This window comes from Cyprinus carpio, chromosome B20 (assembly GCF_018340385.1).
Source record: "Cyprinus carpio isolate SPL01 chromosome B20, ASM1834038v1, whole genome shotgun sequence".
NCBI classification, from domain to species: Eukaryota; Metazoa; Chordata; class Actinopteri; order Cypriniformes; family Cyprinidae; genus Cyprinus; species Cyprinus carpio.
In genome coordinates, this window is record NC_056616.1 from 12,654,482 (window position 1) to 12,798,660 (window position 144,179).

At 37.0% G+C, this 144,179-nt stretch overlaps 2 protein-coding genes, 1 long non-coding RNA gene and 1 pseudogene across 4 annotated transcripts; 1 reads left to right on the forward strand and 3 right to left on the reverse strand.

Moving 5' to 3' along the window:
• Positions 1-1,879: 1,879 nt before the first annotated feature.
• Positions 1,880-5,777, reverse strand: LOC122140930. The gene is made up of 3 exons (XR_006157452.1): positions 5,640-5,777; positions 2,913-3,011; positions 1,880-2,730 (listed from the first exon to the last, which is right to left on the reverse strand). It is a non-coding gene; the product is annotated as an uncharacterized LOC122140930 (long non-coding RNA).
• A 6,018-nt stretch (positions 5,778-11,795) lies between these two features.
• Positions 11,796-15,501, reverse strand: LOC109113382 (DNA repair protein XRCC3-like). The gene is made up of 7 exons (XM_019126174.2): positions 15,141-15,501; positions 14,924-15,061; positions 14,604-14,816; positions 13,276-13,430; positions 12,986-13,198; positions 12,810-12,856; positions 11,796-12,354 (listed from the first exon to the last, which is right to left on the reverse strand). Exons 1-7 carry the CDS (start codon positions 15,193-15,195, stop codon positions 12,108-12,110), a joined length of 1,068 nt encoding a protein of 355 aa, XP_018981719.2. The 5' UTR covers positions 15,196-15,501; the 3' UTR covers positions 11,796-12,107.
• A 224-nt stretch (positions 15,502-15,725) lies between these two features.
• On the forward strand, positions 15,726-88,601 carry LOC109113400 (annotated as a pseudogene).
• On the reverse strand, positions 33,888-38,879 carry btbd6b (BTB (POZ) domain containing 6b). Of its 2 annotated transcripts, XM_042746417.1 has the most exons (5): positions 38,735-38,879; positions 36,466-36,760; positions 36,287-36,377; positions 36,077-36,195; positions 33,888-35,329 (listed from the first exon to the last, which is right to left on the reverse strand). In XM_042746417.1, exons 2-5 carry the CDS (start codon positions 36,669-36,671, stop codon positions 34,297-34,299), a joined length of 1,449 nt encoding a protein of 482 aa, XP_042602351.1. In that variant the 5' UTR covers positions 36,672-36,760; positions 38,735-38,879; the 3' UTR covers positions 33,888-34,296. The 2 variants fall into 2 exon arrangements, with proteins under 2 accessions (XP_042602351.1, XP_018981726.2); XM_019126181.2 differs by lacking the exon at positions 38,735-38,879 and having other exon boundaries at positions 36,466-37,803.
• Positions 88,602-144,179: the final 55,578 nt, after the last annotated feature.

Genomic DNA, 144,179 nt, shown 5'->3' on the forward strand with positions numbered 1-144,179 from the left:
TGCATTGTGCTGCTACACACACACACACACACATACAAACATATAATGTATATATACAGGTGCATCTCAATAAATTAAAATGTCGTGGAAAAGTTCATTTATTTCAGTAATTCAACTCAAATTGTGAAACTTGTGTATTACATAAATTCAATGCACACAGACTGAAGTAGTTTAAGTCTTTGATTCTTTTAATTGTGATGATTTGGGCTCACATTTAACAAAAACCCACCAATTCACTATCTCAACAAGTTAGAATATGCTGACATGCCAATCAGCTAATCAACTCAAAACACCTGCAAAGGTTTCCTGAGCCTTCAAAATAGTCTCTCAGTTTGGTTCACTGGGCTACACAATCATAGACTGCATAGACTGGAAGACTGCTGATATGACAGTTGTCCAGAAGACAATCATTGACACCCTTCACAAGGAGGGTAAGCCACAAACATTCATTGCCAAAGAAGCTGGCTTTCACAGAGTGCTGTATCCAAGCATGTTAACAGAAAGTTGAGTGGAAGGAAAAGAAGCCCAACCAACCGAGAGAACTGCAACCTTATAAGCATGGTCAAGCAAAATCGATTAAATAATTTGAGTGAACTACACAAGGAATGGACTGAGGCTGGGGTTGTATTCTGCATGTTAAGCCACTCCTGAACCACAGACGATGTCAGAGGCGTCTTACCTGGGCTAAGGAGAAGAAGAACTGGACTGTTGCCCAGTGGTCCAAAGTCTCTTTTCAGATGAGAGTAAGTTTTGTATTTCATTTGGAAACCAAGGTTCTAGAGTCTTGAGGAAGGATGGAGAAGCTCATAGCTCAAGTTGCTTGAAGTCCAGTGTTAAGTTTCCACAGCCTGTGATGATTTGGGGCGCAATGACATCTGCTGGTGTTGGTCCATTGTGTTTTTTGAAAACCAAAGTCACTGCACCCGTTTACCAAGAAATTTTGTAGCACTTCACGCATCCTTCTGCTGACCAGCTTTTTGAAGATGCTGATTTCATTTTCCAGCAGGATCTGGCACCTGCCCACACTGCCAAAAGCACCAAAAGTTGGTTAAATGACCATGGTGTTGGTGTGCTTGACTGGCCAGCAAACTCACCAGACCTGAACCCCATAGAGAAACTGAGAAACAAGAGACCAAAAAATGCAGATGAGCTGAAGGCCACTGTCAAAGAAACCTGGGCTTCCATACCACCTCAGCAGTGCCACAAACTGATTACCTCCATGCCACGCCGAATTGAGGCAGTAATTAAAGCAAAAGGTGTCTGTGTGTACTGAATTTATTTAATACATATATATTTATATATTTTAAGTGGTGAAAACTAGAATGTTAAGTCAGATGTGTCGTTGGTGGTGGTGAAATCATTACTGACATTAAAACACGTTAATAACGTCAACAGTCAAAAAAGTTTCACAGGATTATGAACGTAGTAACTTGAAAGTGATGCACGGGCAGCATCTCGGGCTTTCTTCTTTTTCTTTTCTCCTCGGCTGGGTTCGCTGATGTCTAATTCCTGATATTGTCCATCAATTATGATGATCATTTGTATTCAGCCGCAAACATGAGTTGAGAGCGGGCGCGGGTGCAGATCCAGAACGGCACGTCACGTGTGTGCTTATACTGCCAACTGCGTTCATCATAAAATGCATATATATATATATATATATATATATATATATATATATATATATATATATATATATATATATATATATATATATATATATATATATATATGTTTAGATTGTAAAAATACAATAAAATAAATTCATTTATGTATATTTATATGTTTATATATATATATATATATATATATATATATATATATTAGCAGCTGGGATGGTACCCCCCTGGGAGTTGGTGCCCTACGCAAACTGTACTCTGCTTTCTCTGCGTATAGGGAGCAATGGTACTGCATATATATGAATAGAAAGCTAAAAAGAACAGCATTTATTTGATACAGAAATCTTTTGTAACAATGTAAAGTATTTCTTGCATTTCCTGGATGGCAAGTAACTTAATTTTTCACTAAAAACAATTGTTACTCCCACTGGGTGCTTGGCAAGTGCTAATATTGGAGCCTGAGTCTGACATTAGTTTAGCCCATTACTGCAAACTGAAATGCTGCTAGGGGAGAACTGTTGTCTGGTGGTTTATTCCTGAGTCAAGACTTGCAGTCATCATTGTGTCCTTCTCTCTCACATGATGTAACAGACTGCAGTGATGTGTCTGTTAGTAATTGTGTGTAATTAGGATTATGAGAAACACTTACTCTCAATGAGAGCGTAATTATGGGGAGGATGGCCATTGCTTGTAAACATCCGGTTGATGGTCAGATGTACTCAGAGTCATTGCAGTTAGTTTGGTGGCATATCATTCTATTTGGGGAGTTGAGACAAGCTCTTACGCAGATGGGATAAGCCTGAATCAATGTCTAATCGTGGTGACTAGGTTAGGAAGTGTTTTACTGCAGCAGTAATTCTTCCTTGTCTGGCAGGTGGCACTTGATTCAGGGTAGAGTTACGTAATCAAACGCAATTCTTACATTGAACACAAAAGAAACATTTAGCAGAATGTCTGAGCTGTGTCCACCTTTAAGTTTTACTGCATGGTAAAGAGCAGCTTGGACATTCTGCTAAATAGCTGATTTTGTGCCAATGAGGTTCTTTTAAAAATGGTTCTTTTCAGAATTGTTCACTGAAAGCTTCTTTGGGGAACCCAAAATATGGGATTGCTGTGAAAAAAGAAAACAAAAAATAAAAACAAAAACCTTTTGAAACATTTAATTTTTAAAAATGTAATAAAAGGTTTTTAAATGACATGAGGGTTAATAAACAATGATAGAATTTTCATTTTTGAGATAACTATTCCTTTAACACGACCTTAACCTCTAGATATAACCTTCACCTCACATACCGTAATAATATACATAGGACTCAGACATCACAGATGGTCTCTGTTGTGTTTGCAGTTTTTGTGCTCCGTCCCCAGGTCATTTAGAACAGAAGGTATTATCTAAGGAAGAGAGAACAGAAGAAGGACAAAATGGGTACAAATGAAAAAACATTGAGAAGAAATTACATAACACTGGAGCAGATACTCTCCAAGGTTACCTCTGGTCAAATGAATATAAAGCATGATGGGTTTGTCAGGCTCCACAGAGAACAATCAATCATGGACAGTCCAATATAGTAAAAACATAAAGGATGCTGGCTGTTTAATTTGGAGCCCTTTTTAGCTCATGCGGCACATCAGTCATCATGTTGTAGTATATGGCACCCCAGTGATTGTCTTTTGGTAATGAAATGACCTTTGTGATCCTTAAATGGCCTCTGTGCAGTAGAGTCAGTGGAATTATATATGATAATTAAATACCAAAACCATACTGTTTATTTTTGACATTCATCATGTTGAATGGGCTGAATGTGAGTATTTACTGTCCCGAGGCAGTCTTAGAGATGTATTCCTCCAGATGGCTACTCTTTGGGTACCTCTAAATATTTAAATATTTAAATGCGACCCTGGACCTTAAAACCAGTCTTAAGTCACTGGGGTATATTTGTAGCAATAGCCAAAAATACATTGTATGGGTCAAAATAACATAATTATATCAAATTCCAAAAACCATATTAAGGATAATTAAAGATCATTTTCCATGAAGATATTTTGTAAATTTCCTACCGTAAATACATCAAAACTTAATTTTTGATTAGTAATGTGCATTACTAAGAACTTCATTTGGACAACTTTAAAGACAATTTTCTCAATATTTTGATTTATTTGCACCCTCAGATTCCAGATTTTCAAATAGTTGTATCTCAGCCAAATAACAAAACATACATCAATGGAAAGCTTATTTATTCAGCTTTCAGATGATGTATAAATCTCAGTTTCAAAAAATTGACCCTTATGACTGGTTTTGTGGTCCAGGGTCACAAATGTCAGGATCACTGACATCCCTCCCTCCTATTGCCGTTTTGATATGTGAGCCTAATAAAACTGCAAAATTAGTACATTTCGCAGGATTACATAACACTATTGGGAACAGTCAGGAGGGAGTCAGTCAGTCTAGGACAATGCTGGCATTGCTAAAAACAGGCACTGATCTGAAATATACTTTCACCTTCTGCTTTAATTGTCCTATGCATAGTCCAGTTTCCACAAATGAGCAGCATGTGTCACTCTCACAAGTGTTAGAGCGCTAACATTGTTCATTTTCAAGAATTTTGTTCTTTTAATGAGGCTTATTTTTTTGACTATGATATCTAAAGAGGCTTTTTTTCTTCAGTATGATATCAGGACAGTTGTATCACCTTGACATTTTGCTTTATGTCCCACAAAAATACCTAAAATAATTTTCATTCTGAAATTTGAGAATTCGTTTTTAATGCAGAGTGCATATCATTCTTTCTGTTAAATTCAGAAATTAAAAACATGTTCATCATTGAGGAGGTGTTCTGAGGTAAAGTCATTGGGCCTCATTCATGAAACATTCATAAATATAGGAGTAAATTCTGAGTAATTTGTGCGTAAATCGGACCTTCCCAAAAACTCTCCTCTGGATTCACAAATGCTTCGTTAACATCAGATTTGATAGTTAAACGTGTATGTTAATCAGTTCCAATCATTCGTAAATACTGTAAAATATTATGATGGCAGTGCATCAAAATTCAGTGTTATCAATTTGCCAAAAAGAACACAGAACATTTTACGCACCATTTACACGTGGTAAGGAGCAGGTGTACATTTCTTTTGTACCAACTTATATTTTGAAAATACCAACACTTTCATGAATCCGAAAATTTACGTCAGAACAGCTTTATAACGATTTACACAAAAAAAATTTCTCCTCGTGTTTCACGAATGAGGCCCATTATGTGTGAATTGCCTTTTTAACTGGTTTATGAATTAATTAATAGATCTGAACAACAAAAAAGTGACTAGGGCCCTGATTTCCAGGATGTGGATAACGCGGGTGGAATCGCGGAATCCAGTCATAAAAATGGAACTTACTGTTAAATGCGGAATGTTACGCACTTTGGCAAACTTTGAATGAATCAATAAAAGTAGATCATTACACTTAAACAGGTGCTGTGGTAGGCTACGTCTTGTAATATATTGCAAAATATATATAGAATATGAAAAAGGGTCAGGAACAATAGATAGAAATAAAAGATGTATAAAGCACTATAAAAATACATTGACATGTCTCAAAAACAAACAAAATTAAAAACAGTAGAACATAATCAGATGGCTTCCAAACTCACTGTAGAATAATTTCATAGGGCCTTAAACATGTTTGTTAAACTTTAATAAATTAATGTGAAATTGTATGTTTTATGATTTTAATTAAGACATGCTTTTTAAATAAAAAGAGTCCATAAAAATTTAAATTAAAAAAAAAAAAGAAATCCAGAAAAATTGAAATGGAAAAAACAGAGTCTGGAAAATAAATAAATAAATAAATAAAATGGAATTTGGGAAAAATAAAATATTATTTCATAGGGCCCTAACTGACCCAGAAGCAATGATAATCTTGAAGCCATTTCCAGTCATTATAATTTCATAATGTAAGAAATTCTGAAGCTCACCATCTTGTTCACACACACTAACAAACCCTTCTCGAAGTATTTTCACATTTACCTCCCACTGCCGCTGACTATTGTGTGTTTTTTCCAGCTTGGCTTCCTGTCACCATGGAGATGCCTCCCTGCCACAATGCCTCTGTCTCATTACGGATTCTTCCCAAAGGTCCTGGAAGTGATGTTTGGTCTTGCCTGACAATGTGAGTGTGTGATAGAGAACAAGATAGAGGGCTAAACTAAGCCAAGGAGAGAGTATTCAATCTATTCTGGTCTATCGAGCAGTGCTGGTACTCAGCATTAGCTAAATCAATTATTTCTCCAACATGCACAAGTTGCTGACAGCGTTGTTTTATAAGTTCTCTTTTCTTTTCAATGAAATTCTTTGCTTTCATGGCAAAGTGTGACCTAGTTCAGTAAAGAGGGTCTCAGAGAGTGCAAACCCCCCGTTCTACAAAATCTGCATAATGGGTCAACCCAGCCTGCTTTTCTGAATAAAACTACTGTGTATCTGAATCTGTTCCATCTGCCTCTGGACAATACTCTCAGTCAGTCGTTCACATGCCTGCTTCACGTGCTGGCATGTGAGCTGATCTGGAACCAGTTTATTTGTTTGCTTTCTAACAAGAAAAAAGAAAGCAGCAGAACAGGTCAATTTTAGTCGGCTTGAATCTTGTCTGGATTGACACAGTAGGCTGGAATTGCTTGTTTGTCATGTCATAAATGTTTGAGCCACGCTAGTCGTGCTGTTTCAGTGACAGATACTGTATATAGGCAATAGTAAGTTTACTAGAGTCTGCTCTTTTCAGCACTCTAACAAGTAACATAATGAAATACACTCTTAAAAAGGATCTGGCAACTAAAATGTTCTTCACACTAAGAAAAAATATGAGGCTTACTGAAAGTTTTTGGGGAACCCAAAATGGTTCTTCTATAGCATCACTGTGAAAACACTTATTTGAAAGCTTTATTTTTAAGCGTTTTAGTTTGTATAGTCATCCCTCTCAATTCAAACGCACTGCTCCACCTGTGGTGGTGTTCTGCTACTACACCCTTCTGCATCCCTACTGATGAGGTCATACTCTTGTGTCCTTGCCTCTCCTTATTTGTTTACATTTGCTTTTTCCTGTTGCAGTGTCATAAATGATTGATATGTTAAACCAGCAATCACTGTTTTCCTCCTCTCATGCCAGACATTGTGTTATCGGCTCTCTGTTTCTGTAGAGCAATATTGTTAACAAGCTGGCTTTAGGTAGAGTGTGCACTATCACATGAAATGTGTATATTTTGACAAAAATGCTATGATATAAATGATGATTTGAGCCAGATGTGTTGTAATCCAGGTGGGATGGAGTTCAGACCTCCTGGAGAAAGAGTTTGCGGTGCAGCTGAGGGCCAATGGCGCAGGACTAATCCTGGTTGTCTTAGCAACCGACCAGCTGCTGCCTGTCTTCCACCATAAAAGCCATTCAGACTCTCATTTTTCTTTTGACTTTTGTACAAATCACTATCTTTTCATATTCATCACACATATATATTTTATGCCCTCATCCTTGCACATCTGTGATTTGGAGAGGTATTCTGAGTGCAGTTGTTGCTCATCTGATAGGAGCTGGGACGTGATAATATTCTGCAATAGGAATAAGTCAGACCCCCCCCCCAGAAATGCTCTGTTTCTGTGTCAGAGTAACATTTATATATACGTTTATATGAATGTGACGGTGCGCTAAATCAACTCTTTAAAACAGTGGAATTTTATTTTTAAAAATCTATGAAAAATTCCATGAGACATTTTCTGAACATTAAGTAAAATAAATTACAATAAAATTACATTAAACAACAACAACAACAACAAAACAGATGGATAGATAGATAGGGAGAGTATAGTCTAACATTTAAGTTAGAAACTAAAAGGGGGTGAGTGAGTGTTTGTAAAGATGTGTTTTTGCAGCTGTGCTCCTTGTCTTTCTTTGATATAATATTCAGCATATATTTCCACATACACATGCTCCACATTTCTCCTCAGGCCTCAACACAAGAATCCATTTTTCTCCTCCTCCTCTTCTCCTGTTCCCCAAGATGGCCGTATATGCATGTTTGTATGAGAGAGAGAGAGAGAGTGTTGCAGCCTGCAGTCACTGCATCCGCCGCCTCTCTGATGTCCTGGCTGAGATGAATAGACGTGGGATGCATACTAACAGACGCCTGCCTGACTAACTAGAGTCCAGGTTAAGACTGCTGGATGTGTGAGGAGCTCTCAAAGCCCGGCAGTCATTTTGAAGAGGGTGGCAGATGTGGGCGGTTATGCATGTATGCTGAAAGCCCGTCTGTGTGTAGCCCATTAAGACCGGTGGAGTTACATAACAAGGTTTTTATCAACATGGCAGTAAACAGCTGAGTGGAAGGAGGAAAGTGTGTGTGTGTTTGCAGAAGGGGATGGAGGGGGGTTAAGTTTAGGTTGCAGTGCGATGGATGGAGAGGGTGCTTGTCTTGCCGAGGGTGGGGGTGGTTAAACAATCTGGGACAGACAGCCCATGTGATCGTCGCCATGGTGACAGTGCGAGCTCAAAGGCGAGTGTAGTTGCTCACAGCATTTTAGTTGCATATGAGTGTGTTTGTTTATGTACACTAGCATTCATTATATTTTGATGTTGATAAAGAGACTAGCCCAGTGTGTGTGTGTGTTAAGTACCTTCACAGGAATATAGGCCTATTCAGAAACGTCTTTCTGTGTAGCTAGACTTGAAACACTGCCAGGCATTTTTGCTTGTTTGTACGTTTGTTTGGCGAGACATCTTGAAATGTGGAACTGAAATGGATGTACGCTGCAAAATCCTGTTTTAAATGTACTGTGAAAAACAGTGTGAAATAGAGTTGGATGACTCAGGGGTTTTTCACAGATCTGCAATATGGTTTGGCCCACAGTGTTAGGTCAGTACTCTCATAAGACCCAGTGTGTCTCATAAATCAATTGATGTGATGTGAAAGGCAGCAGAGAGGAAAAAACTAGGAGCTCCATAAACAAACTGGGTGCTTATAAAGCATCTAATATAACAAAACATCTTGTTATATACACTACTGTTCAAAAGTTTGGGGTCAATAAGATTTCTTTTTTTTTCTTTTATTCAGCAAGGATGCATTAAATAGTTTAAAGGGGTCATGAACTGCTTTTTTATTATTTTGTACTGTTCTCTGAGGTCTACTTGTAATGTTATCAAGATTTGTACATAGTAGATCTCCAGGAACAGGATGCACCCCTGGGGCCTGTACCGTGATGGTAGATGACCAAATGAATCAGCGTTACAGGATTACTTTTGAGTTGACAAAACCAAACCACTCCAATCCAGCTTTGTTGGTACCATGATGTCAACTCAGGCTTTGATCCTGAGATTGTGGAGCACCGGCACATGAATGTGGGACATCACTGGCGAACAGCCAATCACGAGCCTTGCTTAAAGGTTAAAGGTTTTGCTAAAGGTTAAGAGATTGGAGAATATGATGAATTTAAACGCATTAACAATTTAAAACAGTACTTGTTCATGAAAGAGGACAAATGAAAGAAATGATCTTGCTCTATCAGTGCAGTCACAAGTGAAACTTAATATACAGCAATAGAGACTCGAACATGTAAGGTCACGTAGTCATTTTTAAAAAGTGTTATCTATTGATTCTACTGCTTATTTACATTACATATGATCTGTAAATATTAACATTCACTTAAAATAAATGATTTATAATGTTAAACTAAAATTACTTGTGTATAATGGATTAATAATAATATAGATCATATAATTATATAAATCATATAAAATAACTAAGTAATTATCATTAAACCCAGACAATTATTATCATAATTATTTTTTTAGTACCAGTGACCTTTAATTTGGAGCAAGAGGAACTGGGGGAGTGACGTTTTTGCCTCAGACGTTTTTTTTGCCTCTGCTCACATCCGATTTTGTCCAATTTCAGCTTCAGATCTCTTAACCAGAACGAAACCTGCTAGACCTATAGAATTTACAAATGGCAGCGCCCATTTTTACGTCAGGAAAAAGGTGCATATCCTTCAGGTTTTAAGGTTAAAATGCATAAATACTCAGTACACATCAAACGATCTGTAATAATAGGCAAAGCAATAGTGAGCACATATTAAAAACGTGTGACATTACTGTATCTATATAGTCAGCACAGCATTGTCTTTTAGTTTCAGTCTTTCTGACAATCCTGCATCAGATTGTGCCATGTTTGTAAACAAATTAAGTAAAATGAAGTGAAAAAAGGACCAAGTTCTTACTGACGTGGTATGGATCTTCATTAAAAATAAAGTTTATCAAATAAAGCTTATGGTTTGGTTTCTGTGTAGACCTGTATTTATACAACAGGCGTGAATCGGTAGGTGGGGCTAAACAGGCAGTGATGTGGAAGCAGGCGTTGATCTTCTTCTGTGGAGGCGGTTTAGCCACACTATGACATCATAGAGTGGCACATTCCACTTCCTGTCGTTTTAGCAGATTGGCTTCAATATAAGCTGTTTTTAGAATAACGAGAAAGGAATTTTGATTTCCCAGTTTATGACCCCTTTAAAAGTGACAGTAAAGGCATGTAATATTACAAAAAGATTATTATTCAAATAATTGCTGTTCTTTTAAACTTTCGATTCATGGAAAAATATGAAGAATTAATATGACAAAATATTAAGCAGCGCAGCTTTTCAATATTTGTTTCTTTGCTTTGCTCCCCATATAGTGGAATGACAATAAATCACACTTAACTTGAATATTGATAATAATAAGAATATTGATGACAATAATAAAAAAGGTTTTGGAGCAGCAAATCAGCATATTAGAATGAGTTCTGAAGGATCATGTGACACTGAAGTCTGGAGTAATTGAAAATTCAGCTTTGCCATCACAGGAATAAATTACATTGTAAAACATATTAAAATAGAAAACTATTATTATCAATTAAAAGAATTCACAAATACCGTTTTTGCTATGTTTTGGTATATGTTTGAGTATAAGAGACTTCTTTCAAAAACTTCAGACCATAACTTTTGAAAGGTAGTGTGAATACAGATCAGATTTTGAGTGACCATCAGTTTTAATTGTTTTAACGGGTTAGCATAGATAACAAGGCTATGCTAAACCTTTAAAATAATGCAATTTTATATCATGTCCTACATTCATCCTTATCTTACAGCAACCACAAAGATCACTGCCATCCCTCAAGGTTTTTCTTTTAAAACAATTTAATTTTAAACAGCTCCCTGTGCACTTTTTGCCATCTGTTATATAGACTAGAAAGCTTTATCTGGTTTGCTGTGGATCAGTCTTTGATATCATTGTCCCTCCACTTCAGTGGCAAGGCAGACTGTCAATGAGATCTATCTGTTAGGGCAGTGGTTCCTAATCCTGGTCCTGGAGAACCCCCAACACTGCACGCTTTTGGTGTCTCTCTTATCTGACACACACATTTGAGGTCTTGGAGTCTTCACTGATGAGTTGAATCAGGTGTGTTTGAATAGGGAGACATCTAAAATGTGCAGTGTTGGGGGTTCTCTAGGACCAGGATTGGGAACCACTGTATTAATCCCACGTGGCATGTACGCGATGAGTTTTGTTGGATCTCAGCTCCCTCTGCTGGAGCGAATGGCTTTCAACACATCATAAATAGTTAAACAGTGACTCATAACAGGCCCTAAAAAGATACAGAGCTAGAATGATAATTACCATATGACAGAGGATCTGAAAATGGGTGGTGATGTTTTCCCTCTTTCAATTTAGTTTTTTTTTTTTAAATCACTAAATATTTATCTTTCTCTTTTTCTCTTAAACTCTCTCTGTATACATTCTATTGTTTGAACTTCCCCCAAACAGAAAAACTGATAAGAAGGATCATGTGCAACATTAAATAAATTAGAATTTTAAATTGTCACATGATCATTTTTGCTACACAGTTAGGGTTTACCACTGGGGCACACCATGGCATGAAAACATTGTAGAAAACAACAGCTTTTTCTAAAAAAAATTGTCTATTTGCCTTTCTGTTTGAAATATCTAAGCCTAGTCTCAACTAATGCTATCTGTCCTTGTTTTGAGTGTTGTAGGTCGGTAGATCGATCGAAGAGTGACTGGACTCCGAACAGTTCTAGAGCACATTGAATTTGCTTTGATTTTTTATATGAGAGAACAAAATAACCCATTCTCTTCAAGGGCAGGTGTGAGGTAACAATTGGGCTTTATTCACTTTACTTCTTGCTGCTTGGAACTATATTTATGTCTGAAAACTGTGACAACATATATCTAAGGAAAATATTTATTCTGTACCAAAAGCAAAATAATAATAAAAATTAAAATTATCATAAAAATAGGATTAGATTGTACAAAATTATTTGCACATAATACCTGTAAGAATTGTGTATTAAAAATAATGTGCATTCATTTCAAATGTCCTTTATAAACATTTATGTCCATTAGCAGCTGTTAACTGCCATGTAGTGTCCTGTTCATCTGCTCCTTGTGCCGATAATTCATCATGAAGAGCCCTGTGGCTGCAGGTCTGAATGGTCATCGGGGATCCCTCTCACTCCTTCTTCCCAAACTCCACACAGGCAGCTCGCTCGAGGGAGGTGTGGGGCGAAAACCACTTCTAATTTTCGGGTAGCACTGCTTCGGCTGTCTGATTGTACTTGCCCCGGCAGTCTCCTGAGCATGAGTCTCACCATCACCTGGTTGGCCCAAGCGATGCCCAATGCAGGAAGCACCTTACTGCCCACCAGCCTGTGTATAATAAGTTAAAAACAATTCATAATAGAGCATTAAAAGCCCAAAATATGATCGGCCCAGTTTTGTAATTACACCAAACCTTCTAAAATGAGCTGAGCTTTTATTGAGTGGCAAGAACTATGTGAACCCATTGGAATTGGTTAGTATTCTGCATTAATTGGTCAATAAATGTGATCTTATTTTTATCAAATTCTCAAGTATAGAGAAGCACAATATGCTGAATATTTACTGGGATGTGTTCAATAAATGACATGAAAGATTATAGTTTATTTGTACTTTGTGTGTCATTAGCTTCAGCACATTGTGTTTTCTATACTTGGGAATTTAATGAAGATCAGATGACGTTAATAATGCAGAAAACCAATCAATTCTAATGGGTTCACATACTTTTTCTTGCCACTGTATATGGGCTGTTTTGCTGTTGGCTAAACTGACACAAACACACTCACCCATAGTCACACCTTCCTGGATTTGGTCCGTCCACAACATCTGTAACCTGGAGCAGAGAAATAGCATAGTAACAATTTCCATGTTATTTAAATTCAAATGATTAGATCTCTATTGTTCGCAGAGCATATTGTATAGTCTTTCTGATTAGGTGTTAGAAATGAGATGCTGGTCTAACCTGGTTGACACAGACTACAGGTGCACCATATTCATGACTGAGGCGGTGAAGTATATTGGAAAAGGCCAGAAGGTGGCGTGACCTCTGCACAGCCTCGTCAGCCTGGAACTCACTGCGAAACAGAGCCGCCACAGAGTCCACCACCAGCAGTCTGACCAGACCTCGCTTCAGCAGCACGGGCACACGCTGAGACACGCACGCCTGCAGAGCCTCCTGCTCACATATCAACCAGCATTAAGTGCTTTCTGATGATTATTAACTGTAATAAGAGGAACGTTTGCCAGTCTTACCAGGTCAGCTGCATGCTCGATGTAGATGTTGTCGCTAAAACGCCGGCTGCGGATCAGAGCTGGTGGCAGATCTGGTCTGAGCTGGGGCTGCTGGGTAATGAGTTGCCGTAGTCGTTTGATAGGGAAAGAATCCTCAGTGCAAATATAAACAGCTCCTGTTAAATGACCATATAAAATGTGAGTTAATACAGCGGTTAAGCAGACATTTATTAAAATTATTACTTTCTTCTAAACTCTCCTTCTACCCCAGTAATCTCACATTTGCCAATTTCAAAAGAGATCTCAAACTATACTCAATGTGTTTCTGATAGCTGAAATGTCAGCAATCTATAGCAGTGGTCCTCAACCAGGGGGCCAAGGCCCATTGGGGGACCTCCGAAAACTTCCAAGCGGGTTTGGGTATTGTTTGAATTTTATCAATTCCGATTCCGCTTATTGATTCTGATTCTTATCGATTCAAGTTTTGATTCCGAAGCGGTTAAAAAGAAATCAAGTCAAACATTTAGATATCAAACATATTTATTCTGTGTCTCTTTTTGCAAAACATTTACTTGCTGCCGAATACCATGAACAAAAATCAGCAGGCTACATAAAACTGGACTTGATTAAGAGCAGTTTGTGTGCAAAATAGAGCTGTATGATTCTGGATAAATTGACTTTTTAGACAACTAAACAAAATCTTGATTTTAAGATTGAATAAATCTCTTGAATGAATGATTCAAAGACATATACATTTTAAAAGCCCAATTTCGACAGCTAAAAAAAAAAAAAAAAAAAAAAAATGCTCACAGGAATTAATGGGTGTATTTGAAATTTTATTTTTACAAACAAGTGTTCGATTCCTGACCTTAAGTATTCAATTCTGCAAATTAAATTGGTTTTCCATTCCCAACCCTACTTCCAAGGGGGCCTCAAGATGACTTAAAATGACTTAAAAAAAAACAAGTATTAAAATAACCTAAATAATTAAAATCATTATTTTACTGACCTCCCTCAATAATTATTTTTTAATTAAAGAACCGGGATTCCAACTATCTTGGAAAACCTGGATAATTCAGGGCATTATTTAAGTGTGACTTTTAGATCTAGAATTTGTGTGTGTGTGTGTGTGCTTTCTAGACATCATTAAAATTAACAGCATTCCATTTTTATTTTATCGGATAGAAACTGGCTAAAAATCCTTATCCAGTAAATCATAGACAACTTGGAGTCAAGTTGAGAGCCACCGCTTTATAATGGTTATATGTTTCAATTCGTTTTTTTTTCAAAAGTTCGTTTCTTTTATTGTAACAAAACAACAAATAAAAAGGGGTTCCATGTCCCCTTACCAGAATTAAGCCCTCCGTGTTCCTGCGGATACTGGACAGACAGGCAAAGCTGCAAACAGAACTGAGTTTTCCCAGCAGCACTCTCGCCTGCCAGCTCCGTTATTCCAAGCATCGGGAGACCACCGCGCATCAGACCGTCCAGAACCGGACAGGCACAAGACAGCCTGTGTCCGGCCTCCAAAACAGGACATTCTCCTCGGATCAGCTGTAAAGCTGAGAATATATTAAAACAATAGTTTGGCTTCAAAAATGGCTGATTCTCACGAGACTATTGCATTTATTTAAAATGAAAAGTAGTACTATAGTACAGCGAGGCCCACCTGTGACCGGCTTGGACTCGCGGACCACAGCCGCTACAGAACAATGCAACCTCTGAACATCTGTCTTTGACAAGCGCGTCAGTCTCTGCAGATCCGGACCAGAGACACACAGGATCTCCTTGGCTGATCTAAAATTGGCTGAACAATAAAATAACATTAAACAAGGTGCGAATTCAACTTAAGTATAAGTGCACTCAAGGTGGATTTTCTAGCTAACCTTTTTTAACAGCAGCAATAATCCTTGGATTCAGATCAAGCTGTTCCCACTCCATCAGCTCTCGTGAATCTCCATTTAAACAGTGTAAGGTTAATAAAACAACGTTTAATTATTATTTTTACTCACTAAAACTATCCGCACACATTTTGAATAGCACAACATTTACTTCCCCCTCAGCATGTCTTAAACTCTGTCAAAATAAAAGTCTTGAATTCAGTCGATTACCGATTTTTAACCGAGCGGTGTTTATATTTTAAGGACAGACAAGCGACTACAAATATAACAAACAATACTTTATTTAATCAAGTCAATAAGAGAAAGAGTGCGATAGCGTATCGGCTAAACAACAACAAACTGCTTCATATTATCGCGCTTTAAGACCGGGGTCCGCCACCGGCGCAGTGCATTATCAAAATGGGGGTGTCTTGAATATAAGTGCTTAACTAAGTATAAATAACTATAAAGATACATTTATCATTAATATTTTCAAAAACTGCGTTTTACCATAAATGACATATATTAGTTAAATAAACTAAGCAAAATAACTAAAAGAAGAATTGCGGCATAGCGGCCTCCCCTCTAAATTCAGTTTTTGGAACATCCTTCAATGTTGTATCCCAGTTGGGTAGAAAATCAAAACAGTTATGGTGTTATGAATCAAATGAAATATTTTACCATACAAAATGAATTTAGTCCTTTTAAACATGTTGCTCAATGATTGCAGTTTAATTAGTTTATAAAACCTAATCATAAATAGGAGTGGAGGATACTGGATACTGCTTTAAAGTGATCATGTCAAGTCTTTACTTCCTTTGACTGGTGAGTGGTCAGAATGTCTTATATGCTTTATAATTATGCGAGTCTTTATTATATGAAATAAAGAATACAACGATGAAAACGTGCTGTTTGTATTATGGTTACATTTGTATCATGTCTATGCAAGCTAGCTTTTCATTTGGTAGCATATGTGCACATATCAAAACATTAGCTTAGTAAGGTTTATAGACACTAGAAATGTACATTAGAGATAATTCTAATATAAAAGTAACATTAATCCGAATAGGAAAAAAGAATATAATTCATGAACGACAATGAAGAAGGCTAAACTGGGTATTGTGTTTGTGATCCGGCGACCCGAGTTCAAATCCCGCTGTGGACCTGCTGTGGAGTTTACTAAAACATTCATGTCCTAGTGCAAGTTTCTATAGGATTTTATTGCGTATTTTGTTGTAATATCTGAATAACAGCAAACTGACGCTTCCTCATGTATGATGTGTTTATTCAGATGTTTCTTGTTGTCTTCCTCAGGTCTGAATCTTGCTGTCATCATGAGTCGTCAGTGTAAGAGCTGTGGTGGAGCAGACATCGACACAGACCCAGCCCGGGGGAGTGCGGTCTGCACAGCCTGTGGCTCGGTTCTGGAGGATAATATCATCGTATCTGAGGGTCAGTTTGTGGACAACAGTGGAGGGGTGTCTTCAGCTGTCGGCCAGTTTGTGTCAGCTGATGGTAAGAGCTGTTCACTTGAACCTAAACACAGTTGGGTCCAGTATCACTCATGTTTTGAGGGGCACCAGTGGCAAAGGTTAAAATCTTTTTTGGTTCTAGGCAGTTAACTGATGTAGGTATTCCTCGATTTCTTTCACAAAACAAAACAAGAGCAGTCTAGAATTGAAATCTTTGGATCTTTGAATGTGGAATTTGGCAAGCAAAGAAGTATCCTTCTAATACAATGCACACTCGTTATAAATTTCACTCCTAATAATTTCTGAAATATTTTTTCTTTAATGGACATATCCATCCAAAATCAGAATTACCACAAAAAGAGCAACTGGAGAAAATGATGCTTATAATATATTATAAAATATCGTTAAAGTTTTTCATGTAATGGTTTCCATGTTAGCACATTCCAGGGTAGAAAATTATTTGGATAAATATTTATTTGTTGTTCTTCATATAAGTGTGAGATGAGATAGCATTATGGTTTAGCACACATTTGGACTTAATAAGATCTTAACATACAGTTTGTTTTGTTAACCAAGAAAAATTGCAAGTTAACTTGACAGTTAGTGATCAACAATGCATTTTATTTGCAAAAGTAGTATGCCATACATTACACCCTCAGTTTGAATGGGCTTGATTTTTCCTCCTGGGAATGTCATGTTATTTGCCAAAGTTCATAATTTGGATTCACCATTTACCAGTGAACACCTTTTTTTTTTTTTTTTACAGCCTCCATGGTCATCCTAGAAAAGAGTGTGTGGTTATTAGAATATGTTAACTTGAACATTTGAAAAATGTTAAAAATAAATTGCTTAAATTTACAGTTCTGTATCATGTATGTTACTTAAATGCATTGTACATAATTTAGCAATGGAAAATTACCTCTTGTTATTCCTTTATGAATGCTGGAAGCATGATGGCTTCTGCTACCAGGAAAGACAGGGTCCCTCTCAGTTTGTGACCCTGGACCTCAAAACCAGTCATAAGGGTCAGTTTTTTGAAATTGAGATTTATACGTCATCTGAGTAAATAAGCTTTCCACTGATGTACCGTATGGTTTGTTATGATAGGACAATATCTGGTTGAGATACAACTATTTTAAAATCTGGAATCTGAGGGTGCAAAAAAATCTAAATACTGAGAAAATCCCCTTTAAAGTTGTCCAAATGAAGTTCTTAGCAATGCATATTACTACGGTAATCAAAAATTAAGTTTTGTTATATTTACGGTAGGAAATGTACAAAATATCTTCATAGAACATGATCTTTACCTAATATCCTAATGATTTTTGGCATTAAAAAAAAAAATTATAATTTTGACCTATACAATGTTTTTTTTGGCTATTGCTAAAAATATACCCAAGCGACTTAATACTGGTTTTGTTGAAATGAATAAAATTACTCACTTTGGGTATCGGAATATCTCGTTGAATATTCACAGTGTTTTAAGCGTGCTTCAGAACTGTGAGTATTCAGAGTAATATTTTGACACCCAAAGTGAATTATTTTGGACATTTAATTTCAAGAGTGTTAGTTTGCTCAGTTTACTAACTCGAAGTGTACTTGACACAGAGGGCAATTCAGTAATTCTGTAATTCTTATTTGTGATATTCTCCTTTTGGGGTTAGATTGTACCAAACTTGAGATCAGCTTGATTGTGTGAATACTTTAGAACTTGAATTTCAGCTATTTATACTCATTAATTCTACTTTAATAAAAATCTTTATTTTTTCTACTTCAAGTGTTTTATTTATTCAAAAGACTTTATTCTTGACCAGTGAACTTGTGTGAACAGATTTTATTCCGAGTAACTTTCTACTAGAGAAGTATTTCATTCAGTGACATCAGAGGGGCCTTTAATACAACATCTCTTAGGCCACTGATTTTCAAAGTGTGGTACTCCCTCTAGTGGTACGCAGAGGAATCACTGAATTAAATAGAAATTAATGTTAAAGGTGGGGTAAGCGATTTCTGGTAAACCAATGTTGACATCTGAAATCACCACAACAAATACAAAAATGATGCGGAGGAGAGAGTGCTCAGTGCACAGGATGGACATTAGCTGAGCCTAGCGATGACAGAAAGATAGAGATGGCGGATAAAAAACAAGAGGAAAACATCTGCGGAACAAAAGAAGGCTTACGATAAGGCAAGAAGTAGGACCCGTCTAAACCTCCTCCACTGTCTGTTTCAAGCGTCAGCTCCCAAATTGTGTCAAAAAAGTAAGATAATATGTTTAATACAGCTGATAATAAAACAGCAGATTTTACTATAATCATTGCCTGGGTTGCGTACATGTGGGGCGGAGCTATCAAAATAGGGGTGAGACCCTTTTGGGGTAGGGGCGTTTGTTTTGGTGATTTGAAATATTAATATTGGCTACCAGAAATCACTTACCCCACCTTTTAACACTTTTAAAAGGTTTGCAAGGTGGCTAAATGATGCACGTGTTAATTTCTTTTGATCAAGTACTGTAATTTTTTTTTTTTACTTTACAATTAAATAAAGTACAGTTTTTTTTTTTACTTTAAGTACAGTGCAGTTTTTATTTAAAGCTGCAGTCCATAAGTTTTGCCTCTTTGTTGCCATCTCTGTTTGAAAACCTGCAATTGCAGCTTTTTGCAGATATATCTTTCTTGCATAGGTTGTGCTCCAGCGCGGATGAATCTAATGTTTTGAGGAGTATGTGTGGCAGTCAGTCACCTGACCAGTCTGGATATTTACTGTACTTCGCAATCACAGATTCTAGCCTACGTCCTGGAATATATAACCCAAATACGATTTTTCACAGTATATTGTCATCTGAACAAGTAACAATCTAACACGTTTGTTCTGATCAAAAGAGAAAAAAAGCATTAGAATAAATCGTGCTACCAATGGTGATTTAATCTAAATTTAATCTAAATTAGCTTAACATCAGCATTACATGACTACGTGAATATAGTGTGTATAAGCGAGTGGATTTAAATTTCTGTACAGTCTAATCTCTAATTGTCATACCACTCAAATTTCATATTATGTAGGGCTGCACAATTAATCAAAATTCTAATCACAATTACAATTATGGATGCCACAATTACTTGTTCAAAGTCCAATTATGTTATTCTGCATGCTTAAGATGTTTTTTTTCTTTCTATATGTTATCTTAAGGGTTTTTCCATTGTTTTAGTTTTACCATTCATATTTTTCCTTTTTTTATAATTTAAAGAAGAAACCAATCCAATGTATATGAAATTTGAGGCTTAATACTATAGAAAAGCACTAAAGGTTTTTCAGTTAGAGTGTTTTCAGCTTGTTTATTTTCATATAAAAATACAGCATGCAGTTGCATCAAACAATGGTATAAACATTATTCAATGTAAACTGTGATACAATCTACTCACCTTCCGATAAAAATTGGTCTAGTTCATATATTTACACACGTTGGAGGGGACTTACCTGTTTAAAAAGCTGTTGTTAGGTTTACATTATAAAGTCAATGCTTATATTTTTTGTAATCTGTCTCTAAATGTTTTTATCTCAGGGGATACGTCGCCCTTTTAGGGGTATAAATCAAGATATAAAACATACATATAGACTGTGTGACTTTGTGGCTTGTGTTTTAGAAAATCAAATCTTTTTGTAATCTTGACAAAACACATATCGTTGCAAAGGTCTGATAGTCAAGTTTCCATATTTGGTGACTGTTTTGTAATATAAATCATATTGTGACAGAAAATGATTGATTTGTGACAGAAAACTGCATTAGAAAAACTCAGTAGAGTTTGGGTGTAACGCAGTGTTTGTTTTTGGTATAGTGCCCAAACAAAATCTCACAGGATCCACAATTTTTGTAATATCAACTTCAAATTTGGAACATAAATTGGTTAGACATATGGTATAGTGCAACATATTTTATAAAATATTTATTTCTATAAAATAAAAAACAATTAGAATAATACATTATCTTTACTGAAAACTTTCATAACTTTTTTTTAATGCTTTCACTTCAGCAATAATCTGCTATGTGTCTTCTTTAAAAAGAGACCTTAGGTCTGTATTCCAAAGCGTTCAGGAATTACAACCATGCTGTAACAAGCATTGATAAACAAGTGTTCTGTTTCCAGTGAATTTATACCCCAAAAGTGCAACGTATCCTGGGGGATACAAACATTAAAATCAAATATAAGAGTCAAGTTTATAAAAAAACAATGGAAAATAGCATTAAATTAATTTTCTGATGTCTTTTTATGGGTTTACCCTTTTTAGGGTTAATTTCATTCACATTTGTTTCATAGACACATAATCCTTTCTGGATTACAATCTGCCATCAAAATGATACATTTATTTATTCCAGCTGCTGTGAGAAAAGGTTATAATGACGTAATGACGCGGCAGCATGCTCGAATTTCCTGTGAAAACCTACCAGTACCACTCAGATTAGAAAAAATTATTATAAGGCAATGGTCAGTCAAAACAACATTCAGCTCGAAAAGGAAGTTGTTGTCATTCTACAAAACATCATACAACAGAAAACAATGTTATCAAGACTCATACATCTGATAGTTCTAGAACTAATCAGTGCAGTTTTATATTTGGACTTAATGAAACTCTTGCCTGGTTTTCGGTATGGCAGGAGAAATAGAAAGCCCTCAGAGATGCCCGTCCATTCAAGTTCCTCACTGTGTTGCCACACATGGATGCATGATCCTCACTAATAATATGCACTCCATTTTCAACTTAAAAAATATGCATTGAAAGGGGAATTAAAATATGTGATAGTTCGTGGTACAGATTATTGTCAAGCCATAGCACCATACCTACAGACTCAAATTTCGGGACATGGCCTGCAAAGCCCACATCAACAGAAACCTAGAAATATCTATCGCAACACTTGGTCTCAATGCTTTAGTCTCAAAGCTTTAGATTTAACAAAATGTACAATTATATGCTGAAATTTTCTTGTTTATTACTAAAAACAGACCTTGTGGAGCAGTGGTAACAGAAGTTCCATTCACCTCGCAGATTTGAAAGCACAAGAAGAGAAGCCTGTGATATATCAGTTCTGTATGTCAGTTTTAGGATTCAATGTTGTATTACAGCTTTGTATGTTCAGATGTGTTGTAAATTGGTCGCAGAAACCTACCCAAAGCAGCAGCTAACATACATGATTCGACAACAACAACAACAACAACAACAACAACAACAACAACAACAACAACAACAACAACAACAAAAAACTAGCTAGAAAAAAAAAAGTATCAATCTCTTTAGGTTGCTACTTGTGTAGAGACATCTGCACCTGGTAGGTGTCACTGTAGTACAGATATAATGGTAATGCTGTATTTACACAGACAACCACTGGAGTGCGCTAGAGCTTTATTCAAAGCCTTAAAGGCCACTGTTAAATAATAGGATTTTATTTGTGCACCTGTTTATATATTATAAACCTATATAAACATATATTAAGTATTCCTATTTATTGTAATTGTCTGATTTCAGCTTAACCTTTATCCTTAACAATAAAGAATTATATTTTTTTGTGTTGTTTTCAGGTACTTCCAAAGCTCCGGTTTTGGGCAGTGGGTTCCACACAAGTCTTGGAAAAGAATTGCGAGCTCAGACACTCCAGAATGGTAGGCACACCTTTATATTAGTCAGCAGTGGTGTGTAGGTGCAGTCAGTGGATGATCAGTCACCAAAAATAAAAAAAAATACCATAAGTGTTAAATAAAATAGCCCATATGGCTCTTGCATTATATTTTTTATCTTCTGGAACAAAGCTATATGATAGACTGTAATTTAAATTCAAATCGAATATGGTGCCATTAAATGCATCACGTATAGTATTCCTGTGGATGGATATTCCTTTGATATTACGTTTCAGTTAATCACCTGCATTAATTTCTGACCCAGTTACATCTCAAGTAAATTTAGATCATTTGCATCTGCGCTTGTCTGAAAAACACACAAGATGCAATTAACTGTTGATCCTTTTCATAGAGCTCTCTAATAAATGTCTTTGGGTTCCAGGTGTGTGTTGATTGAGCAAATATAAGGCAGGGCATTGTGTAAATATGTGAGTGTGTGTGTGAATCAGAGTGGCAGTGAGAGCAATGCCATATAATAATGGCATTATATTTAAAGTATACGTTGCTCAGTTACAGCTATTTGTCTTGGTGCGTTTTCAGAGCTTTAACTGAGAGCAAAATACTTCCAGAATCAAGGTCACCAACTGTGTAAACACGTAGTCCAGACTCAGTTTCTCCCAGAAAGTTCTCATAAGAGATCAAAAACTTTTTAAATGAGTCACACATAATCAGATTAGATTAGATTCAACTTCATTGTCGCTGTGCAAAGTACAAGTACAGAACCAATGAAATGCAGTTAGCATCTAACCAGAAGTGCAAATAACAAAGTATATAAATAAATAGAGATATGTGTTTATGCATTAAGCTTTATGACATATAGTGCAAGTTATGAGGTAGAAGGGCAGAGACCAGCTCAATGCAAATGACTGTACATACAACACGGTGCAAAGGAAGTATAAACAGAAGGTGCATTATACAGTGAGTTACATAAATAGCATATGTTTATATATGGCTAATGACCATAACAGTGCAAATGGCATCCGAAGGTAGAAATGTGCAAGGGGAATGTGCAAAATAACAGAGGGAATAATAAGAACATTGTGAGTGAGGAGTGCAGACAGGTTATTGTACAGTGCAGTTTTTTTGTTTTTTTTTGTTAAGCATTATAGGTGGTCCATCTAGGATGTAGTGTTCAGCGCCTGAGATTGGAGTTCAGTAGGCTGACAGCTGAGGGAAAGAAACTGTTCCTGAGTCTGCTGGTGTGATAGCAAAGACTCCTATAACGTCTTCCTGATGGGAGAGGAGTGAACAGTCTGTGAGTGGGGTGAGAGGAGTCTTTGATGATACTTCTCACTCTCCTAGGCAGTGTTTGTGGTAAACGCCTTTGATGGAGGGTAGCCCGACACACCAGTGGTGTATTGAAACAGTGCAGTTGCCATACCACACTGTGATGCAGTTTGTGAGAAAGCTTTCAATAGTGCAACTGTAAAAGTTCAGCAGAATGTGGGGGGACAGGTAAGCTTCCCTTAGTTTCCTAAGGAAGTAAAGGCGCTGTTGTGCCTTTTTCATCAGTATGGAGGTATTGAGGGTCCAGGAAAGATCCTCAGAGAGATGGACACCAAGGAACTTGAAGCTCACCAAGCGTTCCACTTCAGCCCCATCAATCTAGATGGGAGCGTGTGTGTGGCCCTTCATAGTCCGCCGGTGGTCTACAATCAGCTCTTTGGTCTTCTGGGTGTGAGTGCAAGGTTATTGTTGTCACACCACATTGCTAGATGCTGATCCTCGTCCCTGTAGGCCATCTCATCATTGCGGCTGATCAGGCTTACCACCGTGGTGTCATCTGCAAACTTGATTATGGAGTTAGAGCCATGAACAGGTATGCAGTCGTGGGTGAAAAGGGAGTAGAGGATTGGGTTCAGCACACCACACAGCCCTGTGGTACCTCAGTGATTAAAGTGAGGACGGAGGAGGTGTGGTTACTGATTCTAACAGACTGTGGTCTGTTGGTGAGAAAGTCCAGGGTCCAGTTACAGAGGGGGGGCTGATATCCAAGATCACAGAGCTTGGAGATCAGCTTGGATGGGATCACGGTATTGAAAGCAGAACTGAAATCAGTGAATAGCATCCTGACATAAGTGTTGGTTCTGTCCAGGTGCATCAAGGCAGAGTGGAGAGCTGAGGTGATGGCATCCTCAGTTGACCTGTTGGATTGGTAGGCAAACTGGTATGGGTCCAGTGTTGGGGGCAAGCATGTTTTCAGGTGGGAGTAAGAGCAACTGGGCGGAAGTCATTGATGGTCACTGCACCATCATGTTTTGGTACAGGTACAATGGTAGTTGTTTTGAAGCAGTTGGGAACAATGGCTTGGGCCAAAAAGAGGTTGAAAATGTTGGTGAAGACCTCAGCCACCTGTTCTGCACAGGCCCTAAGCACTCGGCCAGGGATGCCTTCAGGGCCGGCAGCTTTATGTGCATTCACCTTACGCAAAGTGGAGCACACATCACTGGTGGAAAGTGTGAGCGGCAGGTCGTCAGGTGCGAGCACAACTTTGATGGGTGGTTCTGTGCTTCCATGATCAAAGCGGGCATAAAAGTTGTTCAGTTCATCAGGGAGGGTGGCATTGCTGGTTGGGGGTGTGCTGTTTGCTGGTTTATTGTCTGTGAGGGCATGGATGCCTGTCCACATGCCCAGAGGGTCGTTGTTTTTAAATCTATCCTCAATGCACAGTTTGTAGCTGTATTTAGCAGATTGAATTCCCCTCTTCAGATTGGCACAGGATAAGCTGTAGGCTTCACGGTCACCAGATTTGAAAGCAGCGTCACATGCCTTCAGCAGGAGCCGGACTTCCTTGTTCATCCAGGGTTTCTGAATGGGGTACATTTTAATTACTTTATGAGTGGTTACCTTATCAGCACATTTGTTGATATGATGCAGAACAAAGCTGGTGTAGGTATTGACATCTGTGTGGGAGTCCAGTGTGGCCCGAGAAGCAAACAAATTCTTCTTATAAAACAAATACATATAATATTGAATATGATATGTCTGGCAGGTAGTTTTAGTTTATATAAAAGGTTCTGATTTATGAAAGTTTCCCTGTGGTCACAATCGCAAGATTTCATTCATTAAATAAAGGTGTCCCGTGTCCCTGCAGTGTTGCATGCTGTTATGTAATTCTGCTGTCTTTCAGAGAGGTCACCACAGACCTGGCTGATAATCCAATGGCATGTGCAGCGTAAAAAATACTCTGGGATTAGACAGGTCCGGACTCCGGAGCATGTATCGGAGAGTTGGCACACGGTGCTTCCAGAATAGAAGGATTACACTCTTAAAAGCTTTTAGAGTTATTTTTGGTCTTGGCCTGCCAACATGACACTTGACACTGCAGCTTTGGGCTCCAACAGTTGGGGAACAAAAAGTCAAACATCCACATTAACATCTGTGGCTCTATCTATATTGTTGGCAAAAAGCAAAGCAAAAGTTTTTATACTTATTGATGCCAATAAGTCCCCCAAATATGATGCAAGGGACCACCTTTCCGCCAGCCATCTATTTTTATGTTTACTGGGTAAAGGACCCCCTCTCTACCCCATGGGAATCATCGGTTTCCAGAATCTTTAGGCTAAATAAAAAGTTAGATGCGTCTATGCATCTGCTGAACTCATTATCACATATTTGCATTTAGAGGACAGATTGATGAAAGCATTTGCTTCTTATAAACACATCTACATGTGAAATTTCAAGCATAATGAATGACTGAAACATGTCAAACTCATCAACTCCATCACATCTGTAGCCTTTCTGCCCAGAAAAAAAGCATTGCATGTTATGACATGGTGAAGCATCCTAAATCATTCTCATTGTTTACAATCTAGGAAACTTTCACCATCTGGGTGAACAAGGTCTTTTGCTAAATGATGTGTTAAGTAAACAGAAATCTGCCAGATAGCCCACTGGACTGTGTTTTTTTAAAATGCGGATTTGAATATGTTAAACTCATTTTAGCCCAACGTGGGATTTCAGGGCAGACTGATTTATTCTGTGTGTCCAATGAATTACAACTTGGCCTGTTTTGAGATCGTCTGTGAAGGAGTAAATGTATGAGCAGCTGTGAAAGAAGGGAAAAGAGGGACATTGCCTCATATGGGACGTAAAACAGCTGTCTCTCTGCCCGTTTTCACTTCCAGGCTCCATTAAAAGCCTGTCTGGCTGTGCACTGTTCTCATGACATCAGTGCTACTGGAAAACCAAACACCTGCATGTGAAGTCATGCCTTGGTGCGCAAGCGTGCATGTGTGGATCTGTGTATGTTTGCTCAATCTGATGCATATGTGTGTCCTGTCTCTAGGGAAACGACAGATACACAACCTCGGCAGCCAGCTGCAGCTGAACCAGCACTGCCTAGACACGGCCTTTAATTTCTTCAAGATGGTGGTGAGCAAGTACTTGACACGAGGGCGAAAGATGACACACGTCATAACCGCCTGCCTCTACCTGGTCTGCAGGACAGAGGGAACGCCACGTATCCTTTTCACAATTATCCCTAGGGAGTGAAACCCTAGTTACACCCTTTGTGAACGGTAATCCATGGAGAAAAGTGTGCACAATCGAAATTAGGTTAGACACCTTATCCAAATTAGGTTACAGCAAAAAAGAGTAAATCTCAGGCTTTTAATAGCAAGAATCCTGTAGCTCAATCCTGTAGTCATGGATTCGACATATCTATATATAAAATGTGAACTTTATATATACCTTTATATATAGTTCTGTGAGTAATTAAATGTTTTGGTTGCTGTTATAAGCAACTAGCTAAATTTTTGGCTAGATTCCTTTGGTTAGCCAGCTTCATCAGAACCAGAACCAAACCAGCATAAACCAGTCTGGACCAGCATAGAAGTTCATGCTGGTCTACGGTTGTCTCTTTTATCTAGGGAAAACCTGGTTTAGGGTCTGAAAAGACATGTCAGGATGTGAAAACAATAGTGCTGCAAGAGAGGAAAGAGAGGAAGAGGAAGATTGTTTACTGCACCTTTCAGAATCTCAGAGGATGTTCCCTGGAGCAAATCATGGAAAACAGCCCAGATTTTTGTGTACAAAAGCTACTGAAGTGACTCTTATTTGACCTAAGTCATAGAGACTGAAGTGGAATTCTGAAGTGATAGTTGAGGGAAATATCATTCCCTTCTTCCACATTTTTGTTTTTCCCCCAACCTGTCATTATTCTGTTCCCAGATTATGTGCGTTTGAGACTCGCCACACCTGTGTTACAACACAGCACGTCTGGATAGAGTTACACCACTGCTTTCACTCTGTCTCATAAAAAGACAGACTCTTACTTACTCACATTGACAAACACCATCCTATGTGTCTGCTTGGGTCACACCCAGATCTCCGCTCTGCTTTTGTGAAGCGTCAGGCCTGACTGGGTACCTGGTGTGCTGTTTAGAATTGTTACCTGTCTCTGGGTGGGGCTCTTTTAGTTGCATGCTAAGATATGGTACTTCATACTAACGAGCAGAAACTCAAAAAGAAGCCGTCCAGTACTTTACAGACTGCCAAACCCATTCCAGATATTGTCCTACTTTTAAATTTTGTACTGTTCTGCTTTGCCTCATGAAACATTCATGCATTTATCTCATGCATCATTGTGATATGATATACAGAATTATTTGGATAACTGCATCATTTTTAGATTTTACTTAAAATAGTTATTTTTATCAAGTATTTATGTCATTTAAAATAAGGTCATTCTCACCTAAAATATTTACTTTTTACTTAGGATTCATTAAAATATCTCAGCATGTATCTTTTTTGTTCATTCGTGCCATTTATCAGTGTTTTAACATTTTCAAGTGCTTTTAGCAACCTCACATCTGTTTAAACCAGGTTCTTTAGGTGATGATTGACTTTTTCTGGAAACATTGATTCAGTGAGCTTCACCGACCTGATCTGCCAATTCTTGCAGGTCTGCCAGAGCTTACAGGTCATGATTTCAGAGGCTTATCATCAGATTCTTGGTTTATTGCTTACTGGTACATTTCTTACATAAATATCCTGTTCTTAATACAAGGTTCCCTTCAAATGCATGCATCTTGCAAACATAGTAGTAACCATATGCATATTTTGATAAATCCATAGAGAAATTGAATACTTTTGTTAAAAATCTTAAAAACTTTCTTTCTTTCTTTCTTTCTTTCTGGAAGTAAAATGGTAAAAAAATCTTACCATCTTTTTTATTTATTTATTGTTTCATTTATTATTATTATTATTATTTTATTTTTACTTTGCTTTGCTTTGCTTTACTTTCTTTGTCAGAAATTGTTGGTCTTGTAAAACTGGGATTTTCCAAGGGTTTTATTTCAGAAGTTTTATTTTAGTGTTATGAAATATTAAATATTTTAGAAGTAAAAAAAAAAAAAAAATAAAAAAGAAATACAAAAAAAACCATTATTGAGATAATCGCAAATGACTGGAAAAATCATGGGACCCTCAAATAGTGTTATGGACCGTGGGGGCATCGCTTTGGAGTCAAAAAGGTTGAGAACCACTGTCATATGAGCATTAATAAACTGGTTTGTTAATAATTACAAGATACCTAGAACCATGAAGATGTTGGTATCGGCTTGGTATTTCAGGAAAAAATAATACATTTATTTCTTTTAACATAATTATAATTTTCAGAGTACTAAAAACTTAAAAGAAATGTCCTAAACATAAAAACGTTTTTTTTTTTTTTTTTTTTTTCTCACAGTTTTTAGAATGATGCTGTTATCCATATAATATTGACCCCCTGCAGTACATCTGCAGTTTTTGTCAATGGTTCATATCTGGTCTTGTAACATTTAAGAGATAACACGGTTATCAGTCATAGAAGTATAAATACTCTCTGTCTTTCACGGCAGGCCGTAATTAAGGCCGTCAGACTCCTGATAAAGTGGGATTAGCTTGTCTTGTAGTGATGCTAATCTCTTTGCTAAAGGGGGCATTAGTCACCATAGAGACATGTGCCTCAGGTGTGTGTGTGCCGCTCAGGTGAGCAGTAACAGATGGTCAGGATGAATCTCTTGCAGAGATAAGGAGATCCTGCCTGAAAAACAAATAAACAAATATGACCAGGATAGTCAAAACTCCCCCAGTGACAATTACTGAGCTGTCCGATGCTTAATTAACCACTGTGACCAGGATTAATTTAGGAGCACGATTGACTTCTTATTTTTAGCTGTGTAGTTGGACAAAGATGTTTAGATCTTTATCACACTTTCAACCCTTTTTATGATAATATCTAGCCGTTTTGTATTCTCCTAACTGATGTGCAGACATGCTCCTGGACCTCAGTGATCTTTTACAGGTTGGCTTTCTTTCATTTCAATCTCTTTCATATATTTTCCACTATACTTACTCTGAATGATATGACGCAACCTAAGTGGCTGTGCTAAGGTGCATGATGTTCAACCTCAAAATAATCTTTTATACCCTCCATATGACCATTGAAAGTAATACTGTATGAGGCATTGCATATGACATAACAGGTAAGCAGATGCCAGTGTTTTTGGACAACAGAAATTCTGTTTTATATATAGCGTCAGTTCATCAAATATATTAGCATAGCTTCTCTTCATACAATAGGGCAAACTTGTTCACATTTCAATGATTTGCACAGATATAAACGCAGGTAGATGCCATATATAAAATGCTTTAAAGGGATACTCCACCCCAAAATGAAAATTCTCTCATTAATCACTTAAAGACACCCCCATGTCGTTCCAAACCCGTAAAAGCTTCATTCATCTTCAGAACACAATTTAAGATATTTTGGATCAAAACCGGGAGGCCTGTGACTGTCCCATAGACTTCCAAGTAAATAACAGTGTCAGGGTCCATAAAAGGTATGAAAGTCGTCGTCAGAATACTCCATCTGCCATCAGACGTGCAATCTGTGTTATATGAAGCGACGGGAACACTTTTTGTAAGCGAAGAAAAAAAAAAAAATAATGACTTTATTCAACAATTCCTTTGTCAACAGTCTCCTCTGTGTCTCTCCATATCACCTTATGCTGCTTATGCTCTTCTGCATCATCCACGCCACAAGGATGCGCTGTTTCTATGTGTATTTAGCCGTGATTTGAAAGAAAACAGCGCATCCTAGTGGCGAGGATGATATATTGAAATATGTTACTTGGCAGTCTATGGGACAGTCACAGGCCTCCTGGTTTTCATCCAAAATATCTTAAATTGTGTTCCGAAGATGAACAAAGCTTTTACGGACATGGGGGTAAGTGATTAATGACAAAATTTTCATTTTGGGGTGGAGTATCCCTTTAACTCTAAAATCTTAATATGCATAGCTATTATACTCACACATATGACTTCATATAAGATTAATTCATTACAATTCAATTATTTAATAAACCACTAAGAGATTCAAGATTTTACAATAAGAACATAAAACCTTTGCCACGCACAACTTTTAATGTCATATTGCTGTATTAAACAGTAAGTGTAGGATATGAGGCTACATTTTGTTTGTGAACCAATACACAGTACTGTCTTTATGACAATATATACTCTACAGTTTTTAGTAGTTATTTTAGGGTTAGACACTTCTGTGCTTAAGCACTGGTGAAATGTTATTTTTACTCCCCAGCTGTCCACTGAGCTGTATCTGCTATAGAACAGACACTGGATGGTTGGGGCAGAGGCTCAAATATGTCATGAATCTTTAGCAAGTGTAGCCACACCCAAATCTGACAAGATCCCAATTTATCCTGCCTGGATGCCAGGCTAACTAGGGACCTGGTGCTCAGGTCATAACCCCTCATCACTATTAGGGGGCTTCTGAAGTTCACATATTTACGGGTCCATATAAGGTATATTTAAGGTAAAGCTATCTGAGAAACTATGCGCAAGTGCACCTAGGGTTAAAACTGCTTTAAATGCAAAGGATGGTCGCACCAAATGTTGCTTTAATTAGTCTGTCTCAGTTTGTCCCGTTTCTTCATGTCATTCCAGACAGACTGAATGATGATGATGAGATCAGATCTCTGTGTGGAGCACTGGCTGTTGTCAGACTCCTTGTGCAAACAAAAATCTCACTGGATTATTATAATTAATGGCAAAATGAATGTTTGGAAACTGATATTTCCTACTGACACACTGCTGGTGAAAATACTAGTGTTCTAATAATTGCCCACCTCTCTATGTATATGTATGTATTTGTGTGTGTGTGTTATTTATTTATATATATATATATATATATATATATATATATATATATATATATATATATATATATATATATATAGACACACACACAAAATAAATTTATATATTTATACACACAAAAAAAAAACCAATATCTTGCCCCAAAATATTTAAACGGTAGTGTGTGTCTATACATGTATATGTGTGTGTGTATACACCACTACCATTCAAATATTTTGGGGCAAGATATTATCGTTTTTACTGTATTATTGTTTATGCCTTTAAGCATAAGAGGCTGCAAACCGACTCAAACGTTAACATCCAAAGTTGAACCTATTAAATAATTCAGACCTTTCAGTTCTGTTTCTTGTTGTAGGTTAATGTTTACATTCTGGGAAAGACCTTCCTCCTGTTGGCTAGAGAGCTCTGTATCAATGCTCCGGCCGTCGGTAAGTCTCCCTGTAATGACCTCTCTAAGACATCTCTAATGTAATTTAGCTGACCGGAACAGTACATTTGAATAAACCTCATTAATAAAGCAGGCAGCATCTCTCAAAACAATTAATTTGCTAAATTGGTTATCAATAATACACCGCGACTGGATCAATAGAAATATACTCAATCTGTTCATCTGATGTGGCCTATGGATTCTTGGTTGCATCAAAAGGGAGATTTGCTGTTGTTGTACTCTCATCTACTACAATTTCTGCAGTAGTCTGTAATTCAAGCTATTTCAGGCACAGGTTGAAAATGTTTTACCCTTCTGGAAATTATATTCATAGCGAGTTGCAGTCTAGCCTGATGTAACTAGGGGGCACTGCATCATGTCAAAAAATCCATTACAGTCCATCATATTCACCGCAACCCTTTTTCTACCTTCTGCGCACACTGTGAGGACAGAACAGGCCTGCAGTTTTTTAAACAGACTCATCAGATTAAAAGAAGAAACGACCAAATGATTCAAATATACACCAGAAAACATCCCAATGTCAAAGTACTGGGCATAATCCAAGAATGCATACTGATTATCAGCGCTCCATGTGTCATAATTCCATATGCATCTGTTTTTGTGTAGGTTTTTTTTTTTTTTTTGGTCAGAAATCTGCTGTTTTACTAAGCTGCATCTGCCCCATGTTTACTAAACCCTCAATTAGAATGCAAACGGTGGAACAGCAGATTCTATGGGCTCAATTCAAACAGACTCCCTTTTCAGTTCCTCGTGCAGCCCGCTGGGGATAATAGGTTCTTTATGTGGCCTTTCAAGATGAACATTTCATCCACACTTAACAATCACTGTCTCATTTACACTAGCCCACTGCTGTTGTGGTGTGTGGGTTCATTTTTTTTTAGAATTCAGTTTGAATATAATGCATCTCATTACATAGAAAAAGCCCATATGCTCATATTGCCTCATTCAAATTATTTTATTTCAAAGTGTATATACCATACACTTTTTGGGCATCGAAAATATAGATTGAGTTCAACCTCTCTCATTGCTAAAATCAGGATTGAGCAGAATAGCATCATTCTTTGATGCATTTCATGAGTGCCTATGAATAAGTAGGGTTGGGTATCGTTTGAATTTTATCGATTCCGATTCTTTTTGATTCCAATGTGATTAAATAATGATATCAAACATTTATCCTGTTGTCTCTTTTTTGCAAACCATTTATTGGAGCTGAATACCATAAACAAAAATTAACATGCTACATAAAAACTGGACTTTTTTTTTTTTTTTTTACCCCAATGGAAGTTGTGGTTCTCTCACAATTCTGAAGAAAAAACATTAGACAACTAAACTAAATCACATGTAATTTATAATTTGAAAGATTCAATGACTCACTCAAGATGAACTTGTTTCATTACTGGATGAATCAGCGTTCTTGAGTCAATCTCTAATATGATTCAAAGAAAAATACATTTTAACAGCCCCTTTTCGCCACCTACTGGCGTAACAATGCAAGTGATAAATCTTCATTTTAAGTGTCAAATTACTTTCAAAAGGTGATTTACTCTTAATTGCTTCCATACACACAGTTTATATCTTAACTATAAACTTTTGTCCCAGTACTTCTGTGATCTGAATGTTTGTTACACAGAAATAATGATACTGTGTGGCTGAAAAGACTGAAGCTGTTTCATTCATGACAGATGACAGCTGCTCTCTTCAGGTCAACGGCAGTGTGCGACGCGCATTTAAATGTTCAAATCACACTGGTGTGATCAAACACTGCACGGGTGAACCTAGTGATCACGATATTGATCGCACACGACAAAGGTTGAGGAATGAAACCGATGAATCATTGTAATTTAGGAATAGAATATCATTGGTGTGTGAATCGTGTTCGCAATCTTCGCAATCAATCGAAATTTTAATTTGACAAGTATCCGATTCCTGACCTTAAGTATCCGATTCTGGAATCGGAATAGATTTTCGATTCCCAACCCTATGAATAAGTGAAAACAACTTTGGATTTGAGTCACAAAAACGTTTATAATCTGCAGTTCAGGAAGCTGATCACTAATACAAGACATTTTATTTGTCAGTCAGCATCAAGCTGAAAACAAATAAGTTATGTACAAAACATGACACACTAGTGGCTTCTGTCCACTATCAGAGCAGTACAACTATCTTCATTTATATATATATTGTATAGAGATCTGCTTGCTGCAGCATCAATAATTAAATCAAATATATAATTTTTGCAATAAATAAAGCTGAAGAACATTCCTTCCATCTGAGTCCACTGTGGTTCTGAAGCGCCATTACCATCAAGTTCACTGCTGCTACATAATAAAGGCAAGAGCCTCACAAGACCCTGTATTCAATCCATCTTAATTCCAGTGAGCGGAATGCACTGCAATATGGATGTCCTGACAATTTTAGGCATAGAAGACCAGCTCTGGGATCTGACCCCCCTGTACTCCAGTTCCGTTGGTACTGTCTGAGGAACACTGGAACTGGAAGGTCACCTTTCCACATTGCACTTCCGTCATACCCTCCTGTCCAAAGTAGCTAAGTTCACTCCCATCCAATACGGCACTGACTGTGTAGAAGGTGTCCTGCTCCACTTGGACCGGGTGTTCAAACCATACCGAGAAGGTGTTGCTGGATCCATCTGAAACAAATTTTGTTAGGTTCTGAGCCAGGGTCACGCCTTGACGCTTGAGTTCAATCTTGACGCTATACTCTGCCTTTCCACCGCTGGAACCGTACAAGCCAAGCCCTGCAATGAAGATCCTCTTATCCACCGCGAACTGGATGCTATCACAGCGTCCGCGGTAGCGCCACTGGTTACTACGATAAGCTGAGGACTGGAAACGATGGCAGCGCTGCGGCGTCAGACCTTTTCTTTTCTGCATTGGGAATTCCAGCTTGGGCTTATTGGCTGCTGTGTACCACAGGAAGACATCATGAGTCTCTTCCAGCGTTAAAATATCTGACTGTGCGGCTCCGTTGGCGAACTCTTCCAGGGTCATGGTTGGGATGCGAACCAAATAGAGAGCCTTGCCCAGCGCTGCCCTTTTATTACGAGAGGTTGGTCCCAGTCCCTGCCTTTTGCATTCAGCCACTGCCCAATCAAGAGCCGCCTGGAAGACCACCGCCTCTCGGGTGTTTAGAGTCTCTCGCTTTAGTATGACCTCCAGCGTTTGAAGATCAATCTCACAGAAACCCTCAGAGCGAAGCGCCAGCTCGGCCTGAGCATCAATGACCTCCCAACACCGCTGGGTCAGCTCGGGCTCCTCGAACAATCGACTCTGGGACAACAACACACAGGCGTTTTTGGCCTCCAGGCTCGTCTCCAGAAAGGTGACACAGGCTTTAGCCAGTGCAGGCACTATATACTTTTTGGCAGCGTACAGAGTGGCCAGCACTGTGTCCGCTTCAAGTTCAATCTCATCACTGTACATGTACCTGTAAGTGAATAGAAAAAGTTGTTAGAAATAAATGTAGTTCTATAAGAACTTATAGAAGTATTAGTGACTGAGTTTAGAGTTACATGTAGGGGTCAAAAAATGATAAAAAAATAAGATAAGAGGAAAATCTAGTTAAAATGCATCTTAGAGATCCACTCTTTGTAATGTTATGTTTTCCAAAACCATATGAATGCAACATTTAAGAATATTTTCAATGTGATGATTCTAAAAAAAAAAAAAAAAGTCATGTGGTGTAACCATGTAAAAATTATATAATTTTCCTTACACCTTGAATACATATGAATGTATTCATAAATATGTTATATGATTCATCTTTTTTCCTTGTTTTTCAAGGTAAAAAAATAAAACTTAATAAATTATTAATTCATAAATATCATTACATTCTAAAGGAGTTGTACCACATGACATTCAATAACATCTTGAAGTAACCTTGTTATAAAAAGTGTAATCATGTGATATTTTAACAGAATTATTCACCTTGACAGTCATAAGGGACTACTTAACATTTTTTCTTCTCCACTCTGGGTTCGACAAACGACACCAAAAGTTTGCCAAATATTAATATTCTAAGAATTTGAAAAATTTATTTTAATTAAGGAATTAAAACAGAGGTGCATTTAAGTAATTCTACACATGGTTTGCATTATATATTTGTAAAAATATTAATAGATGTGGACTAAGAAATCATTGACAAATAGTCATTAAAATTAAGTGCAGAACTTACTTCAAAAGAATTAAAAAAGCAGCAGGCTCCACGTCAGGAATATGAATCTCAGATTCTCCTTCCGCTAGATCTCCGTAAAACATGGCACCAAAAACAGAACTCCCCACTGCCAGCACATACTGGAAGCACAAATGCCACACAAGAGCGGTTAAGCAGAGCCTGATGAAAGAGACACTCGAGAAGCGTTTGAACGCGGGAGGATGCGCTCACCTTGTGCGCTGGAACTTTCTGGGATGCGCCAGGCGGACCCACAACAAAATGAACATCTGCCATGAGTTCGTTATTAAACATCAAAGCATTCCTGAAGACAACAAAATGCAACACAATATTTCGTTTATGGACCCATAAGAGCGTATATGACTCGAAAAGCACGCCGAATGCACCCTTACCTCTCTCGCAGCGTCGGGTGAGTGGACTGCCAGCTGGCAGTCTCGACGTTATTATTGTTGATGTTCTGCTGAGTGGCAGTTGTAGTCGGCGTTGTCACCGTTTGAGTGACTTGGACGATGGTCTTTTTGCTGGCAGCTGTGACTGCTGTGCTGTTACTGTTCGGAAGGTTGGTATTTATGCTGGCAGGATAGAGTTCTGCAGCCATCTTCTTCCTCAAGGACAAAGTCACGATTTCATAGCATACTGGCAGCTTGCTGAGCTGTTTCCCACTCTTTCTAGTCCTTTTTAAGGTTTCTGGAAGCAAAAGAAAAAACGTCAAAAACTTCATGATCCTGCCATATAGGCAATCTGGCGTTGTTGGCATCAGCGAGTCTATCTACCCGTCTGCAGAGTAAGTTAATTAAAAGGCAGGTGTAGCGGGAAAACAGCTCCTTTAATTTAATTAGAAACTACAAGCCTCAGTCACTCTTAAATACACGCGCTTCCATTGCGTTTTTTCCCCATTTTGGACACATTTACGAAACTGCATCAACGTATCCGTCCAGTGGAAATATTCCAGCTCGAAGACTATTTCCTCCTCCTCATCGCATCCTCGCGATCCTTGATCTCGCGCCGATACGAACTTTATACAGGGAAAGTAATGCAAGCAAAGCAAGCCAGTACGTTCGGTTAAATAAATCTAGAGGTCCGAATATCGACCAAGGAAAATGCTACTTGGTCCTTGTCATCCGACATATCTGTGATGTATCCCTCTCCAGCGCATCTACCCTGTATTGTAAAGCCCGTTTTGTGTGACGGGCGAGGACGCCCAGCTCTCTGTTGACAAATCAAACTACGAGTGACTCGGACGTCAGTGGCCCAGAGGCGCCTCCCTCAGCCAGCCCCTCTCTCGCCGCTCACACGAGCACAAATGAACCCTTTGCGCACTGTTTATTAGGGTTGGGAACCGAGAACTGTTCCGTTAAAAAAAAAAAAAAATCGAATTACTCTTATTGAACACATTACTAAAATACTCTGCTACACTGAACAGCATTATTGATTCCCAAACGGTTGACTCTTATGAGTCGGTTCTTTTTAGTGAATCAAAAACATACGCGGCCAGGGTAGTCCGACTACCTTTGAAACGATTCTTATGAGTCGGTTCTTATGCATCAAAACATTTATGGATCAGTCGTAGCGTTACTGAAATAACCTGACTGGCAAGTTATTAATTTCATGTAATGAAACACGAACTGCTAACGTGTTATGTTTAAGCTTGTGAGACCTAAATATTTGTATACTGACTAGTTGTTTACATGACAACGTGTAGCAAGATACATACACAGTGGTATTTTATTTTTAAAAAATAAATTAATTAAACAATGTATCGCATATTTATTTTATTACTTGAAGTGCAAGACAAGTACAATGGTTCTAAAAAGCCTGTGAAAAGTCATTAAAAAGTCTGTGTATGTATGCACACCTTTTGGAAATAAATATAGGCTACTGCATTTATTTATATTCTGTTGAATCTGACATAATGTTATTATTTACAAATTGAGGGCATTAAATGTTATTTCTTCCTCATATAACGTAATAATAATGGAACCGTAAGCAACCTGAATCGTTTAACAAAAATGTGCATCGGAGCCAAAATCGTTCAATTCTAGATATAACGTTACATCTTTATTGTTTACAATAGCCTACATGTTCACGTCACCACTTCTACCAACACAGGGATTTAAAAATAACAAAATGTATCATATCTTACACTAGCGTTATCCATGTCATCACCTGAGGCCAGATTTGATCAGCGTTATATGAAATACCGCGCGAAGCTTTGAAGGTTTTTTTTAGAATGTATATCATAAAGTAACTTTTTCCATCAACGCGCAATACAGAACTCAACGCTTTACAACCATCATCGAGCTCCAGCTGCAGTGTTTCAACTTCACAGGATCAGTCAATTTGCTGATGCAGCCTTAAATGTCTCATAAGGGGATAAACATCTGCAACGAAGTGCTCATCCTACTAAGCAAATCTTTGAAGTGGTCGGCAGAAATATCGTCCGTGTTCACCATTAACGTGTCCGATCAATGATCATAGCGCGAGCGTTCTTTACAAACCGGTTTTAAAGAGATAAAGTAGCAGCAGAACAGCGCTATCGTCAGCATAGACTTGTCCACCGAAACGGACTCTTCAGTCGAAGTAATATGAATCATTATTCGCGATTCAATAAAGCAATAACCGCAGAGGAACTTAAATAGCACATCATCAGCCGTTCTTTACCTTATTGAGCCGACCGAAGCGCAGCTGGCAGGAAAATACATTCAGGTTTGATGTTTGAAGGCTCGCTGGCAGCCAGGAGCCATGTTAAATCTACAGTGTGCTATGAGAGAGAGAGAGAGAGAGAGAGAGGGGGTTGGGCTTGCACAGCTTTCCCGGATCTCCAACAGAGGGCTCCGGCGCTGGAAACTGGATCCTTCGCCCACGATAAGCGGCTTATCTATCTCATACAATTTAGACAATGGTGTTTTTTGACAGTCAGAGTGTGTGAAACATGCACACATAGAGTGAAATGTGCTAAATGTAAAGCACTTTCAGTAAGTCACGACTAAAAGGTACACTGAGTAATGTTTTGCTAATTAAAAAGTTTTATGTTTTATTAAATTTAATAACCTTTTTGAGAAAGGATGATTAATATGACAAACTCGTAGAAGATGACTGCTCCAGTCATATCAGTCTTATAGAAAACGCTTTGTTTATTCCCTGTGATGTAGTTGTTCACTCATGGAAGCATGGCATTTTGGTATTAACATACTGTAGTAGTGTATATGCTAAAGATAAATAACTAGAAGAATATCAAAGTGCATTAAATGGTGAAACTATATGCACAAAAACAGTGTTTAAGATTACAATAATAACTTAAAATAATGCAGTTTGCATTATCACGCAGCATTAAAGGTTGTATTTTGTATAGCTAAAAATATCTGGAAGCAGACACTAGAAGTCTTGCACATTCAATTTACTGATGGCTGCACTCACTCTTACATTAGAAATAAGGTGGATATAATGCTTCTAGTAAGTGTAAATATGACATAAAAGTAGATCTAAACAAACACGCAAACCAAATCTGTCTAAATGCAATGCCTATTGCAGCTGTGTACCAGCAGAAGCCATTAACCTGACACTGTTGATAGATACTATACAGAAATGAATGATAAGTACCGTAAATCTCACAGGACGTAGTAAGTCATCCGGGTACTTTTCGCCTACTGTTTTGTGAGTACTGTGAATTGGACACTACTCTTTTCACATACTGTTTTTAGTTTACTATATGCCATAATCCCCACCACAATTTGGAAGTGTGTTCCATTTCATCAGGTGGACAAGGGAAGTTTATATGGACAGACCTTCAACCTCTCGATTTTAACCCAGAAGACACGAGTCTAGACATATGTACACTTCAGGCAGCTTCATATAGCACAATGCAATGCGATTGTGAAGCCACTACATCCCCATCCCGCACAACTCTAATGTATGATATATGAACTATTTAGAGGTTTAACAGCATAATACTTGCAGGCTCCTTAAGATGACAGTTGTTGTTAATTAGTATTATTGTATAGTATTCGTTCTTTTAGTTATGCATTTCTATAGTTTCATGTGGACTTTTTTATACATTTCCACTTTGTCGGGCTGCAGAATTAACTGTATATTAAAAATACAGTTACCACTTCTGCTATGTACTAAAGGTCTTGATTAGCGCTTGCAATTAAGCACTCCCACTGTGTCAAAAAATCAAGCTTCGCCCCAAGCAAGGGGTGATCTTAACAATTACAGACACATCAGACATGTGAAAGACAAGGTCAGAGACTGAGTTTGAGGCGTCTGATGCCTTAATGCATCTTTTGAGGCATGTCTTTGTTCAACCTAGATCAGAACCCATTTTAGCACCAAAATTAAGAGGATCATCCATAATTTTTCTTCAGAAGGACTCTGTTGTTGGAATATGCAGCATGTGGCTTTTTTAATAAAGTATTTTCCCTACCTGTACTGCTGTCCTCAACCCTCACCCAGAGGCCTCTTTTTCTGTAAAGCCAAGTTTCCCGTCCCCACCAACAATTCTAACAGATCTATTTGATTATTTCTCCCCGTATTCATTTATCACTTTTCCCTTAATCAAACTCTGACAGCTACCGTCTCACAAATCAGATAATTTTACAGCCGTGGCTGAAATAGAAGGCTGAAAATCAATTTATTTTTCAGAGCAGTATGGATCATTCCGAAGAATGTTACATGAGAAAATTAAATCTTTCTTAAACGACTTAAACTATTTCATGTTACACTGATGGTACTGAATATTTGTTCTGTCAACCGCTCTGCTCTACTGCATTAATATTATAATTTAATATAAAATTACCAAGCTGTATAAAAAGGCTGGTGACAGACACAGTCGGGAGATTTCAATGAACATACTCTCGAAAGTGCAGGTGCAGTCCCTTTAGTGTAGCCTTAGATAGGATCATAGATTGCGCCTTTCTTAGCTGAGCTCATTTCCTTCTTATTAGGACAGCAGTGATGTTTGGGCTTTATTGGGCCAGCAGAATGAGTTTACCCAAGGACTTAGAAGTAGGTGGAAGTGAGGGATATTTGCTCCCACAGAGTGACTCTAGGCCAAGCCTCTTTTAAAGGTTCCCATAGGAGAACCGTGTTCTAGATTCATCATGGAGTCATGGAGAACAACAAAAAAATGATGCCTTTTTTAATCTTTTGAAAGGGCATCAGTTAAATAAGGTACACAAAGATGTGAAGACTTGATTTGTAATAAACTCAAACTCCGTTTTCAATCCAAAGTTACTTGTTTAGGTTATGTTCTCAGGTTCATGTCCAGATGCTGAATACAGATCTGTATATTTCTATCTATAGATCCATGTCTGTACATTCCACGATTCGCCCGCATGTTAGAGTTTGGTGAAAAGACTTGATGACTGCTCTTAGACTGCTGCAGAGGATGAAAAGGGACTGGATGCACATGGGACGGCGACCATTGGGCTTGTGTGGTGCAGGTAGATTGTCTAATGTTCAAATGATAAACATTGTTGTATTTGAAGTTCACCCAAAAATGAGAATTCTGTCTTTGTTTACTCACCCTTATGTCATTGCAAACTTGTATGATTTTCTTAATTATCTGGGGAACACAAAAAAAGATATTTGAATATATTCAAACCGCTTGGTCTTTTGGACCCCATTGGTTATTACTGCATGGAAAAAACAGCTGACACATTCTTCAAAATATCTTCTTTTGTATTCCAGGGAAGAAAGAATCACACAGGTTTGGAACAACATGAATCACAACAAAACCTTCATTTTTGTATAAACTATCCCTTTAAATCTCAGTCCTTTCTTTGTTTTGGATGAACCTCCAAGTTGTTAAAAGATTCACTAGGCGCCTCCTTTGTCAGCTCGAAATGAAAATAGTCTACGTGTTTTTTTCAGTCTTCAGTTCTGTGCATCTGTAAGATCATAAAGCAAATCCCTTAATGTGCTAAAAGTTTGACATGGGAACTGGAGCAGCGAGTTCCATAACAAGGATAAAAACAAGATCACGGCAAGTGCCCTCGATCTGAAGCAGAACACGTTGGTCTCTGCACTCTGTCGTCAGCAAGATGCCTCGTCTGCTCAGGAATAGAAGGCAGACTTCCTGCCTGCATCTCTAGTTCAGCCTTCTCTTGCTGTCTCACTTCTCCCAACTAACATCCGCTGCTGCAATATCTGAATTATTCAGAATTCATCATTAATCATTCACAGTATTCAGGGGAATATGGTAAGTGTAAATGTCAGTTTTCTGTATTGAGGTTGATTGTTTTAGAGCGAGGGGAGTAAACACAACTACACGTCAACAAAGATCAAGATAAAAGCAGAAATGAAAGATAATGGGTGTCACAAGCTGGGTTTCCATCACCCTGCTTTTATGCGCATTTTGAAGTATTGCATCAGAATCGAGTGATGGAAACGCTGAATTTCGAATAAAAATTCGCAAAAAAAAGTTTTTACGCTCGCTTGAGGTGTTTTTTTTTCACTTGTGCGAAAAAGGGTTAATGCGAATAATAATAAATTCCTCCAAGTGCATCAAAAAAGTCATGTGACTGTGCTATGGGACAGTAAATCCTGACTAACCAGTGGACCGATCTTGTTTCACAGCATTTGAAATGTTGTTATATGGTCATTAAGAAATACCCAGGCAAAGTCTGTCATCAACGTGTTTCTATATAATTGTCTCTCAATTTTGCGCATAAGTTAAATTCGCAACTTTAGATGGAAACCCGACTCACTGTGCATATGTTTGTGGGAATGTTTTCACCCAGAAATAATAATTCATCAGTAAGTTTGCGCTTAGATTTTTGCTGAATTTATGATACAGTTTAGAGAAGACATATATTTTTGACGAAATGAATACTTTTTTTAGCAAGGATGCATTAAAATTTGATGACATTGACGGTACATACTTTTACACTGTTTACAAATTTCAAATAAATGCTGTTCTTATTCTATTCATCAAAGAATCCTGAAAAAAACAAACAAACTAAGCAGCACAACATTGATACTAATAAGAAATGTTTCTTGAGCAGCAAATCAGCATAATACAAGTGATTTCTGAAAGATCATGTGACACTGAAGACTGAAATGATGCCTGCTGAAATTTCAGCTATGCATCACAGGAATGAATTCAAAATGTAAAATATATTAAAATTACAATATTACTGTTTAACCATAAAATGTATTAAATATATAGTGCAATTAAAGAAATATTCTGTAAATATATTGGATGGGCATTTGCTTTTATGTTGACAAAAGGGATTGTATAGGCTTGTTTTGTTATTGTTCTTTTAAACATAACTCTGCAGCACAATTTACATAATGCCTACTAACCAGGTTACTATATCACACAACACACCACAGCATCTGCAGAGATTCTTTACTATACTATAGAAAATGCACTCTCAACACTTTTGCATGAAACATACATCGTATGCTTGCACGGTGGGGAAATGTCATACAAATTGAGAACAATATGGTTTGGGACAAAACATTTATCCTCATTTTCTCTCCAATGTCCCCCCAGCTCTGCTCGTAGCAGCTCGTATGCATGAATTCCGTCGTACGGAGAAGGAGGTGATATCCGTGGTCAAGGTGTGTGAGGCCACGCTGAGAAAAAGGTGAAGTTCATTGTAGATTTGAACATATTTTTATATGTAGGGAAATTGTCTGCTATTACCAAAACAAGTAGTGACCCGACTTTTGTTTGATACATAATGCTTAAATACCCTACGCTTACTTTGTCACAATTAAACTAAGGATGTATCGGTACCATATTAGTATCAGTCAATATTATTAAATATAATTGAATTACTTTATTATGCAGACTGACAGAGTTTGAGGATACCCCCACCAGTGCCCTGACTATCAATGAGTTTATGCGAGTGGACCTTGAGAAAGAATGTGATCCTCCATCTTTTGTTGCAGGACAGAAAAAACTCAAGATGCAGCAGGTACACTCATATGGGGGATACATGACCGTTGAGAGCAAGGAGGCATTAAATTGATTGAAAATGACAGTATTTATAAATATATTTACAAAAGGCTTATATTTCAAATAAATGCTGTCCTTTTGAAAACTGAAAACTGTTTACAGTGTTGATAATAATAGGAAATTTTTCTTGAGTACATTAGAATACATTCTGAAGGAAATGCAGTCTTGGTAAGCATAAGAGACTTCTTCCGAAAACATTACAAAATCGTACTGACACAATACAATAGTGTATGTGTGTGTGACAAGATATGAAGCTATGAATATGAAATTCAGCCATATGAGACTCTGGATAAATGGTTTTCTTAATTGAAATGTCATCGTTTCAGCTGGAGCAGGAGTTGGCCAAGAAACTTGAGGAATATCAAGGTTAGTCTGTCCTCCTGGAATAAGATATTGATTCTCTCTATTGACTCAACATGGCATCTGAATGCTCTCTGCGATGCGTTATCTCAGCTACACTAAGCATTTCAACATTTTTCCAATGATTATGAATGGCAAAGTCCCTTGTGGTTTGGAGTAACAGCAGCTGTTTCCATAAATGTTTCCATATATTAGGACTATACATTATTACTTGACATGCCATTAGCACACTCTAGCAGGGAATTCATGTTGCATGCTGAATATTTTTTCAGAGTAAAAATCAAACTGTCAATCAGAGACATCAGTCTTATGTGTATGTGTCTGTATGTTGTCTGCAGGTGAGATCAACTCATACTGCGATGAGATTGAGACACAGCTGGCAGTGAGCAGCAGAACCAAACTGAGAGGGATTTATGCCTCCTACACAAGAGAAGGTAGATCAAATCAAGTGTTCTGCATGTTTATTTAGTACACCTAGGCTCATCTGAGCACAGTTAGCTGATGATATTTGTTCTTAATAGAGATTATTGTGGGGTTTTATGCTGATTCACATGCAGATATTGGTTTTGATTCATGCTGTGACACCCTTTCAGATGATGACTGTGCGTCTTTGGCCTCTGGGATGACTGGAGACGAAGACCCAGAGGATGAGGAAATGGAGGCAGCAGCTCAACATCTCAACCAGGAGTTCATGAATCAGATGCTTGAACAGGGAGATCAGGGAGGATCAGGAGGGGAGTAGAGATACAGTACCACTCTCCAGTCAGGCCACACATGTGCCTCTGACAGCGCTCCTCTGCCCTTTGCCCAATGCACCCAGTCTTGGTCTAACAGACTCCATTCAGGAATTCATCACAGAGGACACAACAAACGGTAAGTGTGCTTCTTCCTCAATACAGTATGATGTTGTCTTTGGCCAAACAAAGCATTCATTACAAAATACAAAATAAATGCATCTTTCTTTGCTGTTTTATGTGAGGAATTGTGGCCTTCTACTGCAGAAGCTCAAATTTCAGCATTACCTTTTTTTTTTTTTTTACTAGTGATGGTGCCTTTTCTGATCAAATTTGTTAAGTTAGTCATTGGTAGCTCTACATCAGTGGTTCTCAGCTGTTTTGACTCAGAGACTCCCAAGACAAGATATTATTCAAACTGATGAGTATTACCTCTCTGGTAATAAAACAAATAAGTCATGTAATTTATTATTAATTTATTAATAAATAAAAAACTCGGTTTGATGTTGTACATCTTTATTTTTGGTGTTTTTAGATAAATTAATTAAGATTTCCTTAATATATAAATTTGAATACTTATATTAATTATTAAAGAATTTTATGATGTTTGGGTGCCCTTAAAAGTCTGGAACCACTATTCTAGATGGAATCTGCAAACCTTTCACATTTTCTTTAGGCATTTTAAGGGGAAATGTGGTACAAGGTGTTGATTAGGGCTCAAAGTTACCAGGGTTCCCACAGTACTGGAAAATTTGGAAATATCAGGGATTTCCATGGTTTGATTTCCAGGTCTGGAAAAGTTACAGCAATTATTAAATTCTTAGAAGGTCATGGAAAAAATCTGCAAAATAGACCAAATGGATTCTGGTCACAGATGACTGAAAATTTTGTGGAAATTTAGGGATCAGGAATTGTGTATGATTATTGGTATGGCTGAATGTGTAATCAGATTAGCCACAGTATTTAAATTCATCATGAAAGCAAAACTGACGGTTCCTATAGAACTTTTTAGAATTTATTCTATAAGATTTATAGAACTTATTGTCTTATTGTATATTTATTGTCATTGCATATTATTTGCATATTAGATATTTTAGAAGAAAATTTCAAATGGCACTTAGAGGATTTTGCATCTGAGCTCTCCATATTATCTCATTAATGATTTTAATTGCTTAATGAACTGTTTCCTGATAATATTATATTATTCATAATATTTTATTCCATTTTTATATGGGTCCAAACTCTTGAGGTCCATTTGTCTGTTTAAATGAAATATTTCCTGACTATATCTTCAAACTCACTGGGTTTCTTTGTTATAAGATGGATGACTGTAGGAAGTGTGGTGAATGTTTAATCTTTAGGAAAGCTTTAACCCTTTGCTATTGTGAAAGTCAGCACTCCAATGGAGGCTCTGCCAGACATAATCACTTAGAGCTTTTGAAATCCTTTTAAGACATTTAATAAGAGCTGCTCCAATCTGTCTGCTTCAGAGCAAAAGCCACAGATGTACTTTCTCATTATAGTGTTTTTATGATGATCTCATTTCAGTTTACAGAGAGCATATGATTTCAGAGAGGGGAAACGTATGGAGCTTTACTCTGAGGTTATTAAATGCTGTCCTGTTTTACTTGCACAGATGACTGTATTTGTTATTTGACTGTGTGGGTTGAGTTAAAAACAATACACTACTTGCTGCTTTTATTTGACCAAAAATACTATAAAAACAGTAATATTGCCAAACAGTATTATAATTTCTATATTAATAAATTGTAAAATTTCATTTATTCCTGTGATGGCAAAGCTGAATTTTCAGCATCATTACTTCAGTCTTCAATGTCACATCATCCTTCAGAAATCATTCTGATATGCTGATTTGCTGCTCAAGACTTGTGCTGCTTAATATTTTTGTGAAAAACTGTGTAAGATCTTTGATAAATATAAAGTTGATTTATTTAAATAACTATGTAAAAGTCTTTACTGTCAACTTTAAACAATGTAATGTGTCCTTGCTGAATAAAAGTATTAATTTCTTTCAAAAGAATGCATTGATTGGTCAGGATGCATTGATTGATGTGGCTATCTGCAAAAGATTACTTTATTTACCGAGAGCTTTAGATTACTGAAATTCAACAAAGACCACACTGAAAATAAAATGTCACAGTGACAGGACCCAACAGAATATCAGAAGATCTGCCCAGCAATACTTCTGTGACCTAAGCACCTGCTCGCTAGCTGAACTCGGGTTGTTCCCTTTTAACCTTTGACCCTGACCCCTGACGACTCCTCGACCCAAGTGTTCCCTGCAGCTCTGAGTGACGAGGAGCAGTGGTTTATCTGGACGCAGCATATGTCTCCTGAGGCCAGTCTAGCAGATCTGAACCGAGCTGCTTTATTTTAAAGCAGTTCAGACTGTGATTTGCTGTCTGAGCAGCTTTGCGTGGACTATTTCTGCTATGGCAGTTTGCTGATACATTTCCTTCGTCATCATTGTACTTTTGCAGGAGAAAGTGATGATTCTGCAGGAGTGAAAGCCTCTTAGAGTCACTCATACAGAGGGCTTTATGGGGTTCCACTCAGAATGGATGACTCTCACTGCTCACAACAATATATACAGCAGACTATGAAGGCCAAAGATGCATCTCTGTACACTCTGAATGTTGGGTTGTGAATATGTGTTTGTGTATGCACTGAAAGATGAAGAAAAACAGTACAAAGAGCAAAAAATAATTGAGTTATGAGAATTTTTTAAGCAAAAACCGGAATGTAGAATTCAAATTGGCTCTCAACAAGAAAGCACAAAAAACAATGAAAAAAATGTGCTTATTAAAATAACAATTTTCTACAGCTATGAAGAAAATATTATATGATTAGAATTTTATTTTATTTTTTGAAGGTCATGAGGATGTAAAAATATTATTTACAGATATGAGCCAAATTACAGTTTTATTTTATTTTATGTCACAAGGATGCTGGAGGCTATCCTAGCATCTAGGGCCTCAGGGAAGGAAACACCTTGTATAGATGGCCAGTCCTGTTTTTATTGTATGTTATTTTATTTTACTTTATAAGTATTATCACTTTATAAGTATTTATAATACTATTATCAGCAGGCATATTTCAGTGTAGCAGGAAAGTGCAAAAAGCTGCATTTTTAAACTGCTGCAGTATGCAGGTCTGCATAAATTTTGTGTTATCTAAATAGGGAACACATGAGACAGACAGAAACAAAGTGAGAGTGAGTGAGAGAGGTAGAAAGCAAGTGACCAAGAATGTGTGTGTGTGTGTGTGTGTGAGGTCTGGCAGATGCCTCTCTCACTCTGACAGGCTGTCGGTACTGAAGTGTCTCACTCTTTCAGACTGTCTGTCTTTTCAGTTCTCTTGGGATACATGAGATTCACTCTCTCTCTTTCGTTCTCTCACTTTTGCTGCAGTGAAGGGAGCGACTGGCCAATTCTATAGCCTCCTTTCCATCAATAGCATCTGTTTCATGCAGGTTTGCTTCCCACCGGCGCACCCGTTTTAACCCAGAAATCTCCCTCAAGAGGCATCTAAGGAGTCCCGCTTATTTAATCAATATATATTTTTCTAGACCAGCAAGTGCAGTGAAATATGAATTTTATCTGATGATGATAAAGGGGTTTGGGAGTCCATTTTAAATTTTTTTTTTTCACTATTCAATATATTCCAACCCCATACAGAGCTGGCCACCAGATCCTCGGTAATGCATTTCAGATTGACTCTCTGTGTGCGTGAGAGTGAGAGAATGAAAAGATAAAAATACGGGAAGGATTTTCCCTTGGGCTTGCTGTGGTTTTATGAACCTTGTTTGAACTTTGCCATTTCAAATGCCAGGCATTAGCCAACATATCCACGAATGAGATATAGAGAGGAACTTTCCTCAAAGGAGAGGCCTGCCTGTTCTCACAAAGCTTCCTGTGACCCTCCCTTTCCTGGATCTCTTTGAAATCAGGATATTGTGATGCCCTGGTGTGATGAGCAGCTTGCAGCATTAAGAATCTAAAAAAAAAAAAAAAAATAATAAAGTACCGGCGTCACAGGTTTAAAGAGAGCATTGACCACTCAGGCTTTTAAAAGAATCTCAATTTCCCCAGCATGGACAACACGTGTTTTTCATCATATTTTCCAAATGACTCTGAATGATCAGTGAGTACTGTTACTTTTTTGGAACCAAGCAGTTAGCACACATGCTTTCATATGGTGACCTATGGTGCTCATGTAGGCGAAACAGTTTGTATCCAGCTTGTGACATTTACCAATCCCATTCCACATTTCTTTTCTTTGCTATGAAGTGGAAAAAAGGCTTATTATAAAAAGGTGCATATTGATTTTATTGAAGACAGTTATGTGACTCTATAGGGTTAAATCCAATTAGTATGTGGCACGCTAATGATTTTATAATGAGCGTACTAATGAGTTTCCTCATCCCCTCATGGACTTATGTGAATGGACTGTTCACATACAATCCAGTCCTACTAGGGGAGTATAATATATTGATACCATAGTTGTTATCAGCCATTATTAATTTTTTTCTGTGTATTGGTTGATATTTGTATATTTAATTGTACATTGTACAGTCTGTGCATTTAGATTGTCTAAAAAAAACTGAAATAAAATATAAATATTAGATGAAAAAAACAAAACATAAAAACAAGACTAAAAAACTTAATTTAAATAGAAATGTTGCCTTTACAACTGACTTGAAGTGTTAAAATTACTAAAGCTAAAATAAAAATAGATTAAAGCTGAATCGAAATATTTAAAAACTAATGAAAACAAATGCAAATTTACTTAACATTCAACTAAAATTTAAATGAAAAATGAACAATAAAAGCTTATTCAAAAAGTATCAAAAAGTACTGTAATAATAGATAACTAACACTAAAATAAAACTGCTTTGCCATCATTTAACAATCAGTTAATGTTTATAAACACTGATATTTACACTAATATACACTATAAATGTTTATATGTTTCATACTGTACATTCTAAGTTGTGATAATAAATTTGAACTTCTTTTAATAGACATAGCATTTTAAAAATGCAGCGCTCATGCTGTGAGTCCCTGAAAAACCAGTGAAATAATTTATGTTTACATAGAAACTATAAAAAACAGAAGCACCATGCCTTGTAAACGGCCCCTAAAGCTTACAGTGTTAAGTGCCTACTCAAGGCATAAAAAGTGGAATTGTCCTGTCTGTATGTATTGAGGGGGCATGTCATGAGTGTCCTGCAGCAGGGACACTGATTGATTACACCTGCTTGCAACTCCTCCCATACTGCATTGCTGCACTGCATTTCCTGTTGTGCACTGAGCTTCGGCTGTGGTGATGCTGCCTCACGGTCCAGTGCGCTCTGAGCGCTGTCCCCCCCTCTCTGCTGTTAATGCCACTTCTGCTTGCATGTGTAAAGTATCGATCTAATGGCCTGCATGCAGTCAGACAGCTGTGCTTGATTCAGAGCGATTGACCAATGGCTTAGGGAACGAAGGGGAGATGGGAGACTGCGTGTAGAGTCACAGTTTGTCTAGGAGGACATTCGCTGAATGACGAATGGGAAAGCACATTTTCCGCAGGCAAATACAGCATTTAACCTTTCAAACAGATGTGTCTGACATGATCAAAACATGCTGAGGGATAGCAGAGAGCAAAAGGCTCTTTTATAGTCCATCCACATCTATAGTTAACTGCATGTGCAGAATGTCAATGTGGAGTCTGATTTAAAAGATACTGTAGCTGCCTACTGTAGCTGACCCGTAGACAAGAATACACACACATACACACATCTATTCTTCACTTCTTGGCCTGCTTGCCCATGGCACAGACAGTGTGAGCAGGTGGTGAGGTTGGAAAAGGCCCTCAGAGGTTATTGTACCATATTGCAAGAGGTTTTTTTTTCCACCTTGTCCTCGTTTTTGTATGAGCGTGAAACACTCTTAGTCTTCAAGATCTTTTGATTCTTTTTCAAGTTTTAAGCAAAAGAAGCTAGCTTACATCTGAGTAAATCTCAGTGGATCTTCATAACATGGGCATCTCTTGTTGGCATTATGAGAAATCTAATAATTCATCCTCAAAGGATAACACCAGTTGATCTATAAACTGATTTGATTCAACGGAAACATGGATGGTAGGTATTATAATTGTTTTTAGTAAATCAAAGGTTGGAGTTATAATATAATGATGCAAAATTTAATCCAATTCAGACGGTCAAGGTGTAATAATATGTAAATTTATTAAAAAGAATATAGAGAACAGAAACCACAAATCATAACTTGGAAATAAAGTTCTGGATAATAGTAACAACCTTCAAATATAGAAAATGTAAATCCAATGTTAGTACATTTTTAATAACAATCCATTTATGATGGATTGAACCCAACAAGTATTAATCAAAACATTAATACAATTGTAATTAAAACATAAACAATTATTCTGTTCTTATCAAAAGTACCAAAATATTAAGTATTAAAATATTAAAATATCAAAGTATCAGAGTATCAAAGTATCTGAATTTCAAGGTATCTGAATTTGAATAAAAACCTGTAAGAGTTCTAAGTCTGAGTCTAGTAGTTGTCAAGTGAAGCCAAAGAAGAGGAAGTGAGCTGAAAAGATAGAGAGACCAGAGTCTCAGAAAGTCAAAACCCTATTCTATTTTGCAGAGTCTATCTTATATACTGTTGTTCTAGACATAAGTCGTCATCTGGCTATCACTAATAACACCTGACCTTTAAAAATAGTCTAGTCAATGTCTCGATTTTGGACTTCTTCCTCTTTTAGATTCAAAGTATCATACTGATAATTCTAAGAAATATTGATACAAAAGAACAATACGTGCAGTTCAACTTCATATGCAAAACGGACTCAGCTGACTACGCAGTTAGAAATACTGTGAAATTACATATGAAATATACCATAAAGTTTACCAAAAACATTTTTGAATATAAAAATGAAACCTGTTAATATATATATATATATATGAGACAGATCCTTACCATGAAATATTAATTTTTAACTTTTGAAATGAAACTTATCATTATGAATAGAACACATTTTGAGTATGTGACTTCTCAGAATCTCTCAACAACACTTGGGTTTAATTTAAATACATGGACTTCTTCTCAGAATCTCTATCACCATGTGGATTTCTTAGAATCTCCACACACCAATCCCCCACTCGAGTCTTATCAAAAGACTCGCCACAACCTTTTCCTTAAATCAAAACCAAAAATACAGAGTAATTCAAAAGAAAAATACATGATGCATACATGAAAATATAGAAAATCAATAGCAAAATTTCAGATAGATAGTACTGTAGATACCTCTCTAACCCCAGCTACCTTAAAATTAACAAAGATCTTCACCAAGATGGCCAGACGAGAACTCCTAAGGAAATTCGACCCCTGGCGTCCCCTGGACTTTTGCTGGGTTGAGGACTTACCACAGCCTTCCATCTTTCCCAACTCTAAACTCTATCATCGTTCTTTCTCTTCTTGCCCTTGGGAGATAGTAGTTGAAGATATTTGTCCTTATATACCATGTCGTTAATTTCCAAACTTTCGTTGATCGTTTTCAACATCTCATACCTTTCCTTACCCTTCACCTGTAAGGTATAGATTTCCTCATCACTACTGGTATAAATAGGAGAATAAAAATATCTTTTGATCTATATGTAAATCTGTATATAACAGCTGGTAGACTTTAGCACAGGTCTCTCAGATGACATAGAGTTAGTAAACGAGTGATGTTATGATGATGCGATGAAACACTGATGTCCAGCCACAAGCACAGCAACCACTCCCAGAATGTCAATGAGCTGCACTGTTGCAGAAGTCACATCAAAGAGTCACCCTTAGAACCAGTCGTGTGTGGTAAATATACACAGAATATTTCTGTGACAGCATGCACTCGCACCTATTAGAGATATAGAATAGTAGGAGCAGAAATATTTGGATAAAAACACAACAAAAACACACACATAACGACACAGACAAATTAAACAGGACAATACCAGTACACATAAACATAAACACCATGGTTTTCAGTGTCTTTTTTTTTTTTTTTTTTAACACAATAGGTCCGGATGGAATCATAGTTGAGAACCTAAAGAGAGGAAACAATTAGTCATTGTGCTTCCCTAGCAGCCATTCCTTGGATATAAAATACTGCACCTGTTGGACTAAATCACATTAGAAAGAGAGTTAGTATCAGCAAGCGGCGACAGAGGCTTCACTTGTGCAAGATGCATCCATCGAGTCAGCCCTGGCTCGATTTCAACAAGAAGAGATGTTGGATGGTCAACAACACCGAAGAAGGACCCTCATACCTGGAGGACATTGGTCCTAAGCCCACTATCTTTATTATCATCACTTCGTCCCCCACTTGTACGTGATTCTTAACCTTTACATTAAATATAGTGTTTTTAAGATCTCCAACATGTTGAGCACTGAGGGCACTGAACTAGGCATTCTTAATGCGCACGTGAGTACTTTAAGATACTCCTGTAAAGTGTCTTTCAGTGGACCCGAAGGACCTGAGCAATAATGGAGCTGTAGTGGAATGTACAGTTAAAACCCAAAGACCTTTTTAGAAAGAAATTTGACTTATTTGTATTTTTCTTTTTATATGTCTTATACAACTATGATGAATTTTGATTAATTTGTTATATCGTAAAATAAATTAATTGCCATAAACATATATATGTATTATTCTCTGGAAGCCGGGCTAAATGAATAATCGCTGTTATTGCATTCCTGACATAGGTCAGACCCTCAGTCACCTCACAGATACCAAATACAGACATTACTTATAACCTAAATCCCAGTAAAGATACCCATATTTTATGAAAATTTATCATTCCCGAACCATGGTGCAATGAGAGGGACTGAAAATCCAATATACCCTTTCAGAGCATCTGGAAAATTTACAAACGAGAACCAGTACATGTTTGTACCCATGATCAGAAGGTAACGGAATAAAATCCAGTTGTAAATGTGTGAATGGTCCTCGCGGGCGAGGACTGTGACCAATTGGGATTTTAACTTTTCCAAATTATGGCTTCGGTTTGCAAACAGTGGATACATCTTGACATTCTATCCTTCACAGTTTGTAACATCTCTGGCCAAAACCATGTTTGTTGTAGCATAGCATGTGTTTTCTAAACCCCTTGGTGTGCAATGCTGTGGTACAGATCAATTAGTTCAGTTTGATATCCGCTAGGCAGAATGACTTTGTCATTCAGGGCATAAACCCCTTCTTCAGTTAAGGTACTTCCAAATTTCTGACACATTTCACGATCCTCAGTTGTGTACAATTTAGATAAAGTTTTGGAACCCGTGCAGTCAGGATGAACAGGGAAAATAACAGCTACTTCCTCAAGTGCCACACCCTTTGCAGCTTCTCTCGCAGCCTTATTAGCTAGATAGTTTCCTATTGCCAACCAATCATTGAATGTACTGTGACCTGTGACTTTACATATCGCGACACTGTTTGGTGGAATTTTCTCACACGTGTCAAGAATTTCTTTAATCACGGTTTGATGACTTATTGGCGTACCGTACCTGCTGTGGTCAAATACCCACGACGTTTCCAAACAGGGCCATAACTCTGCACTACATGGTGGCTGTATGCACTATCAGTAAAATATTTACATTAGTGGAGCTATTTTCACCTGCAGTTAGTTTAAGAGCCAGATTTAAGACAGCTTTCAAAGCATGCAATTCAGCTATCTGAGCACTTCCTCCCAAAGCGACCCCTCAGCCAAGACCTCGCCCATCTTCCCCTCTACTACCGCCCAGCCCGTGTAGTGTGTGTCACCCTCGTAGAAACTGCTGCCATCCACGAACATGTCCAGAGAATCTGAAAACAGTTCATCTCTGACAAAATGTCCCGTCACAGATAATTACCTCGGCGCAGTCATGTGCACTCCCCTCATTCTCCATTAGGGAGGCAGAATTTGTCCGGTTGTCTGCAACAACAGTGAGCTGACAGTTCATGAGAGCAGTTTCCCATTTTGCACGTCGTTGATTTGAGATCGACTTTATTTTTGTCTCTGCGAGCAGGCGTAGAAAACGATGTGGAGAGTGAAGGATCATCTGATTGTAACCAACAATGGGCTCAGTGACCTTCAACGCCCACTCAGCACAGTCCAAGGCCATCAAACACGTCATCTTTCCATTCATGGAAGAAGGAATCAAAGTTGAATAATACCCAACAATGCCATAACTTTTGTCACCTTTACATTGTCCCAGCACACAGTTATAAGCACTTGGGCCAACATGTGTCCATACATGGAATGTCTTTGTCATGTCGGGGTTATAATGCGGGAGAGGAGAGGAAAGGACTCAGCCCTGTCTGCTGTCCACTCCAAAGTGGAAGCACCCGGAAGGCCTCCTTTAAGAGCCTCTGTTAGAGGTTTAGCCAAATCAGAAAAATCTGGGATATACATCCGATTAAAATTAAATAGCCCCATTAATGATCTTAAACCAGTAACTGTGGTTGGCTTATTCAATTGAGTAATGGCTATGACCCGGTCTGGAAGAGGTCTCTTTCCCTCCCTATACTTTGACCTAAAAATTTAACTTCCGATTGAAACAATTGGGCTTTTCATTTGTTCAAGAGGAAACCCGCCTCTTGGAGAGCTTTCAACAACCGAGTGAGTACACTCAAGTGTTGTGCTTTATCTTGAGATGCGAGAAGAATGTTGTCACAATATTGAAAGGCAAATCTGTATTGATCTTCTCTTCTGATAGGACAAGACCAAAAACCATTGGTTATGTCTACTGCACTAAAATAGCGATGGTTTGGAGAAATGTCATTAAGAATGGTTAACGGATTAGCAATAATAGGAGTTATTTTAGGAGTCACAGCATTCAGTGCGGTGTAGTCTATATAGTTAATCTATAGCTACCATCTGGCTTCTTTTTTTTTTTTTTTTTTTTTTTTTCACAAGCTGCATAGGTAAGTTCATTGAGGAAGTACACCTTACCAAAATCCCTGATTCCTGAAGCTGGTTCACAATTTCCTGTGCAGCTCACTCTGCTTCTCTCTGAAGAGGATACTGAAATACTGGAGGATGTATAGGACCTGAAACATTCAAAGGCTCAATCCTGCAAAGACCAACATCAAGTTTAGAAGTTGACCACAAATTTGGAAATTTCTCAGAGAAATATTGTATCACTGAGGAATCAGTAGACTCCTGTGACTTCATTAACTGTGATAGCTCCCAGGCTTAATTTAGGAATTCCAGTTTTATTAAACACTGGTATGGGAATTGGTAAATACTGACTAATTAATTGACCCCTAGTCAGCAAAACATCCAACCCAAAATTACACAAAAAAAGGCTGTTCAAATGGATATATTAAAATAGGCTTTGTCCAACCCAGAATTGCACACAAAAAGGCTGTTCAAATGGATATATTATTAGAGGAATCAATAGAGACTGTGTGAAAAGACTGCGACCAGATATACCTTGAAGATGCATTTGTTTGTTTGTTAAAGGCAATTTAATAACAGTTACTGAGATGCAGACCCGGGGGCCCACAAGAATGTAGCTATCCTGGCCTCCTAGGTTAGAATGTAAAAATGGATGAGGGTCTTCGCGTTCATATAAAATGGAGCCCACTATCTGTCAGTCTGTATTCTCAAGGGCTCTTGTCAATTTTTCAACCTGCTTTATGAGTTGTTTTATCTGACCCTCCATGTCAGCACCCTGCTTCTCTGCACCAGGGTTATTTTTAAGCACAATCTCAAGGAAGTGGTTTTGGTGTCCGCAGTTGTTGAAAAGAGGAACTAGGCTTTCTGAAATTTCACTCTAAATTTCGATCAGGGCACCTGTTTGCATAGTGACCATCGCACTGGCAATGATAACAACGAAATGCTGGAGCAGAGGCCTGACCAACTGCAGCAACCAGTCCCTTCTTTTGTTGTTCCACGATGTCTTGAGCCCGTGTCCCCCATGCAACAAAAGAAGATCAGTCAATAATTGTTGACAGAGAAGAATGAAATAACTGTGTAAATTTAGCATTCATATTTAACTGCGCAGTGTGGAGCATGATTGGAGAATCTAAGTCAGGCCCCCATAGTGCGGCCACAAATTCTTTCAGTGCCTTTGTGAATCGCTCAGTGTAATCAACAAATGGTTCATTAGGACCCTGCCTAATCATTGTCACATTAGTGAAAGTTTGAATTCCATTTCCAACTGCACGCTGTACTTCAGTACGCAGCACTCTGTACTGAGTTACGTAATCATCTGCATTCGCTGGTGGCTGTAAAGGAGGGGTGAGATGATCTGTCCCGTGTATGTAGACGGGCAGACTTGCTCCCAAATTGAATACGGATCTTTTATCTTTTACTGCTAGGCGGTTGGCTCTTGCCATTACCCACAAACGATCCCAAAATTCAGAATTGGTACTGTTAGATTTCATGAGTGGCAATGTATTTACAATACTAGTCAAATCTCGCACACCCATGGATCGATAAACCCCCACTTGACCCGCCGCTATCAATTCCTGATCTATTGCACTACAGCGGGGTTATTTTGGACGCAGTTTCACATACTCGCCCCACTCATCCTCAGCTTCCTCCAGGTCGCCAGGAGAAATAGCTGCAACCTGTATACCAACGTTTTCAGAAACATTCGTCACATGTCTCCCTCCCTTGGCAATCGCTGCTTTCAGTTTAGAAGCATATTCCTGCCAACTATAGATATCATCAATTTTAGGAACTCTCCCTGTATCTGCTCTTGGTTCCTTAGTTAGAATGTCTAATAAATCCCACATATCTTGTGTAGCATCTCTAGCGGCTTGTGCCAGTTTATCCACATAAACTTTTCTTCAATTGCAATATGTTAAAATACCTGCACAATCCTCAAACAACACAAAACTCGTGCATATTTCTTTTGTTTCTTGTTTCTTTTGTGCATATTTCTTTTGTGAATTTCCTTCATCACCCCCATATTTCTTTAAATTCATCTTTAGTCATTTTCTGTTTAATCTTTTCTTTATTTCTGATGCCTAACATCGCTACTTGGGCAGTGAGAGTTTCGTTAAGAGCTCCTTTAACATACACATGAGCCATTACTTCTTGTGTTGACACCCCCAACAAAGAAAAAGTTTTATTCAATTCAGATACACTCAATTAAATACACTTAATTAAATTCACTTAATTAAAAATTGATAAATTTGGTGTTCTCTTTACTCTTAATTTGTTTAATTTGATTAGCCGTCTGACAGTTATAACAATTATACAAAATTGAAAGCCAGTCACAACGTGGTATTCTGCCACATTCAAACAATTGTCAAAATATATGGATTCAGAATTTAGTCGCAAAGGTGGAATTCTGCCAGTGTCAAGACTGCCGAGTCCATCCCAGAGCCTATATCAAAACAGAGAATCGACATACAGATCTGACCAGCACGCTGCAGTAATCCCTGACAGCGCGTGTCTCAAAAAAACTGTTGCGCTTCAGTAAACCCTGAAAGCGCCCGCAATACACCTCCGGTAAACCCCGCAAAGTGTACTTGCTACGCAGAATTATCTACACTGTCGGTAAAACCCCTCAGTGAACAACACATTTAATGCCGCAAATCGCCGTTCTCAAACACAGAGCACGCGCTCATTCCTCAAACACGGTTAAACCACCGTACCGCCCCAAATTCGTTCTCTTGCTGCAGTCAAGAAAATGAACGAAATGGGTCCGCAGATATAGCTCTTAGACTCGGCAGGTTTGCACAACAGAAGCCCATAAAGAGAAAGATGAGCAACTCACCTCCCTCTCTTTATCTTTCCTTGCGATGCATCAAATATACTTCAAGGATCGATCAGTATCCCAGCGGTGCCTCCATTAACTGATGCAAAATTTAATCCAATTCAGACGGTCAAGGTGTAATAATATGTAAATTTATTAAAAAGAATATAGAGAACAGAAACCACAAATCATAACTTGGAAATGAAGTTCTGGATAATAGTAACAACCTTCAAATATAGAAAATGTAAATCCAATGTTAGTACATTTTTAATAACAATCCATTTATGATGGATTGAACCCAACAAGTATTAATCAAAACATTAATACAATTGTAATTAAAACATAAACAATTATTCTGTTCTTATCAAAAGTACCAAAATATTAAAGGGATAGTTCACCCAAAAATTAAAATTATGTCATTAATGACTCACCCTCATGTCGTTCCAAACCCGTGAGACCTCCGTTCATCTTCGGAACACAGTATAAGATATTTTAGATTTAGTCCGAGAGCTTTCTGTCCCTCCATTGAGAATGTATGTACGGTATACTGTCCCACGTCCAGAAAGGTAATAAAAACATCTTCAAAGTAGTCCATGTGACATCAGAGGGTCCGTTAGAATTTTTTGAAGCATCGAAAATACATTTTGGTCCAAAAATATCAAAAACTACGACTTTATTCAGCATTGACTTCTCTCCCAGGTCTGTTATGAGCGCGTTCACCTCACATCCGGTTCGCGAACGAATCACTCGATGTAACCGGATCTTCTTGAACCAGTTCACCAAATCGAACTGAATCGTTTGAAACGGTTCGCGTCAACAATAAGCATTAATCCACCAATGACTTAAGCTGTTAACTTTTTTAACATGGCTGACACTCCCTCTGAGTTCAAATAAACCAATATCCCGGAGTAATTCATATACTCAAACAGTACACTGACTGAACCGAGCCAGATAACGAACGAAACATTGACTCGTTCTCGAGTCAAGAACCGTTTCTGTCGGACGCGTCCGATTCGAGAACCGAGGAGCTGATGATACTGCGCATGCGAGATTCAGACTGACACACAGCGCGTCTGAACCGAGCTGGTTCTTTTGGTGATTGATTCTGAACTGATTCTGTGCTAATGTTATGAGCGCGGGTAAACCGAAGGCTTCAATCAAGGGCAATCATCGCCAATGAAGTCATTACGTCGAGCGCAAAAGAACTGGTGAACCGTTTTCGGCAACCGGTTTATTGAATCAAACTGTCCGAAAGAACCGGTTCGCGGAGAAGAACAGAACTTCCCATCACTACCGGTGATCCGAAAACCGATGCAACCGGTTCTTGACTCGAGAACGAGTCAATGTTTCGTTCGTTATCTAGCTCGGTCATCAGTTCAGTCAGTGTACTGTTTGAGTAAATGAATTACTCCAGGATATTGATTTATTTGAACTCAGAGGGAGTGTCAGCCATGTTAAAAAAGTTAACAGCTTAAGTCATTTGTGGATTAATGCTTATTGTTGACGCGAACCGTTTCAAACGATTCAGTTCGATTTGGTGAACTGGTTCAAGAAGATCCGGTTACATCGAGTGATTCGTTCGCGAACCGGATGTGAGGTGAACGCGCTCATAACAGACCCGGGAGAGAAGTCAATGCTGAATAAAGTCGTAGTTTTTTGATATTTTTGGACCAAAATGTATTTTCGATGCTTCAAAAAATTCTAACGCACCCTCTGATGTCACATGGACTACTTTGAAGATGTTTTTATTACCTTTCTGGACGTGGACAGTATACCGTACATACATTCTCAATGGAGGGACAGAAAGCTCTCGGACTAAATCTAAAATATCTTAAACTGTGTTCCGAAGATGAACGGAGGTCTCACGGATTTTAAAAAACAAGACAGTGACCAAATAATAACACAACAATAATATTTCACTTAAACATCCAATTAAGTATTAAAATATTAAAATATCAAAGTATCAGAGTATCAAAGTATCTGAATTTCAAGGTATCTGAATTTGAATAAAAACCTGTAAGAGTTCTAAGTCTGAGTCTAATAGTTGTCGAGTGAAGCCAAAGAAGAGGAAGTGAGCTGAAAAGATAGAGAGACCAAAGTCTCATAAAGTCAAAACCCTATTCTATTTTGCAGAGTCTATCTTATATACTGTTGTTCCAGACATAAGTCGTCATCTGACTATCACTAATAACACCTGACCTTTAAAAATAGTCTAGTCAATGTCTCGATTTTGGACTTCTTCCTCTTTTAGATTCAAAGTATCATACTGATAATTCTAAGAAATATTGATACAAAAGAACAATACGTGCAGTTCAACTTCATATGCAAAACGGACTCAGCTGACTACGCAGTTAGAAATACTGTGAAATTACATATGAAATATACCATAAAGTTTACCAAAAACATTTTTGAATATAAAAATGAAACCTGTTAATATATATATATATGAGACAGATCCTTACCATGAAATATTAATTTTTAACTTTTGAAATGAAACTTATCATTATGAATAGAACAAATTTTGAGTATGTGACTTCTCAGAATCTCTTAACAACACTTGGGTTTAATTTAAATACGTGAACTTCTTCTCAGAATCTCTATCACCATGTGGATTTCTTAGAATCTCCACACACCATATAATGACTTATAAAATAATCTACAAACATTCGTCCTTTCAATCTCAAAATGCAAATGTTGCTCCAAATATTCATTCATCTCTGTGGCATTTCACAGTGGAGCATCAAGCTGATCTGTTTATTTGCATAATGATTCATATGATTCATTATGTAATCTGGATTATGTTCAGTCAAGTGCATACTCATATTAGAGGCTCGTTCCTCACTGAAATATGTTGGAGCATATTGCATTATGAGCATTTAATCATGTTTTGCGTTCTTAATATCATCATACAAACAACGTGCCACATTTTCGAATAAAGCAAAGGCCCAAAAATGAGTAGTCTTCAATCATTTTCTCACCTTCATGTTGTGGCTAACCCTGTTCCTCTCTCTGTGGAACACAAAAGGAGAATTTTGAGGAATTGTCACAGCTTTTTTTGCATACTCATTGACCCTTCACAAAGACCCGCCCCCCTTCGTCACTGGTGCTATGTCCGCTCTCACACTACACATTATGATCTCACGCAGTGAAAAATACATCACGGAGCAAAGAGGAATCTGGCAACTGACAACACGCCAGACAGAGCAGGTTACTTTAGGTATGAAACAAAGTCTCAGCTTTCAAATGTTGTCATTTTTTAAGAAATTCAAACAATAAATACCGTTTTGTGGCACTTTAATTAGATTCAGCATAATGATTGGTCAGATCGCCTGTCAATCAAACTCCCTGAAAAGGGTCAATTGCAAAATCCAAAATGATAAATGGCATCTCAGAAGTTGTGACTCTTTCATTTTTGTGAAGCAAGATTTCAAATCAAATATGGTGCCACAGGTTGGTCGTCAATAATATCAAATCAATGGATTGCACGTGTCTCATGAACAAACGTCATATTTGATTTGAGAATTAGTAATGACTTAAATTTTCGTTTATTCATCACATAGCTACTTTGAAATTCATAAGTACTAATTTTTAACATTTTTTTTGGTACTTTTTTTACATTTATTTATTTATGGAGTTTAACACATTGCTTCGTACTGTTGTGCTAGTTTAGAGCTATTGAATGAAAAACAGAGAGTTTAAATTATTCATATATTCTTATTTCTTTCTTGCCATTAAAGGAATACTCCACCCCAAAATGAAAATTTTGTCATTAATTACTTACCCCCATGTCGTTCCAAACCCGTAAAAGCTTTGTTCGTCTTTGGAACAAAATTTAAGATATTTTGGATGAAAACCGGGAGGCTTGTGACTGTCCCATAGACTGCCAAGTAAATTATACTGTCAAGGTCCAGAAGAGTATGAAAGACATCGTCAGAATAGTCCATCTGCCATCAGTGGTTCCACCGTAACGTTATGAAGCGACTACAATACTTTTTATAAGCAAAGAAAACAAAAATAACGACTTTATTCAACAATTTGTCTCCTCTGTGTCTCTCCGCATCACCGTAGAGCCTTTTTGGAGAATATCTGCTGAACACAAGCAGGGTACACTCTTGCGCTCGAAGCTTTTGTGGGTTTGGAATGACATGGGGGTAAGTGATTAATGACAAAATTTTCATTTTGGGGTCGAGTAACCCTTTTAGATGAGAAGACAATTTGAGATACATTGGATGTTTTTTTTTTTCGACAAAAGCTGCATTATGTTACACCCCCTAGAGGTGCAGTCTAGTCATTCCAATAGGAATTGTGGAGTTTTGTGGGAGGGAAAAAAAAGTTCCCCATGCAGATTGAGCTCATGTTCAAGTTGGACATGCAAATTCAACACACTGACCAACAGAAATCTGCTTAGTTTGAAAGTGACTTCTGTGTTATATATCTGTATTCTGTTGATATTTTATTTAACATTTTATTTTTTTGCTACAAAATTTAGCTAAAATTGGTGACTTTTAAAATGTAGCTAAAATTGGTGACTTCTAAAATGTAGCTAAAATTGGTGTCTTGAAGCTGTATGCCATTCCTTGCTGGTTGTATAGCTTAGTCTGTGTGACCTTTGAGTGACTACTTTCACATTTTTCAAATCTCTTCGAAACTGGAGCTCCTTGTGAGAGGCTACCATCATCTATCCAACCCCAATCAGCCACACGACAGCCTTCTAAAGAGCAGAAACCTGATCATGCCATGTTGTTTTTCTTTCTCCCTTCTATCCAAGCTGGCTGTGCAATCGCTCTGGGGAAACGCTGTGATTTGCTTCACTAGGTTTGATATGTGACAGCCACTCCAAGCTGCCTGCAAACAACCCCAATTCCCTCATAGACCAGTGTGCCCATGTAGGTCCATGCCTGAGCAAGTATCCTATCTCTGTCCTATGGACCAGATACCTGGATTCAATTACAGTCCTGCTAAAGATTTAGAATTCACCTACCCGTTGAAAACCAGGTGTTAGAGGAACAGGCAATTGGAGATAGTAGAAGATGTAATAGACGGTGTGAAGAAGGTAGTGAGAGCAACCACAAACATTTCATATGAGACTGGCCTTTGACTGAAACCATGTGACAAAGAAATTGTGAGTTAGGACAAAAACATTTGTACACAATTGCTTGACCCACATAGCTCCCAGATTACAAACCTCAGTCTTCAAGGGGAGAATAAATTTACCTTCCAATATCAATGCCATTGAACTGAATGTGTTGTTATTAAGGAAGCTAGTTATAAATTTGTCAACAGTTTAGCTTTTTAAGGGCTCCTTAAACTAATTTATACACAGGGCCTGCAAATATTATGCTGCTTTTGTTAAAATGATGCTAGATATATAAACTTAATCTGTTTATTTAATAAAATTGTAAAGATTTAGATTTATTTGTTGCTTTTAAAATCTAGAATTGTCAATAGAATAAAATAAACCACTAATAAATTAATGACTTCTCTACAAAAAAAAACAATGAAACAGTAATAACTGTTTTTTTCTCTCTCAAATTTTCTATGGACCCTCAAGCATTCCAGTGCTGACCCCACATTATATAATGTGGCTCGTTTTTCTTTCCTTGGCTGTTAAACTGGAGTTAGAATCCATTTTTTAGAAGGTGCCTCTGATGTTTGCATCGCAAATGATACTCAGTCAAATGATACTGGACACTACAGCCTTTGAAGTAGTGTGATGTGTCTTAAACCTCACACATGCAAGTGTAAGAATCTGAGATGGGGACAGAATGTGACCTATTTTCTTTTGTCTGAGTTCAGATATTTAAATCTGTTCTCCCTGGCCAATCTTGCTGTGAGAACGTCAGAGCGTGTGAATGTGAGTCGGATGGCATTCAGATCTCTCTATGTTCAATTAATGAACATCTGGATCTTGATCCACAGAGGCTCCACCAATCCAATCACACTTTTCCCAGGCCAAATTTGCAGCTCTTTATATTTGGAGAAAGAATTTTTGTCATATGAAAGTCAGCTTTAAAGTCAGTTACAGAGAAAGGTTTGTGTGTTTTGTTATTTGCTTTAGTTCAAACACTTGGCTAGATTTTTAAAAAGGTTAGCTTGAATAGATCACGCAAAACTGAATACAAATGGTATTCAGGATCAGGGTGTTTCTTTTGTGTTAGTTTATACTTGATCCATCTTGAGCAAACTCTATTGATTATTGCATTCCAAATGTTCATATGTTTGTAATTCTCTACCCATTAGATTCTCATTTACAGGCAGAGATGCTGCTTTGTTTTGTGATTGTTTTCTTTCATCATATCTATTTACAGCTCTTTTTTCTTGCCCTGATCTCATTTATATTTATATAATCTTGCAGACACTTGCTAATTGTATTCAGGTGGTGTTTATAACACATATTTATGTGAATCTGAGGTTACATCAGGACATTTTGTATTGTAGCACACAGTAACATTGCTGTTCACATTTGCCTCAATATGAGATTTTAATTTAGGGATTAATGAATGTGACACTGTGGATTTTAAGACAATTTGGGAAAGTATTTAAGGAACACACAAAATCCTTTCATATCACCGCTAAGCCTATTAATGGCAATTACACAACAAAGAGCTGGCAGTGCGTGCGTTATTGGGAGAACGCCACCAAAGCACTTCCTGTGTAGTGTACCATCTCTGACAGCTGCAGACTCCAGTCAAGCAGGACGATTTTCTTCAGTTTCATTCTGAAATGGGGAAATTCACCTGAATAGCCTGCATGCTATCTGATGGGAATTGCTTCCCCAAAAATCACATAATCAGACTCCTTTGTCATCATGTTTTTCTCACTTTGTTAATTTTTGTGTCTTTGTCTTTCTATAGTGGAGGATAAATCAGATAATGGGGAACTGGATCTGGATGGGATTGAAGAAGAAGAAATTGAAAAGGTATGTAGTTTAATTAATGTATGTTTGGATAAACTCTTATATTCACTTGACTTGCACTGCTTTTTTTGTGGTAAAAATATACATTTGCTTAAATCAAAATTCTGTCACAAAATGTTGCTGGATTTATGCTTATGCTGAAAGCATGTGTTATGTCTTGTGACAAAAAAAAAAAAAAAAGATTTTGCAGTGTAACACATTACTGTGTTGTTTTCTGAAAATGGGGCTCGAAACTTTTATTGAACTTTAGCAGGTGTGAAGATGTGAAGTTCCAGAAACTGTCTGATGTTCTGCATCCCGGATTTATAAATGATCACCTCTTAGCATTGCTTATCAGCATAAGCCTGTTATCTTCTCTGCAGTACATTTTGAACGAGATAGAGGTGGAGGCCAAGACAGAGCTGTAGATGAAACAGAACGAGGAGTATTTGAGGGAACAGAAAGGTGAGCGAATAGGAAAAGCAGAGCTTAATGCATTTATTAACACAAGCTCATACACTCGATCTGGGACTGCTCAACCACAGAGATAAAAATTCAGTGAAAGGATTTTATTTTTAAATACTTGCACAGTGAACTGCTTCCTGCAATTTTATCCCACGACTGAACCTTGTGAGTTTAAGTTTGATTAAAAAAAATACATATATATATATATATATATGTATATATATAGACCTCCTAAAGTTAATCTGCTCAACATTTAAGAGTTTAAGAGTAAGAGTTTGTTGAGTTTTTAAAGCCCTTTATTTTTTTATTGCTTTTTGTGTCTACTCTAAAGCACTCCATTTGATAAAGCCATTGTGTCTCCCTATTTTGCTTTTTGTTTTCAGAAAAAGAGGAGAGAATAGCTAAAGAGAAGGAACAAGGGACCTATAAAGAGAAGGTAAGTAAGTCGTAAGTGTGTGTGTCTGCCTGGGCTTCCCTCACATGCCGGGGTCTTCAGACACTCAGCAGCTGCAGGTCCTAGGAGACCACATACTTTCCATTTTAACTTCACTTGCTCCTCTGGTTTCACCCCAGGCTCTCAGTGTCATCTCTCCTTAACCTGTCTGCTCTGACATCTGCACCGTGACTCCCTGTCAGGGTTGGATTAGCCAGCCCTGCTCTGTACCTCTAATGAGGTGCCTTGAGCCTAATAGCAATTTCTAGGTACAGCAGTCCACGTGCTGACTGTGAAGAGACTTGTTCCACTTTGCTACATGAGGAACACGGTCAGTGGTGACTAGATCAGATGGGCTTGATAGCTTTTCCAGGCTACTAATGGGATTCTGTCACTTTGCTGTTGACAGCTGTAAGCCTGACATCATTATATCGAGGCCCAATGGGGAAAATGCACTGTTTAAATGAGACCCAGATGCCCAAAGAGATAGAAATGATCACTTACTTAAGTTACCAGTATGCTTTTAGCCTTCAGAAATGTTTTTAGAAAGCCAAAGGACTCTATAAATAAGAGCCATGTAGGCACTGACTCCAATGTTTGTTTTTCACTGTAAACAACTTCTATTCCAATTTGTCTAGCCAAAGAAGCCATCCAAGAAGCGAGAGCCGATCCTGGCCAACACTGCGGGAGAGGCCATAGAGAAGATGCTGGAGCAGAAAAAGATCTCCAGTAAGATCAATTATGATGTTTTGCAGGACCTCAACAGCAAGGGCAGCGGGAGCAACGGCACCCAGCAAGCCGAGGATGTGCCTGCCATGGGCTCTGGATGCAAAAAGCTGACCCGCCGCAAGAAGCAGCCAAACAAGAGCAATCTTGGCCTCGCAAAACCTGCAAGCCTCATGGGCAAGGGGTGAGGATTTAATGAAGAGTGAATCTGTTGTTTATTTTTATTTTTTTCACTTGGTTACTGTTGGCTCATGGTGTGCTTTGCAACTTTTTCTGCTTTTTCACTCCCTGAAACCACTAAGTCTGTCTTTATGTAGCAATGGGGACCTGCTCCAAGTAGCAAAGAGACTCTTTTGTTCCTCAGACAAAGGACGTGATCAAAAAGGCTGTTCCTTTGCCCTTGGAGGACTACATTTTTCTTCTTGTCGGCCTCCAACATTTTGTCTTTGCTTTGCTCCTTTGGCTGACCTTCACAGTCATTTCCACCAGGAGAAAGCTTGTCATCAATTCAGTGCCAGGACTGTCTGTCTGCCATCACCTGGCACCCTGTAGTGCATGCTGGGAGCCTGCCCCTTCTCCAATTAATAGTCCTCCAGGGCTCCAAACGTCCCTGTGAGAGAAGTAATGAATATACGACAGACGGAGCGCAAGATCATGACTTCTACACTTTGGCGTTGAAAGATGATTTCTCATTGTGTGCTGTCTTTCCTCCAGTCCATTTCGTTAATGATAATTACTAATTTCATACTGAATGTTGAGATGCGATGAATCAGACATATGAACGCTGTCGGAGACCTCATATCCTGAAGCTTCGAAAAGCCAATTTACTGACCCCTTTCTTTTCAATCGTATATTCATGAATGTGTTTGAAACAAACTGTCCAACTCTCACATTGCTTTTATTACCTTTGAGATTTTTGAAATCTAAATATAGTGGATATCCTGAAGATATAAAAACATAGCTGGCTAGTGTTGTCACTCTCTTTGCCTGGTGGAAATGCAATATATTTTCTTGAAATTATTATTTTTGTTACACTACCTTCAAAATGTTGGGGTTGGTTAGATTTTAATTTTTTTTTTTAAAGAGAAGTCTTTAATGCTCACTAATGCTGCATTTATTAATACAAAAAAAAAAAGTTTGTTAAAATTTATTCAAAATTTAAAATAATTGTTTTCTATTTGAATATATTTTAAAGTGTAATTTATTCCTGTGATGGCAAGCTGAATTTTCAGAATCATTACTCCAGTCTTAAGGATCTTCATTATCTTTCAGAAATAATTCTAAGCTGATTATCAATGCTTAAAACATTTGTGCTGTGTAATATTTTTGTGGAAAAGGCTGTAGAAAAGTATCAAATTGTTTTATACCAATGTAAAAAAAAAAATAAAAAAATATTTTTCTTAAGTAATTTTCCCCTATTTTGTTCAGGAATTCCATGTTAAATTATATTTTTACGTCCTAAAAGCCATTTTTAAATTTATTTACTTCATTTGTTAATTTAATACCAATATTTATTCATGAAAATTCTCTAGCATTGCAAGCCATGATGTAAGTCACTTTGCTTGAACTGTTGTTCGCCCCATCAGCTGGCAGAAAAACAGAGGCCAGTGTAAAAATATTAAATCATCATAGTCTGATGACACTGTGGAACAAATTGGACGATAAACTTGAATTTAGTTCCAGCTCCAGTTGAGAGAGCTTGTTGAAACATGGGAACATTTGTAATGAGCTGTCATGGGAGGGCAAAGAGTTTTAGTTTCGTTGCCACGACTTGCAAGTAGCAACTGTCTAAGATATTTCACGCAGTACTTTTAGAGATAAATGGTTCAAAAGAGCCAGTAGCCACTTTTCTCTTCTGAATTGACTAAGTCTGCAGAAATAAATGTCTACGATTGCCCAATTGCTCATTGTTCACAATGCATGCAGTGCTCTCTGTCAGAAAACTCACACTCCAACTGATCAAAGCACATTTCTTCAAAAATATTTTCTTATATGAGCTGTTCCATAAGTCATTTTTGGGCCTGAATAGATTTACTTGTCTAAATAGGTCCTGTTGTTACTCTCCTTCACTTCCTTGAGTAGCTGACAGACCCCTTAGATGCTCTGCTAACCAGGTAGAATTGGTAACATCCCTCCCCCTTTACCAGCCTCACACACCAGCTGCCAGATTGAACATCTGCACGCCCTCCAAACTAACAGCAATGTTGAAGCGCTCCTCCAAAAAGATAAAAAGATAATTGCCCTCCAGTTCCTATTCTTTAATTTCCTTCCCCACCTTTTCACCTCTTCAAACCTTTTTCCTTTTCTAGCCTTGTCTTTTAGTAAAGGCTTACCGTTCTTAAAACGGCTGAGATTTGCTTTTTGAAGTGTAAATCTGATCTCGGTGCGCGAGGATGACCTGTCTATGCCTCTCTTCTCGGCGTACCTCAGAAAAAGTGACAGCCTGACAGAACAGCTCCAGCATGCTGCCTGATCCTGTTTCTGATCCTCGTTTTACAGTAACAGCTCCCGCTTTGAAATCAGACACACAATTTGAGGAGCAGCATCGACCATGGGGACTTGGGAGTAAAGAAGTATATGTATTTCTGCTCTCTACCAGATCCAGTCTGGTTTTTTAGCTCCATGACAATGTGAGTGGAGATTGATTTGTAAATGTTAGCTTAAGGTCAGACGGTTTGAGTTATTCCTGAGATGTGCTTTCCACCAGGCCTACACTCTCATTTATTTTGCCTGGCACATCCGGAAATGGCCAATGAGCCCGGGTGCCCTGATGCGTTTCACAGATCCCTCCTTTTCTGTTTCCACCCTAACATTAGTCCACTTCTAGCAGTATGGCTATTCGCTTATTATTACAGCAGGCTTTCGATGTCCATACTGTTAGACCCCATTGACTTGTGTTCTAGAGGGCAGGAAACCAAGGCAACCGACTGTGGAGTGTGTCATTCCGTCCGTCTCAATGGAGCTCCTTGTCGCCAAAAACCCTTCACCACCTCCTAGCAACAAGAGCAGCAGAATGAGTCATTTTGTTTGTTTCTAGCGTGGACACGTTGACCCTGGACCAGCGTGGAACCGTCTGGCTGTATAGCAAAGTCGTTCTCTTAAGACTTTTGTGGCAGAAAATCTCTTGTGGTTGTACTCTTAGGCCTAAGTGAGATAAGGCAGTAGGAAGGACTTCTTAGGATCATCTTGTGCCTGGTTCTCGACCTCTAAGCTCGGTGAAAAGGTTTTAGGCTGGGTCTCACAGCATGGAGGGCTCTATTGTTCGAGAATGCCATTTATCAGTGGGTTGAGACCTGTTAGTCCAGAGGATGTCTGGTGGTGGGAGTAAGGGAGCCACATCCTGCTGATGGGAATCAAATTTTGTTGAGGCAGAGCAGCTGGATTGTTTCATTAAATATAGTGAGGTCACTAGAAATAACTCTGGATTTTAGATCGGCTCTAATGAAATCACAATGATAAGGGAAGGAAATCCATAATTGATCATAGATCTACAAGACAACCCAAATGTTAGTGTAACTCAGTGTGCTTGTAATAGCTGTAGTTGATCATTTTGGTACGAACATTTTAGCTAAAAATCGATGAGACCACACATTTTTTTTTAGCATTCTTAGTTCTATAAGTATTTTAGCATTCATTTTCTCAATAGGGGGGAAAAACATGAGCAAAAATGCCCAGGTCCAACTTTTTTGAAGCAAAAATACTTGAAAATCAGAGAAAGCATAAATGCACTAATGTCTTTTACGAGTTAATTAACATCATTGCCCATGAAGCATTGCAAATGACAAACTACTATTGAATTATCAACATTTATTATAAAATATGTCATTTTAAATGTAAATTAATTGCATAAATAAGTATATATAAACATCTAATTGCATTCATGGGTGTGGTTCTTTGGTGACATCGACTTCTCTGATTGGTGAACCCAAGGCATTGACTGCTTCAGGATTGTGGGTAGAGAATTTGAGTGTTTCCACAATATTTCAAAAATAAAAATCTCTTAGACTCTTGCATTCTACAGATATACATTACCTTTCAAAATTTGGGGTTGAAAATACAGTAAACCCATATTGTGAAATATTATTACAATTGAAAATAACTGTTTTGAATATATATTTATAAATGTAATTTATTCCTGTGATGCAAAGCTGAATTTTCAGCATCATTACTTCAGTCTTCAGTGTCACATGATCCTTCAGAAATAATTCTAATATGCTGATTTGATTCCCAAGAAACATTTTTATTATCAGTGTTGGAAACAGTTGTGTTACTTAATACTTTTGTGAAAACTGATACGTTTATTTTTCATGATTTTTTGATGAAAATAAATTTCAAAAGAACAGCATTTATTTGAAATGATTGATTCGACCCGAAACTGTTGAGCAGAATTGTATATATAATCATAACAATCTCGTATCTCATGTCTTGAAAGGTTTGTATGATACTGTTAAAATATGGAGAAAATTAATGAGATTTTTACTTCCAAAACTTGCCTGTTGTGCTCTGTAGACCTCCACACCTGTCACTCACCTCAGCAGATGTTACAAGGCCAGAAATCTGCAGGTGATGCCGAAAGGCCATCATGAAAGCCTTGCGAGCTCTCTTACCTTTCCCTTCCATCTGCACTAGAGTCACAGAGGGAGGTTGACTCAGTCACAGCACACTTCTCAAGCTGTGTCAGCAGGAGGCTTCTCCCACTCATCTTCCCTGACTGACTCCAAGCCGTTAATGGAAACTGCTCTCTCTCCTGGTGGCATGGGGCAGATATGCATGTACAGATGTTATTGTGATTGCAGGTGATTAAACCTCCTGTGCACTTTCCTTGCCACTGCAAAGTTTTGATCGCTTTATCATACACAATGCGCTACAGGTTTTGGGCGAAAGCTGTTACTAAGCAGCAGTCCCTCTGATGAGAAGAAAATACCTACTCCATCCATGCATGCATGCATGCAAAACAAATTCTCTTGGTGTGTGATCGGTTCAGGGCGTTCTCACTCCCACACACTGTTTTGTTTGGTGGTAGGCAATGATTAAGAAGTCGCTTCAACAGCGCCATGGTTGGTGACTGTGAATAATATGAGTGTTGGAGGCAGTTTACAGGATACTTTTGGTGTATTGCACATTTGTGTGTGCATGTATTTTATGTGTAATTTTGGGATGTCTGTTTAAAATGTATACACTATGGTTCAAAAGTTTAGGATCAGAAGTCTCTTATGCTTACCAAAGCAGCATTTATATTTAGATCACAGAAAACCGTAAGAACAGTAAAATTCTGAAATTATTATGATAGGGATTTTTAAAATGGATTTTAAAGTGTAATTCATTCCTGTGATGGCAAAGCTAAATTTTCAGCATCGTTACTCAAGTTTAATTGCTTGATTTTTATTAAACTCTATTATTTTTGTGGAAATCATGATACATTTTTTTTAGGATTCATTGATGAATAGAAAGTTCGAAACAAAACAAATGTCACTTTTTTTAATGTCACAAATTTTATTTAGTTGTATAATTATATAGGCTTTTGTCTTTTGCACACATTAAAATGCACAAATTCACAACCTTTTTTTCTCATCTGATCCTCTTTCACCTAATATATTTACTTGAAGTACCCCTGAGATTTTAAAATTTAATTTAATAATTAAGTATCACATTTGCATGTTCTTGGTTCAGGGTGGTTATGGTCACATGACATGCAGGTAAACAAATTAAATATTTCATGTCTTTAGTAAATGTTTTATTTTTATTGATTTTATAATGACTGATTTTAATAAAAAAATTGTATGATTTAATTATTATTATAACCACCTACAGTTCCTTCACAAAGCCCATCTTTTAAAAACTTAACATAAAATAAATATTAATTCATACCATTTTTATAATAGCAATGAATGGAAAATATTTTCTTAAACTTTGTATTTTTATAATATGATATAATAAGATTATCCTATTCAAATCAATGCAATAAACGATACTCAAATACATAAAATACACCTACTCAAACGTAATCTAAAGTCACAACAGTGAAATCGGGGCAAATCCCACCTCCCCTCTGTTACTCTGGATTGCTACAGGGGGAGATATAAGTAGGATAATCACACTTTTCTTCTCCTCCATGGATCTTTATTTCTCTCAGATCCCTGGGGGCCTTCCTCGGTGGCCTGCAGGAAGTGTGATAAGATGCCTTGTCACCACAAGGTGCAGAAACCACTGGGCCCTAATTGTTGCCTCCTCCAGGGTCAGATTGCAGGTCTTTCCTCTGTATCTTCTCCTCCATCGTGCTAGATCTGAGAGAAGGAGCTGAATGCATAATGGCTTTGTCCTTCAGGAAGAGGATGCTCTTTGAGTATTTGTGGGGAGGCTTCTGTTCTCAGTGCAGACAGACTCTGTGTAAGCTTCCCCACTGTTTTATATGAGTTCAGTAATATTTGATGTTATTATTGATATTTTTCTAGCTGTGCAACCACTTTGAGGTGGAACGAGGTCCACTCCCAAAGAGGTAATAGTGGGTTTGGCTATTATAGGTCATTGAAGACTAGCTGTAAAGTAGTTTAGACACTGGTTTGAACACCATTGCCTGATGTTTTTGTTTTGTTTACATTCTTTCTATCCTTCACCTTTTACACCTTTTCTTTGACATATTTCTCGTGTTTCTGCTTGAAGCTATTTTTAAAATGGTTTAAGACTTAAGACTGGTTTATATTTGTTTTAAGCATGAATAAATGCAAAAGGGATGGAGTAATCTACATTTTAGCTAAGTAATTTTTAATTATTTATGAATATTTGCATTTCATGTTTAGACCTGCCCCTCAATCTGCTCTCCAACTGCCCCTACAACTTAAACACTTATACCCCCAGCTGAAAAGCAGGGATTACAGCTGCGTAGTGGCACCCGAAGCTGGTGGAGAGCCTCCACCCATTACACTTCTCTCCCCCCTTAGATTTATTTACACAAAGCCAGCTGCCGTGTGATATTGGCTCAACAGAAATATTACTTCCCCCTGTCAGATTTCATCGACATGCATTATTGACAGACTGGCATATGGGCCCGGCGGAGCAGAAGTGCTCCCTCTGAAATAGCTGAGTCTGGGCCAGCTTTTTTTTCCCTTTAAAAAAAAAAAAAAAAAAACACACTAAGAGCCGTTTAAATGTGTTGCCTAGCTACAAAGCCCATAAGAACACATCAGTAATAGTGGAAGTGTTTGATTTCCACCCTACAGCCTTCAGTGTGTTATATATAACCCATATGTGAATAGACTGTTAGCTTTGGTACTCAAACACATATAGTTTGCTGCTAGAATTACATACTGTATATGTAGCAGGAAGATGAGAAAACAACTGTACAAATTTAGACTAGAAGCACCAAAGCTTTTATCTAATGTTATTAAATCAAAAAGCCATAAGAGACTGTGCAGTAATATTGAATCTAGCTTAAGTAGGCAATTCTGTGACATGATTATAGACATATAATCATCATATTAATAATCATAATAAACAGTCTTTCACCAAATCAAATTGTTTGTCAGCTTCACTGTAGGCTGTTTATGGTTTCTAAGCAAGCATTTTAATATAAAATGTATGGTTATAGTTTTGAATTTGTGGTTCCAGCTCATCCAATTTAGTGTTCACTGTCTGTATTATTATGGATTTGAATGATTCATGCATTGATATGCATTCAATTATATCTTTATGTTATATATTTATGAGTGTACTTATTATAATATTATAATGGGTATTAAGAATAGTATTAACTATAATATTTAATCTATTACATTAATGGGATAATCAAGTCCAATCATGTTCGGTTATGTTTATATGTTTATGGAAACATGCTTTGGACTGGATTCTGAACAACTCTATATGCTTTTGTTTGCTTGCTCATTTATTCAAAGCTTTATCTCTCAGAGACCTGATGGTGTTTTCATCAGTGCTTCATTCTGCCTTTGAAAGAGTCCTGGGAGATCCTAGGAAATTATTGATGACAGAGCAGTGTTGGGATTGATTGTTAAGTGGGCAAATTTGTCTTGCATGAATTCGCTCCATTAGCCAGCTCATTCACCATATGGCCCAGGGCGGGAACGGGCTGCCGGGGGGTGTGTGAAGCCTGGCATAAGGACTGGGCGTCCTCACCAGCTTCACCCATTCGGCCCCGAGGGCACCCCGTCTGACCTGTGGATTGGCCCATTTTTACCTCCTCCTGAGAGGTCACGAGAGGGACAACCAAAATGTAGCACTCTGTTCAATAATGCAGGTCATCCATCTGCTTCTGGTGATTTACTTTCAGTTAAGATGTCACAGTTCTGTTCTGCAGATGTACTGATATTGACTTCACACTTTCGCCTAGTGCCAGGCACCTGTGAAAATCCTGTGAGGGGGAAGCAATGCACAGATGCTACCTGATGTTGCAGTCTGTGAATGTACCTCAGACCTCCTGTGTACAGTATATCTGAAGATAATGTAGTGTTTAGCCACTATTTTTTTGCTAGGCTGACAGACTTTTCTCAATTTAATGAAATGCATTACTCAGTATATTAAACTGAACCTTGTGTTCTGTCATATTTAAGTCAGATTCAGCTGTTTAGGTTCTGCTGAAAGATCATTCTCTTTTTAAGCTTGGTGCACGTTGGGATTTAAGAGACATTTCGGGGATCATAAAAGATTTCTTTAGTCTTAGGGCAAAATTGGAAGCTTTGGTTTTTTGACACGCAAACTGATTAATTGCCTTTATGATATCTTTGTCTCAGATGGAAGTTCTGACAGTATCACAGTCATCATTTCAATTTTGTATGTAAATGAGGATGTCAGAATGAACAGAGACACTGAAGTTGCTGTCAACGCTGTCAGTCGTGACCAAAGTCTTACCGTAGCTACAGTATGTATATATCTCTCAGCCTGACATAATAGAAGTTGATGTAGCACAGTATGTATGTTCACTCCTACAAAATTCTCAAATTGCATATGTTCACCTACTGAACTGTCGTCAAGCAGTTCAGTCTCAGCAGAAATGGAGGCTGAGAGTATATTTTGTAATGACACTGTACTTTTTATCTGTTACAATAATGCTGAATGATTGTCCCAGAAGCATTTTATTATTTTATACTGTTCAAAATCTTGTGGTCAGTAAGATTAAATGAATAAATAAATAAATAGACTTTCTTTTAAAAAGTGGTTTTGTTCAGCACGAATGCACTAAATTGATCAATAGTAAGAATAAAGACATTTTTTCTAAAGTTACAATGAAAAAAATCACAAAATGTTCTTTGAGCAGCAAATCATCATATAATTTTCTTAAGGATCATGTGACACTGAATATTGGAGTATTAATGCTGAAAATTCAGTTTTTCCAGGAATAAATTACATTTTAAGATATATTAAAGTAGAAAACTGTTATTTTAAATTTTAATAATATTTTACAATATCACTGTTTTTACTGTATTTTTGATCAAATAAATGCAGCCTTGGTGAGCATAAGAGACTCAAGAAACATTAATAAATCTTACCAAACCCAGTCCTTCAAACAGTGGTTTACAGCGATGTTGCTGATAAGTGCCAGTGATATTTTAATGCTCAAGTCATCAGTGTCTCAATTTTCAAATAATCAAGACCCTTGTCTGTAACGAAATTTGTATTCACAATGAGCTAATTCATACTAATAAGAAACAGCATACACAAAATGGAGTTTAATTTAAACAGAAAGACTGTGTAAATTCAATCAACCTTGTTCAAAATCTAACATATTTGGTTTGTGGCCTTAATGTGACCCCTGTTTTTGGCAGACCAGTTGCCCAGCAAGATGCATTAGCAAACGCCACTGCATCTCACTCCACTGTAATTCACACTTAGCTCACAGAGCAAACACACACCTACTGACATCATCAGTCACTTACCCTTCACTTTTCAGAGTATGAACACACAATACTGAATGTATGCTTATACAAGACCCACATTTTGACCTGTAACCTCCAAACACATACAGGACCCTTGTGGTTCCCAGCGGTCCAGGTCACATGCCAGAGGCCGTTCAGCTCAGTGTCACTCTCAGTCATGTGTGTAATATGTGAGTGTGGGACCCAGGAGGCTTATGGGGGATTGGGTTGTGATGTGGTCAGCCCCTGCCGGGCATGAAGGGGCAGTGCTGTGGAAACAGAGACAGAGAAGACCAGAGTTCAACAGTCATATTTAGAGCTTGTCCTCAAGATACACAAATCTGAACGGTCCTGTTCTCTGTCTGCTTCTCGCATTCTCTCTCTCTCTCTCGCTCTCTCTTTCTGTGCCACTCACTGATCTTTCATCTCTGGGCTGCAGATGCCTGCTATTAAATGCATAAAAGAGCTCTTGAAGAATAATTGGATGTGTTTACAGTGTTTTGCCCATCTGACATTGGAGTTTAGGATGTTAATTCTGCCCGGTTAAAGGGCCTCAGTGCCGCCCGTGAGCTGAGCCAGCTGATTGTAATGTGTTTAGAGAAGAGCAGACGGTCTATCATAAATTGCATCAGTGATTTATATAGGCGGCCATGGGAGGGTCAGTGTTCACTGTACTCCGGAGCCAGTGTACATCTGTGTTAGAGCGAGAATGTCTGACGTGCATCAGACTGAGAGCTAATGGCTCTGATCCAAATCTTGATGAGCTGCCTGGCTGTCTGCTGTCTTCATAGGCTGCCTCCTTCAAAAACACTGTATTCTGACGTCTTCCATTTAATAGCACGATCACATTAGCAAAACTTCAGTGAAATTTTGTGGACAAAGTAGTTCCATTGTCAATAGTGTAGTGATGCATTAAACACTCCTTACTTCACTTACTTCTAAACCAAGCAGCTTTGTATTAGTAAAAACAGTAAATTAACACTTTGAAAGTTTAACAAATCAATGCAAAATTCCAATTAAAATGACATGCAATTTCACTGTAAAAGTGTAAATGTGACCGCATCTTAACTCTAGATTTTGTCCAGAGCATGCCACAGTGGCCATTTTTGCAGATTCTTTCCCTATACCATTGTCTGTGAAATCATATAGGTTACACAACTGCACATTAAATATCTTCCTGTTGGCTGTGTCCAGTTGTTTATCACTAGAAGATTGTCGTATCTCGTCTGTTCAGTACGTGATGTTAGGCAACATCCTGATTTATAATGACTGTTTGCACAGCAAGATTTGACTTTGGCTCACAATGGAAACGTTTCAAATTTCTAGAGGTTCTTAGAAGTGGAAGTCGTCATGGAATGGAAGCTACAACAAATATAATTTTTTACATTCCCATTTGCTCTAACAGCAAAAGAATAAATCCATAATAGCGTATCTATGACTTTACAAAACAGGTAGAAACATTGAGAGATTGATTATGTTGGTCAGAAGAGAGAAAAATGGCAAATTTGTTGTCACTCCCTCGGCTGTTGTATAAGAAACACTCAAGCATGTTAACTAGTTTTCTGTAAGTACATTCAAAATTAATATAATACAAATTATAGTGTTATAATTGTACATTTTAAAAATGAAAATTTACATTTATAAAAAGTACATTTAAAAAATTATAAAAATGTGTGATGTTAGTAACTGGAAACGCGTCATCACAGTCCGTGAAAAAGTTCCATTGCTAAATTAACACAATACTTTAATAAAATGTATAGTACACACAAAATAATGAGAGAAATAATAATAATTTGTATCTAGATTTTTACTAGGGAATAAACTGCATTTAAAATATTTAGTGTTAGATTTTGGTTAAATTTACAATGGTCTCAAATTCAATTCCTGAAGGGCCAAAGCTCTGCAGAGTTTAGCTCCAACTAGCTCCAACTCGCACCTGCTTAGAAGTTTCTAGTAATCCTGAAGACCTTGATGTGTTTGATTAGGGTTGAAGCAAAACTGTGCAGAGCTGTGGCCCCCCAGGAATTGAGTTTTAGACCAGTGGATTAAAATAAGGAGTCAATTTTGGTGCCTACAGTTTGAAACAACCTTATTGTACTGGGATATGAGCTTTGTTATGGGGACTGAAGAATGGGTTTAGAAAAGTGAATCTTGCTGTATGGACTAACATGCAACATGGACACATACTGTCTGACAGATATTCCTGAAAGCTGCCTGATATTCTCCGTGGCAGCCCATGTAAACTGCAAAAATGAATCTGACCACAGGCGGCTATTTTAGTCTGAGCACTTTGAGGCGTTCTCTACCTGTCAGTCATTTTGAGCAGCCAGGTTAGCTGACATTGGGTTTGGAGGACAGGACTTGTAGAGACTGGCGGTCTAATTCAGTAGCAGAAGTTAGTGAAGCGGCTAACATCCCTCTTAGCACCTTTAAAACAAGGTAAATAACAGTAATTAGTTTACTTTTATAGCATATGCGCTTTACTGTAGTGTTTTGAGGACCCAGTTACAGCTCAGTCGGCTCCACAAAGCAAAATGATATAAGAAATGAAGACTTGTTTACAAAGAATAGATCTTAAATTAGGTTTATTGTCCTTATCCCTATGGTAAACAGCTTTTTTTCTTGTTTTTAACATTTAAACTTTAAATGAAAACATGTAAACATGTTTAAAACAAAAGAAAGGTTTTTTTTTTTTCTCTGGAAAATTAGTCTTATTTTTTATATGCTTCTCAAGTTAATCTTGTTTTATATATATATATATATATATATAGAGAGAGAGAGAGAGAGAGAGAGAGAGAGAGAGAGAGAGAGAGAGAGAGAGGGGTTTGTTTACTGAAAAATAAGAACTTTTGAATAAGAAAGTGATTTTTTTTTTGGCCCTTAATTTGTCCTTGAAGGAGGAAAAACAAGATTTCTGAACCTTCTGCTCAGGTCTTCCGCCTGGCTCATTTTTAGCAACATCCTCACTCACATCAGCTGAGCTGGTGCATTCAGTATTGTAAGATTATCTACGTTTCTCAATCCCCACAAGCAGAGGCATCCGATACACAATATGTGCTCTAGATTTAACTGGAGGCCATTTCACTTCCATGGCTGAAGATTTGTAAGTGTATTAGTCACACTTCGGTTGTAGATCTGCGCCTCTTCCCAAGACTATTCACTCTGCGAGGCCGCTCGGGGGTGATTGTGTTTTCCAGTAATGTATTGGATAATCCTAATGCTGGAGCTATCTTGAGGATGTGTGCCAGGGCCAGGACACTGGTGCATGGAGCAGATCTGGCCAGAACAGACTCGACTGGGCTCTGTCTGGCCAGCATGCTGCAGATGGCTAATGTAGGCCGCCACTCCTAATGAGTTACCACAAAGGAAGCCCCTTTCTCAGCATGTACTTTCTCTCTCGCTCGCTCATTCCGTCCTCCTCCTCTCTTTCTTAAGCAGATTAATTAGCAGCACTTTCCCTTATCGGCCAAGAAAGTGCTCTCGCTAAGTCCTCAGGGAGTTCTCACCAGGGAGGCGCAGTCGCTTCCCGGCTTTTCTACACTTTATTTTGTGTTTATATGCCTATGTTAGTGCGTATTTGTGTGGGTTGTTCTGTGTTTTTTGACAATATTGAGACTATGTGAAGCTGCTTTTGCATATGCAGTGTTCAACAATACTTTTGCAAGTACACGATAAATGTACATGTGACTTAACACAATAGACAGTTTACACCATTCATGTCTGTCTTGGTACAGCTTTCCAAAATGTATGTATTTTTGGCTTGCATCTTCAGTGGTATTCACTATAAAGCGCCCTAAATCTTTTAGAGGCAACTTTCAAAAGACAGTCAGTGCTGTTTTGCATACTATTGTGTAAATGCTTGCCCAGTTATAATGCTGTTTTTATGCACAGTCATTCTAGCACACTCAGGTGAAGCTCTGGGCATTCGAAGGCACCTTACACAACAAACCACACACTATTTTTTGTAATGTGAATCGTACTGTATGAGATCTGCCAAAACTGTGTTTAGCTATTATGCCCGAGAAATCGATAAACTTTTCCAAGTTGAAATGAGACAAGCTCCAAGCATTCAGATTTTCAAAAATCTGGTGAAAATATATCTTTTTAAGTTAGCTTTTGAAATTTGACATTTAAATTATTATTATTAATTGTTAAAAGGTTCTATACAAATCAAATGTATAATAGAATTAAAATCATTATTATTGTTATTATGTCCTCTTGTTGTGTTTATGTATTTATTTAGCCTGTGAAGCAGTTTTTATTTATAAGAGGTGCTATATAAATTGAATGTATTATATAATTAAATTATTATTATTACCATACATGAATATACTCCTATTTATTTTGTACGTTAAAATCCCCATGAAATCAAAATTAAAGTTTGGTTTTAGTTTGGGTGTTAGTATCAATATGTTAGTCTTAAGGTTATATATAAGGCAGTGTGCTCCAAAACAGTGACAAAATTCACATTTAGAAGATATAAGCATTCAAAGCTTGCAGTTTGTCACTTCGTACTTCATCTTCTTATCAAATCTTCTGACCAATCAAATGCTCTCTAGAATCCGAAGCGTCCACCACCTGCACTATAAATAGACGCTGAAGCGCTGGCTGAGATCAATCACTTGTTCACAGTGTAGTATTTCCTGTACAGTGAATGGCTCGTAGTGCACAATGTAGGTAATAAGGAACAATTCAGACAGTGTAAATATGCTTTTGATTGGAGCAAATGAGGTCTGGTTTCACGTTGTTTCACATGAACCGCGGCAGCACACACAGTCTGATCTGGACTTTGGCTCCGGTCCAGAGTTGTGATTGCACAGAGCGGATCATATGCAAAAGTCGGCATATATAAAAAAAAACTACACAGCCTCAGCATGATTATGACCACTATTTTGTTTTACCAAGAGTTTCATATTGAATCTAGGGGGTAATATATTAGACTGTGGCTGTCAAATGTGGCTTCACTGAGCTCAACGGCTCTGGCCTGAGCAGATATTGGATATTTTAAAAAGGGGGACAGGGCTGTTTGATATGTCCCACCCTCTCTTTCTGTTTCAGTTGAAATTACGTCAACACATAGAATAATGCTGCATGTTTCAAGGCACTTCAGGGGACCTTTAAAGGGATAGAATGAAAATTCTGTCATTAATAACTCCCTCTCATGTCATTCCAAACCCATAAGACCTATATCATCTTCAGAACACAAATTAAGATATTTTTGATGAAATCTGAGAGCTTTCTGACACTGCATAGACAACAATGCAACTACCACATTCAAGGCCCAGAAAGGTAGTGAGGACATCATCAAAATAGCCTATGTGACACCAGTGGTTCAGCCTTGATTTTATGAAGCTATAAGAATACTTTTTGTGCCCAAAGAAAACAAAAATAATGACTTTAATGTGGCTTTCTGTGCAGGGTCAGAAAGCTCTCTGATTTCACCAAAAATATCTCAATTTGTGTTCCGAAGATGAACGAAGGTCTTACAGGTTTGGAATGACAATTGTAATTTTCGGATGAACTATCCCTTTAAATAACTTATTTATATATTCTTCTTTTACGTTATATGTATAAAAATCATCAGTCGTGTATAGACAAAACCTTTCACTGCCATTGTAGCACTTTAAGCTTTAAATCAGCTAATCATAATTGTGACATAAATAGCAGTCTGTTTTCACAGTTTTCACTGGACTAACATGAAGCCAGATCAAGGTCATTCTCATTTCAGAAAGTTCCCTTCTTCCTCTCTCGCCTTCCCCCATCAAACTAATTAATGTTTTATACTGGTCTCTTTAATATTAGCCCAAAATAGTGCTGGTGTTTGATGTTTAAATCCAGTCGCCGGGAAGTGTAAGCTAAGCATTTCATCAGTGCCACAGGGCTTCTTTAGCCCCAGTAGTGCAGGTCTCAGTGTGAATCTATTGCTTTAGATATGCCTCAGTAATCTGCTGTGGGGTTGGAGTAAAGAGGGGGCAGGAAGTATGCTTCATATTTTTAGAAGGAAAATTTGGCTGGTTATGAGCTCTTGAGCTCTTATGTCAATGTATAAGCTGCTCTGAAGAAGGTTGAGGCCACTGAAGATTGACTAAATAATTATTTTATTCTTTCTGCTTTCCTTTCTTTAGACTCCCTCCCTTAATATCATCCGCACCTAAGAAGCAGTGAACAGCAGCCACACCGGTAGGTTGAATGAGTGCCTTGTATTATTACTTAATATTTTAATACGTTTATTTTACATTGGACATCAAGTGGTAATCCAACATTACTAAAATGTTTTTTTTATGATTAAATTTTTTTTAAATGTTTGTAGGCCCAACAATATGCAAAATGTAATGTTATAAATGTAATATGTAATAGTTTTAAATGTTTGGTTTGAAATTTGGTGATTTCAGTCAATAATTAACACAAAATACCTGTCATCACAAACCATAGTTATTCTTGTTGCTACCAATTCGATTGGAACTACAGCCCTGGACAATAAAAAAAACACATTTATAACTATGTACCTTATTTCATAACCCAATATCTAATATGATTACTGAATGGCATCCCAGTGCAGAACTGTTTGTGGTCTGTTTTCTTGTTGACCTAATGAACAATATTTCATGAATATCAGCTTAGTTGAGGTCAAATCAAATTCACTTGACTAAACCTACTTGACTTCAGTGGTAAATCCATCACGATAATCAAATACTTCATAGCTAAATGTCATGGCAGTAAATAGCGAACCAGCTTATTTCACAAAACAGGGTAAATATGACATATACATTGAACTGAAAGTCAATATTTGTGATAATGTTAAAGGCACAAAATTTTATGGATTGCCTCTGTGCTCGCTTTGTCTTAGTGTCTCTGTTCAAAATAGTCAGGCTTAAATAAACAGCAGTGTGGCCTGAAGTGCATGTACAAATAGACAAAATAGCTGTTGTGGGGGGAAAATCACGCACAATATGATTGCAGAGGTCAACTTTGCTCTCGCAATGAAGCCCCCTGCTGTCTCATCCAGGTTGCTGCCAAGATGTTCCGAACTAAATCAGTTTTATATAATGTATTGTGCCTTTCTCAGAGAGATTCAGAGGAGTGTCATTCTTAACAAAGAAACATTAGCTGTTCGCCCTTTTTTTCCCACAAAACAAGAGCAAGCATAGCATTCATGCAGTGCTTGAGACATGCATTAGAGGTTTTAGTTCAGATGTCGTAAGAAATCGTAGAATGTATTAAACAGAAAAGTACTGGAATTTTATCTTTTTCGTAATTTTGTTCTTCCTAATGAGATCATTAATGCCCCAGCCCAGATTCTCTAGTCATTAGGCCTCTGCTTATCTTTGTGATCCCAGCCCATGTTACTCACTCTGGGTGTAACCCACAGGTGAGCTGCAGGGCGTCTTCTAGGCGTTTGCCAAGCTTGGCAGCCCCTATTACAAGAACCCTGCTGCTGCTGTTTCCCCTTAACTGGCACTGCCTGAAGAGCGGCCTCACGGTACAGCGGCAAGCCTGTGCTATAATTAACACTGAGACTTTCATGCTCTTCCTCCATTTTTCACAACATGATAATTGATTTAGGCCTCTGCTTCCCCTGAGCTGTACTTCCTTACACAGATGCCTGCTGGGAAATGTAGCCCTGATTCACTTGGGCTCGTTCTTTTCGATTTAATCTGTTTTTTCCTTGACTGTGTAGAATCACTATTTTTATTTTTTTTATATGATTTTTTTTTATTGGACAGGTAGTAGAAAATGACAGAAAATTATTATGGAGAAAAGGAGGGGAATCAGCGCAGGTTCAAGGCCAGAGTCAAACCTGCATTTCCCACATGCGCACCATTATTCAACATGTCAGATGCACTAATACTAGCCATTACACTATGGGGCAGAGTAAAACTCAGTATTGAGCATTATTATAGAAAATATTTGTGAAAAGGAGATTAGGAGTTGTTGCAGGTCAGATTCAAACCTGCATTTCCCACATGCGCACCATGATTCAAAATGTCAGATGCACTAATACTAGCCACTACACTATGGGGCAGAGTAAGACTCAGTATTGAGCATTATTATTGAAAATATTTGTGAAAAGAGGATTAGGAGTTGTTGCAAGCCAGATTCAAACCTGCATTTCCCACATGCGCACCATGATTCAACATGTCAGATGCACTAATACTAGCCACTACACTATGGGGCAGAGTAAGACTCAGTATTGAGCATTATTATAGAAAATATTTGTGAAAAGAGGATTAGGAGTTGTTGCAGGCCAGATTCAAACCTGCATTTCCCACATGAGCTCCATGATTCAACATGTCAGATGCACTAATACTAGCCACTACACTATGGGGCAGAGTAAGACTCAGTATTGAGCATTATTATAGAAAATATTTGTGAAAAGGAGATTAGGAGTTGTTGCAAGCCAGATTCAAACCTGCATTTCCCACATGAGCACCACGATTCAACATGTGAAATGCATGTATGTTAGCCTCTACACTATAGTGCTGACTAAAAATAGCATTTAAATTAATATAATATGGAAATTATTCAGGATGAAGTACGGAAATGCAATCAGGACTTGTTGTAGGCCAGATTCAAATCTGCATTACCCATATGAGCAGTTTTTTTTAACATTATTGTGGAAATTATTTGGGAAAAACAGGAAATGGGCTCAGAACTTGTTGCAAGCCAGATTCAAACCTGCATTTCCCACATGAGCACTATGATTCAACTTGTCAGATGCACGTATGCTACAGTAGCCACTACACCAGGGGTAGGCAACGTCGGTCCTGGAGTGCCAATGTACTGCAGAGTTTAGCTCCAACCCTGAAAAAAAACCTCACTTGTCTGTAGCTTTAGTAATCCTGAAGACCTTGATTAGCTTGTTCAGGTATGACAGATTAACTCCAGGACCGACGTTGCCTACCCCTGCTCTACACAATACTCTAGAAACAATGTGAATGAACACCACAATATCTTTATGGTGTAGACTAAAAATAACATTTAAATTAATATGGAAATTATTCAGGATAAAGTATGGAAATGGGATTGGGACTTGTTGTAGGCCAGATTCAAACCTGGATTATCCATACGAGTAGATTTAATAAATTAGATGCAGATATTTTAATCACTACACTGTTGTGCTGACTAAGAATGAACATTATTTGGGAGAAACAGGAACTGGGAACTTGTTGCAAGTCAGATTCAAACCTGCATTTTTCACATGAGCACCTTGATTTAACATATCAGCAGCACATTTGCTAGCCACCACACTGTGATGCTACCTAAGAATCAGTATAATGAACATTATTATGGAAATGATTTGGGGCAAATAGGATGGGGACTTGTTTCAGGCCAGATTCAAATCTACATTACCCACATGAGCTTGTTAAATTCATTAGATGCACACTTAGCCACTACACTTCAGTATTGAACATTACTGAGATAATTATGCAGATTGAGGAGGAATGGGATCAAGACACATTGCTAACCAGATTCAAATTGTAATCACCAACATAAGCACAACGATTTATATCTGACAGTAGAAATTCAGGGAAGCATTGTTAGTTTATTTACAAATCTGTTGTCTCTTATTGTTCTAAAACATTATTTACTTCAGGTAACTCCTAGCATTACCATGATTTTGCCTCCTGCAGCCCCAGAGCCCCCTCCGGCCCCCACCCCTCCCCCCGTGTGGGAAAGTGGCCCTGTGGCATATGAGGAACCCACTGAGGAAGAAGAAAATGAGGAAGAGGCAGAGGACTCTTGCATTAGTGCCATGGAGCTGATAGGTGGAAATGGTCAGTATGTCACATCGGATTGTAGTCGTGTCACTGACAAGGATAATGAAGTCACGGCTCAAGGGTTCAATGATCAAGAGTTTCCCAGATTAGTTCCAAGGTCTGGCTCTTCATTTTGACAAATTGCGTAATGCTAAGTGGGCTGTAACTCTCTAGCGTTTGTGGCAGACTGCATTTGAAGCGTTTATCATCGTGATAAACTGCTCCTATCTCTGCTCCTCTGCAAGTCATACATCTACAAATAGTTGCTTATCACAGTAGTGTCCTAGTAGCAGTCTACAAATATAATTTGATCTAATCTTTAGCGTTCTCTTTTTTTCAACATGTATCCAGATGTGACAGAATTCATTACAACCTTTCTCTTTACAGACTACGGATGTGAAGCTGAAGAAGAGGAGGTATTTTAGACTGCACCCTATCGTCTATTCCCTGAACTTCTTCTCATCCTCCTATCCACTTCTATTACTCCCTATGGCAAGGAGAGGAGAATTAGACAAAATAGAACACATATAATATGCTGCACATTTACGAAAGGTCATTCTCCCTCACAGTGCATTATATGACTGGTTAAACTGCAGCATCTGGGTGATGAATGAGCTACAATGGGAGAAGGTGGCTGGCAGCTTTAGATTGTATAAAACCATTTTAGTACTTTGCTGGTGTTATACAAAAAGTTCAAGAGACAGGAATCTCTAAAGTAGTTTCCTGAGTATCTCAGAGATTGCTAACAATATTGAATGCATTGTTGGACAATGTAATAACAATTTGTTGTACATTTACATTCGTTGTACAACATTAATTGTAAATACATAGTAGGAAGCTGTGAAAATCTCACTTTTAGTGTTTAAAATTTTTATTTTGAGCTATTTTATGAGATATATAAAAAGTAAATGTCCCTGTGTTGGATTATGATAAATATTAATGTATTGTACAGCTATGTTATGACCCTCATTTTTTTACTTTTTTCATTAGATCATCAAATGTGGATTTCAGAGTACACAGTGAAAGCAGAATATTTTAATGTGTATGTAAATAAATTCACATCTGTTTAGAATGTTTTAATGTAGATGTTATGGTGCTTTTGCATTCATTTTGAAGTTTAAAAGGCAAAATCACCATTCATTGTAGTTAAATGGAAAAGAATGGGAGCATAGTCTTCTTTTGTGAATTCTCCTTTTATGTTCCACTGAAGAAAGAAGAAAAATCATACAGATTTGGAGCGAAATGACAACAGAATATTTCATTTTTGGTTGCACTAATCATTTAATTCAGAGTTCATTTCTATATATGTTTTCCCTACATTTCCTTTCATGTTTCTTTATATATTTTTTCTTGTCAAGCAAATAATGTACAGTATTACAACTGAAATTCTTAAATGTTTTTTTGCTAGCTAAACCTTTTTGACCTGAAATATTAACTTGAAGTGCCCAGAAATTTTATTTTTATATTTAAATAATTAAATAACACATTCCTATGTTTACAGTTCTTTGATGTTGGGTAATGGTCACATGACATACAGGCAAACCATTAAATTCTTAAATTTTTAATGTATTGTCATTTGTATACCTTAATTCATTATTAGCTTTTCATTAACTCAAAAACCACTTGCAGTTTCCTCACAAACCCCAGTTAGGCAAACCACAGCATGCTACACATCTACACAGACTTGCTTCCCACATGCTACACGTCTGTGATATAATTGCTAATGTCTCAAATCAGATTTGTTCAGGAGTCATGGTCAAGGTGGTTTAAGACTTTGATTCATCAGTGCTTTCTGAATTTCATTAGAAGAATCGAGCTTAATGTCTTTGTGCGACTGTGATCCGAGCATTCAAGAACCACAACAGCTGAAACATATGAAACCAGTTTTGATTTGTGAGTACTGTAATGGCTAATGATATAGATTTTTTTGTGTCTGCGGTCAGACGAATACCATGGGCTTTGCCTGTGGCTCATATACCCTGACAGAGCTCATCAACAGATAGCTCATCAGAACGAAAGCCTCCAAAGAGATCCAGTAGAACCATTTAGCCCTAAACCACCATCAGCCTCTCTGTGTGAAAGGCCATATTCATACATGGTAGAGCAGTATCCAGCTACCTGGAGATTTAAGATGTCTTTGCTTTCGAGAGTATGGGGAAACTGCAGCCCATTTAACCCGCTCTGCTGATCAGACTGAAGGGTAACAAGACACTATAATGGTCTGCTTCTGCAGTACTGCAGCCTGTCACTCATATCTGATTTGATTTGTCCACAGATGCAGGCTCAGGGTGCCCTTATACTTCAACTGTATCGGGTTCAGTTCTTCAAAGCATTGTGTTCAAATTGCTTCCCACTCTGTCTGGCTGTAGACCTACTCTGGTTTCAGTTGGGCTGGTATATTAATCACATGGTCCTCTCGGAGCAAGGTCAACATTGTGATTTTAACATCCTGTAGATAACCGCAAGGTATCGCTGGACTGTGTTTCATAATTACCAGCTCAAACTGAATTTAGTTAGTTATTCCATAGAGTTTTGCTTATTACCTTATTTGTTACTTTTTTTTTTAGAGATTTTGCTTGAAGGATGATGATGAAGCAATGAAAGAGTCCCATAGATTTGCACTGAAGGAGAGATGTGAGCAATCTGTTCAACTGAAGGTAGGGCATTTTGACTTGCGCTATTAAAATTTCTTGTAGGTTCGACTTTCTCCCTAGGTCCATAAAAATTAATGCATAACGTAGTTTGTCTACCTAAACATTTAGTTTCACCTCAAAAGACAGTTTAGGTAACTTCAAGTAACCAACATGTTTTTTAATTAAGGGTGCACTCAGTTGATTATGTTTTGGTAGATGATACATCAGTTATACTGACACCTAGTGGTGTGGATGTATTATCATACCAAAGTTTTCAGTTACCAATACAGAAATACACTATTCATAGTCATTATAAGTTTGGGTTCATTTATTCTGTGAGAGTAAAATAACCGATTTTATGAGGCTGGAGTCTTCATCTTAACTGAATGCATTGCATTGCATTGTATTTGTTCATTTAATGGAAGTCAATGGGAACCAAAACTGTTTGGTTACCAATATACTTCAAAATATCTTCTTTTGTGTCACAGAAAAAACAAAGTCATGTAAGTTTGGAACAACATGAGTGTGAGTAAATGATAACAGAAGTTTCATTTTCAACTAAACTATTCCTTTAAGAATTCATGTGTGTTTAAACAAAAATATGCTTTGTTTTTTCTTTTTTTTACAGCTGAGGGATGAATTGAAATTACCATCTTTGGTAATCGACATCACGCCACAGATGCTGTTGGTAGACATTAAGTGGAAAATAATGGATGATAATGTCTTATGACACTCATTAGATACAATGACGGTGATGATGGTTGTGATGAATAAGTGATTAATACAGTCCCTTTAGGTTTCACAGCAAATGCAAAATATCATGCTGTTTGCACCCTTCCTAGTCACAGGCTGTTTTGAGCTTCTCTTTGCCTTGAGCTATGGTAAAGCCTGTGGATTGTGCATAATCATTTTCCTGTGAGCCACAGGCCAGCTGTGTCCTGGAGGTTGAGGGTAGAGGGCATGAGAGATTTATACAATGTGACGCTTCTCCTGCAGGGTTCCCGCGGCGTCTTAAAAAGCCTTAAAAGTATTGAATTTATTAATTTGGAAATAATACCTTAAAAAGACTTTAAAAAGTCTTGAATTTTGATGTCTGGGTCTTAAAAATTGTGCTGTATGTAACTTCTCCGTATTGTAATTTTCCTCAAAAGTTTCATTTGTCAACCACGATTATTTTGATTAAATGACGTAGTATAAATAAAGAGTGGCGGAACCAATAATTAAGAACGCAACGCAGCCCCGGGTCACAGTACAAAATACTGCGAACACGTGATGCCTTCAGTAAATGAAGATCACGCGCTGCAGCACCACAACCATAGACTGCAAAGCAAAACAACACAACACAGACCTCAAGCAACAAGCAAAGGAGAAGCGTGAAAAATTAAAGAAAATCTCAGCATTCCACAGGAAAGGTTGACTGATGCCATTATATTTTTAACGTTTGTTTTTACGTTAGCTAGCTACCAATTTCATTCTGAGGTTATGGGGAAATGTAAATTTAATGAAGCGTGGCTGGATAAAAACTCTTTTAGTCATTGGTTGAAACCAGTGGACAACCTTGATAAAGAGATTGCTGCCCTGAGTGAAGAGCTAAGGAGTTGACTGTGTTTCTTAATTTAATTTATTGTTGAGTTCTGATTTTCGATGTTTATTGTTCAGGGGTCTCTCAGTTCCCCATATTCCCAGCATGGAATAAGTAGCTAGCTAATGTTAAAAAACAACATTGTTCGGCAAACTTTCTTGTGGCCTATTGAAATGTTTTTATTTTTCAAACCTGCTTGACTTATCCTTTACCCATTCCACATTTGAAAAATAAATGAACACAAGTTCAAGGATTTTGTTTTTCTTTGCTGGTAGGGACGTGAAATAGGCATTAATTTTTTATATAAATGGTCTTAAAAAGGTCTTAAAAAGACTTGAATTTAACTTAAAGAAACCTGTAGGAACCCTGTCCTGTGTGCTGGCAGATAGCTCATCTGTCTCCTCTGACTGTATTCACTCCATTGGGCTCAGGTGAGAGTAAACATGACCTCATTGATCTTCACTATGCTTGTTCAGGCCAGGCCAAACTACGCACGTATATGTGTGTGTGTGTGTGTGTGTTGCTTGTTATTATTTTACTTTTGTGTTGTTTTATTTTAAGAGGAAGATGAATTTAGTATACAGATGTAAGGAACTGACATACTGAAATAATTTTATGAGTATAAGATAGGAAAAGAAAACTGTCTCTTACACACTAAGAAATCTTACACAATTATTGATACTAAATTCCACATAAAATTCATTTGTCTAGAAACTTCATACATGCTTACAAAACTTCTAAACTTATAAGTATATTATGAATAAATGGAATAAATGATTTTGGACCATTGAACTATTGCAAAACAAAGCACTCTCGAGGTGGCAATGCAGCCACTGTGCGAAGAAGAGTCTGTGCATTATTTTTCAACAAATCAATGGCCTGTTGTCAACTATTATAATTATTATAATTACAAATATAATGACTAAAAGAGATGTTAGAGGCTTAATGATGGTTACACTGAAGTTAACCGTGGTGTAGCTCGTTTATAGCCTAGGTTAGACAGTATGTTATAGACAATAACGTTTTACTTCTGGCAGTTGCATTAAGATTTACAATTCATAAGCATGTTCATTTGTGAAGATTATCCTGATGAATAAAATGTGTAAGAATCCTAAACTTTCATTGATAACAGAGCTGATTTTCTATTTGACTTTTACTGTTCTTCACTGCATGTCATGTTTTCTATGTGAACACCCCCTAATTAATCAGTATTTTTTGTCATGTTTTCCATTTCTAACAGTAAAACCGTGTTACATCACATGCCCTCCTTATATCTGAATTTCTCCACTGAAAGTTGTCTTTTCATCCTCTCATCTCCCCCTGCTCTGCCGTACTCTTCATGTCTCTCTGCATCTCTTTGAGTTATTGCAGACTGAACTAGAGATATACGCAACCTATCTCTCTTTTCCTGCAGTGCACCAATTATGTAACCGTTCAGAGGTTGTCCCACGCAGGCACACAGAGATGCTGTCACGTCTCCAAATGATCACCGTCTTGTAACGGTACACTATGTAGAAAACATCCTCTGCGATTTCATTCCCTGCAGAGTTGTCTTGCGCTGTTGTCTGCTAAATTTACCGCGCTTGCCGTGATGGGGCAGTGCGCCATGCATCCCCTCACTGCTCAGCTGTTCTGGGAAACAGTTTAGCTGAGGAAGACCCCCATCCTCTGTACCTTCAGACCCAAACCCATATCCCTCATGCCTCTTAATTATGCACAAAAGCCCAACGGTGCGAACAATAGAATGTAACATGCACATTAAGAGGTATAACACACCGTAGCCATGAAGAGACAAACTCACCAGGGCCCCATTCAAGTGATCTATTTAAACACAACGAGCCCCATCCCAGCCCCCTCCGAGCCATCTGCTGCTCCACCACTTGTGCATTCTCCTGCCTCACTTCTTAAGCCCAGACCTTTATTCTCTTCTAGTTTTTTAAATAACCTTTATTTAACCAGTGGGCCTAATTACTTTCTCATTTGTGATGCAAAAGGTGAGGGGCAGTTCAATAACACAGGACAACATTTGACATTAAAGCTGCAATGCCACTGCACAGTGATACGCAGTTGCATCATTTTAACATTATTAGAAGTACTTCTGTAAAAATATGTAAATGTCAAGACAATCGGCAAATAGTTTGCTAGAACTGTCTGTAAATGAAAGACTAAATTAAATCAGCAATGTTTCCACATCTATTTTTAACACCTATTCATCAAATTATGTCTTGGTTGGTTTCTCTCATAATGTGCATTTCATGCTTATTAAGGATTTGACTTGTTTTCTGCTAAACTCATTTTTAGTCTTCAGTCTGTTGAATGATGGTTAAGCTGTATGATCTGTTGAGACCGAACTGACTCTTTTTATGTTTGGGGTCCCACAATTACATAGTAAATAATATTAGTAATTTTGGAATTTAGTTTTCAACTGCTCTTAATATTTGTATTTAATATATATATATATATATATATATATATATATATATATATATATATATATATATATATATATATATATATATATATATTATATATATATATATATATATTATTGTTATTATTAATGTTAAATATTTTATGAGTATATTAATATCTGACTTTTTATATTTAGTTTTACCACATGTAAACATGCTGTACATTTTTCTAAATTGCAGTTGATATACATTTTAGCAACATTGTTTCTGTTTGTGATTTAGCCTGCCAAAAAAATAGCTTGTATGAAAATACAGTATGAAAAATCAGACTATCTTTCATATCACTTTTTATAACTGGAGTATCTGAGACCCCAAATTTAGTTTTTTTATAGCATGCTATAGCATTGAAATTATGTGAATAATCAGTTTTCATAAGATTATGAAAAGCCATGTAGTGTCAATTTAACACTTAAAGGTATAGTTCACCCAAAAATGTACAATTCTGTCATTTACTCAAACTTGTGTTGTTCCAAACCTGTATGATTTTCTTTCTTCTGTTGAGCTCAAAAGAAGATATTTTGAAGAACGTTGGTAACCAAACATTCTTGGTTCGCATGTACTTCTATTATTTTCTGTCTAAATTAAAAGTAAAACTGAATAAATGATGACAAAATGTAAATTTTTGGGTAGACTATCCTCTTCTAAGTATATTATGAAAGGTATATTAAGTATATTATGAAAGGTTAACCATCATGGGTTAACCCCCCATGATGGTTAACCTTTTGTTTTAGTATAAAATTTGGCTACCTTGGCTTCTTCTTAGTGCTCTTCCTTGTCATCTGTCTAGCACCACCATCTGTGTGGGAAACATTTTGGGAAAGTCCCATACATCAGTTATAATATCATGACATAATGTTGCTTTTGATCATCAAAGCCTCCAGCAATCTCTTCACCATCAGACACTTCACTTGTAGCCTGTAATTGATACAGAGGTATGTTCATCACAACCTCAAATGTAGTAAACAATACAAGGTTTCCATGACAAGACAAGACAAGACAAGACATTTCTGACATGCTAAACTGAGAACACTTTATACTTGCATGAATTAATTTGTTTTTGTGAAAAAAAAGCCTAAAGTTACACTTCATTTCAGAGCTGACCAGAGATGCTTGAGTGTCCACACTAAAGTAGGACCACAGAGGACGCTGACAAAATTAGAAAATGTTTGGCTGATCCCCATAGTAAACTTAGTAAGTCATGCGTTTCGGTCTGGCTATTCAATCTAGAGTGTAGCACACTTCATTTAACCTGACTTTGAAATGTTCAGCGCACTTCCAAACAGACTTAATTGTCTCACCCACTCATACAGTCATGCTTGGTGCTCGGTTAGATACTCAAGTGTATTGTTGACTCATAACATTACAATCAAATAATAGAACATGAATGTAAATACATTTGACAGCAAACATGCGTTATAAACAAACTGGTCTGACCTTAGCTTCTGCAAGACAGACAACAGTGAAATGTATTTCTCAGCTAAATCAGAGTCATAATCAACATTATTTTTAATATGGATATAAGCTTTAAATGTGCAAGACTTCAAATTCATTAGCCGCTATAGGTAAATAACTAGAATAATGACAAGTGCAGTAAACTTTTAAAGTATTTGCACTACAATCCAGTGTGCAAACATTTTTGTACAGCTAAAATAACTGAAAGCTGCCGACACTGAAAGCCTCGCACATTCAAGCTGTAAATGTCTGTCTCCACTATGTTAAAAATAAGATGGACTGCACGATACACTTGCTATTTTTAAGAAAAAGCATAAATGGTAAGCAGAGTATGGTAGAATTTAGCATAGTAGTCGTTTACTAACTGCAGCATTTCATACTGAACCTGTTGTTTATCTTTTGTTTTGTTCCTATTTGTGTGTTTTTCTTCGTCAAACGGTCATTTGTGAGTTTATATTTACCACTTCATGTCCCACCATTTATCAAGATTTGTTATAGAGTTGTTGTGGATTTTCCACTTCCACTTATATTCATTGTGTTTGGACTGTCTGCTGGATTGCACATATCCTGATCCCGACCAATACTTTATTCTTACTTTCCTTTGAGATACCTCAAGAGCACTGTTAGAGACGCATCCCACCCAGAACATCAATTCAGTTAACAGGAGCTCAGCTGCACGTGGTTCCATGTGATAATCAGAATCTGGGTCCATTTTAGGGCGATTCGTCACTTCAGTCATAACACATCATCACCCTTTGGTCACAAAGGTGCTAACACACACACACACACACACACACACACACACACACACACACACACACACACACACACACACACACACACCTACTGGCTTCAGTCAGGCATTTGATGCTGCCATCTCAACTCTTTCCTCATACACTCTAGAAATTAAAGTTTCAAAAGAGGCTTTTCACAGCGACGCCACAGAAGAACAATTTTTGGGTTCTTCAAAGAATCGTTCAATGAACAGTTCTTTAAAGAACCATGTTTTACATAGTGTGAAGAACATTCTAATAATCTACAAAACCTTCTGTAGAATAGAAAGGTTCCATGGGTTTTAAAGGTTCTTCATGGAACCATATAGATGCCAATAATAGGCTACATTTATTTTTAAGAGTGTAGTAACTCTGGTGTTCATTATTTAGTGAATAAGCGAACGAGCAGCTGTTTTGGAAACAGTAAACAATACAATCCCCCCTTTCATTTATATTCTCATACATCTTTTCATTTTAGCGAGTTCAGATGCTATTACGAACATGAGCAGAGGCAAAATTTCCAGTTTTCCGTCCTCTTGTTCCACACGCTGACAGTTCACAGTTATGTGAGAAAGTCTGCTGACATTGTGTTGACATGTACATCATTACTATAGCAACCGATGTTGTACACTGGATATTGACTACACCATCTGAACAGACTGATCGGATTATATTACTTAAAAAATGACAGTGCAGACAGTTTTAAACAGCAGATTTTAAAGCCAGATCTTTGTGTGCAGAGAGAGTAGGCTATATACAGTATGTGAATACACACTATCATTATACCCAGGCCAATTTTAATGTTACACAAATTATAGACTTGGTGTGTCCATGTACACATAAAAGCAGTCAAACTAGTAGTATTTTCAATGAAACACTCCCACACTGACAAACACGAGCTAAAAAGTCCCAAGTGCTGATAAATGGATGCTTACAGCTTTTATCTGTACATGATGTGGTTAAACATGATTGATGCTGTTTTTCATCATAGTTATTTATTACCGTCTCCTCTGTCCCTAAAGAGTCTAATCAGATAGAAACAAATCACCTATGGCTTTTTCATCTTGCGTGTGGAAAGCAACATCTCTAACATGCAGTAAAAGGGCTCCGTCTGTCTGTTGTTCCCAAAATGTTGTGATGATCACAAATAACCCTGCTTGTTATGCTTCATTCCATCCCCGGAAATTGCCGGGGCCGTTTTCACGGTTTGTTGAAGGTGTGTGCAAATAATGCTGTTTTTGGATTTGGGTTCTCCTTGTCTTGTTTGACCTGCAGGGCTGCTCAGATACTCATAAGGAGCAAAAAGAAGCATAATTATCATCCTCTTCTTGTCCAAATTTATCAGCATCATTAAGAGTGAAAAAAAACCTAACCTTTTTCCTCAGAAATTAGTTTTATATCAAAGCAGTTAGAGCTCTTGCACGGCTTGTGGTAATTAAATAAATGAATGGCAATAGAAGGACATAATTAAAGCACAATTCACCCCCTAAAAAATGTCTTCTGTGAAACACTTAAGGAGATATTTTGATGAATGTTCACGCTGCTCTTTTCTATACAATAAAAGCATATACTGTATGTCACTCTAAGAAAAAAAAATCTGTGGAAAACTAAATTATTTATTAATTTAACAGATATTTCCTTTAAACCTTAAACACAATGCAATGCATTTTTTATAATATGGCTAAAACAACTGTGAAGAATCAATCAGTAGAATGTGTTCATAATAACAATAAATTGATCACTATTTTTGGTTGTGTTTACAGGTTTGAAACAAGTGACCTGGGTTGTCAAGCTCCAAAAAAGATAAAAAAGCAGAAAAAATATTTGTACATTACAACTTTTCTGCAGTCATATGATAGCTTTGTGTGAAAAACAGACTGAGCAGAACAACAAAAACTAAATTAAAACATTTGCAACTGAATAACAAAAAGGGTTAATAATATAATAACCCTAACACTACTACTAATAATACTATCTATCTATCTATCTATCTATTAAAAAAGGAAAAACAAAAAAATAAACTTAAACTTAAAATCTTATCTTTATAACCTGAATTAAACATGAAAATGCCACTAGATAACATGAACACAGGCTGCTGAGAAATTTATTGGCTCTCAGGGAAAATTTCAGGGCTATTTGTTGCAACATATTCTTGTTTTCCATATGATAGAACTGTATGCTATTAGATGTAAACTTTCGAAATGTTAGATTTTAGTCATATATTGATGCACTTAACATTACATAACCCACTAATAAACTAAAAAATATGCACTTTTTCACCACCTTTCAATCAACAAGGAGAAAATAGCTTCAGTGTTGTTGTTGTTGTCCATTTAAAAATGAACTTGCTGTTTTTCATCCTACGCAGGGCCAATATAACAACAGCCAGGATTCAAATGACTTTTCTTATATTACTAATGCTAGAGGGCAAAGGTGACACTAATCAGACTGTGTTTTATTCACTGCATATTAATCATGTTTGTAATAGCATGTGTGCATGTTGGAAATTCATTCCAGCCTGTGTGTGTGGGTGTTTGGAAACAGAGATGGAATAATGTGGGAGGAGAACCAGGTGAAAGATACATTTCTCCTGAATCGGCACTGGCTCCTCCATCCCTTTCCCTCAGGGTTAACTTTGACTTTCCCTCATCCCTTTCTTGGCCATAGGGTAAGGGCTCATGAAGGCTCAGGGTGGTTGTGGTGTCAGTAGGGAGGTTTGGTTCAGGTTAGCATTGATCTCCCCCTCAGGTCTCATAAATCAGTGCCTCTCCTGGGCCGCGAGGGTGCCTCCATCTTTCCCTGGATCAGCTCTCATTCATTTTCACTGTCACTCTTTAAATTACCCTTTCTCTCAATGCCACCCTAAGGTCTGAGAATAATTTCCAAGAGAATGAAATCTGTGTTGGCAGATTTCGTGCAAAAATTGCCCTTCCTGTGGGGTTCATGTATTTTCTGTCAGCTGTTTTTTAAGATAACAAGATGTTCTCTAAAGCTGAAAAAGGCTGAGCTGAGTGATGTTTGCTTGTTACTATTCAGGTGCAAATTCAATAAGTTACACTTCTTTTTGTGCAGTATTTCATTGCAAAAACCTTTTGCCAGGTTCTAAAAACACTGAACAGTATGTTATAGTGCTACACTGTTATAGTGAACAGTATGTTATAGAATGTTGTTTTAATTTCATTGAGATATTATATTTAATTTTTTTTATGTTTTTATTTTAATTTTAGTTGTTTTTTTTCTTTAAGTTGAACTTAATGAATATGAGATGTGTTTCCTTTGCAAGTAGCTGAAATAAAATGTTTTTTTTTTAACTATTTTACTTCATATAACATTTATTTTATTTAAAGTAACAAAAAATGTTTTTTTTTTTTTTTTTAGTTTTAATTAAAGCTGCTGTCCGTAAGTTTTGCGTCTTTGTTGCCATCTCTGTTTGAAACCTGGAATTTCAGTTATTTGCGGAATTATCATCTTTACGTGGGTTGTGCATCGGCCCAGTCATTTTATGTGTATTGCATAATTTCAGTTATTATTTTTTTTATATATATATCTATATAGCTTTAATTCACCTGTATTTCAGTTTTAGTTTCAGTAACTAAAATTTTTATATTTATATTGTTTTTTATTTCAGCTTCATTTTTAATGATAACCATAAACGGTAACCATTTAAATTTTAACACTGTCACTGACATATTCCTTATTAATCCTCATAAACATACCTTTTCAGTCAAGTCTTTGATGTTGTACTTCCTGTTGGTTGTTAGGGAAAGGGTCCATCTCTGTGATGAAGTTCTGGGCCGGTTAGACATCTCTCAGCCCTTTGTGCCTCATGCCAGGCTGTTGTAATTGAATTCATAAATAGATTAAGAGGCCCAGAGCAGAAACGCACCCTGAGGCGACTGACTTCACTGTGCCCCCTTTGGTCGCCAGAGCGTGGACAGGGTAAATCCTCAGATCCAGACCCCAAACTCGATTCTTACACCCTCATAAACACGCCGTGTCTGTTTTGATCACTTCTGATCAGTCTAGCTCCATGGCAACTCCATGTGGGGCCTCTCAGATGTCTCCTGAGAGCAGGGTTAGTGACCTAGTGAACTTTGACCTTCAGCCCTGTGTTGACATGAAATGAACAATAGAGGTCAGATTGAGTGTTTTTATGAAGTGCAGGTGGAGAGGCAAGCAATGCATGGACCAGAGAGGCCGCAGAGGGCGGGATGCAACAGATGGACACACTCCGCAGGGGTTCTGCTGGACACCATACATGAGACTGAGCAGCATAATGACTTCCACTCTGCGGTCTGGATAATCCTCACAGAAACAGGTTTTCATTTTGTATTTATTTTGTTATGCTTAGAATTTTTTTTTTATTCTTTAAATATTTATTTAAATACATCATTTTATAATAAACATAAAAAATATAAAATTTATATAAAATAAAACATATTTAAAAAATTTGCAGATTCATGCAATCTACAGTAATTATAATACATCCCATATGCATATACTATATTAACTATATTAAAAGGTTTTTTTTTTTGAAAGACATTCATACTTTTATTATTATTATTTACAAACAATTTCTGTTTCAAATCAATACTGATAAAGAACAGGGTTTTTTTTTTAAAGGTTGTAATAATATTTTACAATATTACGGTTTTGTTGTGTTTTTGATCACAAAACTGCAACCTTGAGGAGCATAAGAGACTTTTAAAAACATTAAAAAAAAATGTTTTATATAAAGATAGATTCTGTGAACAGTCTACATAAATGCTGTCCGATGTTGCTTTGGGAACACAGGTTACTGTACATAACTAATATAAAAAAAAAAAGAACTGAACTGAAATTATTTTCCATTTTGAATCCATTTTGAATCAGAATCACAGAGAGCAGCTCTCACTGCATAACCAGTCACACTGGTGTGAATTACAGGGAAGTGAAGGAAAATTAAAATGTCTTAAACATCCTGAGGTTTCTCAAAGTGTCAGTGTGTACAATTTGCAGTTTATTTTGGGAATACACTACCTTTGTGTACTTTTAAGGCCCTTTCAAATGACTTGCATCAGGGCATGAGAGTTACCATCCATTGCTTTGACTTCCACATGAAAACCATAGCAGACAGCTTACTACTTTTTTTTAGATAGCAAGAAAGCAGTAGGTGTTGCTACACAGTAAGCAGAAAAAACTTGAATTTGAGCTTAAAACGGAAATAACCTCCTGCTGATGACTTTTGATACATTGTATCAAAAGCCATAACTATTGTAGGATTTTCTTGAATTTAAATTAGTTCATGAACAGAGAAAGAACTATGTGTACAAAGAAAAAAGAATAAATTATGAACAATTCAAAATCTCTTTATGAATTTTGACTGTTTTAACATATTTTCTGTTGCTTTTGCTCTAAAAGGCAATGTGACTGCAAGGACGTTTCAGATGCCTTGTGTATTGTCTGGTAATCATTGCCTATGCTTTGAAAGGTCAGCAGCAAATGGGGTCAAAGTTGAAATTGTTTGAACTTTGAGTGTCGCGTTACAACGCTTGAGCGGTGCCGGATACGAAAATACATGGAGAAAGCTATCCTAGCATTTCATTAATCTCAATGGCAGTAGCTCAGCTGCCCTCCAAAACATCCTTTATAATATAATGAAATACATGTGAATGATATATTGCCTTCAAAAATGAATGTGTAGTCAGAATAGATGGCTACTTATGAATGACCTTCAGTTGAGATAGGGAAACATGCTTTTACCCCATGATGGTGTAGTTACAACATTTACAGTCCCAGCAGAAGCTGTTGTGGCTATGCTAATGAGCTAAATGCAGTGTGAATAGTTCACTCATTAAAAAAAAAAAAGTCTAGGATTTAGTCTGAAATAATTTTCATCAATGGCAAGTAACACTGAATTAAACATGACATTTTGAAGTAGAAAGTCTAAAACAGTATTTTCTTTTAAAATATACAAAATATCTACAAAATATATATTTTTATAGTATGTTTTGTTTATTAACATTTTTATTGTGTATTATATTTTTATATATGCAGATATTAGGGTAATGGAAAAAAATCTATATGCATTATGCAGCCTTAAATTGGCAAAATATATAAAAAGTACAGTAATGCATTTTTTTTATTTCATGTATAAGAAAAAACTAAATTTGAACAGGCCCATCTGACTGTTGCTGGCAGCAGGCCTACTTATTCAAGCACATCACACATAATTACAGTGACAGTTTTTGATAATCATTACTAGGCCATATAATCTGGTGCTCATTTTGTATGTTAGATGACAGGCTGTTAATGTGCAATCCTTACAACAGTTTGCACCCTTTCATATTTTTCCATTCATATTTTTACACAACCATCTGACTCATGCATATGTGCTATTGTTAGCCATATCAGTCAGAACACAGCAATTCTCTTTTGTAAATAATAGCATGCATCACATAATATGAATGTACATGCAGCTGAGCAGAAAAGTGCATCCGTGGTTGACATACTGCTTCAGAAATGATAGGTGATGTTTCAGTGGTGCCATATTACAGGTACCATTACGCACCAGGTACCATATTACAGATTTATTTTCAAAACCTACAGTACATCATTACTTCACTGTGTCATTTTATGAGGAGAGCAAGAACTGTTGCACCTTTAATGGCTCTTTAATTATTAAGACACCAACCGATTATCTTAGCAGGAAAATGCATGGATCACCTTTGAGTACTTTCATTTACAATGAGCAAACAGAGAGTGTGGCACAAATGCCAGATGTTGTTTTTATATAGAAAGTTTGCACAAACTGTATGTACAATATGTATATATATTTCCTGTATGTTCCAGTTCAGAGGTTGTTTGATCCAGCAAACACAATTTGTCTTGATTCAGTGAGTTTGCTCACTCAAAACAACCTTTAAAGTTCAAATGCACTCTGTTTCTATATCTGTTTATATGTAGTAGAAATTTTGCTTGGTTTATTACTGAAAAAGGATCTTAAACCCAAGACTACATGTCAAAAAAAAAAAAAAAAAAAAGAACCATTTGTTTCAATATTGACTGATCTTTAATTTTATTTTATTTTTTTTCTTTAAATATATGTATTGTATATAATGTAAGCTTGTTCCTGCAGTAGGATACAATTTTTATTCTCACAATTCAAACAATTCTGTGTAAATTGAATTGCGAGATATAAGACAAGTTGCAATTGCGAGAAACTGTAAAATAAAATCTAGGAATACCATTTTTTATTAAAAAAAAAAAAAAAAGAATTGCAAGATTCAAGATAAAAAGTTTGAAAAAATATCTTTTTTTATTTGTTTATTTTTTATTTTTTTTATTTTTTTTACCCCATTATTATAAACAATGTCAACCCATGTTTATTGTTGGTGGGGGAGGGGTCATGTCATATCTTGCCAGTTAATGTGATATCCTCCAGATTTTAGGGTTTTCTCACATCCCAAATCTCAAATGAACTCCTGATTATGCCCCTTATATATGGCAGCTCATTATGTGAAGGGTTCTTTTGTGTTTTCCACCTGGCATGTGGGTGTTTGAATTCTGACCCCCAGTCAGTTCCCCCCGTCTCAGGATAATTAAGAACTGTAAGACCTGTTCTTTAAGAAATTAAGACTTGTAAATTAAGACAAGTTAAATGTCAATTTCAAGCATGGCATGTCATGTTGTTCCTCAGGATGAAATAATGCTTTGCTTTAGAGTCAAAATGAGGCATTTTTTTTACTCATGGACAGGGGCTTTCTGTTTTTTGTGTTCACGGTTTTCATTTTCCGACACGATTATATTTGTTATTTAAGAGTATGATGTGATGTACCAGCTGTCAGCCTAGTTCTCTGCCACCATCTGCTGTGATCTTAGTTTACAGCATATGTAGAGATAGAAGGAATGATCGTTTGAGAGGGAAGCGCTCGCTCACATACTGCCCTGCTTACACTGACAGCGATTTTATTGCTGAAGACGGTCAGATCGCTGTTGATCACGAGTTGACAAATTACATCCCTCCTTTCTCATAGCTTGATCAAAAACAGTGTTATGATGTCTTGTTCTAGCTAATCATAAATAAAATAAGAGCTTTTCTTAATGCTAAGCTAACAGACTAACAAGTTTCTGAAGGCTAAAAACGCTAACTGAAAACACAAACAAAGGGAGGTACTTCTATAATATTTTCCTATCACCAATTCACATTGAAAGTTAATGATTTATAGACACTGTATATGTATACACTGCATATATATTTTATGTACATACATCCCTTAAAGTGAAAGCTCACTAAAAAACGAAGATGACTTACTCGAATGACTTCCAAACAGAACACAAAAGATATTTTGTCCATACAATGAAAATCACTCTGAACTCCACTGACTTTGATTTTATGGGCAAAATAAATAAAAACCCGAAGACATTTTTTAAAATATATTTTTTATTTTTTTGTGCTCCACAGAAAAAAAAAGCCATATTGGTTTAGAACAGCATGACATTGAATAAATGATGTTAATGAAACTATATTTTTGGGTGTGAGAGGCACCGGTGCTCCGATACACTTTGGCTCATGGCATAATTGGTGTCGAATATGAATATCCAGGGTCACAGAGGTCTTTTTGGTATTCAGCATAAGTCACTTTCCTGCCAAATGATATGGCTCATTATTAGCTGAGTCGACTCATGGGAAACACATGGAATCGGACTAATTGACATTGCTAATTGCACTGAATGGCATCCCGACTAAGGTCAGGGTTGTTTCAGATTTCACTGGGTATCTGTAAAAGTGCCTGTATTGGTGAATGTTTAATTGAGGATGGAGACAGGGTGCAGAGCGGCAGATGGCCTCTCCCCACACTGCAGTCTGTGGGTCTCCTGACACACTTCCACATTACACTGTGGAAACTGATGGTCTATACAGTTAGAATACTGGCTGTGTATAGATCAGAGAGTCTGTGAGAGGAGAAATTGTAACACTCAATATGGTGACAATAGAAATAGAAGTCCTTCCTTTTATCCTTCAGAATGTGCTAGATTAGCCTGTTTTTTTTTTAAAGCAACATTGGAATATGTATTATTGATTTGTAATATGCTATTAAAACAAACAAAAGAGACCCCCCCCCCCCCATCAATTCAAGTAGCAATATTCCAAAGAATTTTTTTTGCATTTCACTAATTTCAGCAGTTAGTTCATTCATGCAGCCACATTGGAAATGCTAAACTGTTTTGTATAGGTAATCGCTACTGGAATTAAGAAAGAAATGATGGCTGCCAAGTAAACTGACTCAAAGTATATAGGGACAATAATGGCAACTAGCAAGGCCATAGCTGTGGTTTGCAAATGTGTAAATAGCACAAATAAATACATAGAAAACAGATACAAATTAAGCAGTAATTTAAGCTTTTTTAAGTTTGTAGGTGTTTCAGGTACAGAAACGGAATAATTTTGTGTAAAATAACATTGCATATGTATGTTATTCACTGTATAAATTAAATATAGATTAATTCTTGTTAAAACTGCAAAAGTAATTCAGTCAAGAGCAGTGAGTGATTTTCTTTATTTTTTTCTGGCTTAACACTAAGGACACCGACAGCAGCTATTAAATTAAGCGCGGTCACTTTAAGACACAATGCCTGAACCCAATATACAAATTCACATTTCTGATTTCTTTATGTTCAATTAAGACATAACTGACAGTTTTTTGAAGACACTCGCCAAGATGGGTATTTTGGCATAATTTTGGTATTTTGGCAAAAATTTTATGTATTTCAAGTATTTGCGTTCAAAATTCAGTTTGGTGTTCACAGGCAGTGAGACGTGGCTTTCTGTGGCATAGACACGAATGAAAAAAATAGTGTATTTTTACATTAAAATGTCTACATTTTAAAATGTTCTACATTAATATGTGCTCTTGTCTACGTTTGAAATCATGAACTTGAGCACGCAAAAGAGGCAACATGTAAACGGCCGCTTAAGCTCTTGCATGGCTTTTTATGTGCTTGAATGTTTTTTGGTGAGGTGTATTTGTTCGTTCAAGTGCAAGAAAACAAAATTCGGTGTTCGCGCACAGTCTGAGACGCGACTCCCTGTTAGTCTAAATAAGTGCACTTTTGTTTTTTGGTATTTTTTAGTGTGAATACACTTATCTCACTATTACAAAAAAAAAAAAAACCAGCATAGTTTTAGAAAAGGGACATCACTTTCGATAAGGATGTCAGATGCCCAGATACAAGGGTCACAAAACACAGAAGCACAAGAGAAAGAGGGAGACCATTAGTGTACTGGCACAAGAAGTGGTGCTCACTCTGCTGTTTGATGCTTTTACAGTACACTTCACAGGCCACACATTTCATTTCAGTTTTGTGGGAAAGTCTGCACAGTCTTTTATTTATATTGAAAGAATTCCATCCAAGTCCTCCAGATGATTTTTTTTCTGCTTTGTGGCCGAAGTAAACAAGAAATGATTTTGAATGTTTTGATGAATCATAAGTGTAGTCTGTACTTGAGGATTTTCTGTTTCTGATTTGTATGCTGTCTGTTGCCTTTTTTTTCCAAGGCTGGGTTACGTGGGCATGTAAACAAAGTCGAGAATCTGTTTAATATCAAATGTGCTCTGCTTTCCCGTTTTACTGCCTCAGTGCTGCAGGTAAATAAACAGCAGTAGCTTAATTTTTTTTAGTTTGATTACTGTTGCAGCCAGTGAGGCATGAACGTGCAAAACTGTGAAGATCCTTTCAAATGGACAATGGTATAACAGCATGGCATTATTGAATAGAAGTGTGTGAGAGCATGTGTGTTTCAGTTTCCTGCTCGCATCCATCTGTATTTTCTCATTTATTTGCCAGATCATAATCCAGATCCTTCATCATTATTCCTTACGATAATGAAGACATCTGTCTGCTTTGTGTGGAGCAGAGTGGCGACAAACATGCTCGCGTTTCACATGCCGCCTTCTGCCGCCGCTCCACTGCCAGACAGCAATATGGGGTAGCATTTGGGCACTGAGCCCTGAAGACTTGAATCCGCCTGGCTCTCTAATGCCAGCAGTGCCCTCCAGTGCCTCCTTGTGCACAGCCTGCAGGAAAGGTGAACCGCCTGAGTGGGCAAGATCACCTCATAAGTGATGAGAAATTGGTTCATGCTAACTCTTCCTTAGAGGTGTTAAACAACAGATTTCATCACTTATGGCAACGCATTGTTTACTCAGCTTTGTTTGCTTTCTTTTATGGAGGATTTCAATTAATTGCATGGGTTTAGAGAAAGGAAATCTGTCTCATTTAACTTCCTACAAAAATGTGATTAACACAGTTTCCTGACGTATTTTCAGCATTGGCCATGAAATGATATAGATGGGGCAGTGGAATTAAAAAAGGCAAGGTCTAAAGACAAGGGTATTAAAAGTTGAACTTCTTTTACTTCTTTATGGTTTTAGAGCACTCTGTCATTTATAAGATGCTGCAAATGGCACTAGACAAGAGTGCAGAGATCAGATGTATTATCATCTAACGTATGTTATACAGAGAAAACTTTAGAAAGGCAGTACAGTGTAATGCAAAAATGTGTTCCTTCGCCAGACAGTGGAAAATAAAAAACTGTAAGGTTTCGGGAAACATTTTTTAAAAAAGTTGACTGCAGATGGACTACTCAGAAGGGATTATTTTAGAGAGCTTTGTAATAGTAATTATATATTTCTAATCTATTTGTAGTTCCAGATGATGCCCAAACTGTTTACTGCTAAAGGCCAAAAATCAAACTAGATTGAGTGGCTTTGGGCTGAAAATAAATGTGCCATAACATCCAACTATATTATAATTAAAATCCACTATTAAAAAAATCACCTACTGTATAATATCTACATTCCAATAAAACAAACATTGAGATGGCATGCCAACTTTGGCCCGCAGGCCCTGGTCTGGGCATCTCTGATCGCGAAAGTTCACACATTGAGCTTAGGAACTCTTGACTTGCTCTTGTAGACTGGACAATAAATACTCTTGAGTCTGCGTGATAAAGGGATCACTCATCTCACAACAGCATCTCTAAGAATTTGTGCCAAAACCCCAAACAAGCCTGAGTCTCTCACCACAAGCCAATTCTTTGTCCCAACCTCTTGACATCACAGCAGAATAAGAGGAGTGTTGGATTCTTGGGTGTATGAATGAACTGGACCCTGTGGAGAGCAAATCTCAGTAAAGCTGCTAAGGTTATGTTGAAGCGGTGCAGGCAAGCTGTCAGGTACAGGGAGACTTGCCCATGCTGGGGATGCCAGAGCTCTCCAGACTCCACTAAACCTGCACTCATCCTCTCTCCGACTCGTTCTCTCTCTCACTCTTCTTTGTCAAAATCTGCAAGGGCTGTCGCAGCACCACATGTGGCATTAACCATGATACGCCTGAGCTGAGACGTCCGCTGTTCCCCCCTCCGGCTCCGAGGATGGAGTGAGAAGAGTATGCCAGGATGCTGCATAGGACAGATGACAGAGTGTGAGACGGATCCTGCCCACTGCAGAGAGACAGACAGAGACTTGTGTGTGTGTAGACGTTTTGAGGAGTGGCGTCTCATTTCACAAGATGCGAAACTGCGTTAATAAATAATGTAAAATAGACAATCTACTGAATGGAAAATTTTATCTTTTATGTTCTTGCTGGATTTTACAATGTAGTTCTCAGAAATGTCATTTACACTGCAAATGTATTTTCTTTTTATTTTTGTCGTTTTCCAGTCAAAAAAATCTAAACATTCATCACAAAAGAAAAAACGTGTAAGATAAACACTCTCTATGTATTTGTCTTTATTTCTTTTTATTTGATTCATAGTTCACTTTTGTATACTACTTAACAAAAGTTTGGATTAATCATGAAGATTTTTTAATATTTTTGAAAGAAGTCACTTTTGCTTGCCAACATTGCATTCATTTGATAAAAAATTAATTTACTTAATTAATTAATTAATTCAGTTGTTCTAGCAAAACAGTTTTTGCTGCTTAGTATTTTTGTGGATACATTTTTTCCCAGGATTCTTTGCTGAATAGAAATTTCAGTGAATAATGTATCAGTGTTTCCACAAAAATATTAAGCAGCAATAACTGTTTTCAACACTGTTGGTAGGTCATATTTCTTGAGAGCCAATTCCATCATATTAAAATGATTTATGAAGGATCATGTGATACGGGTGACTGGATTCAAATAGAAAACATCTGAAATTTTTATATTTCCCAATATTACGGTTTACTGTATTTTTAATGAAATGATTTCCGCCTTGCCTTGGTGAGCTTAAGACTTTTTATTTTTTTCTCAAAAACATAAAAATTGTAATTATTCCAAACTTTTAACAAACATGAAACACATCTCCGAACCAAGGGTCTCTTAACTATAAGCAAGCAATATTGCAGCAGATTAACACATATTAACTTGTCATACTATATGAGGTGTGTGAGTGAGTGCATTATGGCAGCACAGTAACTACCAGCTGATGTTTTCTGTCGTTTTGGAGACTACTGATAAACATCTGCCTCATATTCATGCACAGGGAGTCTTCATGTGCACCCTACTGTGATAAACGCCTGCTCTCTGTATCCTGATGAGACCCCCGGCAAAATCAGCATAAGCAGCAACAGGCAACCAATTCTGATTAATCTATCTAATCCTTGTCTATTTGAATATAAAGCTGTGCAGTTCTTTGTAATACAATGTACATGTACCCTGAAACTGTTGGAAGTGGGAATCAAGCAAGATATCAAAACAGAAGGTTTCCGTCTATACAGGAAAAGGCAGGTTTAAGGTAAAGCAACAGGTCAAGACAGATTAACCCCTGGATTTCTCTCTTTAGATTGATAAATCTCTGTCTGGAATATGCATTTTTGTTGTTAAACTCAAGGGTTTTTGTGGCAAATGCAGTCAAGAGGGCTCAAAAAAAAATGACGCCTTTCGCAAAGGCGTCATCGCGTAACTGGAACATCCCTGACCTGAATAGAAACGAGAAAGTAATCATCAAAAATGGCCTGAATGATTCAAATTGGCAATCGGTAAGAGAAATTAGCTTACACTTGGATGTAACTTGAAATGAACCTATGTGATTAAAAAATGTGCCTGTGATCTTTATGACATTTGAGTTATAGAACAACGATTGGTGGATCAAGAGGTCAGCAAACAACAGGGTGAATTGATAATATCAATAACTATTAATAGCATCAAATAAAAGTTTATAAAGTAAGAATATTATTGCAGATGCTCTTTTAGCTTTTTACTTTTGAAGCATTAACATACTTAGAAAACATGTTAAGATTTTGAATTAATTTTAATAAAAAGTATGTTACAGTTTTTTTCAACCGCTTACAAAATCTTTACTTGTCACACAATTTCTGATACTTGACACTCAAACAGAAGAACCACACACCAAATCTGCAAAACCATACACCAATTCTCGGCCTTTGACTCAGTTTTCAAGTTCATGAAACAATTTTTGCTAAACACAACACACAATTCTCTATGTAACACACAAAAGGTGTTTGCAAATGTTTGCTTTTGAGATGTGTTTGTGATATTTTGAATGCAGTGCTTCATTTTGCAAGAGATGTGAGGCATTTTGCATTTTGTGTGTGCAGTTCTTGGATTGGTGTGTAAAGTTTTGAAAAAAAAGAGGCAAAGTTTTAAAATTATGTGTAAGCAGTTGAAACAAACTGTAATGTAAACATACCTGTACAAAATATAATATTAGTTTCTTAGATCTTGTAACAAGCTAAATACTGATTCAATGCATTTAACAGATTAACTGTGAAAACATCAAATGGAGTTAAGTTACATACACAAGAAACATGTAAATCAACACCCAAAGGCAGAGAGGGACCAACTCATTTCACAAGACCACCGCATGTCGCTGATTTAATGGCATCTGTCTGCAGAGTATTCTTCTAGTTTCCTATTAAAATGTATCTTTTTATAGTACCTAATTAATAGGGTTGTCTAGTATGATTCATGGAAAATCTAGATGCTTTTAACTACCTCGATTGCTTTGTCTGTTTTCATGGGTCAAACAACACTTCATTTTGCATAAAATAAATTAAGGCTTATTTAAACAGATGACTCAGATGCATCAAGGCAGATGCTGCCATAAATCTCCATGGCCAAAATGTTATGTAATATTATACTCATTAAATCACTAAATGACAAAGAAGATATCTAAATAACATTGTTTGTTTGTGTTTTATCCTCAGGATAGGACTATCTCTCTCTACCATGCTTCTTTTCCCTTAGCTGCCCCCATAAGTCAGACATCACTTCTGTTGCCCATGATGTGCACGTCATCATAGCTCACAACTGATGGATCTGCTGGGCCTCCAGGAGGTGAGAAGTTTTGCTTTTGTGAAAATATTCTGTTTTTCTTTTGTGAACATATTCAGTGTTGAGTTTTATATTGTAAATGCCTACAGTACATGCCAATTAATCACTCAGTAGTTTGAAATGTACTGTACCATCAGAGCACTGACAGTAGCTCCATCCAAAGTTGCAAATTTAACTTATGTCGGAAATGAGAATATCTCATAAAACATTTATGAATAAGCACCATTTCCATCCCATGAACAAAACCGTCACTTGCTGGGAAACTGGTGCAAAGTATCAATAATAAAAATTAAAGTTGCTGCAAACAGGGAAGCCTGTGGCTCTTTTTCCTACATAATAAATGACTTGTGCCTTAGAGTGCGCACTCAACACATGCAATAACAAACACTGCCATGTCTTGTATTTGGAGGCGGATGCCTGATGTTTGGTAACATGATCTTGTGAGACAGTTTTGGAAGGAACAAACTCTTTTTGATGATGGACTTTTTCTCAGGTATTTCAGAATTATTAAAACAATGTTTGAGTTGGTGTGCAATAAGATTAGTGCACTGGTTAGTCCAATTGTCCAGTCACATGATCTGTTGAGACAAAGTTGCATTTTTGTTGTTGTGCAGTGAGGAACTTTTTCAGCAAATGTGTTTCCATTGTAGTTTATATCAGGGCTCTAGACTAACTTGTTGCACTGGTGTGCCTAATTTTTTTTCTTAGGTGCACCAGCACAAAAGTTAGGTGCACCCAAATTTTTGACCGCATCGCATTTAACACCGCAGTTTTACAAGTTCACTTTTTTTTTTTATCGCTGTTCATAGAGGCAATATTGACTTGTAAATGATTAACTAACAATCTGGTCAACATAAAGTTCTTTATTTAAAGCACAATTCTACAAGAAAGGTAACTTACTGAAAAAGTGCTGGTGCTTAAAGTGCTTCACTGAGCTGAAGTTTAAACTTAGAACATCAAGATAAATGACTTAAAGGACTTCAAACTGAACATCTCATGGCTCAATGTCTTATGGACTATCTTCCATTGCAGTCTTATGCCCCTTGGATGGCCAACTCATGTCGTTTGGCCTTCTTGATCTTTGGCCTTGGCTAAACCAGCTGGCCACACTCTCTCTAGCAGCAAAATCTTCCAGACTTGGCCCCTCTACACGGATTCTTATCAGATCTTCCACTGTGTCTGAATGAAGGGATGCTCTAGTGTCTGATTTGAACAGCTAAACAGTCCCTAAACAGCTTATACTACTGTCTCAGCTATTAAAATAGTTCAGTTTTGTATGTAATAGCAAAGTGATTATATTTCGTTTCGTTTTTTTATTAAGTTAATTCAGAAAAACGTTTGGAGCATTTTTTGTTTGTTAAATATAAGTTTTAGTTTTTGTTTTTAAAGTAACGACCAAGCGGCCAGCGTTAGACAGTGAGCCTATGAGGACATTGAAGATCTCGATGGAGATGTTTATTGCAGCATAGCAGTGACAAAGTACATGTAGTACCTTGGGTTCAACGGAATGAACCCAGAACATCCTAAGTTCAAACCTTTTATACAGTTACAGTTTACTACCCTTAATGTAAATGAAGTTGCTCCTTTTGTAACAGCTGTTGTCTGTATGCGCACTTTTCCACTGTGTGGTATGGCTCAGGTCAGCTCGGTTTGTGTTTCCACTACAGTTTAGTGCTGCCATAGATTGGGCGGGATTATTCACATGTCGTTATTGTTGCGCCGCCTCTACTGCCATGACTCCTAAAAAACTTTTTCATTCCGTGTCGCCCCATCGAGCTCTCGCTGGATCCGCTCCTCTGCTATCAATTAGAGGAACGTCTGTACTTCCTCAACAGACAATGAAACAAAAACCAACAAACAGTTGCGTTCCCTAAATCTAGTAGTTCTGCTGTGTCTCGTGTCGCAAGTTCAGTGACGCAGGAAGTTACAATACTCTACGGCCAATCAGTGATCAGCAGAGTTTACACGTCACGTTTTGGTAACGGTATGATTCACTTGGAACCTCAACCGAGGCAGTACTAAAAAAAAAGTACCAGGTACTGTACCCAGTGGAAAACCCCCAAAAAGTGAACTGTACCGAGCCGTACCATGCAGTGGAAAAGCGCCATAAGTTAATTAAGTTCTGACCCCGCTTTGTCTGACCCCCCTTTTGTCCCACACCCATTCTCATTCTACAATTGAGCCGCGTTTCCACTGAAATTACCCGGAACAATTGTACCAGGAACTCCTGGTGACGTAGGTCTGCATGCGTTTCTCAATACAAAGTACTCAAATTTCAGACTTTGTGAGTTCGACTCGGGAGTGTGATCCCCCGCTGACGGGCCAACACAAGTCTGGTAATTCTGCGAACAGAAGCATACTTAATATCATCAGTCAGCTTGCCTTGGCTACTGCAATTTTCCTCACTGTATATTTACAATAAGATGAAATATGATATAAAACACCACTGCCTCCTTTCGTTTTTATTTAAACATCTTAATAGCCGCAGAAATGTAGTTCAGGGAAATGTGTAGGTCTATATAGCCTACATTACAATGAAACAAAATACTGTATCAAACAGTATTGCCTCTTTTTATTTTCATTTTAACATATTAATAGATTAATTGAATGAAGACCAAAGATTACCTGTTAGATTTACCCAAAACAAATTATATTTTATGTTTAACCACTAAAGAGACATCAGAGCCAGAAGGACTAGCTGAGTCGAGACTGCTCTTGTTGGTAAACATGAGCACTGAGCTCCAGCTGATCGCACTATATTTGAGTTTTAAACAACTACATTCTCGCCTGAAATACTTCTAAAACTACATTTTATGACACAATAACAGTAATAATTTGGAAATTATCAGAATAAATGGTGGTTGAAATCACAATGCTGCGTGAACTCAACCAATCAGCATGTTTAACGCCCAATTCCCGCCCCCGAAAGTTCCGGACCATTGAAAAAGTACTACTTCTCCAGCAGGGACTTTCTGGCAATTTTTTACCCGGAACTTTATTTAGAGCCTGGTTCCTGCGGTGAAAACACACGGAGTACGAGCCCAAAGTCCCTAGATCCTGGGTAAAGGCCCCGATATACTGCAAATGAAATCGAAGAACGAACTGATATGACGTCATTACGAACAAAATCAGGCCGAAATGAAGTTCGTTTTGAGTTCGTTTCGGCAGTTCGAAACTGCTTACCAAAGCAAACTTTCTGGGGGAGTTTGTTTCGGCTCCTAAACACCTTTGAGTTTCTATTGGTCTGTATCGGTTATGCAATCGGTGAGTGTGTTCTGAAACTCCACCTTCTTTGATGTGCAATTTGTTATTTATAAATTTTTTTCCCCGGTTCGTTTCTAATTCAATGAAGGTCAGGCAAGAGAGAACAATGTCTCCGGCCTAGTCACTAGCAACATGAATACACTGGAGTGTCGAATAGCTGAGCTGGCACAAATATATCTGCACCTGTACGATCGCTTATGGACAGACTTTAAAAATTCAGAGAAAGCATTAATTCCTAGAAAGAAATTGCAACGAAGCTTGTGTCGACATCCTGGAGTTATGCAAAAAGCAATGCAGAGAAACATCCGAGACAGGTTTTCCAAAGCCATGAAAAGAATGAAAGGAAAGAGTAAAGATATAAGGTAGCAAGTACCAAATACATGTTTCAAATAAATGTTACACCATACTGCTGTTGTTGTTCTTTCAATAAGCGATTTTATAGGGTATACAATAAATGAAATGCCAAACGAACATACAATAATAAACCTTTGTTTTTATCAAAAGTAAATCATGACACCACATAAAATAAAAAAAGGTGTAACAATTTATCAAGTTTAATAAAATAAATGAACACTAATAAAATAAAGTAACAAACTGACTCCAATATTTTTTTTCCACATCATGCTAAAGTTTTACAGACTATGAGACACACTTCCCATAAAGGACTGATTATGATTCTTTTGTATTGCAAACATGATACTTGACTCAGAACTGATGCTAATCATTATTCTTTTGTCTATAATATTCTGACTATTGGTGCCCTTCTCACACCTAGATTGCGAGAGTCGCGAGTCATGTTTACATTAATCTACACCCTGTCTCCAGCAGCGCGGGGGTGTAGGAATGTTCGAAAACAGCATACCGTCGCTCAGCCTTTTCGAACTTCTTTTTGCCCCCAAATGAAGAACGAAAATGAACTTTGTTTGAAGTATACCGGGGCCTTAAAGGTCCAGTGGTGGAAACGCGGCTTTGGTCACCATTTGCTCAGGATGTGATCATCCCAAATGGTCTACAAACAACATAACTGATGACTTTCTTCTTCTCTATAATAATTAAACCATTTTGGGAAATGAGCATGATCAGACATACAGTATATTGTGACATGGAATCTGGGTCGAGGCAGACTAGATTCTTACTAAATTAACTGCCTCAACTGAATGCATCATTTTTAAGTGCATCTTAAAGGGATACTCCAACCCATAATGAAAATGTTGTCATTAATCTCTTACCCCCATGTCGTTCCAAACCCATAAAAGCTTAGTTCATCTTCGGAACACAATTTAAGATATTTTGGATGAAAAGTGGGAGGCTTGTGACTGTCCCATAGACTGCCAAGTAAGTTACACTGTCAAGGTCCAGAAAAGTATGAAAGACATCGTCAGAATAGTCCATCATTCAACCATAATGTTATGAAGGGACGAGAATACTTTTTGTTTGCAAATAAAACAAAAATAACACAGAAGAGCGTACACTGCCTGCATACAGCTCATATTCTCCAAAAGAGAGACACAGAGGAGACAAATTGTTGAATAAAGTCATTATTTTTTTTTTATTCGCGTACAAAAAGTACTAAGGTTGAAGAGGTAAAATGTAAAGGTGTGGTCACATTTACAAATTTCTAGATGGGTCAGCAAAGCAGCTTGTTTTGAAAGTGACTTTGACTGCACAATGCCCACAAACTTGTGCTGAAACTTTGCTCATTCTGCACTTAATTTGTTGCCAAATTACTATTTAAGTAAAGTTTACAGGCATTTTAAAAAATTCAGTGTCAGAAAAATGTATTCTAACTGAAATCATATCAGTCTGGTTTTTGACTAACAGACAACAGATCAAGACAATGTGATTGTAGCATTAAAAAATGTGATAATTGGAATACAGTTTGGTTTGCTTTGAAAATCAGGTGGTTATATGTTAGATACATCTTTAACGAGACATATAATACTAACCTGATATTTTCTTCTTTAGGTTTAGGTGTATATTTTGAGCATACATGTATGTGCCAGTGGTGCTGGGTGAAGAAATGGGTTCAGGTGGTTTAGAACAAGTTGACTGATGGCTACAGTAATAGAAGAGCAAAATACCCAGAGGCAAGATGGGCTTTAGGGGCATAAGTGCACTAGAGCTGAAAAATCATACTGCCCTGGAGCTGGTCTGATGGTATCAGAGGATTAGCATGTGTCAGTTTGTGTCTAACCCGCACTTATAATAAGGACATACTCAGTCTGTCATTAAACCTAGTGTGAACAGACTCAGACTCACTAGAATGAAATTATGTGATCTATGAAAAATCAGTCTTACTGGCTGATCGTATAGTAGGCTCATCAGAAACACATTAGGACACTGCCTGTATCAAAAAGTAAGGCTAATCTGGAAGTATCAAGCCATATAATATCAAGCAGGCCAATCTGATATATACAATGATATGGAATCTGCTTGATGACTAAATATAGTGCTGTAAATGATATTAGTGACACCTTTCATGTTGATTACCGACTTTATGTTGGTGTAGCATGAGAAACGTGCAGAAAATGCTGTGTTTTGGGTTAGAGATTATGCAACAGACCCTGTCAATAATTAATGTGTTGCTTCACATGGCATATGAAATATTCATTGATTGATCATGAGGATGAGAGACAGAGATGGACTGTTTGTGACAAAGCAATCTGATAGGAAACGCATCTCTCTTTTACAAAGGAAGATAAACAGTACAGCTAAAAGCCAAGTGCTCTTTTCTGACATACTACATTGTGCTCTTATGTGGCACAAGCTTCATAACGATATTGTTATTGTTAACTAAAAGTATTTTAAAAAGTTGTTAATGAAAATGAAGCTGATGTAATATAAAATATAAATGTTAGATGAAAAACTTCAACAGAAATTAGAAATGCTGCCTTTGCAACTAACTAAATTAATTTATGTTGGAGTACTAAAATTACTCAAACTGAAAATTTGAAATGTTAAATAAACTAATGACAATTCTAAAAAACAGAATAAAATTAACATTAAAACTAAAATGAAAGGAAAACTGAAAAATTAAAATATAATTTAAAACATTAACAAATACTATAATAGCATATAAATAACATTAAAATAACACAAGTTCATACACAGATTTATTTTAAAGTGCAGTATTTTTTCTTCCTAAAGAGGTGAATAATATTCAGAGAAATCTGTTTGTCAGCAACTACTATAGTTTGTCAGCTGGTGCATGATCCCTGTCAAAGTACATGAAATACTGCCATCTTTGCTCTTTTTGTTTCTTTAGTTATTTAACTTAAAATGGCACAAATTACTGCTTAGTTCACATTTAAGTGTAATTGTTTTTTGATATGTCCCACAATCCACATGGCAACATGAAATGTCAGTGTTATGAATGTAAGTCAGATCTTGCTGCAACATCAAATATCTTAGACTGCTCTCACAGCAATCAGATTATGAGATATCTGACATCCTGAAAGCCCGTCGGCAGGGCATTGCTGATTTGCCTTTATTTGATTGTTTGGTCTGGAACTATATTCCCTTGATAATGGATTGCTTCACTTTCATCATTAAATAGATTCTGCAGAGGAAATCAGTAATTTTTCGTAGAGAAAAGCTACATTTTTTGTGTATTTAAACAGGTGATTCTGTTAAAAAATATAAAAATAGATATATTATGTAATATTTAATTTTGTTTTAATAGCACAGTAAGTGCACACAAGATAAATTAATGGCATTTTTATGGTTTATTTTTTATAAAATGGTATTTACGCAAATACTTACGAAGGTTTTGTTGTGTAGCATGTAGGGCTGCACAATTAATCAAATTTCTAATCACGATTATAATTATGGATGGCACAATTACGTAATCGTTCAAAGCGGCAATTAATTGTTCAAAGTCCACTTATGTTATTCTGCACGCTTAAGATATGTTTTTTTTCTTTCTACATGTTACCTTAAGGGTTTTTCCATTGTTTTAGTTTTAGTTTTAGTATAACATTATAATACTATTCATGTTTTTACCGTTTTTATTATTTAAAGAAGAAACCAATCCGATTTATATTTGACATTTAAGGCTTAATACTACAGAAAAGCACTAAAGGTTTTTCCATTTGAGTGTTTTCAGCTTGTTTATTTTCATATAAAATACGGCATGCAGTTGTATCAAACAATGGTATAAACATCATTCCATGTAAATTGTGATAATCGCAATTAATAATCGCAATTACAATTTCAAGGAAATAATCAACAATTAAGATTTTTGTCATAATCGTGCAGACCTAGTAGCATGCCATATTTCATTAAAGATGTCCAATATAAAAATGTAAAAGGCATGTGAAATATGTAAAAATGTGAGTGTGACATTGTCACTGCTGATATTCTGTTGTACATGATGTCAGCTTACTGTGGTTATAGCATCAGCTGCTGCAGTAATGTGTCATACATTGATAATAAGGATGATGTGCCCGGTATTTACCCTTTTCTGGTAAGCATTTAACAATTTTAGTTGGCAATTTTCAAACAATTACACTTAATATGTCAATTAAAAATAACAAATATTGTTTTAGATATTGCATATTAAATTGTATGCTCTTTTCTGCTATTTTTACATTAAGATTACATTTGCCATCAACGAATTCTCACTTGAAGATAACTTAAAAACACGAATAATTTAATATTACTGTTAAATGTAATCTGTAGCAAATCTTAAAATGAATATCCATTTTCATACTCTACTTTATAATGTTGTGATACCTGAATTCACTGAATTCAAAACGACTTCTGATTTTTTAAAGTCGACTTTTATGTGATGAAAGTCGAGTCAAAGTCAACTAGTCGCTGATGACATCATTAATGAACAAATAATTCTGGAGCTGAGACTCAAACATCTTGTGCACAGCTATGGCATATACACAGTGCTGCCCACATGGCTATCGCTCCTATAACTGCTCATTTTTATCAGTTTTTTGTCTTTGGGTCATTATATTTATCATATTTCTGCTCGTTCTAAATCAAATACAGATAAAGTGGCACAGTAAAGAATACATTCATATGAATGCATTAGTGAGAGCGATTGCATGTAATTAATTCTAACTTGCAGTAGTAGTAAGGCTGTGGGATTAAGTTATTAAAAAATATATGCTTGAACTTTTCAGTTTCTAAGCTATTTTATTGAGAAATCACAGAACAGCGTTGACAATACATTTCCTCGCTGAATTATTCTGTGTGCGCAAGATCAGTGCGTGATGTATGAGCTACTGTCTGTAGCTTATGTGTGTGCATTACAGTGCAGCATCGCATTAAGCCTTATACACAGTGCATGATTTTAGCAATCCTGTAAGATCATTGCTGGTCACATTGTGCGACATGGATCTAATAAACTTGGGTACGACATGCATGTAGACTGTATGATGATGACACCTATTGACTCGTCAAGTCAAGTCAAGTCACCTTTATTTATATGGCGCTTTAAACAATACTATATTTCGTTTAGCTCAGTTCAGTTTAAATCGTATCAGGCTCAGTCGGGGGGCCAGTTCTCCTCTGACCGGACGAAACCAGTAGTTCAATTCCAGGCTGCAGCAAAGTCAGATTGTGCAGAAGAATCATCTGTTTCCTGTGGAATCATCTGTTTCCTGAGATCCTTTCTAGGTGCTGATCCACCATCTGGGCTGGATACGTACTGGATCCGGGTGACTGCAGTGACCCTCTGACTTGGATACAGATTGGATCTGGTGGCTATGGTGACCTCGGAATAAGAGAGAAACAGACTTATATTAGCGTAAATGCCATTCTTCTAATGATGTAGCAAGTACATCGGGTGTTATGGGAAGTGTTCCCGGTTCCGGTTTACCTAATTAATGCAGCCTAAAAATCCTTTAAAGGATTTGGATATTAGAAGCGTATTAGTGTGCTATGTGTAAGCCAGGTTAAAGAGATGGGTCTTTAATCTAGATTTAAACAGCAAGAGTGTGTCTGCCTCCCGAACAATGTTAGGTAGGTTATTCCAGAGTTTGGGCGCTAAATAGGAAAAGGATCTGCTGCCCGCAGTTGACTTTGATATTCTAGGTATTATCAAATTGCCAGAGTTTTGAGAACGGAGCACACGTGGAGGACTGTAATGTAACAAGAGCTCGTTCAAATACTGAGGTGCTAATGGTAAACAAAAAGAGCATAATGAATCACACTTGTCACAGTTGTAGTTTTTATGTTTGCTGATAAAAAGTGGGAGCGGCGAAAGGGGAAGAAATGCGCCATGTTGTTGAAATCGTTGATTTCATGTCACATTTTTACTGGTTGGTCAGTAAACGTGGGTCGTAACTGCAAACATACTGTGCGATGAACATGCTGAATTTCTGACACTGCCAGAAAATTATAGTAGGCTATCTTTGGTCGCAAGACTGTGACAACGGACATCTTTGAACCTCTCTCACTGTACGACATAGGACCACCGATTAGGAGCCACGATCACAGAAATTGCCACAATTGTTTCACGATGCCAATCTTTTGTCTGGGACAGCCGAAAATCGTACAGTGTGTCTCAGGCTTTAGATTAGAACGGTGATTAATTTACTGTACAATAGAGTGTTTAAAACGTGCATTCTTCCATTCAATTTTGAGCATCCAGTAATATAATCACACATGTCTTGTGGAGCGTTTTCAGAGCATGCATTTATTTGTCATTTTAACTGTTCAGAAACGGAGAATAAATGTGGAAATGCTGTTCTCCATGGTGTAACTGGATCTGTTTACACAACAGCTAGAGCGATTACTGCTCCTGTCCACTCTGTCCTGAAAGAAAACTATAATTAAGTGTAAATGCATTGGTTGTGAGGCAGTGAATGACAGAGAAGCCTTTGATTTGCATTCGGGAATGCGGGAAACACAGTCAAGTAAACTGTTATATGTCCCCTATAGTGAATTTACAGCTTACATCTTTATCTGTTGTTGAGTGAGTGTCAATTTATTAAAGCATCCATAAACAACATGGAAAAGATGACAGCTACACGTTAACATCCTCTGTTTAACATGAGATCTGTACTTTAGTAGCAGTGGGTACTAAATCTTCATGCAGCAGAGAAGGAAACTGACAGATTTTATGTGATAAATGGCCCTTTTAACATATTCTCAGCACATAGTGTGTATATATAGAAGGAGAGAAGATCATGTGGTGTGATGGATTGTGGGTTGCAATACTCTTATTTCCCAATCATCCCTTTAGCTATCCATTAGCATCACATCTTATGTTTTCCATTTTAATGTATAAGTTTTCCTGAGAGCCTATATAGAAGTGTGTGTGTGTGTGTGTGTGTGTGTGTGTGTGTGTGTGTGTGTGTGTGTGTGGCTGCCTGTGGTCTCATGGGCCAGTCTGTCTTTGGGTGATAAGGATCGCTCCATGATCCAAAGCTTAATTGCTCATGACGAGCAAGGGTGGAGATGATTATGGTTCTTTCACATGCCAGCTGCCACGTGGTGAAGCTGCAAAGCTTGTTTTTTCACTCTCTAATCGTAGGAAACAACTGCAGCCTATTGATTTGCAATTAGCCTCTGCTCTCAGCTCACACACGCTTCTCTGATCCTCAAGGATGAGAGGAGCGAAGAGCACAGATGAAATCAAAACAAAAACAAACCAACTTTATTTAGCACGTTCACTCTTGCTGTTATAGGATTAGACATTGATAATGACGCATGAGGTTTGCTGGATGCATTGTAACTGATTGTAGTGCATTTCTTTCTATTTTTTGAAAGTAACTTGAATTACAATTAAAAAAAAGTAAAATGTATCTGTTGTCATTTAAAAACTGTCCCAGCTTAATAAATATTATTTATGTTTTTGCAGTTTTATTTTTTATTTATCTGACAAAATAGTGTCGAATTTTATTGTCAGCCAGACCTTTAGACTGACAGCAGAAGGTCTGGGAACCCTGGCCGCTTTAATGGCTTAGGACTGCCCAAGAGGCCGTATAACTGACAGTTAAAGCAAACAGTCACGTTTAATTTTGTGCCGAGTCATGTTTAGGGGCATGGAAATGTCCCCACAAAACAGACCGGTGTGTAAAACTCTTGGATGTATTTTAAAGAATCTATGCCAAACTTTACATTTTTCATATACTTTTGAAAATCCAGCATTTAGTTGATCCTGATAAGTGCTCATTGTCACAGTGGTAAACATGATTGCTTTCTTCTTCCATGAGGGGTTAGGCAGAACTTTAACGAACGCAACACACATGTCTACCAGAATTACTGTAGAATTCAACCAATCAGATGATGACTTGAAGTCCTGAAGTGTTTTAAATTTTTTGTGCCTTATGCATTAGACGTTCAACCAATGGCCCGTTGGTGTGATGTCTGAGGCTGAGGCTATTTATTGGCTATGGGCAATAACATGAAAATAGTTTTAGGCTTATTGCACTGGCCAGAGTTTTAATATTGTTTCTCAAAAGCAACTATGGTTGCAATTTCCGTCGTTACCAATAGAATTCAATTGAACTTACATCTGTAGTTCTGTCAGGACCACTATCATCAAAATAATTGACACTTAGCATACAGTTTGGTTTGGCGGTATGGTTCTGTTTTAGGCAAAAAACTCCCTGCCCATTCATGCAGCCTGTCATGAATGAGCAGGGAGAGCAGCAATAATAACCCCCCTAGGGTAAACAGACCAGAACAAAGCAGATATCATTAATGTACTTAATGATATTTAAGTTTAACATTATTCAAGATAAAGGAGTTTGATTCAAAAAGGAATATCAGAAAGCCAAGTCCTGACTGTGGCGAAAGGAGGATTTGGGGATGGAGAAGGGTAATTTGCTTCCAAGCAAGCAAAAAAGCTGCTTAATAATACTGAATAGAGCTTATATAGGAATGCCGTGATAGGTGTCATATTCCTATAGGTAGATGTGATCAGCTGAGAGTCAGATGATGCAAACTTGACTCACGTGACCTGCCAGAACTAAAGGCTGATTTATACTTGTGCGTCGGACCTACGCCGTAGCCTTTCAGTTTTTATTTATACTTCTGCGTTGTTGTCCGCGTCAACGTGCAGATAAATATCAAATCATTAAATCATTATTTAAAACTACAAAAGGAGACAACAAAGGAACAGGAGAAGATAAGGCATTCTTTCAATCTCCACAAGGACTTGTACCACGGCAGATCAACATTGTTTGTTGCGGACAACTACTGATGTATAATGCTATGTGGTATAATAAATGAAAAGACACTTGTTCTTTGCTTTGTTTTATTTTATAAGAAGGTGTAACATTAAAATATATTAAAGTGCACATAAACACACACAAAACTCAAGCACATACAGAGGGAGGGATTGTAGCAGACCAATTACAGTGCTTGTGGTCCACGTAGAATTGACGCGCTGTTAGATTTTTGGAGAGGTGCATGTCAGCCTGCGGCGTAGGCTACACGAGCTACTCACAACCTACGGCGTGGGTTCAACTCAGAAGTATAAATTGGGATTTACGCTATACGCTTAATTTAGCGATGCTTTTGGGAAATGCAATCATTACAGTGATTGTGACTCAATTCTCAAATGTTGGGTGGGACTGTTTGTTTGTTCAACCAATTGCAGATGGGGGGAGTGTTCAGCAACCTTTTTAATAAAAAAAGGTCTTTATTTTTTTGTAGTAGCAGGGGAAAATGTCAACTTTAACTATATACTCTTAAAAATATAGGCTCTTTATTGGCATGAATGTTTCTATGAAGAACCTTGAACATTCATGGAAAATTTCAAATGCAGAAAAGGTTCTTTAGATTTTTTTTTAAATGGTTCTTTTAGGAACTGCTCACTGAAAGGTTTGGTTTTGGTTTGGGAACCAAAAATGGTTATTTTATGGCATGTGTACAGTGTACGTTGCATTACTGTTATAAGGTTTGATCCTGGCAAAAATATTTGAAAGATAATTTGAGGAAATGTCATATGCTTGGCTGATATTTTTCATACAGTATTCGTCTATCACAGAAAAGCGGCTTTTCAGCTCAGTGTTCTCATGATTACCAGAGTATTCCTTCTGGAATTGCATTGCGAATGGCCATGCATCTTAGATGACATCTTTATTTTCTTTTCACCAAATGTTCTGGAAAACACACTTATTTCCTTTCCGACATGGGTGTCTTTTTCTCCAAAAGCCTCCACTTGCAACAGTTTGCTGGGAAAGATTAGTGTTATCGTTCTTGTAATGCGTGGCCGTCACATCGGCCGATAGGTATCGCCCTGCACTGTCTGTGGCTCGGGGTGTGTTTCTGCATTGATTTCCTCCAGAGTGGATGGCCTGGCTCCTTCCTCCCTTTTTTTTCTCAGTCAGTCAGAGAGACTCAACACACACTTCCCCTCTTGCTTGATGTTAATCTTCTTAATTGAGTATGTGAGCCAGCCTCTGAGAGACTGAGATACGGGGAAAGAGGCAGGGAGGGATGGGGATTGATTATGTGTGCTGATGCATTCTATCAGCGGGACGTATACCAATTTGAGGCGTATCCCTGACTTCTGTGGTCTTTTGAACTGCTTTGTGTACATTTTAAAACAACAACAACAGAGGTTTCTTGGAAATATAGAGCTGAAATTTGGCCAAGGTATATTAAGATGATTTATTTACTAAAATAACTCTCAATGTGACTGTATAAATAGTCTGACAGGCCTTTGTAACCCCTGGATGATGTAGCAATTCCCCCAGCATTATGTTAGCAGCTCTGTTGCTTTGTTTAATCAATACTGTTCTCTTGGCCTCATGAATATAGGGTCTCATCACTTCTCAGCCCCCGGAGAAGCATCTGTCGGCCCTGTGATGAATTGAAAAGCCTCATTAATAGGTCCGTAAGAAGAATATGTTTCTGGGGTTGGCTGACCTGCCTGTCACTCTGCAGTCCCTCCACTCTTTTTGGGCCGACGGCCCCCGATGGGAGGGCCACTCACAGTTCACATGAAGACTGAGCAGACTGTCTAATTACAGGCTGTCTTTCCTTCACTACAATCACCTTTCTGGGAAAGAAATTAACAGTGAAAGCAAAGCAAAATAAATAGAAAAAATATAATATAAAAAAAAAAAAATACTACTACCACCTTCTGGTGCTGAATATGTCGTTTTTTATTTATTTATTCTTTATTCTGCACTCTGGAGAGCTTGATTCTAAAGATTCTAAAGAAACATTATAGGTATCATTTCAGGCCCCGTTTACACTAGTGTGTTTTCGTTTTAAAATGGCGTTTTAGAATGAAAACCATCCTCGTCTACACTGGCGTTTCCGCTGCATTTCAGAAACTATCTCAGTCTACACTACACAACCTAAAACACATGTCACGTGACCATTCATGCAGGTACAGCCATAGATATGAATAGGTAGATTCACTATTATTTAGATTGCGGACGCGTCTATGTGCTTGGAGCGATCAAATGGGGTCTATCTACCTATACATCTGTGGGGACAACAATGCGCATGATGTTATTGTTTACACGGTCATCAAGGATACGCAGAGCGAATGTGGGCAGCCATGCCATTGTTTTCAAAAGTCTCAGTTTTGGTCCATTTACACTGAAATGCAACACCGGAGTTTTCAAACTAAAATGGGGTCTGCAGCGTTTTCAGAAGTCTCTGTTTTCGAGGGTCGAAACGATAAACAATAGGTGTAATCGTAGCAAAAGTTATGCGTTTTAAAATGAAAACGCACTAGTGTAAACGGGGCCCCGGGTACAAAAAAAGTTTTTTACCAGTCTATGTTGGATATAACAGCTGATAATGGATATTTTCATGCTCATTTGCCTTAACTTTTAGATCACTTTTGCATCATCTATCACTTTTGTTCTTAGAACTTAATAACACTAATAATTTAGTATCCCTGTTAAATGTAACACTGTAGAATCTTTAGCAAATCTCAAAATGAATATATAATATATATTTTCATAATGTAAATGTTAATGTTGTGATGGCTAAAGTAACATTTAAAATGTTTTTTATTTATTGACAGGAAGCAATATAGAATTTAATACTAGCCATTTATTGGTTTATTGGCTATAGCTAGGAGTGAGTTATTAATCCAGTTCTATTTTCAATTACAATGATTATTTTACAATTTTCAATTACAGTGATTACCAAATGATTATTTAGATTAAATGATTAAACTAATGCTTTGTGTAAATCCATCACACTTTAAAAAAAAGACCAAATTATTTTTTATACTCTTTAAATGCCTAAAAAAGTTTTATATAGAATAAATACTTAGTAGTTTAACTACAAATCATTAATTCAGTATATAAAAATAATGCTTGTACACGTTCTTTCAGTGGAGATAAAGATAGCACACAGGGACCAAAGCTCAAGTGTCTGTAGTCTTCCAGAAATCCCAAATCATTAGCCGTGTTGTGACAGTTGTGAAGTTGGATAAAAGGTTCCAGAAGTTCCACACACTGTCTGTTCCGGTAAACATTCTCTCACGTTAGCACCATGTCATATGGGATGCATGTCCACTGACACTAAAAAATAGAGTCTGTCCTCTGGAAATGAAATCTTCTCACATGCTCATCTGCAGAGCGCTGGACATTTGAAATATGATAGCAAGGTCATCAGTACATCGGCCACTTCCAGTGTGTGCGACTCCGGCTGCAAACGGCAGCCCAAGGTCGAACTCTTAACTGTCATACTTCACTGTCAACACTGAGTATTATACCCAGGGACTGACCCCCCAGAGAAAAAGAGAGAGAGAGAAGGAAAAGGAAAATAGATATGTCTAATCGAAGAAGGTCAGAGCTGTCAGCAAATGGAGCCTCTGCTGGCTGTCATGTCGGCTGCATTCTGTTTGGGAGATGAATGGGAGTGATGGGCACTGTCACTGATAAACTGCTTGTAGGCCGTCCGTATGTTATATATAGACCCTATTCATGATGGTTGTGTTTGTGAATATGTAACATTCAAAAGTTGGTAAGTCGGTAAGATTTTTTTAATGTGTCTGAATGAAGCATCTTATGCTCAACAAGTTTGCATTTATTTGATCAAAAATACAGTAAAAACTGTATAAAATTGGGACATATTATTGCAAATTAAATAACTGTTTTCTATTTGAATATATTTCAAGATGTAATATATTCATGTGATGGTAAAGCTACATTTTCATCATTACTCCAGTCCTAAGTGTCACATGATCCTTCAGAAATGATTCCAATATGCTGATTTTCTGCTCCATAAACATTAGAAAAAAGCTGTGCTGCTTAATATTTTTGTGGAAACTGATACATTTTTTCCAGTGTTCTTGTTGATGAATACAAAGTTCAAAAGAACAATTTATTTGAAATAGGAATATTTGTAACATTTTAATTGTCTTTACTGTCACTTTTGGTCTATTTAATGCACTCTTGTTGAACGAAAGTATTAATTTCTTTCAAACTTTTTTTTTCTACTGAACTCAAAATGTTGTGTATATGGCTAGCTGACTTCTTCTGAATCCAAATTAAGAGTTTAGAATAAAGGCATGGCTCATGGAAAAATGGGTGAATTTCTGTCATCATTTACTCACCATCTTGTCATCCAAACCTGTTTTACTTTCTTGGAAATAGCCTATATTTAACAATGTTAGGAACCAAATGACATTGGTAACCACTGACTTTCATTGTTTTATAAACTGTCAAAAAATCTAATTTTATGTTCCACAGAGAAAAAAAAAAAGTCATACAAATTTGGAATGAATGATGGTGAGTAAATGATATCAATTTTTGAACTATTCCTTTGAAAAATTGCTAAAATGGATTATAGCAAATCACAAAACACAGGACATGCAAAAGTTTAAATTGATAGATAGGACAGTAGACAGTGACAAAGAGAGAGGAACATGATCATAAAAATATAACCACCACAACTAGTCACCATTTAGCCATTTGTACGCCACAAGTAAAGTTCAGCAGATTTCTACAGAATCTAAACATTATGTGTGTGCTTATTAAATATTTTTGCTTTATTTGCTTATACTTTCAGCTGTCAGTAAGTGTACTTTCATGTTTAAATCAGTTTGGCAGATTTTTCCATTAAAATCAAAGGAGAAAATTGAGAAAACATCTAGCTACAAGTAAACAGTAAACAGCAGTCTCTAAGAAAGTCCTATATAGAACTGTATGTGTCTGCTTCCTTAGAGGAGGTTAAAACCTCACAGTAAGTATTGTGACATGACAGAGACCTCAAGATGTAGATCAGAGGATGTGACTGTTAGGGGGAAATATGGAATTGACATCCTCATTAGGAACAAACACAATCATATATGACATAAACCCTGTCCCAGAAGGCTGTGGATCCTCTCTTAGACATACTGTGAGGAGCTGTGCTTCACAGAGCAGCTGCTTGTCTTTTGCCCTCTTCTTTAAATCTCTTTTATGATCATTTTACCGCATCAGGACACGTGGGAGAGCTCTATGAATCATACCCACCGCAGCACAATGACAGTCACCCACATACAGACTCCCTCCGAAGTGTTTGTGAGGGAGAAGGAATGAGACATAGATAGAGAGAGAGAGCGGGACGGGTGAAAACCTCATTCATCTTTGACCATGAGAGCTGACAGCTGTGAGCAGCAGTATGAGAACACCTGCAGATGGTTGAAAAATAGGAAGGGAGTCTGAGGATGGAGGGAATTGGTGAATTATTTCAAAATGATGAAGGCTACTGAAGACATGTTCAGTTTCTTTTGTCTCCTTATGATTGATTCGTCGAGTCTTTGGTCTCATTGTCTGTTAAAATATTCAAGACAACGGGCATCAGAAGGGCATGAAAAGATGCTGCTACTACTGCCCAGCTGAAAAGATCAGGTAAACCAGATGGAAGAACCTGATCTAAGCTGGTTTAGGATAGTCTAACTGTTACGCAAGCTTTACCAAACTTGTGTTAAAGGAAAAGTTCACCCCAAAATGAAAATTGTCAATTTTTTTTTTACATACCCTTGTTTATACTTCTCATAAAAAAAAAACAATATATATATATATATATATAAATATATATATATATATATATATATATATATGTGTGTGTGTGTGTGTGTTTTATAGAAGTTTTTTTTCTTTTGTCAGTGTTAGTCAATGGGCTTCAGTGTTGATTGGTTCTAAACGTTCTTCAAAAGACCTTATTTTGTGCTCAAAAGAGGAGAAAGAAACTCATACTGTTTTGGAACAACTTTGATGACAAAATTTCATTTTTGGGTGAACTGTCCCTTTAAGCTGGTATTTACTTTTGGCTGGTTGGTCAGCTAACGCTTACTGACAGCAGAAAGCATTTAAGCAAATAAGCCAAAATAATTAATAAACAAACACACATAGATGAACAAGATGTGTTAAGTTTCTGCAGAAATGTGCTGAACTTAACTTTTGGCCTACATATGGTTAACTTGAGGGTGAGTAAATGAATTTTTTGAATTTTCAGACAGACAGAATTTTCCATTTTGGGTGAACCATCTCTTTAAGCTGGTATTTACTTGGTTTGGCTGGTTGGTCAGCTCTACTCCCAGACTGACATACTTACAAGTGGCCAAAACATTAGAAAGGAATGTCTTGGCCAGGTTTGGAGACCAGCTAACCACCTTAGGTTGGTTTACTCTGTTTCATTAGCATGGTATAAAAGTCATATCCATCATATTTTGCATATTTCAATCTGGTTTCATCACAAACTTGGAATCATTTTTTTAAGGTTAACCAGTTGACAAAATCCCATATTTATAAGTGAACTTTTGGAAACATATGACTCATACTCCAGTTGAGACAAATAGATAGAACAAAAAATTTCAAATCAATAATAATTGACACCTCCATCGCCAGTCCATATTTTTTTTTCTAAACCTAACCATGAACTTCATTTGAATCTGTCGAGATTCAAAATTCATCCTTGGAAGAGACAACAAATTACTTTAATGTGAACAATCTCATGTTTGAAATGTGCTGCACAGCATGTAAACAGCAGCGGGAACAAAATGTTCTATTAAGTTAGATCACAAAATGACAATTCTGTCATCTTCTCATCTGTTCTTTTCCACAGAACAAAATTAATAGCAACTGAAATAGACTAGAGTTTCCTGTCTGTTTTGCAGCTGTGTAGTTTGGCCATTATATTCAAATCTGGCACACTTTAAAGAACTTGTGCACAGATTTATTGGTTATTGTGCGAATCATTATATAAGTCAACTATAAGGTTAACTTGCACTAATTATTTTGAGTTTGTCTCCACAATATCACTACACTTGAGACTAAATTAATTTATTTTAGATCTACATTTCTACATGTAGATATAGTATATGCTTACCCACGAGATTGTGCTTTCTCCATATGTTTGCTGTAACAGAAATCTCAAGCATTGTTGTGTTTGTTGCTAAATTTTTTGGTGTTTGCAGTATTGTACACTACTCTCAGTGGGTCTTGCCACATTGCCCCATTTGTCAGAGCTGTCACTGTTAGCCCACCTCAGCAAACGGAAGAAAACTGCAGTCCCTCCACGTTCACAAACATCAGCCAGCCCGACTCCACTCATAGAGGTTACCAGAAGGTTAATCACCAGGAACAATATTGAACATGCTGTTGACATTCTAATTAGTTTTAGTTTACTCTACAATAGATATGCAATTAATATGGCAAGACACAAGCAATAAGGTCACCTTTTATATGAAAATACATAATATTTCCGGGTTACAGCAGTGAGATGTCTGTGATTGTTGTTATGGTAATAAATAAAGTATTGAATGTTGAACGATTGAATGAGGGAGTGATGTAAGTTTAGCTGTCATCCATAATGGATTTTGCAAAGGATGCCGTGACATATTCTACATACTAATCTCCAGACATCATCTTTAAAAAAATCAATCAAACAGCTTTCTTATGTGTTTAAAATACAAGGCCTGACAGATAGTCCATTGATTGTGGTAATATGCCAAATGGAAGGATTGTCAGAAAGTCCCTCCCAGCCTAACTGCTTCAGATGGAGCCTGAATCTCAGTCTTTAAGAAGAGATATTAATCTTCAATAATAGGCAGCCACTCCTTTACCAGACATCTCTGGATGACTTAGAGAATAGTGGTCATTTTGCTAAGCAAGACTGACCTTCAATTTGGCTGTACAAGAACAAGCCTAGTTGGATTTATATTGGATACCAAGGCTTTCTGACCCAAGTGATATCTGGTAAACTGACAATTCTATTACAGTACATAATTCAGAAACACTATGGCTCCAGTGCACTGACTGTGCCACGAACTCATTATGAGGTCAATGAAAGCCAACAGAAACATCTTGACTTTTTAGGTGAAGAATATCAAACATATTTAAAGTCCACTGAAGTGATTATTATGTTTCTTTTGTGAAGGAGCCAAATTAATTAAGCTTTCAACTGGTTTGTTACACTCTCGACTAGGAGGGAAAAGGTTTGTGGTGTGTGAATGATAGAGTGGCATCTTCTGGCTTTGAGAAAGTGAATTATTTTGGAAATATTCTCAGACATGCTGAAATTCTCCTCATGTTTTTTATTTGCTTGTTTAAACTTAGTATTAAAATCTAGTCCATGTAAAAAAAATAAAATTAAAAAAAATAGTCTGAATCACTGCCCTGTATGATTTACAGCATTAACAGCGAGAGAATAAATTTTCATAAATGAGCAAAATGGACATTATAATTGAATTATAATTAAACAGAATATAATCAAATCATGAGCTTGTGACATAATTATATCATGAAATAATGATATATATCATATCATGAAAGCTGCAACAATACTACAGTTTATGACATAAATGATCTCTTTTACCTATATAGCATATTCATATGATAGGGTGAACAGCTAAGACACATAAGTTATATATTGGACATATGTAGGTTATATATTGTAGTTACCCTATACAGTAGGTCTGATGTGGTTGTTTCTTTAACTTCATATCCTTTTTAAAAAATATATATTATATTATATTATATTATATTATATTATATTATTATTTATTAAATTACCTTATTAATGCTGGAAAGACCTTAAGTACTAACCTATCATGTATTTAACCATCCAAGTGCACATTCGGCGTTAAGAGCTGTTAAGATTAAAACTGGCAGTGATTAAAGTCAGTGTCATGGACGTAGGACAGAGCAAGTATAAATATCTTTTGTAGTCTATATATCCATCTTGTAATGCCGCTGTTTTAGTTTTTTTTTTTATATACATTATTTGTAATAGAGCAGACACTGTCTGATTGTGTCTACACTGGACACGACAGTTATTGTGCGTCGCCCCGCTGTGGAGTCAGTACAGTTTGTCATAAATAGAACGAGGCAACAGTGTACTGATGGAGATCGTGTCGCATCACTCCGCATCCAGTGTAGACAACATCACTGGGTTCTATTGTCTTTGTCAGATCGCGCCACTCGCATCCGGTGTAGACATGTTGTGAGTTTTTTTAACTGGTTATGTTATAGCCCTGTTTGTTTTTAATGTTTTTATTAAATATCTGTATTGAATGCATGATCATTTCATTGTATTATTTACTGCCATGCGAGCCACAAAGTAATGCTTGGAGACCCACGCAATGAGTAACACTGACCTAGAGAGAACATACTTTTTATATATGAGCATAAAGATCATTACAAGTGAAATTTACCTAAATGAATCAGAACTGAATCAGAATTAATCAAGAGCTTGTGAATTGTAATTGAAAAGTAAAAAAAAAAAAGAAAAAAAGGTAAAAGGTGACGTGACGGCCAAGTTTGGTAACCCATGCTCGGAATTTGTGCTCTGCATTTAACCCATCCAACTGCACACACACAACAGTGAGTAGTGAACAAACACACAGACACACACCTTGGATACACACCCAGAGCAGTGGGCAGCCATTTTTGCTGCGGTGCCTGGGGAGCAATTGGGAGTTTGGTGCCTTGCTCAAAGGCACCTCAGTCATGGGTAATGAGGGTGGAAGAGAGTACTGTACATTCATTCCACCACCTACATTTCCTGCTCGTACTGAGAATCAAACCCACAACCTTTGAGCTAGAAATCCAACTCTATAACCATTAGGCCACAACTGCCCCCTAAATTGAATCATATAAGGAAATCTGTATTATAACGTGTGTCCTGTGACCACTTGTGAGTAGATTTTTAGGGGAAAATGCATGTTGCTACACAGCAAAAAGAACAAACTACACTTTTAAAAGGTTTCAAACCACAAAATAATGATTTCAACAATTCAACAACTTTTCAACAATTTCTTCTCTTGCGTGTCACTGGATGTGCATCCACAAGAGTACCACGACGCATCCGTGTAGGAGCATGCATTCTGATGTAGAACCCAGATGTGCTGCGGCTTGTTTACAAGCAGAAGAAGATGCACATGTATGCGTAGTGGTACTGTCGTGAACCAGAGAAGAAATTGTTGAATAAAGTTGTTATTTCTGTTTTCTTTTCGCACAAAAAGTATTCTCATAGCTTCATAACTTTACAGTTGGACCACTGATGTCACATGGACTGTTTTAATGATGTCCTTACTACCTTTCTGGGCCTTGAATGTTATAGCTGCGTTGCAGTCTATGCAGAGTCAGAAAGCTCTTGGATTTCATCAAAAATATCTTAATTTGTGTTCTGAAGATGAACGAAGGTCTTGCAGGTTTGGAACGACATGAGGGTGAGTAATTAATGACAGAATTGTTATTTTTGGGTGAACTATCCCTTTAATACCAGGTGTAAATGTGGTCTTAGCTATTTTTTTACATGTATGATTGAACATTTGCCCAGTTTACTGCAGGGACATCATGTACGCTTATTGTGCCAATAATTAGGGTTCAAGTCAGGTAAAATGTTCAAAAACCTGTCTGCAGTGCTTTGTTCTGCACTCTTGTGGCCGTGTTCATGGTCTCTGTGAAAGATGGAGGGCACATGTTTGAGTCAGGTTTTGATCTATGGTTGCGGATGGCTTCTGCCCTGGGCATGGCCCTCATCCTTTTTTCACTCTACGTGCTGCATGGGACAGGTTCTCTCCATTACACCCTGATTTATCCATGTGAAAGCTGACACCTGGCTCAGAGGCACAGCTTCACACAGCTGTTAATGTGCGTGTTAGAGGTGAGCAAACCCCTGACAATGGTTACAGCCCTATTGGGTTTCTTTTTAATTGGCTGAAATCGTGAAAATCAAGTCTCTGTGTGTATTTGTGTATTATATGTGTCTTTTGATGGATAGCAGGTGTGATGTATGTGCTCCTTTCGGTTTTTGCCATTCATCCAAGAGAAAGCATGAAATATTCATGCGTTCGTCAACACTGGGCCATCTTATGCCCCCTTGGGAGAGATGTGCATGCTTCACAAGCCTCTCGTCATGTGTTGCTGACCTGTGACAGTGACAGTGAGCTCAGAGTGGAAACAGGAACACTGAATAACAAGACAGAGCTGCTGATGTCATCTGAGTATGTCATTGTGAGGATCTGTTGAGTTCAAAAACAGGCTCAACACCCCAAAACCTGTGACACATACAGCATGGAAATGGGAGTGTGAATGACATATATCATTGCTTTTATTTGTACAGCAGATTCATATGATAGTATAAACAACTTTAAATCATAAAAGGAACATAAATCATCAACACTGTAGATGCCTTACAGTAGGCCTGGTACAGTATGTGCATTACTTAAACTTACGCACTTTTTCTTTTCTGGGGTTAATTTGTATATAATATAATATACTTATATAATATATTCTTTCTTGAAAATAAATTAATTTATTCAGAAAAAAAAATTATATATATATATATATATACATATATATATATATATATATATATATATATATATATATATATATATATATATATATATATATATATATATATATATATATATATATATATATATATATATATATATATATATATATATATATATATATATATATATATATATATATATATATATATATATATATATATATATATATATATATATATATATATATATATATATATATATATATATATATATATATATATATATATATATATATATATATATATATATATATATATATATGTATATATATATATATATATATATATATATATATATATATATATATATATATATATACATATATATATATATATATACATATATATATATATATATATATATATATATATATATATATATATATATATATATATATATATATATTGAACAGTGTAAGTGTTTTCAACATTGATAATAATAATAAGAGATGTTTCTTGAGCACCAAATCAGCAGAAAGATCATGTGAAACTGAAGACTGGACAGTGGTTGCTGAAAATTCAGCTTTGTGTTACAGGAATAAATTACATTTTAACAATTAACAATATTGACTGTTTTAGTCAATTTTATCAAATAAATGCAGCCTTGGTGAGCATACAATAAGTTACTTTATTCAAAAATATTATAAAAATTTTACTAACCCCAAACTTTTGAATGGTAGTGTATGTCAAATGAATGGAAGAATTAATGATTGAAGCAATATATGTGTTTAATTTCAAATGAAATATTTGTATTTAATCAGTAATCATTTATTACTAACATGCCTTAGTAATTTAACCCTGAGTACAACTGCACAATTAACTAACAACATAAGATTGGTTTTTAAATGTAAATATTGTTGGGTATAAATAAAATGCTTGTGCTTCTAAACCAGACCTTATGTTTTGTGCATCGGACAGGCATTTTGCTATTAATTCGCAGATGTGGCTCTTTGATAATCAGGTGTATCAGAGGTACAGGCTGGCTCTCGTCATGTCCTGGTGGTAAATGAGAATATTAGATAGAGGTCTTGCTGACTAAAACTTGGCACTGGCAACACTGGCTCTGCTGTAGCACCAGTAATCCCATCTGTGAACATGTCCATCCCGTCTGCCTCTGATCCCCCTTCAACTAGCCTTCAGCGAAAATGGCCCATGCTGTAAAACAAAATCCTATTAAATGTACAGTAAAAAAAAAATCACTATAAAATTGTTTCAGGATTTCTGGGATGGTATTTTGCTGCCTGTGTATGTTTGCAATTCATAACCATATGTTTCATTAAGCTATAATGTTAAAGTTCATTTGGTCTTTCCATGAAAAATGGGTAGTGAACGTGTGGGCAGTGCACAACTATTTTTTTTTATAAGCTATTTTTTTATGCACTAAAAATCTTTTTATCTGCACTGTTTGTTCACTGGTTTGCACTCTATCTGCCATGTGCCTTGCGCTGCTTTTATTTAACCTTATTTTAATTTTATTTTTTCTATTATGTCTTTTTTTACATTCCCTTATTGTATAGTTTTATCTTATATTTTATATTTGATCTAGATTTTTAGGCTCTACTGTTAGTGTTATCTGTATGCACCGGGGGTCTGAGAGTAACGCAATTTCGATTCTCTGTATGTATGTACTGTACATGTGGAAGAATTGACAATAAAGCAGACTTGACTTGACTTGACTTGACTTGACAACACAAGTCACATGACACACATTGCTATATAACAATTTATCAATATTAACAAAATCCTAAATGTTAAATATGACCTTTTGACAGTAAATGATGATTCTTACTTTTTCTTGAAAAACCAACCATGAAAGTACATGTATCATCCTATTAAATGTAAATGATAATTTCAGTGTTTTTACCTTCATATTTGTTTTTTGATGTAATGTGGTTTACAGAGTAAAATGTCTTGGTATTTTTGTTTTTCCTTAATTGTGTGGTGTAACATGCTAGAGGAAAATTTAATCATAGATGGTTTATAGCAATTTCAAATGATTCCTTATGAGCTTTCGAGATTCCTCAGTGTGCCTCTGCTGTCTTTGTTCACTGTTGAGATACAGCTGTCTCCCTTTTTTCCCCTCGGGAGGAGGAGGGAGATCATTTTGCTGGGGTTTAGGAGGCTTATCCTGGCGGAGTTTTTGAATGAGCACAGATTTCTCTCGCAGGGACAAAAGAGCCACCAAAACACAAGCTGCCAGCTTCTGCTGTCATAGTCATGAGCAATAAACGATACATTAGATGTGCAATTAAACAGTACCCTTGTTAGGGATGATATTAGCTGAATACGCCTTTCCAAATGGCTCTCATTAGGAGATAGAAACACAGTGGACACATTTAATGGTGATACTCAAGCACACTTGAGAGTGCGCTTGCTCTTATCATTGCCTGCAAAATAGGAAGATTTCCGGAGTATTTTCTGGAGTTCTTTGGAGATTTAGATTTTTGCAGCAGTCCTCTTTGTTGTTTTTTTTTTTTTTTTGGTCAAGGGTTCAGGTTATGGAAATCTAAAATGATGAAATATGGCTGGCATGTCCTCCCATGCATCGTCAATTTCATGGTTACTTTGATAAAAGGCTCATTAAATTGTTGCTATTTGAATGGATCTGATTTATTAATGGTTATGCTGTTTTCATTCATATATGGAGGAATCATAAGTAGAAATGTGCATATTAAAGGGATAGTTCATCCAAAAATGAAAATTGTCATTAACTAATCACCCTCATGTTGTTCCAAAACTGTAAGACCTTTGTTCATTTTTGGAACACAAACTAAGATATTTACACAAGTGAGGCTTTTTTTCAGGGTTGGACATAAACTCTGCAGGACATCGGCACTCCAGGACCGATGTTGCCTACCCCTGTTTTAGAGCAATTCAGGTCATTGAGTTTGAGACTAATTCAAGTTATCTATTTGTATGTTTTTTTGTTGTTGTTGTTTTTTTTTTGCCTATAGTGTTTCTCCATTATTACATTAAATTCAAATTGCAATCTAACTATTTAGCTAAAACATAATTTATTTTGCTGTGGTTTTGTAGATTCAGTAAAGCGGCACAGGAAACACTGTTTAGATTCACATCTGTGGAGGAGTGCAGATGTTCAAGAACCATTAAATTAAATGTAATGTCAATAAAAAAATGGAAGCTGTTTTAAACAGTATTCCTGTTTCCAAACTCTAGATTTGAGTATAACCCTCGTTCTCCTCTTTTCTCTTTCTATAGCATGTGCTCCTGTCACTCAGACTCTTCTTCTGATGGGAAAATGGTGTCTCTCCGGACATAAGCTGTGTGCATCTTTAATTAAATACTTCTGCTCACTTCCTCTAATCAGCTCTGAGTTTTCCTCACTTTTCCTCCAAACCAAAGCAATGGTTTGACGAGCAGAGATTCCCGTAACAGTGCTAATATCCTCCCCCACCTCTCCTCTGAGGGCTTTAGGAACCAATCAAGCTGGTCGTGCATGCCACCTCAATTAGGGAGCTCGCTTTTAGGGAGCTGTGCAGTGTCAACGCGGGTCCCTTGAGAACCATAAGGATTATGAATCAAAATTCATTTCCATCACTCTCTAAATCCTCTGAATGCAGGCCATTTGAATATCAGCTCTGTCAACTTGAAAATCTGGATGTTAAAGGGATAGTTTTCTAAATAATATGTCATTATTAACTCACACTCATGTCGTTCAAAACCTCTGTGACTTTCTTTCTTCTGTGGAATGCAGGAGAAATTTGGACAACTGTACTGTTGCTTTTTTCATGTATTTAAAATGAACAGGGACTGAATCCTTCAAAAAGAATGCAAAAGCACAGTTTTTTTTTTTTTTTTTTTGAATGAACCAGTTCATTCTGTTCACAAAAATCAGTCTGAATTTGTGCACAAATTAGAAGTTAAATTAACCTAAATTAACATCATTATTAGATTTTCTCATTCCAGCAGACTATTAACCGCTTCCAGTGGATCGAGTCAGTGAGTTGAACTTGAATTTTAAAGACTTGGGATTTTGGACGATTTGACAGTCTTCAGCTCTGCAAAATAACAAGTCTTACAGGATCAGAACAATATGAGGGTCAGTAAATGACAGAATATTAATATTTAAATACATTATCTAAAAACACTTTATCACATATAAAGAAAAACTATTACAGAATGTCTATACTTTAAAAGAATATGCTTGTGTTCATGTTAATAGCAAATAAATGAAAATGTATTATTGTTTAAATGTACATTAAAAGCAATTAGTTGAATTTTAGAGTTATTTTACCCACTTACTTCTTTATGTAATGTTATAACTACTGTCTTTAAAATATGGTTAAAGTATACTACTGAATAGGGCTGTGCAATTAATCGCATTCGATTGTCGTGCGCATCTCGTCAGTAAAGCCGGTCCCGTGATTAGTACTAAATCAGCATCACCTGCTTTCAGATGGAGCGGCTTTCACTACACAGAGCCATAATTCACTGACAAACTAGGCGATATCGCGTTCGAAATCGAATGCGATTTATCTGCGAATATGAGGGCGATTTTGCCTAATTGTCAGTGAAATACAGCTCTCTGTAGTGAAAGCCGCTCCATCTGAAAGCAGGTGATGCTGATTTAGTTCTAATCACGGGACCGGCTTTACTGACGAGATGCGCATGACAATCGAATGCGATTAATTGCACAGCCCTACTACTGAATGGCAAGCATTTATGGGAAACTATAATGTAATTTCTTCTGAAACTTTTATGTCATGTATTTAAATACATATTTCATGAAAAAGTTACAATTTAGTACATTTAAAATATATGAACTTTAAATATTATATTGAATAACAATCAGTTAAAATTATAATCGGGTACTTTAAATGTGATTTTGTATGTTTGTCAAGACATCAAAGTAGGTGTACTTCTTCATTGCCTGCTAAATTATTATTAAATATTAAAACTTTAAATATTATTATTATTACAAAGTGCCCTTTTAAAACTGTACATGAATATATTTACACCATACTTGGCCACACGTCCTTTCCTTTCCTTACCTTTCCTTCCCTTCCCTTCCCTTTCCTTTCCTTTCTTCTGCTTTCCTTTCCTTTCCTTTCCATTCCTTTCTTCTGCTTTCCTTTCCCTTCCCTTCCCTTCCCTTCCCTTCCCTTCCCTTCCCTTCCCTTCCCTTCCCTTCCCTTCCCTTCCCTTCCCTTCGTATAATAGCCAGAACTCTCCATAACACTTTCACATTCTGCAAATATGACCATGCATAAACTCATTCATACTTTTCCTAGTAATGGATACAGTTTGTCCTGCATCCCCCACTAGAGTCTCACTGTGAGCCCTTTTGAGGTGGAGCAATGGAAAGCTTAATGACACTGTAAATTGAAGCTGAACAGTGGCCATAACTGAGATCAATGAGGGATGCATGCGAGCAGGCTTGGAGCTGTTATCCAGCAGTAATGGCTGATTGATTGAGGTCCAGCGCAAGCCCACGCGGTGCGTCATTAGTTTTGTCAGCAATGTTTGGCTCAACTCTTGTGAGATTAACAAAGCTGGTTCTCTGTCTTACAACACCGCCTCATCAATCAGTGCTGTTGACTCTGTATCAGTGGTGTTCAGTGCAACCCCTTCACCCTAGTCATCCACAATATCCAGCCATATCCATATTTCTCCCTTGCACCACAGCTCTGACATGGTTATCATTTTTATAGCAAACGTTTTTTTCTTGCTAAGATTAGAGGTTAGAATGACTGGATTGGAGCTGTGGCCTAGTGGCTAAAACACTGAGCTTTGGTGCTCATGTGGAAAATTCAGGTTTGATTTGCCTTTGTTGTGCCCCTAATTGACCCTTTGCTGGGAGTTTGATTGACAGGTGATCTGACCAGTCATAATGCCACATCTGCCATTTTTTTCTGAAAAACAAAGCAGACAGGAGAGTGGATTAACGTCGGTGGACTTGAACTTAAAAACTGATGGGTATTGACATCTTTCCACAGTTGAAAGAAGATACCTTCAGATGTTCATTCATGTTTATTTTGTGTGATAGTAAAGAATAAGAGAGAACATGTGGCACTTGCACTGAGGAGCTACAGCGATCTTTCACGCCCCATTAATCCATTGTCTTGCTGCTTCTTTGTAACTGTTTGTGAAATTTACTTGCAATTTCTATGCTCATTTTTTTCAGTGTATACTGTTTTATTGTAAGCAACATTATTAATATTGGTTTCTTTATAAATATCATTTCTGATAATAATTCAACATGAAAAAATATAAATAGTTGAAAAAAAATCACATTACTATAACCAATTTCATTACTGGTTTCATAAATGACCCTTGGGTTTCTTGGCCCTTTGACACATGTCAATCACGTTAAACCAAAAAACTCCAGCAGAACTTCTAGCAAATCAGATGTAAAGTCAAGAGCGGGGAGGAGGGGTTCGTTCACTAACTGCATTGCAGATTTGTCATGTAATAGACGGATAGGATGGATAAAACTATTTTGCTGAGAACAGCTTTTCCGCTTTCTCTCCGTGACCTAGGTGTGCACGCTGTTTGATTTGGCATTGTCACGGTCATCCACAGATGTGCTCACATGCATATCTGCAAAGTCACATTTGTGCAATGTCACATTTTCACACACTGTGTATGCACACATTTAGAAAGGTATTTTAACTCCATAATGACATATTTCCTAAATGCCATCTATCATTCAGAAAGACCAGAAAGCAATTTTATCTGTAAATGAAGCCGTTGGGTTCTGGATGGTGTGAAATATTATACAATATGATATAATTTAGAACCAGCCCTTGGAGGGCTGTATTTTCAATTTATGACACAGCAAATTGAGCCCGGAATTAAGATAAAACGGAAAGAAAATGGAAATGTCAGTCTGACATGTTCAAAATTTAATTATTGTAGACAGGAGCCAGCAAATATAAATGTGCTTGTTATCTAACTGTTTAAGTAAATGTAGATCTTGAGTGAAAAAGAAGCTCTTTCTGAATTAAGTATACTTGAATATATTTCCAAATTAATCAACATCACATTATATCAATCTCAATTGTGAGCATATCATCATTGTGTCAGTGTGGGTGAAAGAAGTCGTAGCATATTCACGGAATGGAAACTTTTACCAGTGCTGTCCTTGAAATACAGTCTCATACCTTTAATGCATGAATACCTACAGTAGTTGTCTACAATCTTATAGGTTATCATAATCAAAATGTGTTAATCAAACAATGATTCGTTTTGAAATTCTAATATTAAATGCATATATGTGCCAAATGGCAGACATTTGGACATAATGCGCATTAAATCTGTTATTATTCTATTATATGAATATGATTATTAGGGGTGCATGATCTTTCAGTATATTGATTATCGACTGAAAATAAAGTTTCTTTTTTCAGTGTTATCTGCAAATATTGGATATGTAATTGTTTATTCTAATTTCTTCTATTTTTGGCTATATTTAGATTACCTTTGCCATCATCTACCACTTAGTAAATCTTTAAAAAAAACTAATAATTTAATAACATGGTAAATGTAATCTTTAGCAAATCTCAAAATGAATATATATATATATATATATATATATATATATATATATATATATATATATATATATATATATATATATATATATATATATATATATATACTGGTCATGATAATGTTGTAAAGCCTGAGTTGGCTAGTAAAATTTAAAATGACTGATTTTTATAGTGTTTTTTTTTTGTTTTATTGAGATAATTTTATTTATTTTTGTTTTATTTAAAATGTTGTAGAAAATATAATATCTTCTGCATGCAAATGTTATTTAAATGTTAAGTAAATAATAATTAGTAATAGATGTTTGTTACCTTAATTTCTATTTTAATTTTTTTTATTATTATTATTGTGTCTTTCTGGGAGTAAGTAGTGAATTTAAATGATATTTTTCTAGTAACTGGCTATTCATTTATCCTTTCCTGAAACTCTGGGATAGGCTTCAGCCCCCCGTGACCCTGTAGAGGATAAAGCAGTATGGAAAATGGATGAACGGATGGAATTTTCCACTATCTTGGATGTTTGGATTGAGTTTATGGATTCAGGATGAGGAGGGGTCACACTTCAGGTGTTTGACCAAGCCTAGTGATTTCTGCACCTCAAGCTGGTTTTCCCTCACTAGGGAATTTTCCGAATAAACGCTGAAATTGCAGGCTTATATGGATACGCTTACCCCAGCGTGATGTGACGCATTCAAGCGTGGCTTAGCCTTTCTTCTCTTCTATCGACTGCGCTCTGGCTCGTCTGAATTTCAAATAGGTTCTGTGGGTGAAAAAACTGCGTTCAGTCAGGCACTCCCAAATCTGTTTGGCTAAGGTTATGTAACAACAGAGCTGAGACATGCCCGGAGGAGAGGTAAATCACGCACGATGCGTTCACACACGCATTGCCTCTCAATGCAAATGCTTAGAAGAGAGGCGCATCAGTGATACACATGACTGCTTTGACAGCAGAATGCTGGAGCTGCCTTGTGTGTGTGTGTGTGGGTGGGTGTGCCAGGGTGTCTTTGCATATTTCAGATGTGTGCTGCCTGTGTCAGGGTTTTTTAGGCTTTAGAGGTGGTTATGGTGAGGTCTGTATGAGAGATCTGTAATGTAAATGCCCTTTGACACTATACAGAAACACAGTATCTCTATTTTTACAATAATGAGTACAGTTTCAATAAATACAATAAGTTGTGTACACATTACATTAATATGATCACTTTGCAATAGAAAAATACATATCTCAAAATATTTTTATATGTAGATCTATTTATACCGTGTGAATAAAGTAAAATTAATTAATTGTGTTCAGACAACGTTATCTGTAATATTAAAAACAGTTGATTGTCTTTTAATTTCTTTGCACAAAGATCAAAGTTTAACTAACTGGAAGTTTAATTAACTGTAAAATATTTATTATA

Bases quoted from the DNA above. Each gene is read 5' to 3' on its own strand.
- LOC109113382 (XM_019126174.2), bottom strand. From the start codon at position 15,195: ATGGAGTGGGAACAGCTTGATCTGAATCCAAGGATTATTGCTGCTGTT. The intron at 15,062-15,140 runs GTTAGCTAGAAA...TTTATTGTTCAG, and splicing joins TATTGCTGCTGTTAAAAAAG to CCAATTTTAGATCAGCCAAG. The intron at 12,355-12,809 runs GTGAGTGTGTTT...TATTATACACAG, and splicing joins CCAGGAAGGTGTGACTATGG to GCTGGTGGGCAGTAAGGTGC.
- btbd6b (XM_019126181.2), bottom strand. From the start codon at position 36,830: ATGCCAACAACGCCAGATTGCCTATATGGCAGGATCATGAAGTTTTTG. The intron at 36,196-36,286 runs GTGAGCGCATCC...TTGTGCTTCCAG, and splicing joins AGAAAGTTCCAGCGCACAAG to TATGTGCTGGCAGTGGGGAG. The intron at 35,330-36,076 runs GTAAGTTCTGCA...ATTCACTTACAG, and splicing joins GCTTTTTTAATTCTTTTGAA to GTACATGTACAGTGATGAGA.